Source organism: Streptopelia decaocto, assembly GCF_964273445.1.
Source record: "Streptopelia decaocto genome assembly, chromosome: 4".
Lineage (NCBI taxonomy): Eukaryota > Metazoa > Chordata > Aves > Columbiformes > Columbidae > Streptopelia > Streptopelia decaocto.
The window spans coordinates 3,067,448-3,175,416 of record NC_138658.1 but is presented as its reverse complement, the minus strand read 5'-3'; the positions used below and the strand labels follow the sequence as shown (position 1 = coordinate 3,175,416).

At 42.1% G+C, this 107,969-nt stretch overlaps 2 protein-coding genes and 1 long non-coding RNA gene across 4 annotated transcripts; 1 reads left to right on the top strand and 2 right to left on the bottom strand.

The window, feature by feature from the left end:
* Positions 1-23,486: 23,486 nt before the first annotated feature.
* Positions 23,487-47,530, bottom strand: LOC309439070 (PDZ and LIM domain protein 5-like; the record flags this gene model as incomplete). Its single annotated transcript, XM_082051198.1, has 6 exons — positions 23,487-26,316; positions 26,631-26,746; positions 30,000-30,120; positions 31,132-31,312; positions 35,457-35,631; positions 47,527-47,530. The coding sequence occupies 6 exons, from the start codon at positions 47,528-47,530 to the stop codon at positions 26,227-26,229; spliced, it is 687 nt and encodes a 228-aa protein (XP_081907324.1). The 3' UTR covers positions 23,487-26,226.
* A 5,898-nt stretch (positions 47,531-53,428) lies between these two features.
* Positions 53,429-54,691, top strand: LOC309438753. Its single transcript, XR_014183851.1, has 2 exons — positions 53,429-53,740; positions 54,437-54,691. It is a non-coding gene; the product is annotated as an uncharacterized lncRNA (long non-coding RNA).
* A 4,635-nt stretch (positions 54,692-59,326) lies between these two features.
* LOC309439050 (hematopoietic prostaglandin D synthase) lies at positions 59,327-84,555 on the bottom strand. Of its 2 annotated transcripts, none has more exons than XM_082051173.1 (6): positions 84,425-84,555; positions 75,983-76,124; positions 64,817-64,909; positions 62,995-63,104; positions 60,934-61,032; positions 59,327-59,777 (listed from the first exon to the last, which is right to left on the bottom strand). In XM_082051173.1, the coding sequence occupies exons 2-6, from the start codon at positions 76,113-76,115 to the stop codon at positions 59,613-59,615; spliced, it is 600 nt and encodes a 199-aa protein (XP_081907299.1). In that variant the 5' UTR covers positions 76,116-76,124; positions 84,425-84,555; the 3' UTR covers positions 59,327-59,612. The 2 variants fall into 2 exon arrangements, with proteins under 2 accessions (XP_081907299.1, XP_081907300.1); XM_082051174.1 differs by lacking the exon at positions 84,425-84,555 and adding an exon at positions 83,394-83,473.
* Between the last annotated feature and the right edge of the window lie 23,414 nt (positions 84,556-107,969).

Below are 107,969 nucleotides of genomic sequence, written 5' to 3'. Positions count from 1 at the left end.
ATAGAACAATTTCACAAGGGATCATTTCCCTGTCCCAACCCAGACTGCTCATGAGACACTGAAATTCCCGTCTTTTGTCTCAGTCACTCTCCTGGAACACATCACAGCTCAGATGCAGAGATGTCCATGTCAATATGTCCTTCATAAAAACCACTGGAGATGGCAACATGCATCCCAGCCATACTCTTAGGCATTGCTTGGGTTTAGGGGGTTTTATTGGCAGACATAAGCATGGAAACTAAAATAGCTTTCATTTACCAAAAGCCATGCAAATAAATGTCTTCAAATCCAGGAGCACAGAGTAATTGGTTACCACAAGCTACGTTATAGTTGTTGGTGTAGATAAGAACCAGTAAAATTGTCCAAACTTTGTAAGAAGACGACACTATATGGAAACTGGGTTACCATTATTTTCCTGCTGTGTTCCAAGAGACTGGTGAAAAACAAAGTGAGACTTTTAAAATACCCAGTGTAGCGCTTAGCCATAAAGTCATTCATAATAGATGGCTCTTATTTCATAATAAGAATATGATTATACTGAAAATGGTCTCCTTACACTGCAAGATGTCAAGAGTGAAACTCCTCCAGAGCCCTAAATATGTCTTAGCAGATAAAAGTTGCAGCTCGGCATACGCTTGCTACACGTAAACGTTGCCAGTCCCTATTAGTAAATGTTTGCAGTAATGTGTTTTTCAGCAGATCAGCAGGGCACAGGCATCTCTGAAACTGCATGGAGGACACAGCTAATTGTATCGTGCCACTTTAGAAAGTATTTTTCCAGCAACAAATAGTTTTCCTGCATGCTGGTCTGTGTATTTGCCTTCATCCTCTGTTCTCCTTCATTCTGACTGAACTATTTCACTGTGAGCAGCTTTTTCCAGGCCCTAACAACCTAGTCTTGTATGGTAATTGATGATCTAGTATCTTTCCCATGGGTTTTGGTTAAAACAAGACACATCAGGGAAACACGGTTCTCTCTTCCCCTGCCACCAATTCAGTGGCATTGCCAAAATCTGATGTTTATTCTGCTTTGTTTAGGCAGATGAAAAGTTTATGAACGCTTGGCTATCAGCTCTGATAAACACACAGAGGCTACCTGTGAGCATTAGGGCAGCGTCCTGCATCCACACATAATACAGAATAATACTGCTGCTAGTGAAATACAACCATTCTTCCATCAGAGTTATAGAAATCCCCTTTAAACCTTTTCCTGTTACTATTATTGTAATAATAACAAATAGCAGCAGCACATGAAGCACAGTTCCTTTTATCTTCATCCATCACAAAGATAAAATATACGAGAACTCTATGTTTTACTTCCAGTTCCCAAGGTGAAAAAGCAGTTATACTGCAGAGCATCAGCTCCTGTAAGTTCTGGAAAGTGTTTTACAAGACAGAATTGCAGCCTACAAATTCCTTCCTGTTCAGCCCTTTTTGGCCCATAGGTTCTCATGCAACCACAGGATCCAGTTTTCTTTCATACAAAAAATCCACACCTTCTTTCTTCACAGATTTTTCTGAGAAGTCTCATATCTATTTGTTCAGTGTTAACCCTCCAGAGTTTCAGGGAATGCAGATACATGCAGCTGTACATCCAGATATAGCAGATATAGAGTGTGCGTTCATTTGATTTTTTTGAACAAGAGGAAGAAATTCAAAACCATTATTGGGAAAACAAAACGAAACAAAACAGCCATTGGAGAGGAAGTTGAAGAAATCTCCTATTATTAAGAGCAACAGACACTTTATACTGGAGCAGTGAAGGGAACAGACTGTGCTGAGCAGAATGGCATAAATACACTTGGGTGTGTCACAAAAGACACAAGACAAATTCCAAAAAGCTCCAAACAGTAAGTTAAAGCGGGTGCAAAACTCGTGGCTTATCAAATCTTTGCAGGGAATGAAAAATAAAATTGAACTAAAAGCTGTGATTTGGTCAAGGTCAAATACTTTTGCATGCATTTTACCACTGCTTAGGATTCTAATTCCTTGATAAATCATGAGAAAATGATGAAATTACCCCCAGGATCAGTTGGCTAAGCAAAAGACTGCCACACATTGCCAATTAGTACATACACAAAGGCACCTAACCATGGAAAATTACTATTCATAATAATGGGTACTACTGTGTTCAAATTCCCAAATGAAATTCTCATTTTGCAGACATGAGCCTCATCAGAGTTATACTGATCCCTTGAAAGACAAAGCTATTCCACAAATATACAGTCCATTTACCAACACTCTGATATTTACCAGAAAAGAAGTACTTCTGAGGACTGCTAAAGTGGGCTCCCATTTCACAGTCCCCAATAGTGATAACATAATGTTTAAAATTTATTATTTGAACCAGATGCTTACAATTTATATGATGTTACTAGTGTCTCCTGGATTAAAACAACCCCTTTTACAAATTGTAATGATGTTTCTTCAGTGCTATGACAGTGCCCATCTAAGTTATCCTGAAGCCCTTTGAAAATGCTCCCATTTATGGGTGACTCCCTCACTCTGCATTAATCTTTAGGCTATTTTGGAAAGCTCTCCCTCTTTTGAGAAGGGATTTGGGTGTGTATTTCAATATGAATTAAAGAAAAATACCCCATATGTATTTCTCTCAAGAAATCGGGGTGGCGCGTAAAACTCACACGTCCTGGTCTAAGGGAAGGATTTGAGCTTTTCTGTTGGAAGGAAGAAAGGTGTTCAGCACAAAAGGAGGTGACACTCATTACAGCCATAGTATTAGAACCAGTGTCACCTGCCGCCTGTCTATCCGATGGAGATCTTCATGTTAATCAATGTGAAGCCTGCCCTTTTATCCAGTAGAAAACAAGCACAGGGGCACCTCCGTGTGCTCTCAAACACACACAGCCTGGTGCTGTACACTCTATGCAGAATATTGCCACCCTATTAAGATTCTTCACTCCTGAAGCCTTTGAAGTTGTACTCTCTTCATTTGTTATGGTCTGCACATTTCAGCAAATGACATGTAACCTCATCCATGGACTAGATTGTGCTTCTAGGATTTCGGAAATTCAAATCTTCCGAGTAAAATTTTGCTTGTCCCAAAACAACAGCACCTTTTATTGCACAGGAATATTCTTGTGGTCCTTAAGAAGGATTTTACTGAAACCTTAAAACAAAAGTACCTGAGTAATCCTGAAAATCATTGAGTATGAATCCATCCCAAATATTTCCCATCATAACCGCTTTTCAGCCAGATACCGTGTACTTGTTAATTCAGCTGAGAGGGCGGCTCACACATTTCCCTCAGCCCAGGAAGGACTGTCCACCACACCCGGGGTTTCTTACAGGTCAAATCTTTTTCTTTCAATTATTAACCTTGGGCAAAATGACAAACCAAACGGTTCTTTTGTTTAGTTCAGGCTACCACCCTCCCTCTGAAGCTCCTTCCTTTCATTTCCTCTGCACTGGGGACTAGTGCAGGACATTGCCCAAAAATTCAACAGGGAGAACCTGGGCGTGTTTCAGACAGGTTTTGTAACTCTATGGGGCTGTCTCTCCAGACTGTACAAAGACCTGGTGAGAAAACTCTGTTGCAGAATGCTCATCTTTCTGTAGACTCAACTCTCATGGCCTTCAGGCTTCAGAGCTTTTTCTGGTTGGTTACAAAACTGAGGAAATACTGTCTTTTCATGTGTAGGTGTCCTGATGCCCCTCAAACCCTTATACCTCTTCCAGAGACATCAAACCTGCACCAGCTGGACTAATGATAGAGCCAAACACTGCTCCTGTGTGTCCACCTGAGGACTCTTTTTATGGCAGATTTTTGACAGATTTGCGAGCAAGAACAGGGAATGGATCACCTGCCTGGATCAGCTGCCTGTATTTTATTTTCTTGCTATTTCGTAGGCCATAGTGGTTCGTGAACTCTTCCCATTTTATTCCCTGCTTATAGTGAATATCAATAATTCCAGTGTGCCAAAGTGTCTGATTTGACTTACAAGTCTCTTTTCAGGGAGCAATGGGTAAGTAAACATTGCTGAGTAATATATAAAAGGTCAGACCACACAGTTTGTATTTTGCCATAAAATTTAGTAGGATAGTTTTTTTTTTAAAAAAAATAATGATCTACCACTGACAGCATTTTCTTTTGTCCTTTTCTAGGAAAAAAGAACTGTGGGGATGTTTGGTCTCTCTGGAACCCTTTGGCTTTCTCCCCCATCCTGGCTGCGAGCACCCACTACTATAACTGTCCCTGAAAGCACGAAACCTCAAAAAGCTTTCTGATCCTCTTCTGCAGCCACATCACTGAACCTCCTGGCTATATAAAATAAAATCTCCAGATAAGCAAATCAACCTAAGTAAACACTCACTTGGCTTAAGTTAAGGTGATGTCTTTAGGGAAGGTCAGCAGCTTTGTTTTTCCAGTGCAACAAATGACAAAAAGAGCTCTGGTCTTTTATTACATTGCTTCATTCTAACAAATAAGAAATATATGGCAGGAATCTTTGAATTCACTATCATTTGGAAGTTTGTCTTACCATAACCTCAGCATATGAAGCATTGCTCTTATTTTCTTTGCATCTGTTAAGAATGTACGTGAGACCTCCAAATAACAGATTGCTGTACCAAGTCTGTAATATAGCAAGGCATAACAAACACCCCCATCCCCCAGAATATTGCAATATTTTAGGTACGTGAAATAATTTTTCATAAGATAAAAGCTGATTTTTCTTGGACTGCAAAACAGGACAATACCAGGATTGTCAGCTTCCAGCTCACAAACACACAGTGTCTGAATGGATTTTTTTTTGTCAGTAAACTAACATTCTGATTTAGATTTTTATGAACCATGAATATGAGCATTGACAAAAAGAACGTTATAGCTCTGTGCTTTCCCTGACTTTGCTCTTTTTCCCAAAGCTGCTTGTGACAGCTTATTCATTCCCTGAGATTGTTTCTTCTTGCTAAAAAGAGCACACCCAACCCATACAGCAAAGTAGTTTTCAACCCAGAAGAGTGGACAATTACTTCTAGAGAACCACAAAGAGATAACACAAAAAGTTATTTCATATGCACTGATCTGAAATATGCATAATCTCTGAAAAGACCCTCATTAGGACTGGAAAGAACAGTGACTGGTTGCAACCAGTTCAACAATGCTAAAAATATTGAAAAATTCTGACGTAGGTCAAACAGTATTTTTGACACACACAAAACAAATCTTTGGTAAGAACATCCACTATATCTGGTAAATGGAAAATCTGGGTCTTCTAATATGCCTAACCGTATTTCTTGAAGTCATGGCCCTCAGGTAAAGATTCTCTAAGAAAATGTGGCCACATGGTGACTTTAACTTAGCAGTTTCCTTTTGTACTGTTATGGTTTGTGGTTTACAAAGTCGCTGGTGTCCTCACAGTTTAACAACTGCTGAGGCAAGGAGTTTAGCCCAGCAAAGTACAGAGAAGGAAAACCCTCTTTGATTTCAAATCAGCCAGATGGTAAGACTAGAAACACCCAGTGAAGAATGTCAGTCCAGTGTGCCTGATCCACCAAGCCAGTATCCTCACCAGGAGATACGAAGTGCTATTGCTGGAGCCTGAGTTGCCAACTGTTCATCATTCTTTCTCTCTTCCCGTGCCAGAAAGCTGTCCATATTATGTAAAAGACCTTGTTTCTTGGTTTGCTTATAGTTGTACAGGTGAGGAGTCCTGGAAAATCTCCCATCAAGTCAGCAACTTGGCAGGAAGCGAACGGAGTGATTTGCCAGCTTTGGAAATTCAGTAGGAATTGTGTCAGGAGACCTCAGCATGTGTTGATGAGGTCTTATGTTGCTATCCAGCCTTTCGTAGTTGAATCCCTTGTTTCATCTTCCACAGTGGAAGAATATAGAGGAAACTCTGTCTCCAGAGAGACAGTGCTCCCACAGTCCCTTGTAAATCACTGCAACACAGATTCATTATCTGATTCAAAGATTTACACAATTATACTTTGGCTAAAACAAAATCCTCCAAGAACAGTTGGGCACCAGCAACTAAATGTCCTCACCCTCTAGCACACAGATTTACCCTCTGCCAAAAATTAGTCTTGGTGTATGCCGAAACTGGTCCACATTGCACAGGGTGACCTGCTTGTTGTCTATCATATACCATAAAGAACACAAGCCAGGCCATGAAAGTGTTGTGGCACATTTCTTTTTCTGCTCCAATTCATGACTCAACAACTGTTACCTGGAAATGAGACTGAAAAAATCAATTAATAATGAGTGATCTTAACATATGACCTTCAAAATAATTCAAAGCACCCTTTACTACATGCTCTCCCTCTCTCAAGGCAAGAAGGGACCCACCCCTAGCACAGAATTTAACACCCAAGTATCTTCTTCTGCTTTTCCATTTGTGATGGATTAGCTAGCTTAATATTTCATTATTGAATTATATGAATTATAATATTATATAAAATTATATTAATTATAATATTAATTCCCCAATTTGTTCCTCATGTCTGCCAGCCCAGGTTTGTTCAACTTGCTCTTGATACTCTTGATAATTGGAGTTATCTGAAACAATAACTCTGAGCACCCCTAATAACCAGACTGAGAATCACCAGCTGAGACCTATAAAACCCTCTGGTAGTTACTACATGCATATCCAACCATCTAACACAATATGTACAGTATTACATTTAGATCCCTTAATTGTCATTTCCAATCAGAAAAATTATGATCAATACATCAGGATACAGCAATCACTATTACTAAATTTAATTACTTCATTTAATAGTCAAAGAAGCCTTTTCTTCCAAGTGGTTTCCTCATGGTTGTCAGGTTATTAACCTCTTTAGCTGTGAAGGAAATTCAAAAGCACAGTTCGCTTATGAAGGATCCCCTTTCACATCTGTGGAATGTGGGGAATTTCTGAAAGGCGGAAAAGTATTAAGCACAGATGTTCTTCCATTTATTATCCTCTCGACAATGCATATAATACATTAGTCAGGTTTGGAAAACTTCTTGCCAACTGTTGAACTACAAGAGAAACCTGCAAATAATTTAGTGAAGATTGGTTGTAGAACTGCCTATAGTCCATCTATCACACACTAACGCTTGAAGAACTGTTGATAAATGTTGGTATACAAAGCTAAGGGTTAATTTACGCCTGCCTCTGCAAGATGCAGTGATGGAGTAAGAAGAAAGACCCTTTCTTCTCACCATAGGGCAGGAGGATCGCTATCCCAGGATATGATTCAGGGACAGACCTCTACCAGCTGAGCTAGATAAACAGGGATGCAGTGAAGGAATTTGGTCTCTAACACCCATCCCATGGGACAATTTGCCCTATATCAAGTATTCTGTTACCAGTACCTCACCATGGAGTGATGGAGTCTGGTGTGTCAGAGCTGGAGTGAAAGCAGCTGAGACCCAACAGAGGGAGGAAGCTCAGAGCATGGAGTAGTTTCATCCCACTTATAATCCTTTATTTAAAAGGTGGTCATCTTAAAGCAGGGGTCTTCTCATTCAACAAACAAAGATGGATTAGAGAGGGAAGGAAGAAGGTCTCGGCCCATATGCACATTGCAGGACTCACACACACAACTTGTTCAAGGACCGGTTGCTGTGAAATACACAAATGATCTGGGATAATGAGATGAGAACCCAAGCCTCTTCACATGTTAAAGCTCTGCTCTATAGGTTATAGAGTCACACATCTCATCTGGGCCAATGAATCTGGAATTACTATTCTTTATTTTGCTCAGAGGTAAAAATAAACCAAAACAAAACATGAAGACCTATAGCATCAGCTCTAGGATGGGACAGAGATGGGACATTCTGACTTTGGATTGCCTTCAGTATAGGAAGAAACAAAGGCATCCTCCCACTTGGTGAATAATCTGACTAGGATGCTATTACAGAAATTAAGACCTTTTTCTTATCCTTTAGCTATGTTCTAAAATACAATAGCAGCTGTGACTTCATTTTGTGATGAACCTAATCCTTTCAGTACCTATCAGGCATTTTCTGAGGATGCCTACAACTGGGTAAAACCACTAGGGAGGCTTTTGTGTGTGTGTGTGTGTGTGTGGTTTTTGTTTGTTTGTTTTGAAGGGATCATCATTTACAGCCGTAGGTACCACCACTTATGGCAAAACCCACCAGGTCCATTCAGACTTACATCCCCCTTTGAACTGGCTTGTGCAGACAACAGTTATACTCCATTTAGGGACCGCAATGCTGCAAGATTGACTGTTCTTGAGCACATCAGGGGGAAAATGCACTGTTTAAACATCTTGGTGTGTTTCACTTCCTTGCTAATGGCTGGGTGGCTCAGTTCTGTGAGGGTTAGGGTGAAATATTCAGAGGTACAACCTAGGCACCTGCAGAACTTAATACCAAGAAGAAAAGCTCCTCGAGGGGTCAAGTACCTCTGCAGTCTAGCAGCAGCTTAGACAGCTTTTTCAGAGCACTGTTGAAAGGAAGTTCCTAAGCTGTTTAATGGCCTTTGCCACTGTGCTGCTCGCTGCTAGCAGAAGCAGACAGCTGTCTTTTGTAGATTATTAACAAAAAGAAAAAAAAATAAGAAGGAAAATATGTCATGCCAGTTGTCTCAGAAGTTCTGTCCAAGTTTCTGAAGTGCACAGCGGTTGGCAGCCCCGTGAGCATTTCCACCTGTAATGGTTATGTAGCTTATTTCTCATGATGCCAACAGTGGGAAAGCAAGCCCAGACTGCAGTCTCGAAGCCCCTCAAATGAAAGGGCCTCATCTATTAGGTTGGATCAGTGGTCATCCTTGGGAGATTAGCCACAAGAGGAGCTGTGCAACGTGCTTTAGTGGTACGTCAGCCAGTCTGCTCACAGCACAACAGTGTGTAAATGGAGAAGCCAGACTAATACTGACAATAGCTATGACTATCCTCAGGGAGGATTGCCTTAAATCGTGCTTAGGCAGGAAAGGATTACCATGACAGTGTGGTTGTGCCAGGACAAATGCTTTCCCCATCATTCTTAAGGTGTGGGAGGGCAGTTGTGTATCACACCCTTCAGACTGCATTGCATCTGGTTTTGGTTTTATCATATTTACGATGCCTTTGTTGCCACCGCTCTGGTCTTATAGTGGTACCTGTCAAGCCACCAACGCGTGGCTCTACCAAGGAGTTTTGTATCTCAGGAGGTGCATCTGCAACTCATTCCTAGGCAGTCATCTGATGCTGCTAGATTATATAATGAATTTAAATCTGCCAAGAATGAACTAGAATCCTATAACAAAAGTAGAAACCTGTTTCACATACTACATCAAAACAGGCACGAATGATGGAAAGAAACTGTTTCTAAACCGAACTTCACACATTCCAGTTGTGAAGCTTGGCAGACTGTCAAGAGACTGAGTGGAGACTCTGGTCTGGGAAAAGGGAGTACCCTGTCACAGCAAACTCCACAGCATCACAGCTGGCAGCCAATGGCACAGGCTCCTGATTGAAATAAGGCTTTCAGTCATGCATTTAAAAGTGACGGTTTCTGAGATGGCAGATTCCAAATGTCAGCAGGAACCTGATGGCTTCTTTCACTTGCCCAGGCTCAGACTGGCTCTTCATCAACAGCACAGGACTTCTGGGCCTGCCAGTTAAACAATCAGCAAAAGTTGATACGCTGTGATTTATGAACCATTATATTCCACGCTGCAGGTCCAAAGCATGCAAGGATGGCCAAGATTATAGCTTTTCCTGAGGCAGGGAAGCCAGTAACAAACAGGAGGAGCTTCTGACCTGTTTCTTGGCTGTGCAGCGCCCCACAGCTTTAGGGGGACGCTAATTCTTACGTGGAACAAGGCTCCGTGTGACTCCAAAGGGGATGGTGTTTGACCAAAGATGTGAAGAATAAATCCTTAGCAGGGGAAAAAGTAGTTGGTGCTGTACTTAGTCACCTCGCATCAGTTCAGGATATCATGTAGCATGAGTAACTGATTGCAACCTCTTTATTTTCCATCTCCATTCCTAGAACAGAGGCACAAGTGATGCTTCATTCTGCAAACTAAGATACACTATATAGTGGCCTCCTACATTTTACCTCCACTCCTAACTTCTTGGGGGTCTATATAGAATCATAGAATCATTTTGGTTGGAAAAGACCTTTAAGATCATCGAATCCAGCTGTTACATACATGTGTATATATATACATATGTGTGTACATGTCTATATACCTCTAGGATGCTCATAAATTTTATATGCACTGCATATATGTAGATGACATGCACTGCCAATTCTGGAATTATTTTTTGTGCCATTGGAAGGCATCTAAAATGTAACAGATAGACCCTGACGATTTTGTTCCAACAGAGAGGAGCCATCTTCAGTAAGACCAGAAAAGCAGCGAATATATCTTTGACGCTGGTCCCTTTCCAAGCACTGGACCTTCTAAATGAATTATCCCATATGTGGGAATAGCACTGAACTTGAAATTGCTGGTGGGCCTTGACTGGAGCAACTGAAAATAAAACTGGCTTTTGAGTCTGCCTTGAACTCTTGGGAACCTTTGCACCATTTGGATGCCAGTACCCAGACACTGGCCTTCGCTGTTGATAATGTGCTGTCATATTTATAATTTTGGTGCAGCATTGGACTCAACCACTGATCTTCCTAGCATGTTTGAACCCCTGTGTCCTGCATATGCTAAAAGAGGAGGTGAAAGAGTCAAGGGTTAAACTGCAGATCTGTCGGTTTTCTCCATCTGCAGAGCTCCAGCTTCTCAGCACCATTCGGGAGGAGGTCTTGCAGACTACACTGCTGGCCTCTTGCTGTATCTTCTTTGCCAAAAAAAGGGGAAAAAAAAACCTTGCAAAATACACATAGTGGTGAGAAAGACTCCAAATGCTTGTTGCTGTAGCTGCCCCCTCGCCCATTGAAAGGTAAAGCTCAGCAAAGGCAGAAACGAAATCTGACTCTGAGTTGTTTTAACCATGAACTATTTCCTTCTATGGAGCTGTGCAACAGACTGGAACCCAGGCAGTAAAAAAGCGCCTGCATTGCCACCCACCAGATGTCTAGAAGGTGGTCTACTATGCTCACACTCAATTAATAAGACGTCTATACTTACAAAACCCAGATATTGATGTCTGACTCCTGCATACACGCAACAACACTTCAGTACAGCTCCTTCTTATGGATTTTATAATCAAGCCCTAATTACTGATTGATCCTCTTAAAAAATCTACATTGAATTAAGTACAAATCAGAATATTTAACTTGCAGAATACCCACACATGAAAACAAAGTAATAATAGATGGGGAAAACAGAAATACAGACAGTGCATATGATTTTAGTGACTTATATGTTGCTCTTATTTCAAACTCAAAAGACCAAATGTGTACTATTTTGCCATTTGTAGTATACAAGAAAATCCAGATCCTATGCACTTCAATTTTCATCTGTTTCATATGAAACAACTATTCCTTTATATTTAGTGTCCAGTCTACTTGCATTTCTCACCTAGCGACAAAAGCAAAGCTATCCAGTAACTGAATGTCACTTCTGGAGCCTGAAGCTTCAGTCTCCTCTCAATCTATGTCTCATTACAACTAAGATAATGAAGCATCTGAGAAGTGATGGATCAATCCCTTCACTGTTCAAACAAATACTGTATTTTTTCTATTCTATTTGTGAAAAAAAGTGTCCCAAACCAGATTTTGTGCTATTTAAAAGTTACCAACCCAAGTTCTTTTAAACGTAATTAAAGAGAATAATGATTTGAATCCTACTGGAGCATTTGTATCAGGACACACACTGGGAACGAAGTTTCATGTCCAGAATACAAGCCCCTAAAAATACGGGCACATAATGGAAGGATTGATACATCTTTAATGATGACAGTGTCAAGGTAATAAAAACTAACACCACAATGTTACCTCTTTATACTAAAAATATACAGAAATAAACAAATATAACATGTTCAGAAATTACACAGAAACTCTGTTAAACATTTTAAAGGTTAATAAAAATGCTTTTGGCCCATTAAATGTCCTCTACTGACTGCATGAACCAATGCCAAAAAGTATCAAAGCTTTTACAATGAAAAAAAAATAGAAGAAAAAGGTCCAAGAACTCGATAGTCTATTTCCTCGCTGAATAATTAAATGAATGTTCTGGGCATATCCCAGGAAAAAGTCTATAGGCCATTTCATCTTACAGAAACCCACGCATACACATATATACACGTACATATTACATATACAAATTTATGCCCGCAAGCACACTTGATATAGGAGTTAGAAGTCATCTGATAATTTGGCAGGGATGTCACACAATCAACTAGCATTCTGCCCATAACTATTCAATAACATAATTCTTTCAGCTTTTCCTAAAATTTACAACTTCAGAATACATTCTGATCTTACTTTAAGAAACCTGAATCACCTATTAAAAATATATATTTTCTCTGTTATTTTCACCTTTAGCACTTGAGCAAGTTTCTGTCCACAGGCAGACGCAAAGGAGGGTCTCACAGTCCCAAAAGTATTTTCTTCTGAGCACCGAGATATCCTGACACATGGATTTTTTTCCCAGTTCTGCAAGTGACAAGGATCAAACTTTGAAAAAAGTATTTATTTTATTTTAGAAGTGATTTATAGCTAAAAAAAAATCATGTGTTACTCCATCTGTACTAACATGTATTTCTCCGTGTCTTGTGCAGTGAACTCATAAGCTAAAATCCTAATCCCAGAATCAACCATTAAAATGACACCTATTGCAAATTCTTTCTCAAAAACAAACTTTATATCTAATACTACCATAAATTCCAGGTGTTGTTCTGTACCTAAACATAAGTCTACCTTTTTCTAAATTGTAACACTTTCGTTTTATATACTATACATAAGTCTAGTTGAAGTAGCGCACACTTCAAACCTTTTGAATGTATTTGCTGCACTATATGTGGCCAGAAGAGACAGGACAGGCCCTCACCATTAAATGATTATAGGAAAACAATAGGAATCCAACATATTCTTTCCATCAGGTTTCCTGGACCATCTTCTCTGCAAAGATTGTTGATCTTTTATGAAAATTTCACATGCTCTACTCAATGCCAATAGCCTACAACACACCAACCTCTACCACATTTGGATTGCAGTCCATTAGATTTAACCTCTCAGAGGATGATAAGGGGCTCTTCTATCATGTTATTCTCAATTCAGATGGCTTTTTACGGACTCAAAAGACATAAAACATCTCCTGGATCACTCTGACTTTATCTTAGTATTGATACTTTTAGTATAAGTATTATAAAATAAATCAGCACCATGAAATAAGAGGATCTGGGTAGGTCTGTGAAGGTGAAATTGGTGACTTGCTTGGAAGAATCCAAAGGCAAAACAAGTGCAGATGAAGATTTTCACTTTGCTATTTGAAACAATCACAAAAGGTTGGGAGGTCAGTAGACTGGGATGACTCCGGCGACTGTACACACTCCCCTCTTTGCACAAGAATGGTAATTTAATCTATTTACACTGACTTCTACCATGACCTCTGGAAGGCATCACAACAAACTCAGAATGGATCTATGAAAAACATGTTTGAAAAATTCATAGCTAACCAGACAATGAAAAGTTTGGCTTCCTGTTTGAACCAGATGGAAGAAATTTCACAGAAAGCCCATGTAGTTTCATTTTCTTGTGTCCAAACTCCAAACAGCTAAGGTCTAAGTGACTTTGAATCACTAAATACTTAGCTGATTTTTCCCTTTACCTGATTTCTTTTCTCCCTTGCTGTTGAATTTACTCATCTTTCAGCTGCTAAGCTAATACGTGGCATGTTACCTTTGTGGAGTTTTCCATGAACATTATTATGTAGGGCTGCAGCCAGGTTAAAACAAAATACACACACACATAGAGGCAGAATACAGAGCATCTTCCCTATGCTTATTCTAACAGCTCTGGCCAATCAAAGTAGTATTTTACTAAAGAGTTTGAAATATTATTAATGGCACCAGCATAAGATTTCAGATTCAGTCTCTTATACATCCATTTTTTTTCAGATACATTTTTGGAAATGCATAATTCACAACGTAAGGTAATTGACAGGAAAATCCTATAACAAGGATTCGCAGCACAGATATTGTCTCATCAGCCAGACCAAGCATAAATAAAGGTATGAGTAAGAATTCCACAGAGAACATTTGGCATCTGGCATAAATCATAGGTGGGATGAATGAGGTGGTCCCAGAATTAGTCCAGATTAGCTCTTCTGCTTTTGAAATAACCACAGATCCCCTAATGTTGATTCTGTATAGACTATTAACAACAATATGAGTAGCTCAACCTACTAAGCTAAGGTAGTTCACACTATCCTGTTGCTTCGTTTGCCAAGCTACTCAGTCATTAACTGCCCTTGTGTTTCGTCATTTATTTAACTTCCACATTTTGTAATATTTTCATTCACGCTTAAAATCATAGAAGGCTATTAATGAAATGGAAGGTGGTTTGATATGATATTTTCAGCAACATTTCCTGGAAAGGATGTAAAATCATCTATGAATCCAGTTAAGTCCTTGCCTTCTATCAAGAAAAACATTTCTGACACAGAAACACATACAGTTTTGCCTAAAAGCATGAAATAACCATCATCCTTCTTTTTCTGATGGCATCACAGCATAATTCAGTTTGGAAGGGACCTGGGGAGGTCTCCAGCCCAATCTCTTGCTCCAAGTCGGGTCACACCAGGTTGCTCAGGGCTTTATTCAGCTGTGTCTCAAAACCCTTCAAGAAGGGAGACTACACGACCTCTCCAGGCAACCCAATATCCCAATAAGACAGACATTCTTTAAATACAGAGCAATAAATCTCATGGGCAAGCCCACAAGTTGCACTCTTGGTAAGATGTATATCCTCTTACTACACTTCCTCAGAAGTCAGAGAATTCAAAAAAATATGAAAACTATTCCCATCTCTGATCTTCTGTTTCCATTTTTTACCCATGTAATTTTTCATGAACATACTGGTTCCAGACACACCTCTATTTGCTCACAGCATGTGTAGCAGTAATAATAACAGCAATAGCACCAGCCTGGTGTCTGTGCTGAGATTGCTGACCTTCCTGTGCCCAAGTGTAAATCAATACAAACGCACAGCTGAAGTTTCCACTATTCTCACAAGCAAATCTCAGCCAGGCCATTTGGTCAACCACAATTGTTCTGATATTATCAAAAAGATAATATATTAATTTCAAATCTTTCTGCTATAGTATATTTAGTCATCTATAGCAGTTTTATACAGCGCTTTATTTTTTGTGTGTGCGCCTGTGACAATTTTTTTGGTCTCTCCCCGATATTGATAGAAAAGGGCTTGATTAGGGCTATGAAATTTCTGCAAATGAGTTTGTAGAAAAAGTCCTGCTAGTTGGCTATTTTTATTTTCTGACATCGTTGGATGTCTGGAAAAATGCCCTGAAAGATTGAGTCCAGGCACATTGACTTCAGAAATTGTTATATGTTAAACAGAAATTTCCTCTTTCCCCACCTACTTTTAAAATTTTTAACAGTGGAATATATTGAAACATGCAGAGAACTGTAAAACAGCCAAGTGGACTTACATAAAACTCACTGAAATTATCCACTTCTACAGTGGAATAAGTCAGAGGAAATATCAGCTAGGAAAAAGGATACACAAAGAAAGAGACTGCAGACTGCTAGTTAAAATTGAAGTGTGATATCCCTTTCAATTCCCATTTCTCTAGTCCTGCATAGCCAATGACATTTTCTAAATAAAGAACTTTTTCTTTGTTAGCTGGTTTGCTTTCAGAAAAAACTCCTGTCAAATCCATTTTACTTTCCATCCTCTACAGGAAAAAAGAAAAGTCATCCTTTTCCTTGGACCAGCATGGGATGTCTGCAGGATCATCTCCTCCAAGGGCGTGTTTATCCCTTCGTGCTGCATGCAAATGCAGTCACTTGAACTTGGCTAATGAGCATCTCCTGGGAGATGCAACAAGCAACAAAATACGTATAGCAAACCCCATTCTTCTGCCAGGTCACCACCCCCCCAGCATTTTATAGCCCAACATCTTTTGTCTGTGGTGAAGCAGGAAACAGAGGGCAAGGTCAGAATCTGCGATCGGAGCCCAGAGGCGCTGGCACCTGTTACAAGCACAGGGAGGATATTTCTGAGAACTCCCATTACTGTTTATAACTACGTGTTCCAAGAAAACTCCCAACATAGTAGCTGTGATGAACAAAGACTGCGGGATATAAGCAACAGCTGAGCTAAGCTTTCTGCCTTTTGGGGTAGATTTTCTTTGATGTACTCCTTTTTGGGTCATTTTCTGCCAACGACAGGAGACAGAGCGCCCTGGGAGCTGCTGCGCACATCCCAACCACCTCTCTCAGTTCAGCCTCCCAATTTTAGCATTCAATAAAAAACAACCAGCCAAACAAAACCCACCAAACCAGTCTTAGCCCTGCTGACAACACCAGCAGGTAGCAAGCGCAGTGATCACTTGAACCACTTCTCATGAAATACCCTCAGAGCTTGAGTTTTGGCTCCACTGACATTTAATTAATCATATCAAAGTCCTTACCCACGCTTTTCATTCCTATTTCTATTTCCCCTCATAACACTAGCTTCAGATTTCACTGGTTTGTTTACTTTTTAATTAAAGGCTTGGACATTTCTAAGCCATTTTATATGCCCTATTCTGGCAATATTCAAAAAAGGACTACACAGATGGGCAAATAATCATATCAAGATCTGAAGTAACGCTTCCCTTCATCTCAGTCCACTTGGGTAAACTCACACCACATGCCAGCATGAGCTATTCTTGTAACGAGGGCTGTAAATCCCTGCTGAAACGTATTTAGGAAAGGTAATTTTGGCTATGCACAAGTGCCATACATTAAATATATTACAGGTGAAATCTGCTGGGAAGAGCTCTGACATTTATAAGTTACACAGACGGTATATATTACAGAGGCTCCAAATTCTGAGAGAATGTAATAGAATATAATTTTATATAGCAATTTTATCTGAAGCTTCTTCAAAAAGAAAGAATCACCAAACCCCTTTCAATTCTGTATCTCTTGGTTTTGTGGTGGTTTTTTTTTTGGTTCATTTTGTTTGGTTTTTTTTTGCTTCATTTTAAAATTTCCAGCCTCTACAATTAAATAATTTTACTTCAGTTCTTCCTGGATATTCCATGTGCAAATGCAGTGTAATGCTATCTCACTACTGAGGAGGAGTTTGGAAGGCTTGGACATCATCCATAACACAAGCTGTGCAACAACACAAATGTTTAGTATCTCCTTTCCCTTTGACAGGGTGCTGTGTGTGTCTTCCATGCCCAGTTTCTTGGGTGGAAGAAAGATGAGAGCCCCATGAAACATTAAAGGTAGTCTGACCCACCCCAAAATGCAAACATGTGAAAAATGTGATGGGGCTGATCCCCCCTTGGGCAGATGTGAATCAGGAACCACAACTACACAATCTAGTCTCTCTGGAGATATCCATGTCCTCCTTCGGTTTATTTATTGCAAAGATTTTATTCCAAAGTTGGCAAGTTATCCCAGCAACCTCTGGGATATCTGTTTTGTTAGAGTTATTTGCCACTGAATTAAATTCCTCCATAAACCTTTTATTTCTTATTGTGCTCTGGTGTATTGGGGGCACCCGAGTCTCACTTGTAAAACCGCAGGTAACACGTTTCTTGCACACTGTGTTATTCTCACACGGGGTTTAAAAAGTTAAAGCCAACTCTCCCACACGAAGGTGGTCCATCGGCTGTAATTCCCGGCAGGTAAATGGCTGCTTGGCACTGCCTGGATACAACCTGTTCTGACATTTCGTTGGACTCATTTCCACAGAGCTGCTTTTGGCTCCTCCACGGCACTGGAGAGTGGAAACCATTCCTGCCGTGGGCAGACTGATGGACAAAGCCAAGGATGTGAGGCACGGAAACTCTCTCTGATGCAAGTCGGGGAACTGACAAACCACCAAGTGCCTCTTATTTTATGCCCTAGAAAAAAATGGAGCCACTTTCTCATAAAATGGGGCACCGGTTACCAGTTGCAGCCATTCAGGCCAAGCGCAGTGGTGACAGCCCCTGAGCCCTGCAGAGCCCCAGTTCTCCTCTCGGTTGCTGTATCTGCACCAGCTTCCAATCTGACCAGCTTCAGGTGCCCTCTTTTCACTGCATCTATACCTGTCTATTTCCTCCTCTAGTTCCAGCATAAATCTTCTCCCTTAGCTTGCATCTGCCCAGTTCCAGATCAGTGACATGCTTTAGGTTTGACAGCGTAGACCTCCATGCAACAAGAACTGAGCGCTCAATGCTCTGGACTTGAGGACAACTTTGTTACACCACAGGGCACACATCATGTACATATGGACCTGGGAAGGAGCAGGAGAGCACAGTCCCAATGACTGTGGCTATTTTTAGCTATGCAAAGATATAACATGTCAAATACTAAATATGTCACTGGTTCAGAATTTAAAAATTGCCACTGCCGGCTCCCAGGGATCTGTAACTTGCAGGAGATTCATGTTGGAACTAGACTCACATGAGTAATTGCACTGATGGAAGATCACTTAAACTTGCTACCTTCCACAAATTTGGCCACGTGGAGTAATAGTAATGCCGCAAATCGTTTTGATAAAACACCCCCTTTCCTTGAAGTGACAAATGTGAGGAGCTTAGAAAGTGCACATATTGTCTGGGTCTGCAAGGAAGAGAAGTAGCCTGCTCAATTTCAAAACAATAATAATTTCTTCAATGGCTAGGAATATAAACATTGATAAACTTGCCTTACAAATATTATTTTGAAGAAGTCTGTGACAGACTGCTTGAAGTCAAAGCCTAATAAAGCACTTATCTTCAAGGGGGCTTCTTACATGTTGAAGAGGAAGCAACATGTGTCAGGGCCCTGAGGATTCCAGGAACCGAATATCATGTTTGTATCGTGCTACCTGCGCTCTCTGCCTTATTCCAGTGGATGTTTCCCCATGTCCAGATCAAAGGTCAAAACGCTGTGCAGATTGCTGTAAAGGAGCTCATCCATCCAGAGCCAATGACCAAGGATGAGAGAAGGGTCGCATGTTGCATTTTATGTCCATTGTCTTTATTATTCAGAGCTGGAGGTTTTCTATTCTTTGCATACATCTGCAAAGTATTATCCATTTGACAACCATAACAAAAGAAAGATAATTAGAACCAGACTGATTGGAAATAATACAAAATAAACAGTTTGCTTAACATCTCTGGCTAATTTATCTTATGAGAAAAGTGAAGCTAACACTTCCATCTAAGCTGGGGGTGGGGGGGAATTAAAGGAAAAAGCACAAAATACTTACCATACCTGAAAGCAATCTCTTCTTTGATCTTGTTTTGCTTAACTGCCAGCACCACCTCTTCTCCAGTATCATCAGTTCCTTCTCCATCTCTATGTGCTCTATTTCATGCATGTCCTTTGGCCAACTGTTAAAGAGTCTAGTAACATACCAGGATGATTTTTATTAAATTAACCAGAAAAGTATTTCAGTCCTTACTTAGAATTTCCATTTGCAAGAAAGGCTGTGCAATCAGCCTCTGCTTCAGCTGTACAAGCTTTGCTATTGTTTTTTGTGTTCATATCTAGTGTACCAAGTCTTTAACTTAAACACGAACATTCAAATTGAGCTTGTGCAAAATCCCTGGTAGAATTTAAAGCAACTTCATTTCTGCTCATTAGAGGAGCTTCATATGGCCTTTTATTAGTATCTTCCTATCTAGAGCAAACTGACGCTTGAAGCCCTTTTACTCACGTGCTGTTTGCTGCATAGTATGATCTGTTCCTGGGGGTGAGAAGGAAGGAATTAAGAGGATGCTCAGAGTATCTTTCACTATAGAAGCCTTCATTTCTGTAACTGCATGCACACACACACAAGGCACATAAATATTGCACTAGGCAGGTTATACCATTGACTGTTGTGCTTGGCCTTTGTCCACTAATGAATCGTCCCTTGAATTTATTTTTACGCTCCAAACTTCTGAACATTTTGAGCTTTGAACCAGACCAGAGCATTCATATAAACACAACATCGTCATATGCCTTTGCTGTACAGATTATAATCTATTAAAAGAACATCAGTACGGTTGAAAAGACAATGACTCCAAAGTTAGGAAGCAGATAGTGCCAATTCAGTCCTCTTCAGATACGATTACCTGACTATACACCCTGTTTCCACAGGACGCCACTCTTTTTCAGTACAGCTCCACAGAACAGAATGAGAGCACCTCATCAAGGTAGGATCCCTGTTCCCCTCATGGCATGTTTTGGCTTTCAAGGGAAAGAGAGTTTATGTAGTTTATAATTACTACTTTGGTCTAGGACCCGGAGGTTTTCTTTCCAGCAGCAACTTCTGGGTGGGAAAATGTGACACTTTGGAAAGCGTGCCAAAATTTAGTGCAGGTTTGTATTTACCAAAGGAACACGACATTTCATTGATGCATCGTAAAGAGAAATAAGGGACACACATGACAGGATTATCTTGTACTGAAATATTATACTTTAAAACAAACAATGGCGCTGCCCACAAGTAAGAAAACCTGAAGTGAAGGCATGAGTACTGAAAAGGAAATAACTATGATCCTATGGAAAGTGTGAGTATTACTCAGAGCATGAGACAATCCTTCGTTTCACAGTATAGAAGAAATCTTTTAAAACATACAAAAAAAAAAAAAGTTGGTTATTTTTAAAGAGTTTAAGGTATTTCCAGTGCAAGTACAAAAGTGCTTTATTACAACTTTCATACCTTACCACCTTGAATATTTTGAAAAAAATCTTACGGAAAATATTTTTCCAAATCAGTCATGTGTAAATTTTAGCATGTTGATCTTAAATTTCTTTGAGACATTTTTGCTTGCACTCCATCTTATTATAATGTGCCATTTTGACACAAGTAAAATTTTCATGAGACTCCTAACAACAGACTGTGATTTTCTGCCCCCAAACTGCCATACACGTGTTAGATTTGGGGTTATCAGAGATGTGAATACTTTGCCCCATTTTTCAGTCATCAGCACAAGTTTCCTACCTATGCCAATCTCAACTTCCATGGCAAATGATAATAAAAAAAGACCTTTAGGCAAAGCAATAAAGAGCAATAGAAAAGCTCATTATATGCCCAATTCATAAAATTACAAGCTGCAGTGTGCACGAGTAAAACTGAAAACCAAGTTCAAGCGTACCAAAGGAGATTATGAACTAGCTGTTGTTTTAGTGTCTGGGAAAAGCAATTCTTTAATGAGCTTGGAAACATAGCTAAATATTTTCTTTCATAAATTCAAGAGAAAGCCATGCCACTTTGGAGACTTCTGCTGGGCAGCGTTTTCTCCTCTCTCTTTTCCTCTTTTAAATTTTAAATATTGCATAGGAACCATTTGCTCTGTGAGGTTCCCATAGTTAGGACCAAACCCTTCTCAGAGGAATTTTGGCACCTTATTAATTAGTTGGTTATGAGAAGGAGCTGCACTCTTTCAGTGACTCCTATTTTGCCATCAGTAAAGTGTGATCCCATCATAAATTTCCATCAAGCAAACTATTTCTGGTAATTCCCCCTAATTAACACCAGACCGCTAACAATAAATTAGGCCCTATGTGTTTCTGATATAACCAAGATCTTGTCTGAGCACAAGATATTAACCAATGTCCTGAGAAAGTAAAACTCAAACCTAAATTAAGCCTTTGCTGGTAAAAGGATTTATACGCAATTTTGTGAGAAACCCTTTGAAGATCTCATACAGGGCATTTTGACCAGCAAACATTTTGAGTGACAGAGAGATTTGTTCTGTGCTGAGCAGTGAAAGTGGATTTATTGTGAAAACACACTGTTGAGTTTTAAACCTATAAATCTTACACTGGATTACAGTGTCTAAATGAATGAATGACAGATCTCTTTTTTTTTTTTTTGTCGGTTCATTTTAATGTTACACGACGTTGTGATTGATAGAAACCAAACCTTTGCCATTAAAACGTCAAATGCAGACTCGATGCCTTTAAAAGTTTGGCTTCTGGAGTTTAATATACTGTTTGCAAATAGACTCGCGTTTGTCTCCTTCGCAGCCTAAACACTGAAAGGGAGGCAAGTTTTCTGTAAAGTTGCCTCTAAATTTTATAGAGCTGTGTGCAGTGTTTTTCTTTGCCTGTGTAAATAAAGGTGGAAAACAACAGTGCATTTGCCTAGTTAAGAGTCACTTAGCTAAGCAGAGTCTTAGCAGGCTGGTATTATCATGAAGTAATTGGCCATGTTATAGTATCCCGCAGAGAAAGCAGAGACCGATGCGTGCCAGGGCAAGGTACAGGATCAGATAATGCTTCCCAGAGCAGGCAGCATTTCCCTGAACAGTTTCAACTTAGGAAAAATATTAAACACTGCCAAACAAGCATTGCAAAGTACTCTAGTTGGGCAGTAGGGTGAAGACAGCAAATAAATAGTAATTGGCCAATATTGAGTTTACATTGATACATATTCTACGGTGTCCAATAGCAAATTTCCATCTTTCATTCCACCTTGATAAAAGATTGAGAACCAGAGACTCACAGAGGTTGGAAGGGACCTTTGGAGATGGAGGCACTTTGTCCAGTCGCATGGCCATGTCCAGTCGGGCTTTGAGTAAGTCCAAGGACAGAGACTCCGCAATCTAGCTGGACAACCCCTCTTCTGTAGGCTGAACAAATACCAGCTTTCTCAGCCTCTCCTTGTACTACAAATGCCCCAAACCCTTAATCACCTTCCTAGCTCTTCACTCCAGTACGTTCATATCTCACTTGTATTGGCAAGACCAGCACTGGACCCAGCACTCTGGATGTGTCTCTTCAGGACTGAGTGGAGAAGGGTCACCTCCTCAATCTGCTGGCCTAATGGACCCCAGGAGGCTGGTGGACTGACTTCACTTGGTCAACTTGGTGTCCACCAGGACCTCCAAGTCTTTTTCTGCAAAGCAAACCTTAATTTCTACCCAAAAAAAAAACCCAAAGAACAAGTAATTTATATTATATCTATTTATGTGTACTATCATGACTTTCTTTTACTGACTATGATGCAGAAAAATTAAAACATCCAACAGCCACAAAACAACTGAGGACAGATAAGAGCATGGGGGTTTGCATGGGGTTTATTTGTTTTGGTTTTTAATGACAATTAATTTTGCAAATGTGAACAGCCAAAATTTCATGCCAAAGACTATTATACAGAAGGAACGAAATCACCAAGATTTAACAGCTGGTTGCTGAGTGTAAAACAATGGGGGGGGGGGGAGGGGCGGAAAGGAAAGTCAAACAAGTAACCTGTGAATTGATGTAGTTCCTCTTACTCCAAGCCACTCATAGGGCTGGATGATGTGAGAAGCTCCATGAAGAAATAGATACACAGCTGAACAGACCAACACACACTGCACCACAACTCAACTTTTGCTTTTAAGTTTATTGCATTGTTATATTAAGCATTTGTATTTACAGATAATTCTGAATTACTTAGTTACAATATACTGAAACTGTCATCGTGATTCGACTATTCACTTCTACCTTCAGAGTTCAACCCAATTCTTTTACAGGCAGTTTTGGAAGAAAAATAATTACTGACTGAAAATGCATGAGAAAAACTACAGTAGTCAGGTTACTAACCTGTCTCTCCTGATTTTCTAACATTCCCTCAAAACATGAATGCTATACATATATGGTATGAAAAATACTTGGGAATCTCATGAAATCTGGAACGGTGCTGATTTTTGTTATGTCAAGCCAGCAGTCAAATATACGTATGCATATGTGCATATATATATATATATATATATGTCTCTCAACGTACATGCTTATGTGTGCATGTATAGAGAAGTATATATAAATGCATACACATATACACAGTCGCACCCCAAAAGATTCTAAAGGTAAATATGCAGACTTACAAATAAAACCAAATATAAAGATACCAGTATGAAATAGTCCTAAACAAACAAACAAAAAAAGATAATAAATATTCAGTGAGATATATGGCATTATTATAAAGTGCTCTACTAAAATCTCACTTATTAAAATAATGATAAAAATTATGTTCCTTTCAGTTGATTTATATAATTTGATAGAGCCATTAAATATTCCTTCTATATCAGTGACCCTATGCTTCCTTTTAAATTTTAGACAAATAGATAAAAGCAGAAATTAAAAGGCAAAGCAGCTAAATGAAGCAATACTACTGGAACCATCCAGGCTTTTGTCCTCAAATGTATTAATGACTGCAAAATGTCAAACCGTAGAGCAAATGGATTAAGAAATAAAATTCAAATTAAAATTATGAAGCTAAACAAAATTCAAAGACAAACCGAAAACTTTCTATCCTACTTTAAAATAGTGAGGTTTGAATTGTAGAAATTACTGAACGCCTTATTTTGTGCATTCCCATTCTCTTTCCTCACTCATGTGCAATATAGACCCAATGAAACCTGGACTCCAGGTCCCATTTCTCCACATTCCACCCAATATCAAAAGCAGCCTGGCTCGTATATTGCCGTATCTTGTCCAGTCTGCTTCTGCCCATTCAATTTCCAGCCAAACTCACAAAAGGGTGTATCTACAAGAGTGTAAACATTTTAAACAGCTTTATGTCATTTCTTCTGTACCACCAGAAGTTAAAAAAAACCACAAACATGGCAGTATTGAAGAAAAACAACTTCAGGAAATAAAGTGAAACAACCCACAACGTGAACCTGTCTCACTGGATTAATAAGAAAGCCAATTATCTTTTCATATTTCAGTACAGCAATTTTGGTTTTATTTCCCCCTCTATTGCTGACATTCCTTGTTACAATTGCTTTACTCAACCATGGCAATTTTTTGTGATTATCCCCATGGTTTTATTAATAAACCTGTCCTTTTAACAGTAAAAAAACCCCACAACAACAAAACCAGTAAACGGTTTATTTTAGTGTCTAGTGGAAAGAGTATCTGCCTGCACTTGCTCCATACCACTTAAGCCCCAATTTGCAGTTAAGTGGGACTTAGCTGGTGAACAGGTCTTGGGCTGACTCTCTGTATGGAGGCAAAATTCATATCAAGCCACTGAAGTGGCTACATCTCATAATGACACTGTTGGCTCTGCTCCCCTGCAAGAACTGAGAGATAACTCAATGCATTCCCTATATCTGGAGAAAGATAGAGAAATAAAACCTAAGCTAATAAAAGTCATAACAGCTGAGCAAGAAAGTAAGTTTGCGGTACGCTACCTGACACATCACCAATATACATATTCATGAGCTACATAGTAAAGAATGTACTGAGAGAAAAACAATGTCCTCAGTTGGGCTTCAGCAGTTTCCCTCATTCAACACCAGAGTCTCACATTCTGGATATAAAACACCGCTACCTGCAGATTCAGTGCAATTTCCCCTTTCCAAGGCATTTAAAACTACCTAAAACCTGAACTGTGAATATAAGAATGTAAGTCTGTGTTCCCTTATTTTTAAGATGTGATCTGACGTTTCTGTCCTACCAAACACACCTTTGCTAGCAAGTTTTTTGGCTACTGTTCTGGTAGTACATGAATTAAGTACATGAGTATCCCATTTATGTTTTCTTAGAAGTAGCATCTTCTAAATTATTCCTGTTCACCAGCATAGTCACCACCTCACTAAACTGCTCTCTGAAAAATCTCTGTCCTTTGCAGAACCATCGGAGATTTAACAGCCAAAAGCACAGGTATATGTAAATTGTGAGGGAGGCTTCATGTATATGAGTATCAGATAAAAATATCAGTTGTTGAGCTAAATATTCTGGTTCAACCTTATCTTTGCTTTGAGTTCCTTTTAATGGACTTTAGCTGCAGTACTTCTAGACATACTTTAAAAAACGTCAGCACAATAAAGTGATCTGGATCACTGAAGTCAATCTCCTCCTGCTTATTGAACAGCAGCAAAAACAAGACTTCTAATATCAGGTATTTATTTTTATAGATGTTTCACTTTTTATACTGAAACAGATATAAATGTGGTAATAAAATCATGAAACCAATACAGTAATATGCCAAGTGTAAAGGTAAAGGCACTCTAATTGTTTGGCATGGGTGCACTTCCAGATTCCTATCTTTTTATGAAGCGAAAAGCTAACTGATAAACACTCTAAAAATTAATGTACAAGCCCCTCCACAAGTTTCCACATTTCACTTTCATTCTAGAAAATCATATATAAATAATTTTGACCAATTATTGAACATGGACATTTGAACCTTTCTTTCTGCTCAGCACGTTTGTTACACAAGATGAGCTCCAAGCATCAGATGTTGATAGAGTAAGCATGTTTCTTGCACAGTGGCTTGTCCTTCTTGGAGAAGAAAGTCTGACCCTCCAAACTGTCACTACATACCTGAAAAGGGATAAAAAAAGAAAAACATTCCTCAGTTCAGATGGGTGAATTACACCAAATGTTATTCAGAATGCCAAATCAACATAAACATCAAGGGTTAAATGCTGGGACAAGCGGCTGCAACCCAGACCAGCTCCTCTGGACCGGTGTCAGAGGCTCACAATAGCAACACGCCTTCCAAATAACTGGGAAGGTGCTTTTTGTTCGGGCTGGGAGGACTGGAAGAGGTTGTAGCTGTTAAGTCTCGTATCGGTTGGATTAGCACAAGCACTGCTGCTGTGGGTTTGTTTAAAATGTAGAGCAGCTTTACTTACTGAGCATACAAAGCAAGTGTCATGCCAAGTGTGGCCCAGAGCTTCAAGAAACCTGTCTCCAGCTTCAATGGGGAATTCACAGCCATGGCAGAGGGTACCGAAGAGGGCATAGTAATCTGCAAACAAACACAGATTTGAAAGATGAAGCACATGCAGAAAAGTGAGACCGTTCACACAGCAAACCTCCTCAGCGAGTAACTAACTCCTGCCTACATTCCAGCACAGTATTTGGCCCACACTGCACTACACAAAATCATGCAACCATTAGGCTTCTCTCCTAAACAGACTCCAGCCGTTTGGATCAAGTCACTGGAGTTTATTACATGGCTCCTTAAAAAACAAAAAACACACAAGCAAAACCCAGACATTTCAGCCAGTATAATTATTGCATTTAACAAAAATGTCAGTAGGGTGGCAGAGTGATTATTAGTGACCAGAATCACTGAAAGGTATTTGCACCTTTCATTTGTAGGCACCAGACTGACTTGGTGGGAGGTGTCAGCAGAGTCAAGTTCCTCCAGCAGTCTCAGAGAGCAGAGACCTGAATTTCACCCCAAGTTGTCTGGTCTTTTCCACTTATTTCAACTATTTAACACCCTGTTTTTTCCCTGCACAAAAGACAACAGCATCAGTGCTATAACATGAGAGAATGTGGCACCAGCAGGCTACCATGCCAAACACATAATGTCATGCAACACCACGTCTTCATAAGATGAACGACAGAGTGACAACCACAGTGAAGCTTTGGACTCCATCCTTACTAGTAACACTCTGGCTCTGACAGGGGAATTAGGTGTCAGGGGTTGTTTTCAAGTAGCCTTATAAGGAGTGGCAAGCGGGGTACAAGGAGGTTTTATTTCTCTACTAGATTTTACAGAGCTGCTGATGCTCTAGTACTTGCTGCTGCAAAGCCAACAGACACTTATCACATGTCAAGCACAAGGGAAGAGTCCTGTTTTGGTTTAGTACAGCAGTGTTTTGTATGACGACCTCAAAAAGCATCATCCTAGGAGGCATCTCAGCAGGATGGGGAATGCAATTGCTCTGGAAAAGCAAAGGCTGCCAGTGGCAAGAAAAAGCTCCAGCGATTGCCTCCATTAATCCATGTACTGGCATGAATTTGCAAGTGTTTAAGCAGAAGAAAAGACAATAAAAATGTCAGAGGGTAGAACACCTCTGTCCAAAATCCCTGAAGGATGCAGTCTCATGACCACACTGCTTCAGCAATTTGCCATTTGATTTCATCCAGAATCTTTTACTGATACTTTCCTGGTGCCAGTAGTTAAAGCCTTTTGTAAGTTAGCCTGTGGTTCGTGTTGATAAGTTTATTGGCTTTTCTTCTGAAGAAAGGGTAGTAGATAAGGCAGAATGAAGGGCATCAGCCTTCTTTTGTTTTTGCATTCTTGAGTTGCGATACCACAGAAGCCTTCCAAGGCAGACTTCTCATATAGCCACATATCAATGCCTCCTGCACACCACATTTTCAAAAGTAGGTTCCTAACTCTGCACTTGAAAAAAAGAGTTCAAAGTTGTAGATATGTGCCCTTTTAATTTAATTTTAGCATCAACATCCAAAACCAGAGTGTTTCGCAGATTAAACCCGCTTAATATTAATAGCTGATGCTGTGATAATTTCAAATGCAGATTTAAAATTAGAACTCTCCATTGCACTAGGACGAGGGAAAGTTGGCAATGACATTTACTCCTTATTTATTTAAAATTAGTCATAGGCTGTTAACTCCAGCTGGACTGAAAGTCTTTGAAGAATGAAAATATCTCAAATTAACATCTAGTTAGAGAGCCAGAGCCATTACAACGTATCACTGCCAATAACACCTCAAAGAATGTGTCTACATTAACTTGTGCTAGCAACATTCCATCTCAGAAATAAACTTTGCGAGAAGTCTAGCATTCTTGACATTTCACCCCAGTGTTTCCTGCTCACAGTATAGGAAAGTGCACATTTCTGCACAAGAGCTGTAACAGTAGCACAAATCAATGCACCGCACAACATACAGGTCATTCGGAGGCAGGAATAAGAATTCAATATTAGCAGAACAAACTCGATCAGGAGCTTTCCACCCAAAGGGGAGTTATTGATTCCTCCAGTACTATTTTTGAATCATCGAATGATTTCAAGATTAGGGGCTTCAGATTGCTTTAGGATGAAATTTCACCGTGTTGTCACACTGGAGGATGCTGCTCATGGATCCACTTCCTCTGCAGCTCCATGAATTCAACAGGAGCAACGTTACCCTACTCGTGTCACTGAGTTAGCAATAACCTACTGCGTCCTTTTGTATCTGCCAACACCTCATTAAACTTACTTACAGAGAAATTTTGGATAAATTTTGCCCGATTTCCTCACCCTTTCAGTACCCAGCACCTGCTGCAAACAACTGTGGGATCAAACCAGGAAGAAATCTCAGCTCCAAACAGGTCCCCAGGAATTCATGCTCAATCTCTTCCTGCTCAATTCACTTCCACCTCTAGTTTAACCACAACGCTCCTTACAGTAGTAGGAAAACACAGAAAAGGTCCCACTGATGGTTCTAACACAAATGTAAACAGCATGAAAATAAACAATTTTGATACGCTTTTGTTTCTTTTCCAATTTGTGGAATTGTTTTACAAATGCTCTCTCTTTCCTAGCCCAGAAGGGTACATAGAAAGTTTCAAGCAAACTAGGAAACCAACATAAATAAAAACTGTTCATATCAATCAAAAAGATACGATTGACTAGAAGTGCTAAAAATCAGACCAGAAGCCCTCTGAACATCTAAGTCACATCTCTTGTGTAATATTGCTCACAAGGCTTTCAAGGGTTATAACCATATCACTATATTTTTCCCCTGACAGGCTGTTTTTTTTATCCCAAGCTTATGTTCAACAGATGTTATCACTGGTCCTGCTAAAGACTTCCTGGGCAGACTGCTTACTCTTGGAAGTTGCCTCCCAGTTGTGAATAAGGCTATTCAGAGTAAAATGCATTACTCCACTGGCATTTGCTTGTTTAGTAAATAAGCAGATTTACACAGACTCCAGATTATTTTAAAGTCAGCCAGAATGTCACCCAAAAACGACACATACATCTGAAGGCTTAACAGGAGCAATGAGCAAAACTAGTGATAAGAATTCTGCTCCTGCTGAAACTCGTGAAGAAATTCGCACTAACTTCTGCTGCAAACTCAAAAGCGTCTACAGCGTTTGTTGGTGCTTTGAATTGACATATAAAAGCTCCATGAATTTGCTGGGACACATCTTCTGAAACGAAGCTTGAGAAAAAGGAATTGTTATTTTTTTTCCCAACCTTGTTGAGCTCTGCTTTCCCACACAGCTGCAGTAAAACTTGGTTGTGTTGCTTCTTACCCGTCTCACAGTAGGGATCGCCGTCTTCTAAGTGGAAGACATTATTGCGGATGGGGTTATGACAGGCCACACATACGAAGCAGGAAACGTGCCAAGTTTGTTTCAAAGCATTTATTACTTCCTGTGGGGATTAGAAAAAGTGTTATTAACACATTATTTTGATGTGATGACTAGATTGTGGTGACCATGCCTCCACACTTGATTTGTTTCAAGAATACTTTGTTTCCTACTGCTCCTTTGAAAATGGGTTGTGCACACAATTTCTGCCCATGTTAAACTTAATGAGGTGCTTTGTTTTATGATACGTCTCCTTATTTGTCACAAGCAACCTTTCATTTTTTGGAAGGCTCAGTGTGGAGTTAGGCAGATTTACTAACTAATTTGTTCACCTTTTCAGTTTTAATTAGGATCTCACCCATCACGTTCCCCTGAAATAACAAAAGCAGCATCTCTGACATCTCCTCAAGTCTGGGAAGAGTTAATCAGAAGACATCACATAGAAAATTACAACTGCTCTGCGGTGTTTTGGAAGACGCTAAAGTGCCAAACATGAGTTGAGAATTGTGCTGCCAAAGCCCTGCGTGACCCCAGTTACACAAGCGCCCAGACACATCGCTGTCTGTAGCAAAACAGCGGACACTCAGCTGCCAGGCTCAAATTAACAAGATTCGTGCCAAGTAGGATAAACGTGTCTTTCTATCTACGTTGCCATTTGGAATATTTCAGTACTAGTAGCCAACTAGCGTGTTCCTCAATGCTCAGCTTTGCTAAGGATGAGTATTTCCACCCTCACCCCCACCCCATTTACACTTTTGTAAGAAGCTGCCAATTAAAAGCATTTTGCCAAAGAAAATCCAGTAATCACAACAGCTACAGAACAGCCTCTTGAAAATAGGAGCTGAACTTGGAAGAGCCAAGGAAACTACAGCACCATTTCTCAGAGAGAACGAAAAGGCTCAACATTAGAAAAGCCAAAGACATGTTTTGTATGTGATGGGAGCCGAAAAACTATGTCAGAGTATGTTTGGAAAAAAGCAAACTGGGCAAATAAAAGGGAATTTCATCACAGAGAAGCACTGAACACTGTGGTTATTGTTCACTCTGAAAACCAGGCCACTTGCTGGTCACTTACCCCAAGGATCTTCCTCTGGCACTTGGAACACTCAGGGGCGAAGAACTTCTCATAGCAGACCTCGCAGTACAGCGCCCCCTTCTCTTCCACAAATCCAATGTAAGCCATGGAGGTTTTGCAATGAGCACAATTAAACTCTTCTGGATGCCACGACTTCCCCAAAGCCACCAAGAAGGGTCCTCTGATCAGAAAGAAGAGATTTTGTCAGCAAACGTTCCTGGGTTGGCTCCTGCAAAAGCTGTTCACAAATGCATACAGCTCCATCCCCCTTTTCCTCCTCCAGGCTCTAAGCATTACATGTTGACTCTATCTATTCCCATTGAACTATCTGCCAGAAACACCTGTCCAAATAAATACCAATTGTCTTTGCATCCTTGCATTTCAGAAATCTTATTTTAGAGCCACATTAAATACAGTGCTGAAGTGGCTGCAAGAGAGAAGAAAGATGTTCCCTACAATCCAAATTATTTCCATCTATTGCAGAGATATTTCACTCAGCGATATGATCAGCTCTCTTTCAGCGTGTATTTGTAAAGAGGCCACAAATGTTCAAATAGACTTGACTCCATTAAGAGCTGATAACATCAGTTTCTTGCATGAGAAAAATTCAGTTGCTGTCCTTATCTAATAAGTTTGCTACAGGATAACCCATCTCTGTTGTTGGGGGACTTTTTTGGGGGGGAAGCACATTGGGTTTGTTTTGGTTTGTTTTTTTTTACTTTTCCTTCAGAAGCTGGTTAAAACAGAATCATTTTCTTCCAATACAGAGCCTCCTCTATAATTTGCAAAGACAAAATAATGATACTTTTAATAGCATTTGGCTGGCTAACGCAACAAGTTTAACAGACAAGATAAACCTGCCCCTTCCTCAGTCAATAAAAAATTCTCAGTTTGTTACTCATAAATCCCAAGCACATACCATTCGATCTGTTTTCATCTGAAAACATATGCAGCATGTTAATTTCTCTAATGAATATAATTACTGTAATGTGGTACCTCCAAGGTCCCACCAACACTCAACCCTCCAGAATCTAGGTTTCAGGTGAACTTCATGTTTCAAGTTCACCAGATTGCCCTTTTTTGCAAGACAATAAAGATTCCATTCTTTCCGTAATGCATCACCTTTTTTCTGAGCTAATACTTCACTAAAATAAATAAATAAATAAATAAAAAGTGTAAGGTACTAGTATCACCATCCTGTTGCTAAACATTTTTTCAGAAATTGAATAAGCTACAAGAATATTGTTGTGCAAAATAAGATTTTCACATGAACAAAGCAACAGCAGCAGAGAAGAAAAAACTGTAACATTTGCTTCCATGGTTATACTGACTCCAAGATGGGCATATAAACAGGCAGGGGATGGAGGGCAACTTCATTGAGAGTAGGAGTCATTATTTCCACTTCTCTTTTACATTTTCTCTGGAGATGCTACATATTTTCAAAAGAATGAGAAGTCAAAGATAATTATAAAATCATTTCAGTCGGAAGAGACCCTCAGGATCATTGAGTCCAACCATAACCTAACCAATCTCTGGCGCTAAACCATGTCCCCAAGAACCTTGTCTAAATGCCTTTTAAACCCCTCCAGGGATGGTGACTTCACCACTGCCCTGGGCAGCCTGTTCCAATGCCTGACAACCCTTTCTGTGAAGAATTTTTTCCTAATATCCATTTAGGACAACTCGCACACCTTCAGAGATGATGAACCTATTTAATCCATAAGAGTTCCTTCTATTTGCCTCTGATTATCGGAGAGAAAGCAGCAAAATCTGCTGGAGAGCAGCTCATAGCCCTTCAAGGAGGGAGCCGGGGTCAAGCTCAGCTCCCAGCGGATGCCTGAGCAGCGCAAACACCGACCTAACCCGATACTCTCCTGCCGCTCTACAAGCACCTTTTTACATCGATGCCCTTTTGGTTATGTACTGATCAAACAATACAAGCCCTCATGTGCAACAAAGCGCTCTCAGTGTGCCGTGTCAGCACGGGCTAATTTAACAGGTTCATTAACAAGGGGCTGACACCGAAGAGGCTCCAGGCAGGATTGAGTTTCTGGCCCCTCGCTCCGGTTAGCTCTGCAATGGAAAGCAAGTCCACCAAGCGACGGGAGGGGAAGGAATTTTTACAACATCTGCTGCATTTAAGCTCTCCAGAGTTTACAGCTCTGACATGTTGAGATTAGCCATGCAGGACAGCACGTGGCAACCCAAACGGATGGAGAACAGCCCGAGAGCGCATCCACCAAATTTCTATCCCAAAGTCCCCAGCCAGCTGCGGCCGTGCCCTGCACAATGTCTCCGAGGTGTTCCATTAGCATGCATGGCCAGAAGAACGCTTTCTCAATACAATTTTACTTTTAATCGGGGCCGTAGTTTAAACATGTCAAGCTGACGCTGCGGCTTAATGATACCAGACTCTTAAAAGCTGCCCCAATGCACGTGGAAGAAAGAAAAAGAAAATAAACACCTGCCGCGGAAAATACACTAAAACATGATATTCAGAACTTGGAGGTGTTCCTGGTCTCTGCATACTTTTTTCAATTGAAATGATAGCTTCCAGTAATGAAAGGTATTTATTTGCTGTATTAATTGGAGATTGAAGTCCTGATTTGAGTAAGGGGACCACATGCCCAGACTCGCACAACCTAATGCAAAGCAGTTAGGGCATAAATGCTAGGAAGATGGGTGCCAATGGCTTCCTCCTTCCTTCCCCATTTAAAACAAGACAAAAACAAGCAACCCCACAACAATAAAAAAATCCTACATGCCTCTGTCAACTAGAACATATTTTTAAAGGTGGTAGTAAAAAAACACGTTCCTTCCATCCGAAGATATGGGATGATCCAACTGGCTACAGCTTGCTATGAATGCAGCTCTATCCCAGGCTACTTTGACATGCTTCCCATTTATGAAAAAATTTCTGACATTGCCATCTAGACTACATAAAGCAAACTCACAGATGGAGGCAAAAAGTATTGATTTTTTCATTTTTAAAGGGATTCTGATGTATTTACTAAAGTATTTATAGAATCTTAAGGCCCAAAGAATCATCAGGTACATAAACTGGGTAGCCACATGAAACATCTGGGTTCTGCATGTAGCAAAGATGCATGGGCAAATTGGAAGAAGTAAGGAATGTACAGGGAATATAATTGCAATTTCACCATCTTTACACTTCTAACTAAATATAACTTCATCAGTATGGCCATGATGTATCCAGTGTATGCTGATAATCCAGCTTCTCATGTGGCTTTTATTATGATAGCAAGCCAGAACTGAAATTTGGTGGTAGAGAGATCAAAAGGATTTGCACATCTGCTAAAGAGGCCAATCGCTTTCCAGTTAACCATAGTGCAATCTGCATTCTGGGAAGTTTCTTTTTCTCCTCACTTGAAAATGCCATAGTATGCAATTCCTGTATAGGAGATGTTGAAGGGAAGCAGGAAATTCAGTTTTCCTCCAGCTTTGATTCTTTTAGACATGGAAAGAAAAGCTTACTTAATGAAGCTTTGGAAAAAAATGGAATCTTCAGACTGTCACTGTATAAATAATTAAAGATATATTAAAAAGTTATAAGATGTCTCTAAGAAATGGTTTTGGCTCCACCAGCCATGGTTATTCTATGCCTGAGTATAAAGTAACCAACTCCACAATGCATTTTGGCTTCAAAACAGATGTACAATGCCATGTCACTTGATCCTCCTCCTACCTTTTCATAGGTAATGGTACCACTAAGGGCATGATCTGTAATTATGCTAAAACTTGAATTCAAAATGCCATTGCAGTCTTTCAGGTCCACTGTATGCTGTGAACATGAGACATATTTGGCATTGATTAATAAACGTCAGCTAATTCTCAAGTGAAACAATGCTTGCTTTTCATAACTGAGGTGGCATTTAACATATGAAGAAATATAAGGATTTAAACACCACCAGCAAATTACAAAGAAGTTAGACTTGGGTATCAGTTACTATTCATGAAGAGGTGTCACTTTCAATAGGTGACAATGGCTCAAGTACTGTCAAGTGGGGCTTCATGCTTTCTCCTCATGCATCCACTAAGGAGCAAAGTTTGTTCCACAGACCCATACGCTCCCCTCCTTACAGGGTCAGCAGCTCATCTTCTTTTTAATGGTGATCAAAGGGGCTAAGTGGGGAGTAGAAGCAAGTGATTTAAGGGCCAAGAGGAGAGGCTGCTGCTCAGGAGTGGGGAACACTTGTGATGGGCTGACACTTGGATTTAACGCCATTCACCACAACTCTTGGGGCCCGGCCATCCAGGCAGGTTTTTTACGCAGCAAAGAGGATACCCAGCAAACAGATACCAACCTGATGACTTGATTACAGTGCGCACACATGGGAGTGCGCTTTCCTGCTGGAATGTGCTCTGCCCTCTGAACCAACGTGTCTTGCTCATTTAGCTGGGGTGCTGTGGCAGATTTTTCGCTCAGGGCAGTTGTTCCAGGTGGTTTAGTACTGTTTGATGTCCATCCACTGGCAGGAGCTGAGGAAAGAGCGCCAAAAGCATTTAGAAGAGCATCTTTCAGTACCAAGTAAATTATCTTGAAATACAAGCAACCAGCAACATTTGCCTAAGACCTTTGTCTACTGTATACCTGCCTGCTTAAAGGAACAAACTAAAAAGCACTTGTGTTCCCCTCCTGCCCTAGAAAGTAAGTCCCAGCTATTTTATGAAATGTCTATGAAATAACACAGAATGCTCTTGGCTAACTTCTAGTGGGCAAATTTCAACATACTGAAGAAGTTCGGTGAAAGAATATACAACCTGTGAAGGCATTATTTTGCTTTAGATACAAAAGCTGAAGCCAAGAATATCAGTGTATGAACAGAGATGGGAGAGTATGACATACATACTCAAAACATTTTACAGTGAGTGCAATAGATCATACATCATTACTAACAGGTTAAACAAGAGTACACATTCCATACAGCATGTACAGGAACTTAAAATACAGTACTGTATAAGGAAAACCTATTTCTAATTGAATTTAAACATCGGTCTAGATCACTAGATCTAGAAGAACTCCAAGGGTCACGTTCACATCCTCTTTATAAAAGTTGTGACACAAATAAAAACCTGATGATTTCAGAAATGTATACATCCATCCACAGACTTCCATTTGTGCTTGGACTTTCAGAGTCGTGGAACAGACATAAGCTTTCACGGAGTACGAAAAATCCATTTACAAAAATGAAAGGCACAGATGATACTGTTGCCAAGGGTAATGAAGAAACAAACAGTCCTCTGCTTTTCTTTCTCCTCTATTGATACACATACCTTGGTAACATACAAGCTACAGCAATGTGAGTTTATGGGAGCAGTTATTCCCATCAAGCAGAGAATTCTTTTTCCTAGTACGCTAAACCTCCCCCCACATTTCCATAGCCTTTTGTTTGTAACCACAGGAAAGGGAAACTGTGAGTGTTTTACTTGCTGTCCTGGCTTTAGTGCAGCCGGACTAAACCTTGTAAATCAAAAAGTGAAAATAAGATCTGAGTGGAAGCTCAGAGAGAAACAACCGAGCAATGACACAGACACCAGACAATGGAGGATGATGCTTTTGTTGCAAGGATCCAGCTCTTCAACACAAGGCCTGGGCATCGCTATCTAGCTTTGCAAAAGAATTAGTTTAATCTTACAGAAGAAAGATCACCACACACTACACAATTTAATACATTTAAACATTACAGTGAACGTGAGTTAACAACCCCCCCTCTACTCATGTGTATTTGTAGGCTAAGGCAACAGAGCTGGAAGAGAAATCCTTTTTAACACCAATACTTCTGTACTATAATTATGCTCGGTATTAATCCACAGATACAAGCTAAATACCTACTTTTGCTTACTCGTGCTCTGTATGAAGAAGCAATACAGCCATACACCTGTTTTTGTCTAAATGGTTGGTGCATCAAATTTTCTCAAATCGGGTCATTTCAAGACTGACATATATTTGGGTTCTTTTCAGTATCTGAAGTAGCAAAAAGCATACCAGTTCACCAGTGGTGTTTGTTTGTTTTAAATGCAAGACTGTTGATTATGTTTAATGTATAATTAATTAGTTTACAATATATTGAAAAAAAATAACATTTTGATTCTAGAAACATTCAGCATTCCTGAGGAGAAAGTATTTAGGAATAGACACACTTGATCTTGCACAAGTCGCTCTGCTACTGTAGTTCATTTTAGATTTTAAATGCCTGTTAAACTGAAAACAGGAACAGACAAAAATTGCAAAGGTGGCAGAAAAGCTTTGAAGACATTAACAAAAGTGGTTTTGATGAATAGCACTTTCCTCCTCTGCAATCACACATGGCTTTCTAATTTTCAGGTCCCATTTTACGAGAAGACAAAAATACACACTAAAACCAAACCTGTTTGAAGGCTGCTTTGGCCATAAACCAAACTGCAGCGCCACTTCTAGTATATGGCTAATTTCTGCTTGGGTTATTTGCTGAATCCCAAAGTCCATTCAGACACATCAGCTAGCTCATTTGCACTGTGTAGTTCTTTGAAAAAGTCCTTCTGCTTGCTTAAAGGAAAAACAAAACTACAAACACCAAAATTACTCCCTTTTCTTTGGTCTCATTACAGCTTTCGTTAATGCTGTTTTTATGAATTATGCTTTTCTGAACACTACCCAACTTTAAAGTTACTCCTGGCCAGGAGCAGAATCTGTCTACATAAACTTTCTCTGCAGAGCTGTTAGACAGATCAGTCATTTCTGGGTTATTCAAAGCACTGAAAAAGGAGAGAAGGAGCTAGACCATCATTTTGGGAAATAACTTTGATCTACAAATGACCCTATGCTAAAACAGAAACTCTCTTTTTTAATGAACCACACAAATTAGTACTGTGTTGAGCAAGAGCTGTGGCCCAAGTAGGAGCAATTGGGCATTTAGTGTTGAGGACCAGCAAAGGCAAATGGACCCACTTATTTCACTTCCACCAAAATCAGTGAACTCCAATTGAACACCCAGACCCCCAGCAAACATGGGGCTCCCATAGGATCACAGCCACAATGCAAACGGAATAAGGGGAATAACAACCAACCCCCAAGCCTTCAGATGCTTCTAGGTTTTCCACAATATTTTGGGGAACTGGACAAGAACTACGTTCCAAAAGGCTTTTTGACTGTGATTTGTAAATTTACATCACTATTTGGTCTACTGTGACAGGAACAGTATCTAATTGATCACTGCAAACGCCATCAGCAGCTGAGAACTGAAACAGACAAGGTTGCCTTCTGGTCAAAGATCCTTAAAAAGCAAGACCATAAAGCATTTAATTAAATACTCTCTTCTTCCAGCATCTCTTGAGGCCGGTGTTAAGCCAGGAAGCTCCTGCCCATGCTCACAATTTGTCCCCACACCATTCTCTCAAGGGTATTTTTCTCTTTGCGGGTATTCACATCAAGCCCTTATAGGTCTTGCACAGTTATTTCCCTTCATTTCTTTCAATTCAGATTGTTCATCCTAAAGAAGAGGCATCCGTCTGCTTCCATTGCCTTTAGATCCATACTCTTAGCAAAGAAAATACATCAGTAAAGTACAGTAACAGCTATTCCACCACATTTATTATACTGGTTTCTTTGTTAACCAGTCTTTTATTTTCAGTCTTTTATTTTCCTCATTCCCATCTGAACACCAGCTGGGGGACACCTTTTATTGCCTACTCGTGTCTTCCAGAGGCCACCAACATGCCTTTAACAGTCCAGTCATTTCACCAAAGGTTCATTACATCTACTGCAACCCCCAAAGCATTTCTTTTGTCAGTGTTGGCCTTTTGGGTTGGTTGGTTTATTTTTTTATTAAAAACAAAACAAAAACAACCACCGCAAACCACACCACCACACTATTAGTTCCTTACTTAAAATCTATGTGAATTCTCAGTGTTTTTTTCAACAATATTCCACCTCTTGTAGCTACAGAATTTCAAGTATTATATGTTTGCTTGTCTAGAATGAATATTGATATTTCCCAACTACCCTTATTACTTAAACAGCAAGTTTAACAGTCCTCTACTGGACAAGATGTGGAAGCAGAGAGGAAGGGAACACACACAGAGCTCCTACAATCTCCTCCTCTCCTTTCTCTTCCCTAATCCCCTGGAAATCTTTGACATTGAAACACAACCACACAATGTAAAGAAAAAAACACCAGGCCCAGAAAACTTACACAGGTGTTTTTTCTTGCAATGAGAAGTTTTCACCAGGGCACACCAGTAATAATAATGTAGGTACAAATTATTACACTCAATCTAAGCAAAGACCTCTCAACTCCTGGCAGTCAGTGTGAGCTCTCCTGTCATCTGTGCTTTATACTTTGCTTTTTCGATTTTTACATACATGATTTTGGATCGTGCTCTGTTCTCAAAGAGTGTTGGGGAGATGCCTTGGTACCCAAGATCTGGCCAGGTGCACCCACGTTTTTAATTGGGAATGATGACAGTGTGGGGATGGGAAAGGAAACCACTCCAGCTGCCTCTCACCACATATTTTCCGGGTGCCACCTTTTTTGCTTGAAATGGACAGCACAACTTTTGTAGATGCGCTGAAGAACTATATATTATAATACATAAATAATGACAAGAATTATACACCCCATCAGGAGCTATTCTGCCCTGACTGCCAGAGAGGTTTGATTTCTCTTTAAGTCATGAAAAGGTCTCTGTGGCCAAATTTCGGGCTTTTGCAGGCTTCACTTCACCTTCCCTCTCTTTAATCAAACCTTCAAAAGCACTGTTGATTTGCAATGGTGTATTGTCATAGCTGGCTTTTCTATAACCGAAAACACTCTGTACCCAACTATTAACTTCCTACTTTATTAGGTTTAAGTTTAGCAAACCCTCAGTGTTTGCTTTCATTAAACTCCTTGGTAGGGCTAGTTTAATATTTAACAAAGTTTTAGGCAAGGTAAAGAACTGGCTTTTTTTTTCCTCTTTTTTTCAAAAATCCCAGTGTGACTTTGCCCTCGTTAGACTAACAATAGGCTGTTCCATCGCTGAGCACATGGATAACTGCAAACACTGGCGAAAGCTTTGGAAGACAAAGGGAGAAAGGCAGATACGCGGCGGTGCCAAAGTCACTTTGACAGAGGTTCTCCGGTGCGTAGCAACAATACAACAGCCTGAACTGTTTAACGCTCACTTAAACATAACATCAGACTTCATGTAATATCTATAAATAACAATGCTACTTTAAGCACTGGGAGTGCCAGAACTTCATTTTAAAGTGTTCTAACTCAGTGATTTATACACTGCTATCAAACTACTGTATTATAAATGGAAAATATAAAGCTTCATACGTCCAATTTTCTGACTTTTCTTAATATATCTGTACAGTAAGAAATCTTCCTATTCCTTCTCTCCAAACCAAACAGATGGCCGGATGAAGCAACGTGTCTGCAAAGCTCGGCCGTCAGTTCGTTACATTAGCTGTATGTAACACCTCATCCACTCCCAGCCCCGCGTGAAATCGCACAATTCAATGGAGAAGCTACAAGACAAGCAAGAGGGGAGAGGAAAAAAACCAACACACACATAAAACAAACAACAAACAACCACAAGAGCCAAACTCCAAACCCCTGTGTTCAGCAATTCTCCTTTTGCTCCCTATGGAGTCTCAGAAGGGCAGTCAAAGCTAAACCCCCGCCACTGATTAAAGGCAGAACAGGAAGGATTAAACCATTATCATGTCTTTAAATGCCTTGGAAGGCTGGTATGCACCCCATGGAAAATCACAACAGGTGCCATCCCGGCCCGATTTCAAGCAGCCCTGCAACTGGGGGGGCTGGTTCCTGCACTAGTGACCAGCCTTTCAACTGGAAAGGCTCCGGCTGCAAAGCATCTTAATTAAAATGAGTATGGTGGGTTTGGCTCGCTCAGCCTGTCTCCTTGTGATTCGTTACATCACATACCGGCACAAATTTGGCACAACTGGCACAGCTTTTACCGAAAACATGTCTCGAGGAGAAAGAGAAAATGAAGCCCTGTACAATAGAGTTTCTTTACTCTGGAGCGACAGTTAAGAAACCCATTTGGTGTCTTTCTGCAGATAACATTTTGCTTTTAGCTCCTCTTCTAACCTCGATAGCTTGACTACGCAGATTACCTGTCAGTTTCATGTAGCTGATGTTAACTTCAGCAGAGGAGTACTGACTTTTCATTTGTTGAACAAATATTAGGCATAATTCTTGGCTGTTTGCACTAATGAAGGGGAACTGATCTGGTGAGTCAGTCCACCAACAGGCTAGCTGCTTTTTAACAAATCAAAGACAGCAAGCACCTAATTTTGAAAGCCAGTGAATGTTCCCACTAGGTGGGTGTGAAATAACCACGGAGACAAAGAATCTCTTCACCCCTGTTTAAATGACTAGAGAAAGGAACACGAATCTATCTGATGTGTGTATGCAATTAGTTTAAGTGCACAGCTTGGTGCAATAGCCACATCATCAAATCACAGGAAAATTGTTAAGAGAAAGCTGAGTTTCTATTCAGCAGATCTTACAGTGAGATACACCAGGTCAATCTGCCTCCAACAAGTAGGTGGGACCTCTCTGCATCACTTCTATTATCTGCTCCTTCTTAAACATAAACACTCGAGGTTTGGAAACATATTCATTTTTTCACCATGTCTGTGGGAGTTACAATTTTCTACTACCATCAAATTAAGGTTGACATTTATAAATTACTAGGGTTTCACAATGGGTTTTGCTTGGCTAAGTGGCTTCACATTACCTAACTTGTAAGAATAAATTCTTGTAGTTTGCTGTCACATGATGATATAATCACTTAGATTAGATGAAAAGTTAATAAGAATAACAGTCCATACACCAGGATCAGGAAGCTTTTGTGTTTTAACCTGTCAATCATACCATTTTTATGGACAAGGCTTTCTGGCTTTATGAATAGTGCCTGCACTGTGGAGCAGCAATCTTTAACAATTTTTTTTAAATGAAAAATACTGCAACTGTTTATATTTTTGTCACTGTTTCTAGCAGAGGCCTTAACAACAATATAAGGATTTGCCTCAACAACTTGTAGTGTTACTCCAGTTTCTTCCCTAGAGTTCAGACTGTGGTCCTCAATGGGCACAAAGCTTCTTGAACCCCTATAATAATTAGTCCTGTTTTTACCTCTCTGTTCTACAAAGGAAACAGATTGGGATGAGAATGTTCTAAAAAGAAAATTGCAGAACTCATGCTGACACAACAGTTCAGTTGCCTTTTCCACGTAAAAGTATTCCCAAAGCTGAGGGGCCATCAACATCACTTACTCAAGTCAGGGTGGCCTGTAAGGTCAAACAGAACTGAGATAGGGGCTGGGATAATTACAAAGGAAACACAGAAAAACTAAGGTGACAAGGACAGAAAGTGCCACAGTCGATCGGTTTATGGGTTTTGCCCCGTTTTCCTTAGCAAACCTCTACAGAATAAGCAGCAAGGAAGGAGACAAAGACCCAAACTGTCAGTATATGCAGGACAGGATGTCAAATCACACCTAGGAGCAGGCTTGTATTTTCTTCTGCTTTTAAAGTTCTAATATCATTGAGGGAATGCCATATAGAAAAAAAAAAATGCAGCAAGACAGTACACTAAGAATAACTCCAGAGATGGTAAATGCAAGTCTACCAAACACACAGAAACAACTGCAAGGAACTAGCAGAATTTTTCAAATAAAGTTGCCTGGGGAGTAGTTTTTTTGTGCTTACAGTCAGCTTCCAAGTCTGTTCCCTCTGCTGAAGGGACCATGTGCTTAACACATGTTCTGGCTCAGGTTTAGGCAACTGACAGTTGTGGGTATTGCAGAATATGCTGAAATTGCTGAGCAGCCCTACTGGAAGGGGATTATATATCCCAGTGGTATTAGGCTGTGAGAGACCCCAGGAATAAGAAAATTGGCACATGCATCTAACTGGTCACTGAAAACTGCAGGCTTTGGATGCTTTTATTGCGAACCCTCTCCATGTCATCCTTGTAACTCAGATACCAAGCCTAGGAAGAACTAAGGTCACCGGTTGCAATGAAACCCTCCTCTCCAAGCAGGAAACCCTCCAGCCCTCCCTGCTGCACCAAACAGCGTTTGGAAGATCCCAGGAAAGAGGAGACAATTTCACATGAGAAGCATAGTGTTGCATGTCCTGACCGCTTCTGACCATCACAGATCCTGCTGCGCTTTCCACAAGAACAGTTCGTCTCCTGGCCAAACTCCAGCTTGTGTAACTGCATTTATCAGGTAATGATACTTTCTTAAATTATCCTGGCAGTCTCAATTAGCCACGGTGCTATTCACTTCCTTTCAAGATGCCACAGAGTGTCACAGCGTGCTGACAAACAGCTGTTACGGTTCACCCAAGAAGCGACTGCATGGAGGTGGAGAGTGAAAACCATTCCTGTGCTTGCACATGGAAAATGCCTTGGGGTTCCTTGGGGGTGATGTAGCTGAGATGTTGTGAGCTTCTCCCTCTGGTGGGTGAACAGAAAATCATAGCCCAACAAAAATCAAGTGGGAACTATTGTCAATTCTAGCCTCTACGCTTAACACACAGTAACAGCCATAATTTGACTTATTTTGACAATTAAAAAACAAAAAAAAATGCCGACAATACAGACGAGAGGGGCTGACAGCAAACAAACTATTTGGAAACCTCGGTTCAGGCAGATGCCACCGCTCCACAGTACGGACACCCCACCTGCCCCCCATCTTCAATTCCTGATGCACCCAATGCACCAAAGATCTTATTTATCGTGATTATCTCTCCAGCTTCTAACCCATCCCTTCAAAGAAAGTGTGAGGCAGCCATTCCTTATCTCCTCTACCAAACCACTGGGGAACCCTGTAATATCAGAGAAGGGTAAAACCTCTGTCACCTTCCCAGTGGGTGACCAGCACAATCGTGTCTGTGGGTGTCCCTCCAAAAGGAAGATTCCAGCTAATAAACTAAAAGACCTTATCTGATCAAATGACTTATCTGTCTAGCCAGACATCTTAATAAATAAAATCATTGTTAATATTCATGCCAAACCATCAAACACCAGATTACAGCTTCCCCAGACACAAACAAAATCTTGTGACATGTCAACTTTCCTACAGAGATAACTCGGTGTTATATACAATATTCATTAGAAGGGTGAGTGCTATTAGAGCTACAAAACTGCACTCCAAATAACTTTCTGATATTAATATCACACTGATATACACATTTACATAAGATTATGTCTTCCTTCTAATTATTTTGTAAGCCAGACTTCAACTATGAAATCGATCAGACTCAAAAGGAGGGGTTTTGTTTGTTTAAAATTTTGTTAGGGCTATGACCTAAGAAGCCAAATTTTGTTTGGCCTGTGGAGCCCTGGCAACTTTACTTTAAAGAAAACGTTATGCTCACAGACTGCAGACACACAGCAGAACTAATGACTGAAGTCCAAACATGCCCTGAAACAGTTACAGCCTTTCTTTCTCTTCAACATTTGAAAAAAAATACATAAAATTAGTCAGTTTTATCTCAACTATTGAAACAGTTTTACCTGCCGGACTTGCTGGTTTCAGCCTTTTTAAGCAAGCTCAGGTACAGCAAAACCTTGAGTATTCTTTTCTTTTATGAAACATAGGCCTGAGAAAAACGTGGTGTTGTAACCATGCTTATGCCTCCCCTATCTGCTAGTTTTGTAAGCTATTTTGGAACACAAAACCCAAAAATTATGTCTTTCTTTCCCCTTCACCTACCTATTCGGTACCTCTAATGTGGAGGGAAAAAAAACCATACACATATTTTAATGTTATCCAAGAGTATTCACACAGATTTTTGAGGTATAGAATCAAGTGTAATTTAATTCATCCGTCTAAATCCTTCTCTATTTGAAACATTAGACTTTTATTAATTCTAAACCATTCTAGTAGGATTTAGCAATGAAACACCTACTGACACACTGAAAAATGAGTGGGGTACGACTGAAAGCCCAAGCGGCAGGTGGTTTTTGTGCAAGTGAAATAAATGTATCACTTAGTGAGAAAGAGAGTTACCTCCGACTTGAAGCACAATCAGCCACTTACAAAATAGGCAGGATTATCGCATTCCCACAAATATCTACCTTAAATACACATGCTATACAATTGTAACTTTAAAAAGAGGGGTGTGGTTGTTGTTGGTTGTTGTTTTGTTTTCTATAATGACACTTAAAGATGTAGAACAATGCTAGAATTAACCTGTTGTAAAATTAAAGTATTTACCTTGTCCTTAAGAATATACTGGATACTTGACCGGCAAGTGACACTATGCTCATAATCTGAGAATTACATTTCCTCATGTATGTCATACATAAAAACTCTCTTATAATGATTTGTCTTCCTAAGTGCTTCATAATCTTAAGTATTACAGAAACTAAGGAGAATTTAAAATAGCTGAATGCTTTCAGTAAATATGGACATCAGTCCTTTGGCTGAAAATAAGGCAGCCAGACTGGTCAGTAGTGCCCATGGACAGAACAAGAGGCATTGATTGTAATGCCTTTTTTAACAACAAAAATAATGAAATTTCTGCCTCCTTTTTGGGGGAGAAGGAGTGGAGAATATTGACAGATTAATGGAAGAGTGCAGATCTTCCAATGACAGATTTCCATAGCAGTCCGTGTTTGACAGAGAATAAAATGAAAAGCTTTAAGCCGTTTCCCTTCAGGCTTTTGAATCTTACACAACAGAAAAATGCACCAAAACCTGGCCAGTTCATGATTAAGCCAGACGTAACCCCCCTTATTCCTAAGCAGCATCCTTGCAGTGGCCAAATGGTGACTTAATTTTTAATAAACTTAGTAGAACATACAGAACATGGATGTCAAAACCACATGGATGTTTATAGTTGTTTTTCTCCTCGTCCTCATAGGGCACAGCCCTGAAAGTTGTCTCTTCTCTGAATTTGAAATCCTTATTCCTTCAAATAGCTGAATGCTGCAAAAATTATCTGTACAGGCACCCTGCTGGAGCAGGAACGCCCAGGTGAGGTCGCACAGGAACATGTCCAGGCGGGTTTGAATGTCTCCAGAGAAGGAGACTCCACAACCCCCCTGGGCAGCCTGGACCAGTGCTCTGTCACCCTCACTGAGAAGATCTGCAGCAGGACTGCGGTAGATCTCATTGGAATAATGTTCTTAGGTGGGAAATAAATGGAAGTGAATTCAAAACCTTCCATTTTTTTTATCATTCTCAGTTTTGTGAAAGCTCAACGCATTCAAATATGACGGTAATTCCCGTCTGTGACAGCGTGCATGGAGGCAGCTGTTGTGCGCTAAGGGGACAGATCTCCCGTATTAACGCATTTCATGGACAGATGAGCTTTTCCTGTTTATAATCTGTTCACTGCCAACTGCACCTGGCACAGGCCTGCTTTGTGGAAAATGTTTGAAGAAAGGAATTGTCCTTTCATGTTTTCAAATTCAATGCATTTTAGAATGTCTGAAACATGATTTTATACATCACTAGGAGGACACCATCCTGAATCACGTTGGATACATGATTTTCTTTCCTCCTATTTGTTCATGTTGCTTTGGGTGCTTTTTTGCCCTTAGAAAAGTGTTCTATGAGTTTGTGTTTGTACATGTATATAAAAGTATACATGTATGTTTTTTAATAGATACTCTGTGTTTTTGTGCACTTATATGGGTACATATGGGCACTGCCATTAACTACTATAAAGAGCTACTATTGTAGTAATGGTTTTCTTTGTGGGCATTATTCCAAATTCAAGGAATGCATTTTTAAGGCATTTAATATAAATACTAGCTGAGGCATTTCAAATAATCCAAACCCTAGCCTCACAATTAACAGGCCAAACCTGTATTACAGTTTTGCAGGTATAACCCCATAACTCTGCAAATCTAGATGTTAGAGCGAGATAAGGACTCAGCAAAACCAGTCGATTCAATGTGAATCATGCTAAGCCATTTATTACAGAAACAAGTCTCCTTATATACGTAACTATATTCTAATCACGCGTCCACGCTCCAAGCATGGATTCGCTAAATGAGTATCGTGGGCTGTCCGTGCTCTGGAGTCTCACTGATGATACGTTCGATGATTCACGCCATGCCAGGACCCCAGTGATTGTGGAACGCCCCTCTTTCTCACAGCAAACTCTGATCTCAGCTTCTCGAAGAGGCCTTGAGATTCCTTTGAGCCTGACTAATTCAGCAACAGATCTTTATCTATCAAAACCCCTCCACATCTAGATGTGACTCATTTTAGCTCTAGCACAGGGTTACCAACATTGTTTGGTCTCTTACAGTGAAATACGTGATGCTAACAAAGATGCACCGTTGCTACCACACTTCTGGACTGGATGTCCTTGGTGATACAGCTCCATCCACTGAGAATTGCATTTATTCTCACCCATGTTGTGTTTAATGCTCCTTCAGGGGCTGAAGCACTTGTCATGGTGCCAGTTCCACTTGACTGAGCGTGATAATAAAAGCAGCAAGCCCAGCATTGCCTAGTTACACGGTGGGTTTCTTGGCAAACCTCTGTTATGTGGGGTTGGCCTTCTGGTCCCAGGAACAGCGTGGTTTTTCTGAACCCCTGACTGCCAGTGGGACATTGGGTCCTACATGGCCATGAACAAGCTCTTTATGTAAACCATCATGTTAAGTCAGGGAAATCTCCCTCTTTCTTGTGAATAGAGAAGCTATACATATAAAGGGGTTTATCTTTGAATATACAGCTGGATAGATGAGAAGAGAATTGGCTGAGGGAGGAGTGCTCTTTGGGGAGCAACGGCATTTAACATGTTGATAAATTGCCCATCTGTTTTCTCTCTTCAATCACTTTGTCTTGTCTTCTTATTATAATACGTTTTACAAGGTTGCTGGAGAAAAGGTCGTCGCCTGTTCCATGACTGTTCACTTGCTAGTACAACAGGACCCCAGATATTCCTGAAACGTAAGTGAAATGTGAGGGTAATACCGTTAAACTAGAGGTTCATGAGTCAAGTGTGCTGCCTCTGGACACCCTCTTGAAATCTGCAGGAGAACTTTTGCATCAAGTGGGTGCTTTCCAGAGGTGAGAAGTGTTGTTCTGCTGTTTCTTCAGTACCTGTAAAGTATTTCACCTCTGTCTTCTGCTCTTGTCTGTGGGATGGGCATGAAGAAGAGTTGCCATTAGAAAATTAAATGAATGGGCAAGTGCAGCTCCTACAGCACTGCAGCACAGCAAGGACATCCTTTGGTGATGCAAGATACAGAGGCAGACTTTAATTCAAATTCCTTTAATTGCTGTGGTAGGAAAGTCACTCCAGCTGAACTTATGACCCCAACTGTAAACCAGAAATAACCGTACTTGTAAAGTGCTCACAGATCCGAGATGTGTTACTGCTTCCAGTTCTGAAGCTAATCTGATGCCCTCGACTAATATGGACATATGTCAGAAGATGATAAAGAACTGGAAAGCTGTTTGCCACAGCTTGACGTTCCTTTTCCTCTGTCTTCTCCCATCATACATTTTTGTCTTTTTCCAGGGCTGAATGGCCATCTTGACCTTAAGAAACACAGCACAAGATCAAGACAACTGAACTGGAAAGTGTGAAAGAAGGAGACCTCAGGCTCTCCTGTGCCATGCAGGTATTACTAATGAAGTGTCCAAGTCATATTGTTTATAGAAGGCTGACTTACAAAAAAAATTACCACTAGTTTTTTCAATATCCCATTTATTGTTCTACTGGTGGAAAAGATGAACAGCAGGTCTTTTCCTCCAACTTCACAATATAAGCTGAAAGCAAAGAATGGGTTTGCAAAAATGTAAAATGCAAAAATTATCCGTTTTCTTTCTTCCCTTCTCCCTTTTGTCCTTGTCTTTCTGCTGATCTTCTAGTGCTCAATTACAAAGCCAAAGATGCGTCGGCTATCAGGCCGTAACCTTGCACATCCCTAATTCCCAGTGGAATCTCTTTAAAGACACAACATCCAGAAAGTGTAGGGTCAGGGCAACTGGAGATGTGCTGATGTAAAGAAAAATTATCTGCCTTTTTTTCCTCTTCCATTTATGTTATTTTCAGACTAAATGGTTATGAATCTGTTAATTTTTGTGGGTACATTACTAGATAATAAGTAGGTAGCTTGGCCATCCGAAGAGAAATAAAGCAACAGAGCTAGAGAATGGAAACCAGCATTGCAGTGGCTTCTCTGTAATTATCTTTCTGTATCAGTAATTCTAGTTACCCGTGACAGTGAAGTGAGTTTGGGTTTGCAGAGGGAACCTTGGAATAAGCGGCCCAGGTGAGAACCAGGTGTGAACAGGCACTGGAGAAGCAAAATCCACATTTAACTATAAGGACAATTAAAAGTCATACACACCTTAGAGTCCAGATTTAATTATTCTGCTCATTGCAATCCAAGCAGTTTATTTTCATGCTTGTCAGTCTGATTTCCTTCTCCAGAAAGGAGACTAGGGTCACCTTGCTGTTGCCTTTGAGTTGCACTTTGTGTAGTACTTTGCTATTCAGAAATCCTAAAAGAAGTTTAAGTTTATAAAGCTGTAAGGTTTCAAAACAAAAAGGAAATCCACACTTGTATTTCCTAAACCACTTTGCAGCCTTTTTTATTTTCTGCTAAATGAGATTTTGGCAAAATTCACTCTATCCTGTGAGGGATTTAAATTTGGATGGAAATTTGTAAGATTTCTCATGTTACTTCCAGCACCGCTTACTCTAGTAAAACCTTTCTAATATTTCTACCTTGCAACTGTCTTTAAATTGTCTGTGGTACTATCTTGATGGTAATGTCTTAAACCTACCCTGCAAATTCTAGTCTGTAGATTTATCATTGCTATTCTTTTACATTAATTACGCCCCCCCCGCCCCCCCAGCTTCTGAGGGGAATGGGGAATCTTGAAAACCAGCATCATTCTTCAGGGCCACGTCTGAATATACTTTTAAAACCCTACCAAGAATGTTGTGTGTCACTATTTATGTGCTGTTTTCAAACAGGTTACAGATAGGTACAACCTTTGGTCCAAGTGTGTTTCCAGGAAGCCAGGGTTCCTGTGCTACCACCTCGAACACTTCACCTGTGTATTGAAACAGCATCTTTTTGTGGATACTTTTAAAAACCTGATCACATAAATTTCCAGCTCCAGAGATGGCTAGTAAGATTTTCTTTGATTTCGGAGGAGGTTACTGTCCTTGCAGCCTGCCCAGTACTTATGGGCAGTCACACCACAGAGACAAGCTCTTGATTTTTAAATTACTATTGATTACAAGTCATGATCCTTTTGTCGCTTGTAGTCCGTAACTCCGATGGAAAACAACATCTGCTAGAAAGGAAGAAAACACACATGTTCTGTTTTAAGCAGCTCTAAGAAAACCTTATTTAACTCTGTAGCAGGAATATCAGATATCTTTATTTTATATTGGTGAATTTATATTTCTTGCATCAGCTCTTGACTTTAAGCAAGCCTCTCCTGTGTTACACAATCATTGCATGACCTCAGTGCTCATTTTAAAGGAGGCAGAGGGTGTGGCGTTGTGGGGGGCCCTGATTTTGAATCTGAGTTTTTACTTTCTTCTTTCAGCAACGTAAAAACCCAGTGGCAAGTCCGCAAGGAAAGTGGGGAAAGAAAAGCCGCTTCTTCCTCCTCCAGTGTTGGGAAAAACTACTGTAGAAATGCCCAGCAAAGGAAGTCTTTCAGTCCGTCCTTTTTTTGTCCCTGCTCAGACAGGCTGTATTTGTAACCCAGTGGCCTCTGTCTGATTAAGTGGCTTCTTGGCATTCCTGGGGTTGTACCGTGAATTAACAGCAGAGCCAGGTAAGAAACAAACTCCAGCAGGGAAAAGGGAGATGAGGAATTTCACAGAATTCATTCTGGTGATGAAGGTTGGGTTCGTTTTTTTCTCAAAGCAGTCAGAAAAGCAGCTCTTTAGAAACATCTTATTAGTGTTCTTGAATTAATTATTGCAGTTGCCAAAGGCAGTTGTGTGACTCTAATTTTAATGCTAATAATTTTTACTTGCACTATGCTGCGATGTTCTATTTGGTACCACTATCAGGTGACAGAGAATGATGCCATACCGCAACACCAGATGATCATATTTTGTAGATCTATATTGCAAAAGAAGTTGCAAGTGTATTGAAAAGGGTGGAACTGAAGAGAAGCTGCCAAATTCATGTGCACTGTGATTAAGTTATATAAGATGTACCCGTCATTAACCAATTGACATGATAAATGTTTTCTGACCACCTGCAAAGCAAGGGGATATTTTTCAAGTTTTAGATCCTTCTGCATGACAAGGAGAGAGAAAATTGAGTAATACATTGTTTAGAAGCAGAGTGCTCAGTTTATATTTAACTAATAATTAATAGATGCATTGTAAATAAGAAACTAAGCAATTATAACTAACATCATCAATTATGTCTTAATATAGTCGTATGTCAAAATTTCCCAAAAATATAATGCATATGTAATAATTATGTGAATATAAGCAAGACAAGAGTATCCAGTCTTTGTAGCACTTATGGAGGATGATCCCCAGGGTTCCCCAGCACTAATAAAGTAAAGAATGGTGCTTAACAGTATAATTGACTCTGCTGTTCAATTGATTTCTCTGTTTCAGTTGAGAAGACAGAACATCTCACTTGGTGGTAAATACCATTGCAGGCACTGCTAAAACCACCTTGAGCTGCTTTGTTGGTATTTGTAGGAGTCAGTAGAGGGGACAAAAGGTGCCACCAGCTCCGCCTTGACCGGGACGTGCTGCTGCGCGACCCCTTGATCTATGACAATGAAGGCGACCAGGTCAAGAACAGCACCAACATGGAGCCGCTGATGCTGCAGAGGGAAGAAGCCACCACCGCGGCCTCCGTGGCCCCCTCAGCGATTTGCACAAGGAGACAGAAGTTTAATGCAGCATGTGCTTTGGTTTGGTAAAAATACCTTTTAGAATTTGTAAAAAAAAAAATAAAAGACCTTAAGCTCAGAAAAGTTGTGCTGTTGTTTTTATGCTCTGGGGGAAGGCAGAGCGGCTCCAGCAGCGACCCCGGGGCTTTGGGAGCTCTCAGCAGCCCCGGGAAACCCTCGTTTAACACTCGAGACACGGTGTTTGCTGCAGAAAATGTGGCAGAACCGTCCAGAAAACCCAAGTGCAACCCTGGAACTGGGGGCTCGGGGCTGGAAGGTTCGTTTTGGGGCGGGGGCGGCAGCGACAGGAGTTGTCCCACGACCGGGAGAGTGAAGCGGGGCTGCCCGGGGGTCGTTCCCGTGTGAGTCCCCCGTGTGCCAGTCCCGGCCCCGCTGTCCCTGCCCCGGCTGCGGTGCCGCCGAACGGACACGAGATGGCGCTGCGCTCTGCAGGGCCGCGCGGTGTCCGCCAGGCGGCGCCATCCCGGGCTGCGGGGGGGGGGGGGGGGGGTGCCGGGAGGGAGGGGCGGGGCCGAGAGAGGGGGCGGGCCCGTAAAGGGGGCGTGGTCAAACCCTCGGCCGCGTCCCGAGCGCAGCTGAGCCCGCAGCGGGGACGCGGTGACCGGTTTTCATTGGGTCGGTGCTGGTGCCGCGTTTGTTCGGTGCGTTCCCCTGTGTGTCTGGTTGGTGTTGGTGCCTCGTTTGTTTCACGTCAGCGCAGCCGAGCCCGCAGCGAGGACGTGCTGGACACGGACGGGGCGCGAAGGTGCGTGGGGCCGGGGGGCGGCTGAGCCTGGGGGAGGGGACACCCCCGGTTGGGGGGCGGCTGCTGAGGCTGAACTCGTCCCCTCTCTCCGCAGGAGCTCCAGGTGCCTGCGGGCAGGTCCCGGACAGAGGCAGCGGCGGGCAAGGGTTAAAACCTACAATGGCTTCAATAAAGGGGTGGTGGAAAGTGTCCGCATGTCGCCGTGGTCCTTACGGGTCTCTTTTGTCACCAGCCCGGGGGGGTCAGGCCAAGCCGTGCCCTGAGCTCCCCCAGCCCATCCCACACCAGCGACTATTCCCAGACACCTTACCCCCCCCCCGCCTCCCCGAGGCGGGGACCCGGGTTCTCCCCCCGCCAGGTGAATGGGACACGGGAAAGTGTCATCGCTACCGGGGGAGCTGCGATGCTGCCCAAAGACCACCGGGTGGCGCTGCGCCCCGCAGTGCGGCGCTGTGTCCGCCAGGCGGCGCCACTGTGCGGGAGAGAGGGGCGGAGCCGAGAGGGGCGGAGCCGAGAGGGGCGGAGCCGAGAGGGGCGGAGCCGAGAGGGGCGGAGCCGAGAGGGGCGGAGCCAAGCCGCGCACGGACGTGCCCCGCGAGCGCAGCTGTGCCCGCTGTCACGTGACGGGGCGGCCTCCGAGGCTTCAAAAGCTCCCCGGGCCGGCAGGGGGCGCCGCTCCGGCGGGCGCACGCGCAGAGGCGGGAGCGGGGCCGGCGGGAGCGGGTCCCGGTGCGGGCTCTGCCCGGCGGGGGCTCTGCCGGGCCCGGGGCAGCTGCTGCCGGGGGAGCTGCCCTCCACTCGGCGGGGCCGCGGGGCGGCTCTGGGCCCTGCGCGGAGCCGGGCTCGGGCCGGAGCCCCTTTGGTCCCGGTCCCCAGCGCTGCGGCGGGAGCAGAGGCTCATCCCGGCGCCGGGCGAGGAGCCCGGACGGCCCCGAGGCGGCGAGGACGTGCCCGGTGAGTGTCCCGGGGGCTCGGGGAGCGGGTCTGTGCTCGGGGCTTCGCCCCCCGTCCTGCTGCGGGCCGGGGAGGGGGGTCCCGTCCCCCGGCAGGGCTCCCCCGGGGCTGGAGGCTGCTGGGGGTGCAGGGGGGGCCCCGCGGTTCTGAGCCGGGGCCGGGCCGGGCCGGGGGGTGTTCGGGGAGGCGGCAGCGGGCGCTGGGGGGTCCGGCCGGAGCCGCTGGCCCCGCTGGGCTAGGGGGCCGGGGGGTTTGGCCGCGGGGGTTTCTGCTCCAGCTCGGCCTGGGGGGCCGGGTTGTGTCCCCGTTCGGGGGGTTCTGCACCCGTTTTGTTCTTAGGGGGTCTGTGCTTTGGGGGGGGTTGCAGCCGTGGTTTTTGGATTTTGCCCCTCTTGTTTTTTGTTTTGTGCACCCGTGGTTTTTGGGTTTATGCACCCGTTGTGTTTGAGTTTCTTCAGCTATTGGTTTTTGGTTTCTGCACCTGTTGGGTTTTGGTGTGTGCCTCCATGTTAGTTGTTGTGTGCACCTGTTTATTGGTAGTAACCACATTTTATTGTGTTTGTGCTTGTGCCTTCATTTGTTCTGTGTGTACTCCTGTTTCTTCAGTTTGTGTTTGCGACTTGTAGGTATCACATCAAGGTTGTGGGTGGCTCCAGTTGAGTTCTGGTTCCAATTTCTCTCTCTGGTTTCTTTCAGCTCCAGCTCCAGTCTGTGCAGCTTCAAGCTTGTTTGCGGTTCCAGCTCCTCTTCAGCTGCTTCTGGTTCCAGTTGTTCTGCAGTTCCAGCTCCAGTTCAGCTCCAGCTCATTGTGCTTCCAGCCCATTTCAGCTTGTGCTTGTTCCAATGAGCTTGGCCTTGTTCCAGATCATAAATCAATCACTGTCACAAGCAGCTTATGAATATGACCTGTCATAACTAATCATGAATAAAGATGAACTAATTATCTAGTAACTAGTCCAGTGGTTGAACAGTCCTTCAATAAAAAAGGGGGGAAAATCACTTTTCGCGCCAGAAACTAAGTCGAACACCTGAAACGGCCTGGTGCAGGCCGGCGTCCAAGCGTTTGGGGGCCAGGGCGTCCAGACCCCCCCCTCCGGAGGGGGTCCCCCTGCCTGGCCCCCCCTCTGCCTCCCCAGCCTCCCACTGCTGCCCACCCCCCTCCCCTGTGCCCCACCAGCCCTGCCCAAGGGGCCAACCCGGCCCCTGGCTCTGAGCCCAGGAACAGCGACTGGGTCTCTGTTCCTGAGCCCAAAGCCCAGGCCTGGGCCCCAGGAGCCCCTTTCCCAGCCCCGAGAACGCAGCTCAGGCTCCGTGCTCAGGGCTGGGAAACGCCCGGGGCTCCAGTTGCACAAGCACCCACGGACCCGCAGCCCCAGCGAACCCAACCCCGTGTGTGATGTCGGGAGCCCCGGCGGTGTCGGGCGGTGCTTGAGAACTGGCTGGGGGGACCCGCGGAGCGGGCCCGGCCCCGTGTGGCCGCGGGCGGCTCGGGCGGGGACGGGGGGCGCCGGGCTCCGGCCCTCCGGGCTTTATTCCGCCCCGGCGCCCCGAGCCCCGCGGCTGCGGCTGCTGCTCCGCGGAGCCGCCCGGGCACCGGCTGCCCTTGCCCACCCGCCTCCGCCCCGAGAGCCCCCGGGGCCGCGGCCCCTTCCCCGCTGCCCGGCCCCGCGCTCCCAGCCCCGACCCCCGGCGCGGCCGCGCCCGGGCCGAGCTCCCCGCACCTCACCTGGGCCCCGCCGGGAGAGCCCGGACCGGCCGCTGCCGCCCCCGCACGCACCGAGAAACCGGAACTGACGGAACCGCGCGCCTTAAATACCTTCGGCCCCGCCCCGCGCACGCGCCCCGGGGCCCGCCCCTCACACCTGTGCTGGCCCCGCCCCGCCCCGCGCATGCGCCACGACGCCCCGCCCCTCACACCTGCGACGGCCCCGCCCCGCCCAGGTGCGCTGCATTTCCGGCCCGCCCCGCGCACGCGCCGCCTCTTCTTCCGGCAGAACCGCGGCGGCTCCGCTGCAGGCGGACGCTGGTACCGGACCGGGCGCTCCGGGGGAACCAGCGAGCGGGACGCGGCGCTGCAGCCCCGGCCCGGGGGCGGTGAGCTTGGGCTGCGGCTGCAACCGGGGACGGGGCTCGCGGGGACCGGGGCTGCGGCCCTGCAGGGGCTGCTGCCGGCCCGGGACTTGGTGTCCGCCGCTCCCCGCGCGGCCGGGGCCGGAGGGTTCCGCTCCCCCGAGCTCCCGGAGCCCCGAGTCCGGCCTCCCCGGCCCCGGCCCGGCGGGCAGGAGCAGGAGCAGCAGCGCGGGAACCGAGCCGGGAGCTGCCGGAGCTCCGGGGCTCAAGTCCCGCGTTCCCCCGCGGCTGCTGCCGGGCCGGGCTGCCGGGGACACCCCGGGAAGGCTGGAGCCACCGGCGGCCCTGGGGCTGCCCCGGCACCGGCTGCCCGGACCCGCCGCACAGCTCGGGGCCGGAACGGGGCTCCCGAGCCCCCGAACACCGACCGGGGAGGGGAGGGGAAGGGAGGGGACGTCTCGGCTCTCACAGCCCTTCGGGCCCCGCCCCGAGGGGGCTGCGCCCGCCCCGGACACACCCGGGGGGCTCCGGGCTGAGCCCCGAACAAAACCGGCCAAATGAGCCGCGTTTCAAGCACCCGAAACACAGGACTTGGTGTCTGACCCATCAGTGGCCACATGAGTGTCATGGGAACCACAGTAACAGGGACTGAGTCTCCTCCTCCAGCCCAGAACTGCCCCAATAACACCCGTTCCAAGCGTTCCACACACAGCACTTTGTTTCCAGCCCTTCACAGGCCAAATGAGCCTCATTATCAGTCCGCAAACACATGAATCAGACTCTGTGACCCAGATCCACGACTTAGTCTCTTTTTTAATCAAGACCACAATACACAACTCCGTGACCCAGATTCACGACTTAGTCTCTTTTTTGTGAGCCCCCCCGATTCCCGACTTAGTCTCTTTTTTGTGAGCCCTGCAATGCACAACTTAATCTCTGTGGCCCAAATTCACAACTTAGTCTGTTTGTGAGCCCCCCCAATTCACTACTTAGTCTCTTCTTTTAAGCAACCCGACAATACACAACTTAATCTCTGTGACCTAGACTCATGACTTAGTCTCTTTTTCGTGAGGCCCCCCAATTCACGACTTAGTCTCTGTTTGTGACACAGATTCACGACTTAGTCTCTGTCCCTGAGCCCTCCCTCTGTCCCAATGCACCCGCTGTCCAGCCCCAACTGCAGGACTTGTCTCTGTTCCTCCCCCGGGCAGGACGGGCTCTCCCTTCGCTGGAGGTGCCGGGGCACAGCTCAGCCTCCCCCCGGGCGCTGAGCCCCAACCCACCCGCCTCGGGCTCTGCTTCCCAGCCGGGCTGAGCCCCCAGCAGCCCCAGCCGCTCTCAGGCCCTGGAAACGGGGGACTGGGGCTCTGAGCGCCCAGCCCGGCCCGGGGAGCCCGGCTTTGGGCTGCCCCAGCCCTCGGCTCTGCCCCTGCACCCCCAGGGAGCTCCTGTCGCTCGGCAGCCCCCGCAGCTCGTTCTATCTCACAGCCCAACTCTTACTGCGGGAAATCCCCGGACGGGACGGGGCCGGTTCAGAGACCCCAAACGCCCCGAGCCGGTTTCACGGCTGCTCGGTGCTGCTGAGCCCCCAAAACCCCAACCCCACGTGTGCTGTCGGGGCCGGGCCGGGAGCCCCGGCGGTGTCGGGCGGTGCTTGAGAACTGGCTGGGGGGACCCGCGGAGCGGGCCCGGCCCCGTGTGGCCTCGGGCGGGGACGGGGGGCGCCGGGCTCCGGCCCTCCGGGCTTTATTCCCCCCGGCGCCCCGAGCCCCGCGGCTGCTGCTCCGCGGAGCCGCCCGCGCACCGGCTGCCCTTGCCCACCCGCTTCCGCCCTAAGATCCCCCGCTGCTGCCGCTCCCCGGGCCGATCGTGCCTCTCACCTGGGGCAGGCGGACTCGGCCCCTTCGCCGCTCCGACCTCCCGCCGAACGGCCGGGCCGGTCCCCCCGCCCGCGGGGCCGCCGCTGCCCCCGGAGCCGCAGCCCCGCCCGAGACACCAACCTGTCCGGCCCGAAGCCGCAGACACAATGAGAACAGGACGGCGGCCGCCAGGGGACTAAACTCCTCGGCCCCGCCCCGCGCAGGCGCCCTGGGGGAGCGGGGGCGTGGCCAGAGGGGTCCGGCACGTTGTCCGCGGGGTCCCAGAGCCCGCCCGCCCAGCACCGACAAACCCCGGCGGCGGTGGGGGGGCACCGACCGACCCCCGAGCCCGGCGCTCCGGCCCCCGCGGGCTTCTGTGTCTCCCCGAGAAGGGAGCGAGTCCCCGCAGGCAGGGCTGGCCGGGCATCCCTCCCCGCTGGCGCCGGGACGTCCCTGCCCCGCTGTACCCGGCGGGGTCCCGCTGTCCCCCGCTCCTCTCTGGGGGTCCCGGTGTCGCCCCGCTCCCGCGCTCAGGACAACACGAAGCCGGAGCGGGCAGAGCCCCTTGGCCGTCCCCGCTGTCCCTCCTCACGTTCCCCGGCCCAGCCGAGGGTCCGTCAGCTCCCGGCTCTGCCGGCAGCCCGGGTCCCCCAGCCCGTCCACCCCATTCCCCGGGACACCGGGTCCGGGCCGGTCCCCCCGCCCGTCCCGCAGCAGCGCGTTGCCGGGGGGGAACCGGGCGCTGCCGGTCCCGGCTCTCGGCCCGGACCCCGCACGGTGGGGCCGGGGGCAGCAGCGCCCAGGGCACCCCCCGCCCCGAACCGCAGCGTCTCCCCGCGTTCCGCCCTCCGCTCCCGGCCCTTCGGTTCCCCCGGGCTCCGCTGCCCGCTGCTTTTTTGCCCTATTTCCTCCAAAAAAGGAGCTTCTGTGGCCACTCAGCTCCCCCCGTGTGTCCCCGCCTTTTTTTAAAAAAGACGTTGACAATTTCTCTGGCTGTGAAGTGCAGGACAAACCTCTCAAACACTCTAAAATGCATCTTAAAATAAAGTGCCCAAAGTTGTCATTTAAAAGGAGAAAAGATACTGTCAAAATGCCATCGCATTGTGGTTCCAGTTCAGCTCCAGCTCATTGTGGTTCCATCTCCTCTTCAGGGGCAGCTCATTTCAGCTTGTGCTTGTCCCAGTGAGCTTGACCTTTGGCCAGATTGTAAACCAATCACTCTCACAACTGCCATATGAATATGACCTGTCATCATTAAACATTGAATAAATATGAACTAGTTATCCAATAAGTAGTCCAGTGATTGAACACTCCTTGAATAAAAAAGGTGTGGGGGAATCGCTTTTCGTGCCAGAAACAAAGTCCAACACCTGAAACAACCTGGTGCATGTTGGCATCCAAAGATTTGGGGGCCAGGGTGCCTTGAGTTCCATCAATACCTCGTTTGCCTCTGAACTGTCAGTGGTAGGTTGGTGTCACTCATGTGACTCAAATAATATTTATGTAGGAGGGAAAAGAAAGTGTGAAGGGAAATACTTTCCCAACAGTGGCCGTTTTCAGCCCAGAAGGTGACCCAAGTTTGACATTTATCCTCTCCATTTATTACCCTGCTTTCCTCCAGATTGAGAGTCTACAAAAGAACAAAATACTGTTGAGATTGCATCTCTCCAGAAAGGTTTATTCATCTCTTTCCCCATTGAGAGCCTACAGAACATTAATGGGGTTGATCAAGAACTTTATTAGTAGCAGTTGAATCCACATCTCTCCCTCAGGCTCTACTAAATCAGCTTTTTAGATTCTCTCCTACACATGGATACAAACGTCAGGTTTTGATTCGCTATAATACACATCTGAAATTAATTTAAGTGTTTCTAAATAAGTTAGGATGCTTGTCATGTTGAAAACTAAACGTGTTCATTTTTTTCCCAGCCTGAAGAGCTGATCTACATGACGGTCTTGGGTCTTTTCTGGTTCCAGGCTGCGATGGCCGGGAGCGCCTGCACCCTGTCCCGCAGGGCACGGAGCCGCGGGTGCTTGTCTGCCAGGTCGGGTTTGCAGGTCAGGAGGGTCGTGCTGCACACCTCCCAGTAGAAATCAGCCCACGTCACCTGGTGGAAACGCGAGAGAGAGAAAGCGGCAAATCTTAGTTGGTCATCTCAGGAATCTGGGGCTACTGATATTCCCAGCAAAGTGTGGGAAATAAACATGAATTGATCTGGTTTGTGTTTGGCTTTGTTTGTGGTTGTGTGGCATTTTTGGGTAGTATTTTATTTTATTTTATTTTATTTTATTTTATTTTATTTTATTTTATTTTATTTTATTTTATTTTATTTTATTTTATTTTTATATTATTTTATTTTTTATTTAATTTTACTTTTTATTTTTTTAATTTTTATTTTATTTATTTTATTTTGTTTTATTTTATATTTTACTTTATTTTATTATTTTATTTTATTTTATTTTATTTTATTTTATTTTATTTTATTTTATTTTATTTTTTAATTTTATTTTTATATTATTTTATTTTTTATTTTTTGTTTTATTTTTATTTTATTTTATTTTTTTATTTTGTTTTGTTTTATTTTTATTTTATTTTTATTTTACTTTATTTACTTTATTTAATTTTATATTTAATTTTATATTTAATCTTATATTTTATATTTTTATATTTTATTTTATTTTATTTTATTTTATTTTTTAATTTTGTATTTTATTTTATCATTTTTTTTAAGTATATAATTGCAGAAGTAGTAACCAGATTGCAATGCAAGGCTCGACTTGAGTAAACTCAGCTAAACAAAACCCTTGCTAAAAATATTACGTACATTATAACATCAACCTTTCCTGCTGCAACTGTGCTGCAGAACAGTGTTTCATTTATTTCCAAACAGCTGGGTCAAAGAAGGGCATTGTTACATTTTCTTAGGCTTTCTTTCATGTTGTCCTATAAATTGCACCGTGATTAGAAGCTGAGTTCTAAACAACTCCCATCTCTGTTGACTAGTACAAAGGCATTTCTGCTTTGTGTCAACACACTTCTAAACTGGTTTCGCAAATGCAGATCCTAGTCCTGTTTTTTCCCAGTTTTCTAGTGGTACAAAAACCAGTTTTCACTTTACAGCTGAGCAACTGTCTATTGGTAAGAACAAAGAATTAAGAGTGGGAGAGTCGTTTCATGGCCTGGCATAAAATCCAGAAATTCAGCAATATTTAAAGATTTACTGGCAATCCGATTGGAATGGGAGAAACAAAACTGATACTTACAGACTTCCCCACCAGCCAGGTGTTATCCCCCAAGAAAGTATCCAAATCTTTCAGTAGCTCGGGCGCTTTGTTGGTGAGGATGTCGTCAAAGGCTTTTTTCTGGGGGAAGAACACAGCACAAAGATGCACGTCAATGTGTAAGGACAGCAGTCAGCAAAATGGAATTTTGAGTTGGTTTTTGTTTTTGTTTTGTTTTTTTTGTTTTTTTTTTTTTTTTGTGAAAAAGAAAGCAGAAATCTGAAAAAGGGTCACAGTTAAATCACTCGGTCTGACACAAACTTTAGAGCACTCTCAGTTTTCTTTGGAGGAAGGAATGTGTAAACATCCCCGTCAGGATTAATACAGCATATAGCAACTAAGAAAGACCAAGAATGCAGAGGTAACTGTAATTTGGATACAGGCGAAGGGGCACTATAGAATTTAGGAAAGCTGGAGTGGGTTAGAAGCTCAAACTAGACAGCATGGGGGCTCAGTGAGTTCACCCGAGAGCTCCTGGAGCCTGAGACACCACATGTGGGGTGATGCTGCTCGTTTCTTTAAGTTCAGTTTGTCTTTGATCATTGATAGAATCACAGAATCATTTCAGTTGGAAGAGACTCTCAGGATCATCGAGTCCAACCATAACCTGACCGAACTCTAGCATTAAACCATGTCCCTAAGAACCTCATCTAAACGCCTTTTAAACCCTTCTAGGGATGGTGACTCCACCACTTTTTTTAGGGAGGTTCCCTCACCCCTCTATGGTGTGACTCTGATGGTAATGACCTCCCCAGCTACAACAGCACTCAGTCAACACATGAAGCTGGTGGGGACATGACCAGGATCCACCTTCTGGAATGGCATGACTTGCTTGTCTCAACCCTGGCGGTCTCCACAATACACGACAAAGCTGTTGCAGCACCAGCTATTTTTTTGGAGGGGGTGTAGGGTGAAGGGAGAGCCTGTGCCTGGCACGGAGGGAGCTTCCATGGGCAGCTTCCACCTCTGATCCCTTTACATTGCTTAGTTTTCTCTTTGCTGCTGGCTAGAGAGCATAACACACCCATTAGTCGTTCTTTGAGAGATGTGTGTTCCTGTAAATCACTGTTTTCTGACTTCACTGTGTGCAAATTACTCCAATCTGGCCTTGTGAGCCCATGAGATGCACTTCTACCACAAGGTGGCGGCAGTGGACCCAGGAGGAGGGAAGGAGCGCAATTAATAATGAGAAAAATGTTAACGATTCCCAGAAAGTACATTTCTCGGTCTTCTTTGGCCCCAAAACACTCTCTTGCATGTATACGTGCGTACAGACACCGAAGGGTTGCTTGTGAACTCTCCTCCCCTCTAAATTAATCAGTGGTGACATGATTTGGGTCCTTATTTTGCAGAAGTGCTTGAGTATGAGCTGGGACACACGCAGGCGTTATTGCGGGAGTTTCCCGGTAAAGGAGGAGCCAACACACCAACACATCAACAATCATGTGGCTGCTCTTGAATGACTAAAAATCAGGAGTCAAGCTCCCCTCCCCAAATGAGGAAACTTCAGGAAGTTACTCGGAGATTAAGTCATTTACTTTATATATATATATATATATATATAAATACTAAAACCTCCAAATACACTCAGATGTTCCCCTGCAAGATTTCAGGACACTTTCCTATAGTTTCATTATCAATTATTGCTTTTGATCAACATTTTGTACTCTGGTTTCTATAACAAGATACCTTAGTCTATCTAAAATGCACAAATGTGCAGCGACTGCATTGGCAGTCAATGGTGAGACCTGTTGGTACACCAGCCCTTTCCTAAAAGGGTCAGATCTGCTTGGGTCAGAGCTGTGTGGAGCCCTTGTAAGGCTGGAGTTAACTCATCTTAACATAACTGATCTGCATCCTTGCATTTGGGGCTCTGGTGAGAGGGATGGGACTAATGCTGATGGAGGAAAAACAATAATTGTGCTTATTCTCTTTGCAGCAAGATACAGGTATCGTGGCACGTGGCAGTTTCTCCAGAGGAGAGGTTCAGGTACAGAGTCACAGCTTATGTGATATCTTTGTTTAAATTAGGGGTTGTCTTACTCGCACGTCCTGGTTTTTCTCCGCCCAAGGGAACAGCGTCATGAAATCGTCGATGGTGTCCACAATGGCATCCGCTAGAGCCTGTTCCACAGGCGTCTGACCTGCCAGACCTGTGGGAAGCAAGCATAGGAAAGGAGGTTAGAGACAGCATCAGCAGGAAGTTTTGATGCCCCAAAAGTAAACCCTACTCCTCATGAACATTTCCGTAAACATGTATGCTTTCCAGGGCTTTCCTGACGCCATCATCCTGTATTTGACTCCTTGCATCCCGATGCAACCTCAACTACCTTTGCTTTTTTCCCCCATCCAGCCCCATTAAGCCACCTGAGGTAGTGAGTGTTATTCCCACCACCTGAGCCCATGGCCTGACTACTGCCTCTTTATCCTTCTCTCTGCTTTCCCCATCCCAGGACATTCACTGAGGGTCAGCGTTAATTCCTTTCTGTTAATCTTTCCCTATCCCAGCTTTCAGTGTCCTGCTCCATCCCATGTTCTGTCTCTCAACACAACCTCCAAAAGTGCTTCTGTGAAAGTTTGCTTCTCTTTATCTCACCTGTTCAGCCCCATTTTCAACCTTTGTGTTTGCTTTTGATCACTTCATGGTAATCAGACACCTTAGCCAAACTGTATCTTATTTACTAATCTGCTTTCCTGCCCTGTTATCCTTTGGTTTCCATGCACTCTTCTCGATGCTACTACTTTTTCTCCCCCTCGCTCTCATTCCACAAACTGCATTCATGCTTTCACCTCTGTGCTGCTTCAGGTCATTCTTTGCTCCTTTAAGCTTCACCTGGAATCTCTGTGGCTCCCATAAACCATATAATCTCCCTTACAGAAACTTTTTGAAGGACGGCGGAAATTGGCAGGAACACCATATTGCAGACACGCTCAAAAATATGTTGTGCTAGTGCCCTGAAGTGCCTTGCACTTCTGTCTGTTTCCTTAGTTGGAAAATGGGAGGTATTTTGGAAGGCAGGTTACATCTCTTTGCTTAGAGTGTAAAATATACAATAACACTCACTTTCCAGTCCCCCTCTTCAATTTGCTGATGTTCAGCACACCACGAACGTATCTGCTTTTGACCAGACCAGTTTTGCAGGTGGTTTTGAATGACATAAAGTGAGCTCCAACTACTCACTTTGATTACTTGCATTAATAAGTCTTACATCACTTTATCTAATGGGTCGAGTGTTTCCACAGCATGTAAGAATTTAAAGATGCAAGTGATGTTGCCACCTGATCTAATCTCCTGCCGGCTCGGAGCTGTTGTCTAAATCTGCTTCGCAGTGCTCTGCCTGCTGGCTGTGACAACCTCTAACGCTTCCAAAATCTCCTCCTTCTGGTCATCCCAGCGGTTAATCTGGCAGCTCGAAGTTTGGCTGTAGCGAAATTGCCCTGAGAGCCTTAGGGAAGCCACAGGACAACACTTTGTCGTGCACTATGTGAATATAAGGGCTTTTGGCTGGAGAGGTCAAACCAAACCCCATATCTTGTATCCAGAGGCAAAACATGAGCAGAATATAAGGGGGGATTATTTATGAGTTTTTTCCTTTAGATGTACACACTTACAGTGCAAATATGGAGCTCAGACGTGTGGCTTCAGCTCTGAACATATCACATTTCACACTGCGTTTTAAACCTTTGTTTCTGTCTGTATTTTTACTTTCTAATACCAGTATTGCCATGCTGGTGTTGAATTCTGCTTGGTTGGCTTGCCAAGCTATGGTTTGTTTGTTTTATTTTTGCTGTGGTTGGATGTAGTTTTCCTATGCACTAAAGGCAGGTGCAGAACAGAGAAAGGACGTAGTAAAATATGAGTTACCTGTTTCTCTGGCAAGGTATCTTGCTATTGCCAGGCTCTGGTGAATGATAACTCCATCTACTTCCAGAATGGGGAGTTTGCCAAATGGGATAGCTTGGAGGAGAAAGAAAAAAAGACAAAAAAAGGTTAAATCATAGGCCTTAACAGCGGGAGTCTGTAATAGCTGCTCTTTTACCACTCATTGTTACAGCACTCAACAGTTTCACAGTATTTCTGTAGCGGAATGAATGGACTTAAAAAAAGAAAAAAGTCTTATGCTGTAAAGGCTGAATGTGCTCCTACATATCCTGAGTTCTGTATGCAGGGAAACTTTCCATAGAATCTGTTTTTTCCTTCTCTTCCCTTCTTTCTTCCTGACAGGAAAGTGACTGCCAAGATTAGGCAAAGTACTGTTCATGATTTTTGTAGTGCAGGATCCCACTGGGGTGTGAAATAAGAATCCCAGAATCCCAGAATCCCAGAATGTCAGGGGTTGGAAGGGACCTGGAAAGCTCATCCAGTGCAATCCCCCCATGGAGCAGGAACACCCAGATGAGGTTACACAGGAAGGTGTCCAGGCGGGTTGGAATGTCTGCAGAGAAGGAGACTCCACAACCCCCTGGGCAGCCTGGTCCGGGCTCTGCCACCCTCACTGGGAAGAAGTTTCTTCTCCTATTTAAATGGAACTTCCTGTGTTCCAGTTTGAACCCATTACCCCTTGTCCTATCATTGGTTGTCACTGAGAAGAGCCTGGCTCCATCCTCCTGACACTCACCCTTTAGATATTTGTAAACATTAATGAGGTCATCCCTCAGTCTCCTCTTCTCCAAGCTCCAGAGCCCCAGCTCCCTCAGCCTTTCCTCACACGGGAGATGCTCCACTCCCTTCAGCATCTTTGTTGCCCTGCGCTGGACTCTCTGCAGCAGTTCCCTGTCCTGCTGGAACTGAGGGGCCACAACTGGACACAATATTCCAGGTGTGGTCTCCCCAGGGCGGAGTAGAGGGGCAGGAGAACCTCTCTGACCTACTGACCACCCCCCTTCTAAGAGGTTTGGTAGAGACTACAAAGGTGCTTTTTCACTTATACTTGGTTTAAAAGTTTAGAAAAGTATCTGTATTTCAGAACTTGCATTGTGACAAGATGTTTTGTTTGACACTCATCACCAAGAGACAAATGCAACTTTCACACCACAAATGTGAAGATGCTCAAATTTACTTGGCTTCCGTTCAAGCAAAAAATTCAGTCATGGGGAAGAATCCTCCAGACTTCAAGTACAGGGAAGATAATCTAAGCAGGTGTGATAGATACCTGTAAGAGACTTTGAGGTAAGAAATTAATCTTAATTTTCAGTCATTAATTTAGTGGTATAATGGATGTGAAAACCCGGGCTGCTGTTTTGCCACTTTTTGGAGAAGTTGCTGGCATGATATCAATTAGGGCTGGAATCTGAGAGCAAAGCTCAACCTTTAGGGTGGTGAGAATCCACTTGTGCCAGCCCGGTGCTGTTCACCAGGGGAACCTGAAATATGTGCATTTCAAAGGATGCTATTTCATAAATTCCAAGTATGTGATAACAAGTGCTTGTCATGGCCAAATGCTTTATACCCATTTTTCAGCTGGATTACACTTTATGTACACAAGATGTACGCCCATCTTAAGGCTCTCTTGTTATTAAAAGGCGAGCAGTAGAAAAGTGAGAGCGTTGGCTGTTGGAAACGTGCAAGGCACTCTCAAACCCAGAAGAGTTGTTTTTACAGCACTGCTGAAATGACACTTTGGTTCCATAAGGCTTTTTTACTTCTTAATTAAAAGAGAAAAACAATGAAACCTGGTGCATTCTTGACCTGTTTATCAAGACAACTTCATCAGTGATACAGTAATAGATGAACAGCACCATGTGGCTCTGTGGTTTAGCGTGCAAATCACATCAGGTATGAGATCTGTAGTGTCAAATCTGTATCTGCAAATCTGTAGTGTTAAATCTGTATCTGCAAAATGAATTTGGTAGCTGCACAAGACATTCACGACTCCCCTGTGTTGTTTTTTTTTCCTACATCTGAAGACAGAACCCATGTTACCTTCTTTTTCCTTTTTTCCCCCACTCCCAGGTTCAGCACACTGTGAGGCCGGTATGAATTTTGACACTGATGGCCAACAGAAGCAAAAGAGCTCAAAGAGCATTAACTGCTGTACCCCCAGAGAGAAAGTGTACACTGGTAGTTTTACTGAAATAATAACAAACATGTTGCACAGAAGAATTCCTTTATTTATTCCTCAGAGAACATCAAGGTTCTGGCAAGTCCATGTGTTGCTTAATTGAGAATCCAGAGAGGAAAAGATGAATCCCTGAATGCTAAACTGAAAAGGTCTCCATGCTGCCTATTTTCAGACATTTGTGCTTATCTTGTCCTTATTACGGCAGGTTTTGTTACTTGCACGCTTCCTGTGTGTGTCTTCATCACACCTTTGGTGATCGCCTCATGTAAAATTGTCTGGCCAGTGATTACATTATTTTATAATATATACTTTCATCAATTATTGGTTGAACAAAACAGCTCAGGTTGCAGAGCTGTGCCAAGTAGTTTGAGAAACTGTCTTGCAGAAGACTGACTCATTTTTGAATCACCGTCCCTGGAGGGGTTTAAAAGACATATAGATGAGGTTCTTATGGACACGGTTTAGTGCTAGAGTTGGGTTAGGTTATGGTTGGACTCCATGATCTTAAGGGTCTCTTCCAGCCAAAGTGATTCTATGATTCTAGATGTAAGGATTCCCAAGGAAAAAAAATACAGCACAACTGCTGTGCAATAATTTCACTGAATATATTCTTCTCTGAAGGTTAAATATTTTTGTCAAATGCTTCAGTCTGTAAAACCAACATATAATCAGTAAATGATGTGATATTTGGAATTCCTTTAAGAAACAAATGTTCAACTTCTTATCACAAACCAAATCAATCTTATTGTAGATAAACATGGTGCATTAAATGCTAAATCCATCTCTAAAACTACTTTAATGGAGACATATACAGAATATGCAGTTTTGGCTCAGTCAGTGGGACTAACCAGCCTCTATAGCAATAACTGCCAGAACACGACGGTCACCGCTCAGGTTGGGAAACTGCAATTGCTTCATCTAGAAACTGAACGGACCATTTTCTGCTGTATTTACATATGGGGGGAAAGTCTAAAAGCCACAGCTTTGACTGACGTTTCACTTCGTCAGTCACTACAAGTCAAGTGAAAGCCTGTTTGTTTGTATAGATACTTAAAAAACCCCCACCCTTGATTACAGCAAAAGAAGGAGGCATCTTTTTGGCAGGTGAGGTTATTCCTTCTTGGAAAAGAAACTGAGTTTACAGTTAAAAATATACAAATACAGCTTTGTTCTGTGTGCAACAGAAATATTGATACACTTGCCAGATTCATAATGCAAGTACAAAATTAATGAATGAGAGCAGATTTTATTGCACATTGTCCTGTGAGCCTTAAATGTCATAAAGGCATTATGCTATGATTTATAATGAGGCTTGGGTTTTATTTTTTTGTGTGCTAAGAAGCAGCATATCTATTGCTATCATTACTAAACAACTGACTATTTAAAACAGGACAGGTGGTAAATGGGAGACGTTCCTTTCTTGTGGGTTCAAAATGCCAATTGATTTTTCTTTTCCTCTTACAAAGAACAGGAAAAAATGGTTTGAATCCCAGAATCCCAGAATGTCAGGGATTGGAAGGGACCTGGAAAGCTCATCCAGTGCAATCCCCCCATGGAGCAGGAACACCCAGATGAGGTTACACAGGAAGGTGTCCAGGCGGGTTGGAATGTCTGCAGAGAAGGAGGCTCCACAACCCCCCTGGGCAGCCTGGGCCAGGCTCTGCCACCCTCACCATGAAGAAGTTTCTTCTCAAATTTAAGTGGAACCTCCTGTGTTCCAGTTTGAACCCATTGCCCCTTGTCCTATCACTGGTTGTCACCGAGAAGAGCCTGGCTCCATCCTCCTGACACTCCCCCTTTCCATACTGATCCCCATGAATGAGTCACCCCTCAGTGTCCTCTTGTCCAGCTCCAGAGCCCCAGCTCCCTCAGCCTTTCCTCACACGGGAGATGCTCCACTCCCTTCAGCATCTTGGTGGCTGCGCTGGACTCTCTGCAGCAGTTCCCTGTCCTGCTGGAACTGAGGGGCCACAACTGGACACAATATTCCAGGTGTGGTCTCAGCAGGGCGGAGTAGAGGGGCAGGAGAACCTCTCTGACCTACTAACCACCCCCCATAGATTTTTTTTTCCTTGCTGACAGAGTGTATGTATACAACTATACACTGAGTTTTGTTGAGTATTGAGTTAATAAGCTATGAATGAGTGAGATTCTGAGAGAGCTGAAGAAAGTACACTTGTGCTGTGCAGATCATTGTGAAAGTCTTGTTGTTTTTTCTTGTGTGCAGGGGATGCTCTTCTTGCACACCAGCAAGTACAGCAGATATCCAGGCTGCTTTACAGCTGGAGAAAATAGCAAAGAACGGTCAAGGGGCAGAAAATATTTATAGTACTTCTCCTCCACTGTATCAGAGAAGGGAAAATGGCTTTTCTTTAACCTTGGTCGGTTAGGGGGCTGCTGCACGCTTACATCACTTTATACCCTGGTGTATCTATATGGATGTTCTTTCCATGTTTTCCAAAGCCATGTTGTCTTGCAAAGTTTCTGAATCCCTCTTGAGCAAATCCATTTTGAGAAGGAAAACTAGAAAGACTTGTCATCATCGTACAAACAGCATCATTTCTTAGGCATGTAGGATGTTTATGACCTTTTAGGTTCTGCTTGCTTTATAGCTCATTGGAAGTTTATGTTGATTTCCAGATTTAGATTGAAAACTCACTGAAAAGAGGAGCCGGGTTTTTAAAACAAAAAAAAAAAAAAAACAAAACAAAAACCTGTAGCTTTCTTCAAATTGAACTTTCATCAGCAAATTCATGCTTTTCGTATTATCCCGGTTATTAATTTCTTTTAGCATTGCATGCTGGAATGAAATCTGCGCAGACTTTACACTCTTCACGAAGAAAACCTTGGCAGAGGTTGACTGTAAAGCACTGGACTCATGTGCAGTCTCTCTTCTCATTTTAGGAAGGGCTCATTCGAAGTGTCTGTGCAGTGTCTAGAAGTTGGATGAATTCCCTTTTATACATACTTTAATTTTTTTGTGGCTTTTGTGACCAGAACTGTGATGCTTACATAGTCTCTGCTGGATACTAAGCAGGGTAGATGAGGTCTGATGTGTGTTAAAAGCAATGACATCTGTGCAAATTGTCTTCATCCCATGAAGTCCCCAAGGGCTGTGACAACTATTCCCATGTTTATCCTGACTCTCCGCAGCTTTGCCCACAGCCACGAATTCAGGTTCCTGCTCCTGGGACCAACGCTGATCTCTTTCACTTGCTCCCTCCTGCCTATGTTGAAATTCTCCATGACCCTGATGCTAAGCAGCCTGTCTTCGAGTATTTGAACGTCCCTCAAAACCTGAATAATTAACTGTTTTGCAATCAAGCAGCTTAGAATGATGTCATAGTGAGGCAGCTGGATTGGTCAGAGATGAGGGACAAAAGATGTCATGGCCATGCTTCTTACTATGGTATCTCTGTCAAAAATAATTCTCCTTTGCCTTGAAAACTAACCACAACAGCTTTTCCTTTCCATTAATATTTAAATATGAGAAAATAATAGATGAGATATTTTGCATCTTCCAGTAAGATGGATTTTTTTTAATGGGAAATGATTGTCCCAGAGGCGTCCATAGTCCATACCTTCTAGAAAGAGATGACCAGGATGATGCTCTCATCTAATCTCAGCCCAGCTTTAGTGTTGTAGCTATTACAACTCAGATTCTCCTTGGAAGAGATTATTAAACCCTACCTTTTGCCCAAAGATAGCTATTTACACATCTTAGCTCGAGCTACCTAGCAGCAAGTCACTCAGGGAACAGGACAAGTGCTCCCTTGAGGAATCCTTGTCTGCTGGCAGGTGTTTCTCAAGATTTATCTATTACTTTGGAAGTATTTTCAGTGCAATAATGAGTCTGTCAGGTTGACAGAGGACCTTTCAAGAATAATTTCACCCCTCCTAATGAGTTTTCGGGATGTTTACAACCCTCAGTGCAATGACAACATCCTTTGCAATGACTATAAAGTTTGTGCGATTGACATTGCTTCAAATTCCTTGAATGAGACACAGAACAAAAGCTCTTACGCACCAGCCCGGTATCTCAAAGGGACAACAACTTTGTGCACCATGACAGTGGATTCTCTTCTATGTCATAACTTACGTCAATACAAGGATGCTTTTTTTTTTTGTGAGGAGCCTATTGTGTGGTAATATGGATCTTGAACGGGCCTATTATGTGCTAGTGCACACATCTTTAATTGTGGTTTAAGTGGTGGCACAGTAAAGTCATATCTGTTCAAATGGAAATGTAAAATGTGAGTGTGTTTACTTATTTAAACAATCATTGACTATATAAAGAGTGAAAGGTCAGGTAAAGCTACTACCCGATATTCAGCTGCTTTTTAAAATACTGTGCTAAAGCCAGTCAACACTAATATTTCCATACAAGCTTGCTTAAGCTTGTTTGTATTAAAAATACAGCCCTGGCCCGAAGCCACCAATTGGAAAATGTCTCAAAAATGATCTGATGGGTTACAGAAGGAAACAGAAAGAAATGGTGAGATACAGAAATGTTCATTTTAGAGTGTGTAAGTCAAATGACAGATAATTTTTTTAAGTTGGAATATGCCTCCCTCCCACTTAGATGTAAACACAATCAAGTGAGACAGAATTTCTAGGAGTTACTTATTTTCCTGAAGGACCATTTAGATCATTGCTGGTGGGAGCCACGTGAGAAATGCCAAAACAAGCAAGAAAACCCATCACACCCTTTTGTACAGGTAAAAATTAAACTTGCAGCAGCTGCAAATCCTCTTTCTAAATGGCCTTTCTGCACATTAACCTTGATGCACAAGTCTTCTATTTTCCCATCAGTTTTACAGGACAACTAAGAAATAAGTCTTCAGAATAGTGACAGCATTTTTTGGTTTCTATGGTATGATGATCTGGAGGGGAGGGTGGTATTTGTTGCGAAACCTTGCTTTAATTTTGTGAAAATTGATGAAGCAAACCTATCTTCTGTGCAGAGACCTGGCTCCTTGTGCTCTTAAACTCAAATTCTTTGATTTGTTCCCTTAGTAGCTCAAGAAACATGAAGAATTCTCCTTATCCAAATTTCTTCCCTAAGTATTTTTCTCTTTATCTGACTTCATCATACTTGAAGATTTTAAAAAGAAGGACATTATGTTGTGCTTGAAGTCTCTGCAGTCAAAACTGGTTTCAGATCTTCCATAGGCAAGTGAGTAAATGCAAACATGCTGTATCCAAGCATGCATAACAATTTGTCTGGTATGTCTTAATCTCACTTCAATATCTAATTATGAAATTAACTGGACCAATTTTAATGGTTTTTGAGGGTTGCAAAATAGGGGACATACCAAACTGCTGTTACATTAGCTGTTGTTACATGAAATGCAGCTGTAATTCCTCTCATCATTGCAAAACACCTACCACCCTTTGGTGTTCACCAGGATGAAACTCACTGTAATTTCCCCCTTTATTTCTTTTCTTTTGGAAGTAGACCCAGTCCAGGCAAAATGGGGCAGGGGGTTGAGGGGAGAATCCTGAGCTTCATAAGAAAGATCTTAATATAGAATATGAATGACAGTAGTGCAGAAGATCTCTCAGGAGAGTGACCTGTGCCTGTGTATTTGCAATGGGTTGGAGAGATTGAAGAGAAGCTGCCAAATTAATGTATACTGTGATTAAGTTATAAAAGACGTACCCATCATTAACCAATTGACATGAGATAGATGCTTTCTGACCACCTGCAAAACTAGGGGCTATTTTTCAAGTTTTAGATCCTTCTGCATGACAAGAGGGAGACAGAAGATCAAGTCATACATTATTTAAAGCAGAGTGCTTAGTTTATATTTAACTAATAATAGATGTATTGTAAGTAAGAAATGAAACAATTATCATCAATTATTTCTTAGTATAGATGTATTGTATTTCAAAATTTTCAAAAGTTGTAATGCATATGTAATAATTATGTGAATATAAGCAATGCAAGAGCATCCAGTCTTTGGAGCACTTATGGAGCATGATCCCCAGCACTAATAAAATAAAGAATGCTACTTAACAGCATAATTGACTCTGCTGTTAAGTTTATTTCTCTGTTTCAGGATCCTCTCGTTTCATATTTACTATGGAACACAGCAGTAACTTAACTTTCTTGGCAAGGACCCTGTAACCTGCTTTTCTGAGCTCTGGTGCTTCAATCCCCACTCCTATAGGGGGAGCTGAGGCACATTTCAAAAATTCGGGATAGCAGAGAATGCAAGCAGTTTGTTTTCCTTATGGCAAATGGTGCCTTTCTTCTGTACACGGTGTTGTTGTGGTGTTCAGACACACAAACCCCATAAGACCCAGTCCCTAGCTAGGAGGGAACCATTCCTGGTGTTGAGTTATGGCCTGCAAAGTCAGGGCTTTGGTACCTTAGGGCAGATTGGTGGTGTTGTAGGGTAAGGCTGTTAACCGCAAAGCCCTGTTGCTGCCTTTTATTGAGGGTTTTGCTGAATGATGTGCCTGTAGGAGATTGCTTTGTCTGGAAATACCATGAGTAACCATGGCTTCACAGAGGAGGAGGAGGAGGTAGTCATCAGTTAGCTGATCTCCAGGCAACTTCCTTGGCAGCATTACATTGTTATGCACACAAACAAGAGACCTTTATTGTTGTTTTAGTTGATGAACCTCTTGCATATTGTCTGCAATGCAGATGCCACTGATCACAGAATCACAGAATCACAGAATCGACGGGGTTGGAAAAGACCTCAGAGATCATCGAGTCCAACCCTTGGTCCAACTCCAGTCCATTTATTAGATCATGGCACTAAGTGCCATGTCCAATCTGAGTTTAAAAACCACCAGGGACGGCGAGTCCACCACCTCCCTGGGCAGCCATTCCAATGCCTGACCACTCTCTCTGTAAAGAATTTCTTTCTAATATCCAGCCTAAATTTCCCCTGGCAGAGTTTAAGCCCATGCCCCCTTGTCCTATTGCTGACTGCCTGGGAGAAGAGACCAATCCCCACCTGGCTATAACTTCCCTTCATGTAGTTATAGAGAGTGATGAGGTCACCTCTAAGCCTCCTCTTCTCCAGACTAAACAACCCCAGCTCCCTCAGCCTCTCCCCATAGGTCTTATGTTCAAGTCCCTTCACCAGTCTTGTTGCTCTTCTCTGGACCCGCTCCAGCACTTCAATGTCTTTCCTGAACTGAGGGGCCCAGAACTGAACACAATACTCCAGGTGTGGCCTCACCAATGCAGAGTACAGGGGAAGGATCACTGCCCTTGTGGCAAATGGCATAATAACGTTGGTGCTTCAGCTAGGATTCACAGAGTCTTCCAGAAGCAAAAGTTTAGCATCCCGGTAGGAGATGTGATGGCACTTTCAGACATGCATCCAAATATTTCTTGGTAGGTATATGTTTTCCTGGTCAAATAGCACAATACATTGCAGTTCCCATCCACTGGCTGACTGGAAACATGCTGTCTGCAGAAGCCTGAAAGTCAAAGATCTCCCAGGCCAGCATCAATTTCTCACAAATCCGAGAGCAGCAGCTCCCACATTTTACTAAACTTCTTAATTGCTTTGGAATTTCATCTAGGGATCGGTCACAGTAGAGGCTGCTACGACAGCCCATTATGCAGAGAAAATGAAAAAATCTTAATTAATTAAACCTACTATCAAACTTTTCACATCGCAGAAAAAGAAACCAAGATGTCCAAAGGTTAAACGACTTGACTAAAATCTGTTAATGCAGCAGATAGAGCTACAAACTGTATGGCTTAGGATTCCACAGCTTCATGTGCTCTCCCCTCTGTGGGTTGTTAGCCAGTGTTATTGCGATTTGAGAACCTCAGATGGGCTTCAGCTGCCACTTGGAGAGCAGCAGTGATGAGTATTTGTCGTTCAAATCACTGCCAACGTTATGGGAAAGACCAAATTTACTTGCATCCTACAAGAATTTGGTAGCCCCCTGGCAGGGCTTATTAAAGGGTGTGAAAGCCTACAAAGGCTGATTAACAGAAATGACGTTGTATGTTACTTGTGCATTTTCCCCCAAATAAAATTATTCCTCATTCTGGATGTGAAAATTGTCATAGCCTGTGTAGCAAAACAGAGTCCAAATCCATTGAGTGAAGACACAGATATCTCTGATTTCATATCCCCAGTCTCCTAACTCAAGATCTGTTTCATTTGAACTAAAGTTGATTTAATGAGCAGAAATAGCAAAGAATTTTAATGGCTGAAAAGCGGCTACTTTTAGCTATAAAACAAAACAAAACAAAACCAAAATCATGAAATGGAGTATTATAGCCTGCAGAATACCCCAAGAAGGGCTGTTCTTAGGAACAATGGATATTCTGACATTTCTTTTGGTCCTTTTGCTTTCTCTTTACTGTATCAGCTGATGTCTTTTGTTTGTTCTCATCACCTTCCCTCTCTGGTTGCAAAGCAGTGTCCTTCTTCACCCTTATTTCCCGTTTGACTTTCTAAAACCAGAGTGAAGGCTGTGGTGTGGTCTTTGAGACCATGTTATCCAACTAATCTGGGAAGATTAGCACACATTTGGTCAGCTTTAGGTAGACAAAAGCTGGACTGGATTGATAAGGTGTAAAAGCCCAGCTGGATGAGAGAAGGTAACTCATTTTAGGCTGTCTGCATTTAAAAGGCATTTAAAAGCAAAGAATAGAAGATTTTAAAGTAGAGCCATGAGGAAGGCTGTACAGATATATATAGAGCATGCTGGAGGTGAGTGAAGCTCAAAGTTTCTGGTGATGAGTATTTTAGAAGAGTCTAATTCTTACCATGGGAGAACTTTATATACAAAATTTTGGATCCAGATTTCTCTGAGGGCATCAGGAATGACATTTTGGCTACCTAGGCAATAAAATTCCCATAGGCTTCACCAAAACTAGGAATGAAACGTGTTTCTGCCCATGAAACGTAGTTACCTCCTCAATTGTTTTACCTTTTGACAGAATTTCTAGAGGAGCTTTGGGTCTAAGGCCCTGTGCTACTTACTTGGTTTGATTTTGGGCCAATCCGCTGCTTCTATCCTGTGGTCTTCGTACTTTGTGCCCGAATAAGCAAAGAGGTAGCGGCTGATTTCTGCTCGTCCTCGCAGATTGAAGTATGTCAGCTTGTACTGTGGCATGTTGGGTCCCTGCAAGGGAACACACAGGATTGCTTTCAGTGTAACTCAACTCTTTCATATACCGTACATTTGGTTTTGAAACACAAGCTTGTACAATGCAAAGCACATATTACGTTAAGCCGTGATGTGTCGATCATTGCATTAGTTGTGCTTTTTTGTCCTGCGTTTGTCAGCCACTCTGTTCAGACATGGACAATGACAGATAAACCTGTGATTCCTCCTCACTTATCTCCAGAAAGATGGCTTGATTCTTTTTTTTCTTTAGACATATTAGGGACTTTCAACTCTCATTTACTTTTCTTGTGACTCCAGACTCAGGCTATTTCTATAGAGGAGGTTCTTAGGGACACCGTTTAGTGCTAGAGCTGGGTTAGGTTATGGTTGGACTTGATGATCCTGAGGGTCTCTTCTAACCAAAATTATTCTATGATTCTATAATGTGTTTTTCAGCATGCAAATCTAAAATAATATACTATAGCAGAAGACAGATGCTGTATTGAGTGACATCTTTATTCAAGTCTGCCCTGCTCAGCCTCTATTGCTTATGGGGACCTTCGTCCGAGACCAAGTCATAAGAATTGCCAAACTGATGTAATTTTTCTCACTATTACCTTAGTTGTGTGGGAAACTGATCTATTTTAGAAGCAAAAATTTGCTATGGAAACTAGGCTGCACCGTTGTTTTGAGAAAATCGGCATCAAACTCTTGGTTTCTTGTACAGAAGCCAAAAGAAAACTTGAAATTATTTTGTTAGGCTTTCATGGGAATTTATTCCTTCAGTTCTAGTTGGGAATCATGTAACAGAAAGGCTCTATTTGTTTCTCAGTGTAACAGGCAACAAAAGAAAATACGAGTTTGATTGTACAAGGATGGTGCAGGAAAGGTGGATGGCTAAGGCACCTTTAAGTGAAAAATAAGCTTTTAAACTCTGTGCAGGTAGCACCTTAATAAGAGAGACCTATGAACTCAGCTGAGATTTAAATGTGTTGGCTAAAAGAAACTGAAACAACCATCCACCTCCTCCCCCAAAACAAAACCCTTTCTCATTCTGGCCTTAAAGTCGTTCACCATTCTTTTATAACCACCAGATTCAGGCTGTTTCGAATAAAACATATAACATGGATTCTCTGTGCTAAGAAAGAAAGGGAACTACAGGTGCTTCAAAGCAAAGATGCTACTACAATCATTATTATTATTTTTTTAAGTCAAGCAAGTGTTCTCCTTCACATTGTATAAAAGAGGGAAGCTGTGGGCAAAATTAGTTACATTGGGATGTGATTGGTTTTCTAGATGTGTTCATTACCAGAAAACACATTTGTCTGCTGCTTGGCAAATGCGGATCGCAGATTACAGGTGTGTTTCTTTCTCTAAAGAGAGAAATTGACAATTCATTTTTTTTCAAGCATGTTTTAGGTAAGCGGCAAAACTTTGTTATTCTAATTTCAATTTACATGCCCAGATTTACTACTTATTGCTTTATTGTGCTTGTAGAATAATACCGTATATTATTACACTTTAATATTTACTTACGTGGAATGAGTTTGGATTATAGGTCTACAAACTCAATGTGTGAAGTAAGGATGAGATTCTAGCTTTCTTTTTACCCCATTTGTCCCTGCTTCTGATTTGGTATTGCCATTGAGAGCAAGGAATGGCATTTTTAAAAGAGCTTGTGTTATCTGAGGTGCAAATTAGACACGACTTAGTGATTGGGGAGTAAAAGGGGAAAAAAACCCCACCATATTTTACTTTCCAATTTTTCTAGAGGCAAGTGAATAGTATTGATTCAATCTGCTCAGCGTTTCTGGTGGCAAGTATTTTGGAAGATTCTAATTCTTGCCGTGGGAGAACTTTATATACAAAGACATGTATAATCAGGAGCAGCGAGATGATGTAAAGAAAAGGGAATTTTGGCTGAAGGTCAGAAAGTCTTTCTGGCTGTTGTGGTAGACGGTGGAATATTTTGGTCTGTCAAGGAAGCAGTGGAAACTATTGTTTGAAATGTCTAAAGCAAAGCTAAACAAATTTCTAATGAATACACCGTAAGGAGTAATCAAATATTTGCAGTGCTGATGCACATTTAAGCTCCTGAATTTTTTTTCCATCCGTGAACAAAAAAACCCAACCCTACAAGGACTTTACCAAAAACACTTGACGTTTTAAAGGCCTCTATAGCTTTCTTGTAAGCATGTTTTTGTAAATGTTTGTAGGTTTTATTTTTATTTGTATTCATTGTGAAATGTCAGGAGTAATGCTTCCTAAACAAGTCCACATAGGTTTCTAAAGGAAAGAAATGGTTGTGTTTGGAATGGCTTTTGCTAAACATACAAAATAAGTTGTTGGGTTTTTTCCTCATCCTCCTTTGCCCCATTCTCCCAGTGTGTTTTATAAATGAATGGATCATGAAGAACACATTAAAACCATTTATAAAATGGCCAAAATTATGAAATGATTGAAAAATGCCACTTCCAGGGAAAAAAGGTATATTTTTGATCTTTAAGTTCGAGCTTTTTATTGGTGGGGGGAGGCAGGGGAATCTTTAAAACTATTTATAATTATTTTTCTTTGTTTTTAGATTTAATATGGCTTAAAAGCACTGGGAGACGTTGGAGGGGAGGATCTTGGTGCCCAGGCTTGCAGACATTGGACCACCTGCTTATTGCTATTAAATCTGTGCAGGTGAGTTTGTTGCAAAGCTAAATGTTTATTTATGCAGGAGGGGGTTGCTTTACCCCCTACTGATAAATCTGCCACCTAAACAGTGGTTTTTTTCAATTTATAAAGCCACGAATACATACAGATCCCACCTGTACACCTGCCCTAGGCTGATAGTCAACACCTGAAGAAACCTCAGCCCCAGTTTTATCACACACAACTTTCAAAGCAGTGAATTCAACTAGTCTAAATTCACTACTAAATTAGCTTTAATACTTTCAAGTTGTTAACCCTCTTAACTGATTTTCTAGCTTTCCTCTGTGGCTTTCTTAAAGCCGGCTTAACTGGCTTTAACATACCTTTAAGCAAAAGATTAGCGGATCTCATGATTAAATTCAACTTTTGGAGCCACCCGGCGACAAAGTCAAAAGGGAAATCTGAGAGGAGTCCAAAAATGTGTGAAAGTGGCATCTTCCACATTGCTCGGGAGTCAAAATTCAGGCTGAAGTTACAAGTAGCTCAGATATCATAGGCCAGATTTAAAAAGAAAGGACAAGAAAACAAAAGGCAGCACTTTATTTGATTTTCTTGGATAAGGTTATTAATATTTGAAGTGACAGGCAGCAAAGAGCTTTTTGCTGAGCTGGGGGCGGAAGGGAAGAAACCAGCTAAGTTGAGCTGTTTGTTCACATCTATCCAAGGTCTGACAAAGCACCTCGTGGTGCAAAGTCCCCTTTAATTGTACTTTGCACTGTGAGAAATTAAAGGTTTTCTAACCTTAGGGTTTTATCATTGTTAGAGGGTTTTACAAAGCCCAACTGTTCCCTCCAGCAAGCAAGACTAGTAGGGTTGCACTAAGGTTCATCTGAGTATTTCTAAAAATCTGGGACTCTGCCTGGAAGAGAAGATGCATTGCACTCTGTGTATATTTATTTAACATGAGGGTTCTTCATTAATTTAGGAATCACTTATGGAAAGCACCACAGCTAGTCCAACACAACGCTGCCAAAAACTGGGAGCTGAAGTGATTTTATAAGAAGAAACTATGACAACAAATCAGCTTCTACTCACTTAAGCCTACAGGTATCTTTTTGCCAAGAAGCATCTTGCTTTATGAAGTGCGAAACAGAGTTCGTGTCCTCTCTAAGCAATCATCTCACTGAAAAGCTTGGTGGATATTTTGCTTTCTTTTTGTTCTTAGTGCTGCTTTTAAGGGATTGTTGCTATTTCTTCACAAGGTGTTTCTGCAAAGTTGGCCTGGAGATTAGATGAGTAGGCGGGTGGAGGAGGCACCACAATTTCTGCCAATTCATATATTTCCTCAGGTATTTCTTTGATGTCCTAGATGTACCACATATACAGCTTGAAGTTCTCATAACCAGTATCAGCTGGACATTTTCCATTAATGGTAACACTGGGATTTCAGAGGGAAAACTACTCCTTCTCTTCCTTACTCCCAGTCTCAGGGTACAGTAATGCGAATGTCGATTAGGAAACTCAATTTAAAAAGGCAAAAGAAAGAAGTTGGCTGGGTCTATGGGGTGTGTTTTTCCTTTGGTCATTATGTCAGGAGTAACCTATCCAAGTATGAGGGGTGGATTTTGGGGTCTGATCCTTAGGGCCTGGGGAGAGTTGTTACTTTATGGAATACAAAGAAATACTTTTTCAACCAAGAAGGAGACTTGCCCTGCCTTATTCCACCTGGGAAACTTTAGGAATATGAAGTTCAGTTTTTCCTGTCTTGCTTCTTGTACAATTAAGTTCCTCGTTATTGTAAAGGGAGAACAGAGTAATAAAGCAGCTTTATCCTTCCCCAATTTCAAAAACTATTTCCCTGTCCAAGTGAGTCTTTAATTTTCAGTTTTTAGAGAGAGGAACTGGAGACACAAGACTTAAATAATTTTTGTAGAAGGCACATAAATAAAAACTTCCACAGCTGTAACTTTATAAAATGCACTTTGCTGTTTTAGTGAGGTAGGAAAGATAGAAAATGCCCGTGTCTATTATTTGTTCCTTGTAATATAACCAACCTAACACAACAGTCAAGTTGGTTGCTGCAGAAATGCCTTAAATGTTTTTCCCTTAGATGAGAAAAAATAGTCTCCCTAAAGACTCTATTTATATTTTATGTCTCAATTCAGAGCTGAAATTCTAAAGAGAAACAGTGAGATATCAGTCCGTTTAGGGGAGAAAAGAGTTTGATGGTGAGGAATGTGTCTGTGTCACCAAGAACCAGACATGGGGTGGCTTTTACCACGATGTTAAAAATATTGGAGGCTTAAGGTGTATTTTCAGCCTTTGAAAGCTAAAAATAGTAAGGCTTTGTTAGTTTCTGATTGTTTATTCCTTTTTTTTGGCCAAAAGATGTTTTTATTAATGCTTTTTTAACAATGAAAATAACGAAATTTCTGCCTCCTTTTTGGGGGAGAAGGAGTGGAGAATATTGACAGATTAATGGAAGAGTGCAGATCTTCCAATGGAAGATTTCCATAGCAGTCCGTGTTTGACAGAGAATAAAATGAAAAGCTTTAAGCAGTTCTATCTAATTCCTGTCAGCTCTCAGTCTGAAAAGCAACAATCTCTATTCCCACTCCGCCCCCGTTATAGAAAACAAACATTTTAATTTGAGCTCTTCTTTTCCTATGCCAGACAGCAATCTGGACCTTGGAGAAAAAAACCTCCACACTCTTCTGTTTAATACACGAACCATCTGAAGTAAATGTTTATGCAATTTGATGTAGACTTGAGTTTTGAAATAACAAATCCCAAATGTAATGGTTGTGGCTTGATACTTCTGAGCATGATTTTCAAGATTAGATATATACGCATGGTTTAAAGTGCTTTGCTTTTTTGGTGGGATTTTGCGTGTTTTTACCCAGTGGGGTGGCTATTTGCAACCTGGGATAGAAATTAGTCTCCTAACATGAGATTTTTAAGGCACTGTTGTGGGATTACTGAGCAGTACTAATAATATGAGTATGTTGTGACATAATGAGTGCCGCGTGAAAGCCTAATCTTATGTAAAAACCCTAATTTTATATAAATAACTTTTAAAAATTGTTTTGTGCAGCCTCCCGAGCTGTAATGAACTCCATGTGAATAAATTGCACACCTGAGACAGCAATCTTGTTAGTAAACAAAATTGCAAGAGAAGAGATCTTGGGCAAGATGCAGACTAAGGAGTGGTTGGGATAATTTCTCAGGAGAGACTATTTAAATCTCTTATTTCCTCATCAGACATTTTAAGGATTCCCTGAAGTGTTTTGCAGTAGAACAAGAAGCCTAAATAATCTCAGTTCTTGCCAACACCGGTAATTCCTGTAAAATTCATGCCTTGCATCTGTCTCTGTAGCCTTCAGATAAATCAGCACCCCCTCACAATATCCTACAAAGTGAGTCATGTTTCTGTAAGCGGTTTAGTCAGGTCTCCAAAGGCAGCTGCTGGTTTTGCCAGGATGATTTCACATCCATTTCCTGAGCTCTCAACTTTGTCCAGCACAGTGATTTGTACAACAACTGTCTTGGCCACCTCACATCTTTCCTTGAATGTGAAAGAATCAGCTTTTTTCCCTATCGCAGCCAGTAATTGTGTGTGTGTGTGTAGGTACAATGGGGAGTACAAACACCAGCTCCTCACCTAAACTACTTTGTTCTTGAACTGCCACATGTTGTGATTCCGCTGTACAAATTGCCAAAAATAAACAAAATTACAGGTATTAAAAAAAAAAAAAAGAGTTAATAGGCTTTTCAGCACCATATATGTTTGCTGTAGCTGGCACAAGCAAGGTTTTATTCACTTTGCGGAGTTCTCCAGCACTGCCCACCAAGTCTCCTGGCACCACCATGGCCAGGATGCAGCAGCACAGTGGGCTGCGGTACCGTTCTTGTGTCTTTTCAGGTATTTTGAAATTGTTTTCACAGAGCGAGCCCGAGGAGACCCAGGACCTCATTGAAGTGCTCTTTAGGCATTGCTGCTCCTTCTTGAGAGGACCAGCCCTTGCAAGTGTGGACCTACAGCCTTGAGCAACACCTGGCCGCAAGCCTGGGGGTCACCTGGGCTGGGCTGAAAGTGGTAAATGTCCAAGACCCCACGAGTTATGGCCACAAAGTGCTTGGTATGTAAAACCCTGATCTATGTGTCCCTAGACTTAAGAAGAAAGTAGTTCCTGAGCAGCAGCTTGCAGCTGATTTTGCCTGTATTCATGGGTACACAAGACAAAAAAAATGCTCGTTTACCTGAGAGACTTGTGCCCCTCATTTCTTCCTTCCTACTGCCAAACATCAACTAAAGGAAGATTGGGAGACACTCCAAACCACCCTTTCTGTACACCTTTCTTTGCTCTCCTTCTCCCTTTGCCATCTGCTGCCCAAATCCAAAGCACGGATGTGTCCATCTGGTATTTCTGAATATCCTTGTTTCCTCTCCTACCCCTTTTCATGCTCATGCTTTACAGAGTCATTCCAGCAATGTTTAAAGTTACTTCTAAAGAGGTGCAAAATAAACATTTCATTTCTTTCAGTTCATTCTTTTTTTTCTTTGCAAAAGTTGCAACTTTTGAGCACGAAAATAACAGCATTTACAAACAGTTCTAAGGAGCGTAGAAGTTCAGGAAAAATACTTACAGCTATGGTTTGCTTGCTTGGATAGTTTGAAATGAGCAGTGAATAAAGGATGGTGTTTAACAGAAGAAATGTGTGCAAGAGGATTATGCACACAGGCAAATGGCAACAGCTAGAATATAAAGGAAAATAACCTTAAACTGCTATTCAGAGTATCATTTTGAAGTAAAAGACAAAAATCAGCAGCAAAAAAACCCCTGTGAGTTTTGATAAGGAGAAAAATGGAGCGGGTGGAAGCAGATGCAGGAGGTTTTCCTCTACAGAATAGTGGTAGGAATTAGGACGAGAGCGTGTTAATCCACTGGTGAACCAGAAGACAGGAATTTGGAAAATGGACAGAACAGTGCACAAAAATGACCTGGAGGAACTGGTTGGTGCTGCTTAATATTCATCTAATTCCTCTGACATTAGCCTAGATTTGGCTTGGTTATGTAAGTGAATGCATATAAGTCAGCCTTTACATCTAATAGAATATCGCTTTGAAATGGTTTTTCACTTAATGAAAACTCCCTGCAGAACGCCAGGAGCTTTCCCACACCAGTTTTTTTGCTGCTGTGCTGATGAGGTTGCTTTTTCTTGGTAAGAGTCTCTCTGATTATCAAAGTAGCTCAGCACCCACAGCACCGGGCACTGGTGAGAAACAACAGGTGACCTATCTACCTTTTTCCCTCTGGAAAAGCAGCTCACAATTTATGAAGTAGCAGTGCGTGTGGTTGTACAGATGTCTTAATTGCAGCAGGCAGCTTAAAGATGTGTGTAAGTAGCAAAGAGGGCATATAGATAGACAAGGTACTTGAGTTACACTTGCAACAGCTGCAGAGAGTTCAAGGTTACCCCAGCACTTGTCAGAGACTCATGTTGAATAAACACAACAAGCTCTAAAAACCAAATACTTTGTTCTTGTAGCATAATTTGACAAGGTGAACCCCCACAGAGCTGGTGTAACAGTAGCCCTGGGGAGGGCAGAACAGGATTAGAAGAAGAAAAAGGAAAGAGAGGAGCTGGGCTGTGAGCAAAGCCGAAACAGAACTCACGCTGGTGCTGTGATACGTGGTTCCTTCCTCAGTGCTCAGGAGTCCCTCTGAGTGCCGGCCTCACTGCAAAGGGCTCATATATACTGTTTATTAGCATGCAAACCACTCCCCGTGACAAGTATGTCATCACCACTCTCTCTCAGCCCCTCTCACACACACCAAGCAAAGCAAATGCATCATTCCCTCAGATAACAGGCAAGCCTTGTGACTTTTTTTGGGCTAGTACTGGGGTTCTTCAGCTTGTGTTCCAGGGCAAGAAATACTTTAAAGTGCCATTTAAATAATAGTAGTAGTAGTAATAATAATAAAGAGACACTGGGGAGCTGAGTCAGAAGATGGGTGTTTCTTTTAAAATGTAAAAACTGTGTAGCAAGCCAAGAAACTGCTGTCTTAGATTATTTCTAACTAACATGAAGCCCTCCAGTATCTGATCTAGTTATAGAACAACGCCTTAAATAGCTGCTATCTCATTAAAACAGAGAACCAGAAATAAAAACAACCAAAAGAAATCCAAAACAAAACAAACCAAACTTCAAGGCCTTTGTCATAAAGAACAAAGTTATTTAAGATGCTTTCTTTACCGTTATCAGTGAAGAAAGGGAAAGAGGGTTTGAGCATACTCTATCCATGAGTGATGCACATCAGTAATTAGAGTCCTGTGATGTTACTGTTTCTCATTACTCATGGATATTACGCTTTTCTGCTTGGTTTCTTCTTTTTCCAATTCATTTGTACTTTGACCTTAACAAAGTCCGTTAAATGTTGCTGTGCTTTGCTTTCCTCTTGCTGTGCAAAGCTTTTTAGTGCCAAACAGATAGTTCTCACACATATTTCACAAATCTGCTTTGAAGCCTCGTTCACTTTGTAAATAAATGGTTGTGGGTGTTCTTTGTAGGTGCAGGGACAAAGATGCAAGGTCCTTGTAACTCCCACTGTTAATCATTTGCCACAGTTCAACTCGTTTCAGGGCAATACATGTTTTCCCTGGGTGTCAACAGCTGTTTTCAATCACAAGCAGCCTTTACAGCCAAGAGAAAGTTTACAAAAAACACACAAACACACACCACAACACCCCCCCCAACAAACAAACACCACAAACCAGCAACAACCACCACCACCCAAAGTGTCTTCTAATTGGGTCTGGTGCAATCTGAGTTTTGAGCCAAATTGTCAAGGCCAAACTTAACGGTGACACCTCCTTGTTTTTGGGCTTGGCTTGACTGCAGATTTATTCTTTAACATTCCTTTTCTCCACCATGTCAATCAAGGGCTGGGATGGGTCATTTTGAGTACATCCCAAAAAGGGAAGTTTAAAACAGTTTAACTAAAACCCTATTTCACCAGTTTTTCATTGTTGGTTGCACATAAAGCGGTTCTGGGGGTGATGACGGTTCCTTCAGTCACAGCTGAGATCTTTCCCCACTCATTTCATTAGCAGAAAACTGAAGCAATATTTATGGTTCTCAAAGACTTTGCTTCTTGGAAAGAAGTAAGTGGAAGTATATGAAACAAACTTATTGTACCAATATTTGCAAGATGTTGAGTTGCTGAGAAGTTTTAATTTGTTGGAGCAGAGCGTGGAACACAGCAGTACAGTGCAGATTCTGGTTCTCAAAAGCAGAAGATACTCTTCAGGAATTGCTTTCAACAGACAGCAGTTTGCTCCTACCTTGGCAGGGTTGCAGGGATAATATGTGGTAAAGCATTAGTAAGAAAACTGGCAATTGAGTTTTACCTTCCATGTGAGATGGTTAATGAGTTAAAACTGTGCTTTCACTCCAAAAATGCCCTTCATTGAGTTGGTATAAAGCACAAACACATCTTTGCACTACAATTATACTTCAAATGACTGACAAGGTAGTTAAAAGCCCTTTTTCCCTTTGTTTAAAATAATAAGGTTAGTAACGTGCTGAACCGATATAACCTTAGCTCCTGCTGTTGGTGGTTTCTTACAGGTTAAACTCTCCATTCCTTCTGCCCTTTCAGCCTGCAGCAGCTGTTGATGGCGTGAAAACTTTGCTGAACTGCTGGTTGTACGGGACTGGGTGTCGCAGTTTGTTGCACGAAACCCTTTGCCTCAAGCATCTTGTGCTTCTGTCCAACTTGAAGCTTTAGAGAACAAACTGGTCAAGATCATCTTCTGTTAAATGAAGCATCTATAAAATCCATGTGGAGAGACATCCATTCAGGACAGACGTCTTCCCCTCAGACTGCGGCAGAGGCGTTTTCGCAGCAGGATCTGCGGTGAAATGCCCAGTGACTCGGTGGTTTGTATTTTACCAATTTGCCCTTTGGTTGTGAAGCAACGTCTGTTTTTCTTGCGGTCAGCTGAGCCCCCTGGGCAGCTTTGCATGGAGGCACGAGTCAGCACAAGGATGCTTTCTCTGCATTTTATACAGGCATGTGAAGACATTAACTAAATAACCACATTTTCTTTCTTGGTCAGCACAGAAGCTGTCCTATCAACTGGAAAGCCCTAGATAAATGCAGAGGAAGCCACGTGGATTAAAATTAAATCCAAGATTTAGCTCAGCAGATGTTCCTTTCAGAGCATCCGCGGGCTATTACAGGATCAGGGTACCACAGGGCAGATGTCTTGCCCCACGAATCTGTGTGTCAGTGGAAACATCTGCAGCTGAAGTGTTTCCTGAGGGTTCGTTTTGGGAAGGGGAAGGGTCCAGCTCCCCCCAGGCTGGAATGTGTGACCACCCTGCAGGCTTTTTCCTGCTGGAAGGGAAATCCCAACCAGGCTTTTATGGCAAACTGACTTTCGCACTGGACAAGACACGACCATCCTTTTCAGACTGGTGATCTGCAGTTAGTGCATCTACTTGTGTGTCCAGGAGAATAAATGCACTCGAGCCAGAAGTTTCACTATAAATGCAGATATAGCCATTGTGTTCACCTCGTCCTCACCACATCCCTATTTTTTAAAAATTTTTAATTACAGTTTTATGCTGCTATTACAGACTTGAGCAAATGAACATTTATATAAGATATAGGAAGTGAATAATGCTATCTTTCACAATTTTTAAGCCTCTTAGTGAGGAATATTAGTCCTGTATTTAGAAACCTGCAAATGGAGCGAAGGCGATTGACTTTTTTTTTTGTATGTATATATAATAGAGCTCAGCAATTTGCCTTCTCTTTTAGCAAGCAGTAAATTGAGCCAGAGAAATTCAGCTGCAGACAGACCTAATGTTTGGCAAATGCAACTTAAAAGTTTACAGTTTTGCTCAAAAAAGTGCTGGGGGGGGGGACTGAAAATACCAGGTATTTATTTTTAAAAAGTTTACACATTTAAACTTTTTTGTGTGTGTGTGAAATAATGTTCTCATTGGTTTTTTTCTAATTTGAAATACAACTATTTAAAAAAAAAGCTGAGTGGACTTTGGAAACACCGTCTGTGTGAATATAAGTACATTCAAACATTTGCTTTACTCATGCCTATTGCGTTGCTTTGTTTATGATATTTTATAAAAAATATACAGAAAGGGCATGAATGCATTTGAAAGAAATTATCTGTTCTTAATCAAACATGCAGTGTTACTGTAGCTCTAGTAAAAGGAGGTATTTAATGATCAATGAGATCATTAAACCAGCAATAATGAGATTTGCTTTTGAAGCAGAGCAGCTTAGAGGAGTAATCAACTACCAAGAAGCCTGTGATTCTGAGGGTTTGATTTTAGCTGATAATTCTTTTTCCTCTGCTCCTGGCAGCGGGGAGCTTTTGTGCATAGAAGAGTGAAAAGCATCAGCTGAAAAATTCACCTTCAAATTGCTACATGGAGAGTAAAAGCAGTAAAAAGTAGACTGTTCGAGACAGTTCTTCATGTTCAGAAGCGGTCTCTTGGTTTGATTCATAAGTAGGAAAGTGCCCGGGTGCAGGTGGTTGTATATGAAGGACCCTGAGCCAAAGCCCGGTGAAGCTGGCTTAAGTGAGCTCTTGTCTCAGGTGCTGGTTTTGCACTTGAGAATATGAGCCAGGTTGTAATGGATCCATTTATTCAAAAGACACAGAGACACAGATTGGAGATCCTTGGTTTGTCAGCTGATCCACTCCAGTTTGTGGTCTCTATACTGATGCTTTGTTTTCCATTACATCCTGCAGAAATTCCTTCATGGAATTGAAAAAACCACATGGCCAGGTCAGGGCCAGTCAGCTGCTTTTCTTATTTCAATTAATGTCTTGTTATCCCTCTGTAGAAGGGAAGTAAGAGTTAGGAAATAAACATCTACGTACAAGTTGCGGAAGATAAAGAGGGCTTTGTTCTTCATATCCTGCATGTGGTTGAAGTATTGATGAAAATTTGAGTTGCTGTCTATGTTTGGGTAGTTAAATCACGAGGTTCCATCCCCTTGTTGGCCCTCACAATTGTATCACATTGCATGAATGACTACGTCAAGGAATCAGAGAATAATCTGTATTTCACAGAAGTAGGCCAATGCAATTAGTGAAACGGTAAGCCTTGTAATGTAATGTAACATATGCCGTCTGCCCGATTCCATCCACACCAGCAGGTGAACATTACACGAATGTGTTATTTAACAAGCAAAGATCAAAAGCTTTTAAAGATAAGCCATCTTGCGAACATTAAGCTGAACAATTACTGGATGGTCCTGAGCGAACGCAGGACCCAGGCAGGGGCCACACTCCCTATTTACACATATGCGATGAGAGACCAAAGAATAAATCCTTCTTTTCAACCTTTGGAAATGTGAGAGTTCCCCCCCAAAAATAATTTCTTCATGTCATCCTTTGTGATTCAACATAACGAATCATTCGATGCCACAATTGCTTTCAAGGAGACTAAAGTGGATTAAGAAGAACAGGATTTTAAAACTTTGTGGGTTTTGTTTTTTTTTGTTGGTTATGGTGTTTTTCTTTTCTAGGTTATTGCCCTAGAAGAAGCTTTCTGTTCCTGGAACTATGTGGGGGCCCTCTGGCAAGCTGAGTGAGAAAGAAGGATCAATGACTAAGCCTTAATTTTGCTATCACGCAATAGAGTTGTAGGTGCCTTGTGAAAATACTTCATCCTGCCTGAAAAACAGAATTCTGCTTCTAAAGGAACGAGGGGCCCACCATGGATCCCACAGGGACTTCCCAGCAGCAACTGCTCCCGTCACAATAGAAACCAGTACTGGTAAATCCAACATAAAACCACTGGTAGAATACTTGCATTTGTTTCCAGATGTTTCCAGATGACAGGACTTACCCATTTCCATAGCTAGCACACATGTAAATCTCACTCTTTCCCCAGTGTGTTGGTGTGCAGAAGGTCAGAAGAAATATATATATATATATATATATAAAATCTATATAATAAAACTCTGAAAATACTAGGTGGGGAATGAACTTGTTTAGCTAAAACACTGGATGTCTTCAGTTAGTGGTTTATCTCGAGGAAGGACTAACACCAAAGGACTCAAGCAGTTCTTGGAATTCGTTGCAGAGACAGGAGGAAGAAATGGTGAATCTCTGTGCACCAGCAAAAAAAAAAAATTGAATGCAAAAACTATGGAAGCTTTGAGTGTGGAAGTCAATAAAAATTAACAGAAGTGAAGAGAAAATTGTCTTGGATTTATGACCAAGGAAATTTTCCATTTATTCTTTTGTGCTTAAGGAGAAATGGACTCTGCTCATAGAAAGCAAAGAAGCACAAAGTCAGATACGTAGACCCGAAGGTCATTTGTAAATCTAGCCATAAATATTTTATTGCTTTATCTCTATCTTGTGCTTGTCTGCAGTTGCTGAGGCCCAGGGTTAAAACAATTAAGGCAGTGTCTTTTGGTTAGTGGCTTAAAGAACAGCAGGAGGGACTTAGTATTTGTTTGACATTAAATAGTGGCAAATTGCAAAACTAATTAAAAATTAACAAATATCAGGCATGATTAGAATGATAATCAGTTGGGAAAAGCTCTGCAGGGAGAGCAACAGGGTTAAAGAGCATCAAACTGAGCTCCTGGCTTATAAACTCTTCCTACAACTGACTGGTGGAAAACCAGCACATGATGGGGATAACCCACATTTGCTAGGCTGAGGTGGCACCAAGCAAAGTGATGTAGCTGCAGGAGGTCACTTTTGGGTGAAACAATCTCATATAAAACCAATCCAATTACTGTTTTCTGTCAGTGCAAAATTATTCATCAATTTCAGTGATTTGAGGTTTAATTCATATGAAGACTGGAGCTTGCTCTGTTAAGATTCCTGTTTTTTTGTCATCTTTTCTTCTCAGCATAACAGAAAATAACACTAAATGCCTCCAAATTTCCAGAGACGAGCCTTTCAGAGTCAGTATCGGTACTTTCATTGCCTTGCCAAAGTCTGAGTATGTTCCACCTTGCTGTTGCTTCCCTTACAGAAGTCTGACATTAACAAGATTCCTGTTTGGGGTGAGTCATTCCTAAGAGGTTTCTGCTTTTGAATACTTGGTCCTTCATTGCGATGTTTTGAAAATATTTATTTCTGCTCTCCCTCATCCTTCCAATTTTCTTTTCAGGAGAAGCAGGTAGCATAACAGTCTCTGAGAATTATTAGGACTTTCAAATGGCCAACATCCTTCCATTATTTGTTCCTCTCCTTTGTTTTATAAACTGCAGACTTTCAAGAAGTGAAAATCAGAAAGGAGCCTTCCGCTTTTGACAGATGCTGCCATCTAACTATTTATAACACTTTTGTTGTTGTTGATTTCGAAATACAGAAACTCTTAGTGGCAAACTGCAGTGGTACTTGCTCTTCGTGTTTGCTGCATGTACTGGGAATGTTACTCTAGCACTACTTAGAGGGTTAGAACAGTACAGTTGGCACTTCATCAGAAACGTTTCTGGATTTGGGTGTGACTGGTGTTTGAGAGTTCTTTGGTAACAAGAAGAAATGAAAAAGCTTAAAGTGCACCATGTGAAAAGCCTTAATTTTTTAGACATTGATATTTTTGTCATCGTCTACTCAGGGAGGGAAAAATACCTGGACATTGATGCAAAACATTTGATTTACTCATATATATCTTGGACCATTCCATCCGCCCTCATAAAATTGCAGGAAAACATAAATTGCTTGAACTACGACTCTTTTGATGTCTTACCCAAACTATTTGCTGTAATCTTAAGGCTTTTGCAATATCTTCTTTGTCTGTGTGTTTTTCTTGGCAAAAATAGATTTTTCCAAGTGCGTTAAGTACCTGTTTAAGTTGTGTCTGTCTCCATGGTGGGTTGTGTTGGGGTTTTTTTTATGTGTGTGTTGTTTTGTGGGTTTTTTTTCTTTTACTGGTTTGATAAGTAAGATAATTTCTTACCCGAAATTTTATGTGTAGTTCTGACCTATTTAGGAATGTCTTGCTGCATTTTTTGACATGCAATAGTATTTTATACTGGACATCAAAATTGTGGATATACACCATCCCACAAGTGATGGAGGCTCCCCCCAGACCTCTGTACATTAAATAATCACTGTACCTCTGCAGGGGACTGAAACTGAGCCAAGATAATGTACCTGCCTGTTTTCTTTCTCGGTGTTCAGCTTTTCTGGAAGCTGTGATGAAACCGCTCGCCCGTTCAGACAATGCCCCGTGTGTTTGCACTGATTCAGACAGCGCCAGAAGAAAGCAGGTTGCAACACGGGGCACATGGGGACCTGGCTCTGTGCTTTGGGTGGGGTTCAATATCAGATGCAGGGTTGCACCAGGTGGCTTGCACGCCTAAAGATAAATCTGAGTTGGTTGTCCAAGCCTAAATGTTAGGCTGTCAGTCTGACAGCATGCCTGAAGGCAGCTTTCGCACCTCTTTACCAATCTCCTGACTTGCTTGAATTGACTTGAATGAATTATTAGGGGAGTTTTTGCTTATCCAGGGAGTCTCCTGGATTTGCTAGACATCACCCAAGCCATCCTCATCTTGTTTCCATCTCAGTCTCCCTGCTGATTTGTACGTCCCAGCAACAGCCTGAAGAGAAGCTGTTAAATTAATGTATATCATGATCAAGTTACAAAAGACGTACCTATCATTAACTAATTGACATGATAAATGTTTTCTGACCACCTGCAAAACAAGGATATTTTTCAAATTTTAGATCCTTCTGCATGACAAGAGGGAGACAGAAGATTAAGTGATACATTGATTAGAAGCAGAGTCCTTAGTTCATATTTAACTAATAAGGAATAGATGTATTGTAAGTAAGAAATGAAACAATTATAACTAACATCATCAATTATTTCTTAGTATAGATGAATGTCAAAATTTCCCAAAATTGTAATGCATATGTAATAATTATGTGAATATAAGCAAGACAAGAGCATCCAGTTGTTGGAACACTTATGGAGGATGATCCCCAGCACTGATAAAATAAAGAATGCCACTTAACAGTATAATTGACTCTACTCTTTAGTTTATTTCTCCATTTCAAGAGAGACAGAGCCCTTGCTTGGGCACTGCTGCCTCTTTTCAGATGTGATTTTTCTCCTTATTCTCTTTTCCTTATTCCTGCATTCCCCAAGATGAGATGATACTGTGTAATTTCCTTCTGGGCTGTGTGTGAAAAGCATGCAGCCTCCTTAGTGCTGGACACTCTCTGCTTCTTGCTGCAGGATGCACAATCCACATAAATGGATTTCCTGTCTTCAGGCAATAGAGAAACATTGCAGAATATGTTCAGCACTCTGTGTATGGCTCTTCTTCCACACTAAATTCTTCCTACTGAGTGCTTTCTGCTTTGAAATTTCCACTTATGTTGAGATGTCAGTAAACTTACTAAGTTCCTTATAATTTCTCTTTTAGCCAAACTCTGCTATTATACAGACTTTCAGTAATACACTTCTGTTTTTCCTGTAGAAAAACAGCAAAATCACTGGAGGGTTCCTCTGAGTTTTCTATCACAATATTGAATAGTTTTTTGTTCTTGATAGTGAATGTAATATTTTGCAAACCTTTGAAAACTGTTGAATTAAAGTAACTGAAATGAAAGCTGTACATGCCTTTAAGGAAGTCTATATTAAAAAAAAAAAGAGGAAGAGTGTTATCTGCCTACACCTTGTGCTGCTGATCTCTTGTGGATAATTCTGGCCAGAAAGGAAATGAGAAGAGTCTGCAGATGATAAAATCTGGCTAGCGAGGTAAGGACCCCTCTTTTCTGCTGAGATTTCTATCCCCAGTAGAAGCTGAAGAGTGACATTTCTTTTTCCAACCTGCAATACGTGAGTTGGTTTCTGGTAAAAATCAGAAGGTGTAAGGGCTTCGAGGACACTGCATGAGACACAGCACAGTGCTCTGGAGTGGAAGTAAAGAGCTTATCTGGGGGTCGCTATATGTGCACGGCAGTGTTTGGGAGCAAGGCAGAATTTTGTCACCTGCAGAAGCACGTTACTTAGACTTCATTACTTGGCGGCTCAGGAATGTATCTGGATTCTTTAGTGGAATTCAAAAAAAAAAAAAAGGTAAAAAATGTTGGCACACGTCTTCTAAGTTTAGCATAGTTTACATTTTCTCACGAGGTTTATTTTACATTGCTCTTTTTAAGCAGAGAACTGAACCAAAAGCAATCACAGGCAATGCCAGGATTATCTCTTTTAGCACAAAGAGTTGCTGGAAACAAGATTTGTCCTTTGTGTGACTTTGGCTGCAAACATTTTAGCAAACCACTAATGCTGTGGATGATGTTTTTGTTCCATTGCTGAAGCTATCTTTGACCTCATTTCCTCACATTATCCACCAACCAGAGACTAATCAATAGAAACTATTTGCAGTTATTTGTAGCCCAATGAAAACCACAGATGATCCAAAATCTGATGTTATATGTGCCAAGAGTGCTGCAGTAATAATTTTTTTAGTGTTGCTGCTGCAGATTATGGTGTTAATGATAGAGTCGTTTAGGTTGGAAGTGATGTCTTGAGATCTTCTAGTCCAGCTCCCCTGCTCAAGCTAAGGACCAGGTCCAATTGGGTTTTTAGTATCTCCACAACCTTCATTCTTGTGTTCGGATGGAATTTCATGTGCTTTAATACATACCCATTGCCTCTTGTTCTGTCCATGGGTGCCATGGACACTGAACAGTCTGGCTGCCTTATTTTCATCCCTTTCCCTTCAGGCTTTTGAATCTTACACAACAGAAAAATGCACCAAAACCTGGCCAGTTCATGATTAAGCCAGACGTAAACCCCCTTATTCCTAGGCAGCATCCTTGCAGTGGCCAAATGGTGACTTAATTTTTAATAAACTTAGTAGAACAGACAGAACATGGATGTCAAAACCACATGGATGTTTATAGCTGTTTTTCTCCTCGTCCTCATAGGGCACAGCCCTGAAAGTTGTCTCTTCGCTGAATTTGAAATCAGTGACTATGTTCTGAGTCACACCATGGGAGGGTTATTTAGCAAGTCCTGAATCATTCTTTGATTCTGAAATAGCGAAGACGCAAGCCTGGAAGCGAAGTTCCGTGTTTTTATGTATGACATACATGAGGAAATGTAATTCTCAGATTATGAGTGCTGTATACCATCAACCTAACTTGTGGTAGTTTATGAAAACGTTGTTGTAAGTAGATTTGCCAGAAGAAATATTTTACCTAATACTTGGAGATAGGTATCTTTCAAGCAAAGAGAATAAAGAGTGCTGAATAAGTCATCCAGCTGTCTTAGGCCTTTACGCCTCAGAGAAATATTAGAAATTGATGTTTACGTGGAAATGTCTCCTGGTAGCACACAGTTAAATAAAAAAAAATAATAATAAATCCCTCACCAAGTAAATGGAAACTATTAGTAATTTGATGAGATCAAGTGTTTTCTTGTAATATGCACACCCTCAAGCATTGCAGGGTGCTCATCCCATCCTCAGGGGCATATCTGCCATGAGACGTGGTCCTCATGTGTCTTCAGCTGGTGCACTGGGGGTTTCCATTAATTTGACAAATTTGATTAAGGTAATTTCCTGGCACTGAAGCAATGCAGGTAAATGCAGCTGTAAGGGCTTTGTACTGTGAAAGGAGGGAGTAGTAGTGAAGGTCCTTCAAGAAACAGAACATTGTGATCCTGCGATTTGTGTAAGGATGACTTTTCAGGGATGGAGAGAAGTGAGACCCTGACCAGCTGACACAGACCTAGTGAAAATGTGAAATAGTGCCTCTGTGTAAGAGACAGAAGGACACCTAAAATGTAAGATACTTGGCTGGTTTAGATTAGCATTTCCCTCTTTAAATGTGCTCTGGATGACTTAAACTCAGCTTCTTGAAAGCCATCTGGTCACTTGTAATTCCAGTCACTCTCCTGCATTGCCAGCAGGGAACTTGCTGGATTGAAATCAGCTCTGCAGGTTGCTCATATCGATTGGCAAGAGATGTCCTGCCTGAAAAATTGTCAGTGACTGCCTTTGTGGGTGTCCCAGGGTGGCCAGACATGCCTTAAAGCATACCCAGGACTTTAGGGCTCCAAAACAGACAGTTCAACCACCAAGAGCTGCCATGTTATTGATTAAATCAAATACAGATGTGGGAGAAGACCTAAAGCAACTTGTAGTTAATAGAGCAAACACTTCTTCTATAGGGAGTAAGTTATTCCACATCCGCTTTTTGTAAGTCTTGGTGTGCATCCTTTGAAAGAATTAATGGTGGTCGGTGTCAAAAGTTTAATACCGAGCTGGGTGAAACAGCTCTGACCGTGGCTTGTACAGGGTCAATATGAACACGGAGTAGTTTCAGAAGAGCTGCGAGACAGGGTTATATAAATTATTGATACCGTAGAAGTAGGGCAGGGTTAAAGTAACATCATTGTGCCACTTCCAAAGAATATTGGTAAATCACAGGAGACAACACAACAGATTATCAATGGAAAAGCTTAAGGAATAGTGGATGAAAGTATGATGTACAATTTAAATCCAAGATAAAAAATCAAATACTTCTTATAGGAGCACTTAGTCAGGAAAGCTAAGTGAAAATGTGCTTTGGAATATGTGCGTGACAAGTGGCACAAAAGTTAACATAAAAATAGAAGTACAGTTTTGCAGTCCACACCCATTGCAACAACTACCTGTAGTAGAAAAAAAAAAAAAAATGTATATTTTTTGCAGGGTTGAAGCTTAGCAAATCCTTTCTCTTATTACTAATACTAGAATCTTGTTTGTCTGAAATTAATGTTTATAGTTATATATTTATGGAAACAGATCTTGAGCTGAAATGCATCACGGCTAAGCAATTTCCTGAATCTGGATGCAAATGAAAAACTTGATAGAGTAAACTATAAATAACTTCATTTGGAAACTCATATTTGAGTGAATGATCACATTTTCCATAAACATCCACTCAAATTTCCAAGTTGCTTGGAAAATGAAAATGAAAGAATTATTGCAAAGCAATAGAATGGCCTCATCGCAGCTTAAATTTTCCACATGTCCAGCATGATGTGTTGTCTGTACTAATTAACGTGGAGCTCTGTGCTTAGTGCCAGCTTCTAAAGCACCTCCCAGCACTGGAGATGTCTTGGCTCTCAGTGATAAGGAGGCTGAGCTCTTCTTGCAGGCAAGTGCGAGTGCCCTGGCAGAAGGTGACGAGGAGGATGTGTTTGTGATGGGCACTTCTCTCCTTGTCAAAGGCTGCCAAGCCCCTGTGAAAGCTTTTAGGACGCTGGAAATGCCCCCTGGCTGGTACAATCGATCACATCACTTTGGGTGATCAGGTGGACTTGTTTACATGTGCTGCATCTTTTCCAAATAATGCTGTTTTCCATGTGTACCCTTTGGGGCTAGTACATGTGGTACCAGAACAAAATATCCTTTTGAATATCAACACAATATATTTTATAAATAACACAGAAAATTACGAGGCAATGAAGCAATTAATTGATTTTATAATGAAGCATGAGATCAAATAGACTTTGAGCTGGAGTTGAGAGAAGCTGGTGTCTGATCTGATTAAGATCAATGTCATTTCCTGCCTGTTGGAGCCCAGCAGCTGCTGGTGAACAAGTCATTAGACTTAGCTTAGCGGTCACAGAACAGTTGGACAGGTTTTACTTAGTGATATGCAAGCAACAGCTCAGTCTTATGGGTGTCAGTGCAATAGTGATGCAGTTGTTTTGATGTGGCCAGATTTATATATTTTATGAGGAGAAAAGCGGGACTGCAAGAAAGGGTGCTTTACCTTTTGGTTGCAGCATAAGCAAAGTGACAATAGGTGAATTTCTAGGAAAGTAATAATTACAGTCACCTGATGCATGCCACAGAAATCTCAGACTGAAGGGGGCTATTGTGAGAGCTAAGCAGGATTTGGAATTGCCTTGCACAAGAAAGTCTGGTATTTGCACGCAGAGCTTTGCTGATATGAAATACGTTTCAAATTTTGTTTGTTTGTTTGTTTACCCCAGGAATCAAAGTCCTTAAAAATCAATAATGTACAAACGTAGAAATATTTTCAATCTCAACAAGATATTTTAATGCTTCAAAGTTCCTAAATTGCACATGACTTGAATTACTGAAATCTCCCAAGGCACTTTGTAACTTCAGTACTAATCCAGATTTTCCCATTTTGGGTGCCTTGGAGGGGTGGGCAAGGGAAAAGGAGTTCTTAAATATGTCTATCTTTTATAGATATCCTTCCCTTACCAAAATAAATCTCCTGTGAATCACATACTTTGTGTGACTTTCACACATTAAGCAGTTCAACCAGAGAGAAACTTGTAATAGCAACCCTGGTTGAGAATGGGAGTCAATATATTTCCCCCAAAGCAAAGAGAGAGGCAATTTCCTGCTTTGTTAAATCGTGTGAGTTGGTTCAGCAAAATGAAAGACACTAATTTCTGTATGAGCCAACCCGAAATGAGATACTGATTATGTCTTTTTAATGTTCTAGATTAATACAGAAAAATTTCCCGTAAAATCTCTGATTCCCTGGAAAAAATTAGTTGAAAATGCATTTCTGTTCAAAATAGTCCCAATAAAGAGCTCTTGGTTAGTCCTATTTAACACATATAAGGTATATTTAGTCCTTTGCTGAGTTCTTGTTTTTAGGGAAACATCGAATGTTGAGTAATACTAATACATTGCTGCAATATCCCCATGACTTTTAATTGTGTTATTGACTTTTTAAGTTATAACTAAGAGGCAATATTAAATGTTTGAATTTTTTTGCCAGTGAAGGATACAGAAAAATCAGCAACTGAGGGTTTAAAGTGTCAGGCAAATCTTTTAGCCCAGAGAGCTAAACTATTCTATGCTTCTGTGTTTTCAGAAATATGGTTTTTACTACCGTAGTAACACTCTAAAGGTCTAAACAATTTTGTGTAGTTAACATTAAAAGTGTATATATATGTAGCCTTTTTTGCTCTGTAGCAAAAAAGGTATAAGATAAATGTACACAGTAGGCTTATAGTTAGAAACTATCAGTCTCTTCTTTTGAGTCCTTTGTTGTCTATAAAATGTGAAAGACACACTAGCTAACACGCTCACATTCAGAAATTCTGCTTTTATACTTCTCCCCAAAATCTACCAAATATCTTTTTCTCCAAACCAGTAAAGGTTTAGCACCTCTGTTAACCACAAAATTTGTCAGTATAAGCACACGGAAAAAACACAGTTTTGGAAACTAAATCTAAACCCCAAGCTAAGTTTGGTAGGTATCTACTTCTCATACCTCGAAGCCAAGATTTCTTTGGAAGACATTTTTGTAGCAGCATTTGTCAAGTTAAAATTATCAGTTTGCTGGCACCCTGGTTGTTAAGTGTGCTGAGTTACCACTTTTAAACAAAAATATTTCGTAATCATTAAAGTAAATTTTATAAACAAACAGTTCTATGTTTTCAGAGTTTTGACTGTAGCACATCTTTTAATGAGCCAATTATTAAACCACGTCAGTGGCTGTGATTTTTCTTCCGCAAAGGAAAAAGATGCCTTCATCATCTCATCTTCTTTGACTTAAGTACTTCTTTTCATTCTGCCTGAGATACATTTTGCCTGCAGTCTTTTTATGAGATGTATGACCTCACTAGGAAATACCACGTTCAGAAGCAATCATACGGTATCCAACTCACGCTTGTATTTCCTTCCCAGAAGTGATGGTTTCAATTAGGTGGATGTAGAGCCACTGTGGGATGAGATGAAAGAGTTGAGAATTGCCATGGAGAAAGCAGGAGGATCTCCAGGTGACACAAGGCAGTGGTGATCAGGAGCTGGGAAAATGCTCATGCCAGGAAGGAACTGTAGAAATTGTTGTACACACCAAATCTGTCAAGACTAATAATTAGTATTAGCAATAAGTTACGTGATTATCATCAGATCACAGTGAAACAGTGACAGGAGATTTAACAAGATGTTTATGTAGTTAATTCTTTGGTTGATGTATGGTTTATGAAGTGCTACTATGATAATGAAAAATGTCTTGCCTTCAACAAGGCCACATAATGAAATAAAAACAAGTCGGTGCATGGGTAAAAATGGGGTTGTGCAATTTTGCATGGTGCTGCACTGTGTATCATGCTATTTTCATGCCAGACCAAATAGGATCAATGAAGCCTGAAGTGAGAGGCACTGAAAGAAATAAAAAGAAAGGAGAAGATGCAGCCTCAGCTACATAGCAAGCAATGCAGCCCAGAGGCAGCTGTGGTGAGGTGCTTGTTGTGTTGCAAAGTTGGCTCTGAAGGACAGTGCCTGAGAGTGAAGTGGATTTGGGGGCTTCTGTCTTGGCTTTGTGGGTGAACAAGGCACAGGTCAGCTCTGGTAGGCAAAGCGAGATGCTGGAGTCACCAGCTCAGTTTCCCAGGCCAAGATATGCCCCAAAGAAATCCCTGGTGAAGCTGGAAGGGCAGACTGAGGTTTGTTCTAAGTATTGTCATGTTCATGTTTTGCTTCTCTAGCTTTATTTCAAGCTCATCCAAAATTTAAACCTTCACTTTACTGAATAAGCTTGGTGCTTTTCCTTTTGTTGTTTTTCTCCAGCATTTCAAGTCAAGCCAGGTGACTCATGGGTTAGACTTTCCCGAGCCCCAGGGCATGTGTTTCCCACACCACTTACCAGTAGGAAAGATATTTTGAGACTTACCAGTTCTGTTTCCACACTGTGAAACAACTCCCAACAGGACATCAGGGCGTCAGCCATTGCAAGATGTTTTCCAGTTGCTGGGAGGCTGGAGCCTGCCTGGGCAAGGACCACGAGGAGATCCCATGTCCGAGCAGCCCCTTCTGCCCATGCTTAGATATTATGAAGAGCCACCCAGAGCAGAGGGGAGGAACTGCATGCTGCACCTAACATCAGATGATGGAAACAGACTCTTGAGGGCCTGTGTTATGTCCCTGTCCAAACAGGGACAACTGCATCTGGTCTGGTTGTTGCAGCCTACTAAGTTACAATTAACTGAGCAGCTACATCTGTGCTTCTAGCCTATTTTGTCTGCAAATTACCACATGTGAATATGTATTGAAGAGGAGATCTGGATATGTGGTGGACCAGGAGCAAAGGCGTGAGTAGCTCATGTTGCTCAGCCAAGTCAGGAACCTGCGAGGTCGTGGTGATGCCATCAGGTGCTATTCCTGTATCCTGAAAGATGGTCCTTCAGGATCAGTAGGTCATAGACATGCAGCTGCCTGTGCCAGAATACATTTCTTCACCATCTGATGTTGCTGAGATCTAGAGAGCCTGGAATATTCTGGCCAAATCTCTATTTATCAACTCTTGTTGCTGTTAAAACTCTCAAATCATTTTGAATGTAAACAGTTTGGTTGTACCAAACTACATCCTCAGCTATCATCTCTGTAATTATTATGTGCTATTTGACCAAGGGAAAAGCTGGATCATATAAGCATATATGGGAGTATTTCAAATATCTGTGTAGTTATCTACAGCTACATAGGAGACAGCAGAAAGCATTGAGCTTTGGGGAAGGCTATCTATCTCTGAAACCACCTAGAGCTGATAGCTGGTTTTACATTCTGGCCATCCCTCATTCATTCTGTCTTTGGGACACATGTTTAACTCATCTCAAAGCTTTCTTGATAAATTATTTATTGAGGAAGCAAAACTTGTACCTTTGTGCTTTGGTTTCCATGAGAAATGCAGGAAAGCAGCTCTGGAAGCAGCTGTTCTTGCTCGTGCTTGTTGCAAAGGGAAGGAGGACACCAGCTGGTTGCAGAAGCCTGGACACCTGAGTCCCATACCAACCCTTGCCATACTCATCAATCTCTTCATTTGTGTGCCCAGCTCTTAGGAGAAAAAAAAAATAGGGTTTTATCTTAAATTGTTGGTTTTAGCAGAGTGCTGGATTTTCAGTAATATCTATTTTGCTGGAGAAGGTAAGTGCATCCTCATGACTTCTGTACCAGATGGGGCAGGGATTACAGGAATTCATGTGGCATGAGACCAAGAAAAGCCCAGAAATGGCTCAGTCCATGACAGAGAAGAGATTATAGACCAGAGATTGTGTGCTGGAGGGAAGAAGAGGGTTTTGAGTAGACATTTCTTTTGTATCTTCTGGGGGTGGGGGGGGTGAATTTAAGTATTAATTATTTTTCTAAGGTATTTCTTCCAAATCGTGTTTCTTTTGTGAAGGCAAAAATCCTGCCTGAAAGAATGGTGGAATCATCAGAATTAATTCTTCTTTAATTTTATACCTGCCCTTGAAAACCAGTCTCTCATGAAAACTGTCAAATTGTCACCTAGAAGGCACTACTGATGACTTATTTTCAGAGCACAGATGAAATCCAAGTTTCTTCACACTTGAGGATAGATGTGTTATTATGCGTTTAATTCAGTTACTGCACACTATTGCTTCTGTTTTCTGAGGTGAGAATCAACAATGGTGGTTGTATTTGCTTCATTGTTGAAGATACTTAAGACACTAAACAGCTTTTTAAAGGAATTTCTACTTGAAAAGCCATTTTATTCTTGGTCCGCCTTTGTTTTAGGACAATTTTATGTGAAGAGCAATTCAAAATATAGGATTATTTGGCCTAAAATGCCTGAAGAAATTGCTACATATCAGTCTTTGCATGACAGTACATCTTGAGAGCTTTTGATGTTTATTACTATCTTACAACCTTAATTTAAATGGGGACTGGATTTTAGTTTCCCTGGTTTGAGAGCTGGTGGGTGGGAATAGATCACAGTGAAGGGACCTGCAGAGCTGGAACTGGCGTCTGATCACCAGAGTGCTGTGTGTCAGGACAAAGCTCAAGAAGGTCCCATCACACATGCCAAGTGCCGTAGTTAGAACATAGTTGACCTGTGAGCACACTGCATGGTCAACATGTCACCAGGGATGGCCAAAGGGTCGCCATGTCACCCTGGATGGCTGGAGGATCCGTGTGTCACCAGGGATGGCTGGAACTGTGTGAGGTGCCGTGGTGGATCTCACCAAGCTGACACTTAACAGGGCAGAGCACTTTCTGCTTAGTGTTCAGGGCTGGGACCTCAGACCTTAACATGTAGTCCTTCTGGATTTTTACACTTGTCCCTCCTCAAGGACGTGCCGGTCGTAGTTACTTCACATCCCAGTATATTCTTCCCTCCTTTAGCGTATAGAAACTGAAGACCTATAGGGACTTCTTTGTTTCTTCTTCTCTCGTCTTAGTTAGAAGTGTTTGAATTAGGGAGCCAATACCAAGGTTGGATTTCTTTTTTTTTAAACCTCTTTACCAAAAGCTCTTGTAAGTGTTGATAGGACTCTGATGTATTCAGCTTCCAGGATGAAATTCTCCAGGCTGGCTTTTTACGCAAAAGGATTTTGTTTTGAGTGCTTGAAGTGTGAAAATGTTTCCGTTTATAGAAATAAATCACCTTTGACCAGACATGGAAAACATCAGTATGGAAGATAATGGTACAACAGAAAAACAAAGTCTATGTGGTTGTCACTGCCATGACTTTGACAAGAAAAGTTGTGGCTTTTAGGGTTTTTCCATAAATTGTTGGAGAAAACTTTGTGATTGAATGGGGTCAGAGGAAAACTTGTGAGTTAGTAAAGAAATCAGATGTCTTCCCTGTGGAAAATTCTGGTATGACAAAATGTGTTTTTTCAAACAAAATGAGCGTTAAAAGTAAAAATGCTATATTTCGCTCACTGAAATGTTATCAAACAAGCATAATTTGGGGTTGGTTTATGGGACTGGTGGTGCAGCAAATATGTTGACTGGCTGGTTTCAAGTCTCCACATGGAGCTACTAGCATGAGTCCCTCAGCCCAGGATCTTGACTACACTCAGAAAAGACATTTTTCTGACCTTTGTTAGGTAGTTATTTACCTTGCCTACTTTAGTTACCTGAGCAATCAATTTTCTGTGACGAATTTTAAGGCACTGATTTATTTTCAGTGCTTTTCACTCAAACATGTTGTGAGCTTAAGCGTGCAAATGCTGCTCATAATGCTCAGTGAGTCCCCTTTGGTTGTGCTCAGTTGATTGATTTACTGTATTTTCCCCATGTCCCAGGATTAATTACAAACAGCTGAAATAGAATGGCCTGATGAAGAGCTAATCTTGATGTGAGTGCAGGGAAGAGACGTGTGATTCCAGTGAGCCTCTAGCTGGAGGCTTAGTTGCACCTCAACACTGTAATTCATGGAGCCAACTCAAACCATCAATCAAAACCCTGTCAGTCTAAACAAGTCTGAAGCTTGAAAAAGTTTGCTCTAGTTGGCATTTCAACCTTGGCATCCAATTCTTGGCTTTAATTAGAATATCTTGCACAAAATCGGGTTCAGTTTGAGTCTGGCTCTGGGGGTTATAGTGTGTAGTAGCCTGACCTTCAAGATGTTGCAGCTCCAACTTGCAGTTGTAGGAATGAACAACAACATGAGCAAAGTGAGCAGTTCCTCAGAAAGGACATCTTAACAGTTTGCCAGGTTTTTCATTTTTTTTCAGCGAGCAGCATTTCCACATTTCTGTAAGGAATGAAAAACCAAGGGAGCCCATCTATGGATGTTGGAGAGCTGACCGTTTATCATGCGGCCTCTGTTGCTTTAAAAAGTATTTAAAACAAATTAGTGACAAAATATGCCATCAGCCAACAAATTATTAATTGAAATATTCTGAAACTGCAAAGACAGTATATAGTACTTCTGAAACTATACATAAATTTTTGTCTGAAAACCAATGCTTATGGAAAAAGTAAGCAAAATCTTTAGTCTCACAACATATCTAGAACACTAACATACTATTTTTAGGGTAAACAAAGGTAATGCATCACATAATTTGGGTAATAGATACAATGAACAAAGAAATAACTATACGACTGATCAAAGATCTCCAGTATGCGTCATTTGGTGGATTTGAGCTTGGAGCATATAAAACAAAGGAGAGTTTGCTTCCTAACCAGACTGCAACCAGCAGATCACAGAGACAAAGCCAACAGGTGGGCCTAAAAGATAAAGCATCAAGATGCCCAAGTACAACTGATTATAAGAGACAGCAGCTGATACTGATATTTTGTTTTACTGGGCATCTTCAGGGGAGTGAAGTAGAGCCTGTCACATCAAATAACTGAATGGAAATAAGGCAGTTCAATCACAAGTGAAAACTCAGGGTGAAGAGATAATGGTCAACATACAATACCGATGTCTAAATATTTACATATGACAGTGATACCATAATTTTGTTTTTTATAATAGAATGCATAACAGCATATTATGCTTTCACTGAAGCACATATTATTTTTTTCTGTTCTGGAACATTATTCATTTTGTTGTAACATACCCATCATGTCTTCTGGATATTAAATGCCAAAGCAAACTTTGTTTTGAAACCTAGACCCCCAATTTAGGAAGTTCTGCTGCATTCTCCAGCATTTACAGATTACCCATATCTTGGTCATACTTTTAAGTTTTATGTCTGTAGTTGAATTTATATCATCTTTAAAATCATCAGTCTAAAGAGCTAATTTGTGGGCAGAAATAGTTTTAAGGATCTCCTGTAAAGCTGTGAGCACTATCAGGCCCAGATGGAGGGGCGTGATGACAAGTCCCTTGTTTAAATTGCTATTTCTCCTCCTCTTTCTACTACTTCCAACTTTTTTTTTTTCTCCAGGCAAAGCTCAGTCTCACAAATCCTCCCCACTCATGCATTTTAAAAAGGGAAGAATGCTGAAACCAGTTGTGTTGAAAGTAATGTCAATGCATTGAAGAAAAACATTTGGGATAAGAATGTACCAATTTCTGTGATGTCTTTCTGGGCAGAGTGCAGGAGTAAGAGGCTCTTGAAGAGCATCCCTGCCAGCAGATCCCTTCTCCTTTCATCACATTCCAGTGCCTCTGAAGAGCTCCGCTTGACAAATGCGACACCAACGAGATGCTGTGAGGTAAGAAATTCCTGTGCACCATTCAGTGCTGTTCACTTTATTTTCTGTGGTTACTCCAGCATCTCTGGGACAGGCATCGTGAATGTCAAGGCACGATGAAATTCTACTAACTCCAGGGTGACTTGCTGGCAGGTGATGATGTTTTATGCCAAATCTCTGTTCCTTGACAACCCTGCAAGAAACCCAGCTGTGTGTTTAGGCGTGTGGATGCTCATACGTGCAGCAGGGCAGAGCCACCCTGACCCGGCCGTGGGGATAGAGCAGAGACAGCCAGAGCCTTTGATCGACGGGAGGGGCGGTAGGGGGTGTCCGGCTGCTGTTTTCAGGGTGGTTACAGGGAAGGGAAAGCCAGTCGGGCTCCTCGCAGCGAATGCATAAGAGGCCACGGGCGCGAGGGGAACCCCAGACACCGCCTCCCCTCCCCGCGGGGAGCAGGTACGGGGGGGGCAGGACCGCGGGCACCGGCCGCCTGAGGATGCGCAGCGCCGGGGGTGGTACCCGGGGGGGTCGCGATGCTCCCGGGCTGGGCAGGGCAGGGCAGAACCAGCCGGCTGGGACACTCTGGGAACGAGCCGCTCTGGGTGTCCATCCTTTTTTTTCGCACAGGCTGGGTAAGGGGGTGGGTGGTTTGCCGGGGGCTGGGGCTGCGAGTGGCTTTTTTAAACCCTGGGATTTGAAACGCTCCTCGGGATGAGTCGCCGCTCAGCGGTTCCCGCACGGAGCGGAGGGAGATGATGCTTTCGGCTGGACCCAAAAAGTACGTGCCTAAAAGAAGGATTCGAAAGTGTGGGCAGGGAGAAGGGAGGGGAGCGTTTCTTTTCTGCTTTCTTTTCCGATTAATGGTTTAAATGAATTGTTTCTCCTTTAAAAGAGAGAAAAAAAAATCATTGAAGTTGTTTTGATTGTAATTAATTTCGATTTATTTTTTTGTGCAGCTGCTTCAGCTCTCCCGAAAGGGAAATGTATTTTCTTTGTGCTGGTTTGTTTAGATTTTTAAGGATGATGGATTTGGTGTTTTGGCTGATGGGAAAACCCTCGCTATGCAAGGGACGATGTAGCAGGTGATTGCTTAGGATGGTACTTGTTGCATCATCAAGATCTAGTTGCTTAAACCTTATTGTGATCTGTTCATTGATACCAGCAACATTTCAATGAAAAAGGAACCATGAATGAAGTCCTAAAGCAGATTTCAGACTTGTTATCCTTTTGTGAAGCTCATTAATGTAATGTAATGTGACCCAAATGAAGTGCTGTAGGAAGCTTTGTCAGCTGTTAGTATGTTTAGCTGGGATTATTTGAAAACATACATTCAAAAAGGAGGGTTTTCTTGTGCATTACAAATTAGTTATGATGATTTGGGGCAGAAAACCGAGATAGGTCAGCAGACTAAATATGAAGAAATTGTGTAGCCCTGTTGTCCATACCCATCTGTCCCGGTATATCCCTGACCTTATGCTATTATAATACTTTGGATAGATTTTAGGATAGAAGATTTCCTACTAAATCTTTGATGATTTATGTGTACTTAATTTCATTAGCCAACCCAGCTCTGGAGTTCAAAGAAGTTTGCCAAGAATATTTCCTCCTTTTTCTAGTTTTAAGAGTGGAAAAGAAAGGGTTGTGAGAGTGGCACTGGGAGAAACTCCAGCTTGGGAGGGAAGCTTCGGATGTCATCTCATCACAATGGGTCGTTGTTCTGCAATAATTCAGAAAGAAAAAAGCTGGGCAGGGTTTCATACAGTCTTCTTAAGTTTAGTAATAAACAAGTGGCAAGTGAACAGGAGTTTGAACATGTAACTCGTAACTCCAAATCATTTAAATGCACCAAAGCGCATTCTGGCACTGCTAAAGGTCTTCACTTCTAATTGATTTTGACTTTTCAATTTCCTCTTATCATGGTGGCTGTGTGGTTGTTTTTGCTGTTAAACTTTCTCTAAAGTTTCCTAGGGAGCCCAAGTTTTGTCCCCTGTCATTATGTCTTCACTGTATTTTTGATTAGTTCATGCTCTGTATTGCTTTCTCTTGCTGTAAACTTAACTGTACAAAAATTGAGCAAGGAATATAAAGTTGAATTTATTTTTTTTATATATTGTTTGCCTGCCATCAGCGGTTGCAAATTATCCCCCCAGGATGTCCCACACTTCCAATGTGCTGAACACGGTCTGCTTAATCCAGCAGCCCTTGGCCAAGCCGAGTTTCAAGCAGAATTTGTTGCACACACCAGATTTGGCCCAGAACAGAAATGTGTGTCTGTGTACTGTTACAGATGATTAAATGAGGCTGATAAACTTCTTGA

Bases quoted from the DNA above. Each gene is read 5' to 3' on its own strand.
- LOC309439050 (XM_082051173.1), bottom strand. From the start codon at position 76,115: ATGCCACAGTACAAGCTGACATACTTCAATCTGCGAGGACGAGCAGAA. The intron at 64,910-75,982 runs GTAAGTAGCACA...TTCTCCTCCAAG, and splicing joins TTGGCCCAAAATCAAACCAA to CTATCCCATTTGGCAAACTC. The intron at 59,778-60,933 runs GTAAGTATCAGT...CGTTTCCACCAG, and splicing joins CCTGGCTGGTGGGGAAGTCT to GTGACGTGGGCTGATTTCTA.